This window comes from Alexandromys fortis, unplaced genomic scaffold (assembly GCF_014885135.2).
Source record: "Alexandromys fortis isolate MF-2015 unplaced genomic scaffold, M_Fortis_MF-2015_v1.1 scaffold_172, whole genome shotgun sequence".
Classification (NCBI taxonomy): Eukaryota; Metazoa; Chordata; class Mammalia; order Rodentia; family Cricetidae; genus Alexandromys; species Alexandromys fortis.
The window spans coordinates 237-143,500 of NW_026068061.1; the positions used below are offsets into that span (position 1 = coordinate 237).

General features: G+C 43.5%; 4 protein-coding genes across 14 annotated transcripts; 2 read left to right on the forward strand and 2 right to left on the reverse strand.

Moving 5' to 3' along the window:
* Window positions 1–12,011: 12,011 nt before the first annotated feature.
* Window positions 12,012–46,104, reverse strand: LOC126487457 (rho GTPase-activating protein 20-like). Of its 9 annotated transcripts, none has more exons than XR_007588390.1 (17): window positions 46,008–46,104; window positions 44,123–44,606; window positions 39,394–39,578; window positions 36,809–36,958; window positions 34,525–34,566; window positions 33,410–33,491; window positions 32,855–32,932; window positions 30,970–31,033; window positions 28,724–28,900; window positions 27,570–27,748; window positions 27,017–27,178; window positions 25,101–25,210; window positions 24,499–24,685; window positions 21,807–22,061; window positions 15,265–18,095; window positions 13,596–13,706; window positions 12,012–12,564 (listed from the first exon to the last, which is right to left on the reverse strand). XR_007588390.1 is itself a non-coding variant. In XM_050120226.1 (15 exons), exons 3-14 carry the CDS (start codon window positions 39,534–39,536, stop codon window positions 21,849–21,851), a joined length of 1,587 nt encoding a protein of 528 aa, XP_049976183.1. In that variant the 5' UTR covers window positions 39,537–39,578; window positions 44,123–44,606; window positions 46,008–46,104; the 3' UTR covers window positions 12,012–12,561; window positions 21,807–21,848. The 9 variants fall into 9 exon arrangements, 3 of the variants coding, with proteins under 3 accessions (XP_049976183.1, XP_049976182.1, XP_049976181.1); XR_007588388.1 differs by having other exon boundaries at window positions 12,012–12,561; window positions 13,586–13,706; XR_007588391.1 differs by having other exon boundaries at window positions 13,586–13,706.
* A 389-nt stretch (window positions 46,105–46,493) lies between these two features.
* LOC126487458 (dolichyl-phosphate beta-glucosyltransferase) lies at window positions 46,494–62,682 on the forward strand. Of its 3 annotated transcripts, XM_050120228.1 has the most exons (11): window positions 46,526–46,625; window positions 48,018–48,095; window positions 49,035–49,206; window positions 49,502–49,548; window positions 50,653–50,721; window positions 51,311–51,403; window positions 53,401–53,514; window positions 53,902–53,961; window positions 58,467–58,618; window positions 60,491–60,576; window positions 62,409–62,682. In XM_050120228.1, exons 3-11 carry the CDS (start codon window positions 49,068–49,070, stop codon window positions 62,522–62,524), a joined length of 876 nt encoding a protein of 291 aa, XP_049976185.1. In that variant the 5' UTR covers window positions 46,526–46,625; window positions 48,018–48,095; window positions 49,035–49,067; the 3' UTR covers window positions 62,525–62,682. The 3 variants fall into 3 exon arrangements, with proteins under 3 accessions (XP_049976184.1, XP_049976185.1, XP_049976186.1); XM_050120227.1 differs by lacking the exon at window positions 48,018–48,095 and having other exon boundaries at window positions 46,494–46,625; XM_050120229.1 differs by lacking the exons at window positions 46,526–46,625; window positions 48,018–48,095 and having other exon boundaries at window positions 49,064–49,204.
* A 5,603-nt stretch (window positions 62,683–68,285) lies between these two features.
* On the forward strand, window positions 68,286–104,274 carry Smad9 (SMAD family member 9). The gene is made up of 6 exons (XM_050120250.1): window positions 68,286–68,700; window positions 92,060–92,677; window positions 95,668–95,925; window positions 98,020–98,241; window positions 101,026–101,282; window positions 104,020–104,274. The coding sequence occupies exons 2-6, from the start codon at window positions 92,266–92,268 to the stop codon at window positions 104,161–104,163; spliced, it is 1,293 nt and encodes a 430-aa protein (XP_049976207.1). The 5' UTR covers window positions 68,286–68,700; window positions 92,060–92,265; the 3' UTR covers window positions 104,164–104,274.
* A 5,241-nt stretch (window positions 104,275–109,515) lies between these two features.
* Rfxap (regulatory factor X associated protein) lies at window positions 109,516–114,286 on the reverse strand. Its single transcript, XM_050120253.1, has 3 exons — window positions 113,679–114,286; window positions 111,702–111,809; window positions 109,516–110,958 (listed from the first exon to the last, which is right to left on the reverse strand). Exons 1-3 carry the CDS (start codon window positions 114,075–114,077, stop codon window positions 110,848–110,850), a joined length of 618 nt encoding a protein of 205 aa, XP_049976210.1. The 5' UTR covers window positions 114,078–114,286; the 3' UTR covers window positions 109,516–110,847.
* Window positions 114,287–143,264: the final 28,978 nt, after the last annotated feature.

Here is a 143,264-nt window from a genome sequence, read left to right on the forward strand (position 1 = left end):
AAAGCAACTCAGAGTGGGCCTCCCCTGGACCCACTGCCATGAAGGTCCCCAGGCACCCTTCAGGTCCCAGGACCTGAAGGCCCCGCAGAAAGAACTAGAGCAGTTTGCTAAGCTGCTGAAACGGAAGGGGACCCCTCATGGATATGCCATCTGACATTACCCTGGGCTTCTCGTCGGAAAGGTTCACCCGGATGACCATTTGCCTCTTTAAGGGCCTGCGTCTCAGTTGCAAGAATGTGTGTAAGCTGCTGACGAGGAGGACGGAGGAGGATGACAGAAGCCTTTAGAAGATGAGCGAAGCGGAGCCCTGGTGAGGGCTCCTAGAGGAAGCAGCGGAGGATTGACAGCCGCTTTAGAGGGAGCCCGGAGAAGGTGTTTCTCCAGTGCCTGGAGCCCACCCTGCAGAAGATCAGCAGCTTGGGCTGGGAAACGATGTGGTCTGAGTACAGGTTTATAACCGGTGCCAGAAGGGCAGACGATTAAGTATCCACTATTCCCAATAAGAGGAATATGAGGTCGCAGTGTCCCCTCTCCCAGGGCGGCCTGTATCATTTCCTCTGGCTCCAGGGCCCTATTTTGATGCCCCAGGGTATAAGAGCCCCTACTTCACCACACTGTACTGTTCGGGGCCATTTCTAGGAGGAGAGCCTTTCCCTCTTCCCTGCTGTTCCTGGCATTGCTTCAATATCTTCAAACTAAGGCGCCCCACCTGACCGAGGATGGAGGAAGAACCCAAAGCCTGTTGCACTGCGGCTATGGGATTGAGTTCTTCAGTTACTGGATGGAGGCCAGGAGGAGGGAAGTGATGCAGGGGAGAAGTTCAGTGATGACATTTATTATGAGCCCATTCTCATCATTCCTCAGCCTTGGACACAGAAGGGAAAGAAGGAAGGACGGAAAGAAGGAAGGAAGGAAAGAAGGAAGGGAGGGAGGAAGGAATTTACCTCTGAGGAGTGAGTCTCAGCCTTTGAACACATGGAATCACCCCCTGGGGAGGTTTAAGGAACACTTGAGCCCACACTCAGAGATTGTGATTTTATGAGTCTGAGCACAACAGCTTGTTTTACATTTTCAAAACTTGCACAGACCAGAAAAAATTACAATTTCCAGGCAAAGCTGAAAACCACAGTGTCCGGGCTTAGCTTGCTAGAAAGGCTAAAAGTGAAAAAAAAAATGATTGAGGCAGAGGTTAGAAAGCACAGTGCCTTCCACATATGCAACCTACAAGGAGATATAATGCTTTTTAAAATGTGGGAAAGAACCAGAAACGCTCAGGAAATGCAATGGAAGGCTGTGCTAAGAGCAGTCCAGCAAGGACCCTGGGCAGATGGCCCGTTGTGGGCAGTCTGTGGGAACTTTCCTGAGACCTTGGCCTTTCTGGACTCATTCAAGACAAGTTTGTCAAAAGTAAAAAATTATTTAAAGACAGATAGGAGTATGAAATATACAATTAAAACCCTACAAGGATTAGTATTCTCTTGAAAACTACATCTGTAGCGTGGATTAGCACACTTCACCAAGGTTTCCGTCATTTGCCAGAGCTCAAGGACCCTTTGTGTGGATGAAGCAGGAGGTGTGACTCTCAGGTTTTATCAGAAGGGCATTTGCCACTCTTCACAAACACAGCTTTTGCTGGGGTGTTACAGAAAAGATAACATGTCTCACTGGAGGGATGGGAGAGGTGCGGGAGGAAGGGAAACAAAGCGCATGCCTGAGGTGCTGCCTGGAGCAGCTGGGGCTTTCTTAGAGACCACAAACCATAAGCTGAGGAGGAGGTTAAAGTTGTTGAACTTTATCTTACTGAGAAGATATTAATTTGAGAGAGCAGTTCAGATCTGTGGCTTATCATGGAACTTTAGTTTATTAATGAATTAGTGAGAAGATGGTATCCATTACATTTGGTAGAATAATTTTCCTTCTTTGACACCTGAAATTTGCATATGACAAAATTGATGTGATATCGAGAGTACTATATGATGATTTAAAGCTCTATAATAGTCACGAGGACAACTATTAAACAGTCTTTGGGGGGAGGGGGAGAAATACTTGTTTAAAAGAAAAATAATCGAGAGCTAGATAGCATCATTAAATTTGGAAGTAAACTCAAAATTTATGTCATGGGGTTGATCTGAGTGTACTTTCTCAAATTAGTTTTCTGCACATTTTAAGAGAAAAAACTAGTCTTTCATGTTAGTAAAATTAAAGAAAATCACTTTCATAGACAGTAGAAGAGGGGAGTAGCACCCACAGGATTCTATGTAGAAAATCTCTGTGTAGGACATCAATCAGAATAATGACAGAAAAGGATATCTATATTTAAAAATTGATCTCTACCTTAGAAGATTAAAAAAAAGGAAACTTCTTGCTATTTCTAGAAAGTTCTAGAAGGGTTCCAGTCAGCTGGGCCTCACTCTTTCTCTAGAATCAGGTAATGTGAATGAAGCTATTGAGTCCTCTGACCAAGACTTAGTTACGCCCTGCAATGGTGGTGGGCTGCATTGGCCAGCTGGGAGGCCAGGGCCACTCCTGCTTGAATGACTTGGGTAGAGTAAATTTGCTCAGGAAATTTGGGATTAGCTTCATGTGGTACTCTGGTACTCTTGTATCTTTCCAATGAGGTCATACAGACAAGACTTCACCTCCATCTGAGCTCAGCAGGATGCCTGTAGCTACCTCATAGAGAACACACCATTGCAAGATAGTTTCTTATCCTTGTCTTATGAGAGAGTCTTTCTCATCCATCTCCCACGTTTGGTTCCAGTTGAGCTCAGAACTTCCCACCTCACGGTAGACTGTAGCATCTGCGAGTCCCTTCGTAGCTTGTCTCAACATTAGGAGAATGAGCCACTGGTGCGTGCCGTTAGTCACTTTCTCTCTGTGGACTGGAGGCCTAAGGAGCTGACACTTTATCTGTTCCATGTGTCTTAGTGATTAGCTTCCTAAATTTGTGTGGATGCCCAAAACCTCACAAGTTTGGGCTCATTGAGTCTTTGCTGGTTACATGTATGAAACTATAACCAGCCACGCTCATGGCCCCAGCAATGACAGTTGTGATCTCGTTAGCCACCAAGGTCCTCCAGAATGTGTGGCCCCTGAATAAGGAGCTCCAAAGGAGGGCGTATGTCATAAGGTTGGCCATGTGTGCATGCTGGACCAAGTCCACCTAATAGCCAGGAAGTCCATGATATACTGCCTTTAAGTTCTTTGGCACCCTCCTCTATGGCCTAATCGCTGCATGAAGCTTTGAGGTTGAACTTCTTCAGCATTATGGCCTGGATGGGGTGACCAGAAAAGACACACAAGATTTCCAAGAATCTACAGAACCCATGTTAGCACCAACAGCATTGCCACCACCACTGGATCCTCCATGGGGCAGGGGGGCAGGGGTCAACTGTTTCTGTAGCTCGTGAAAACAACCATTTTCTGCCTCTCCTTTCAAGTTCATGAATTTTGTGGCCGACCAACTTCTATGTTTCCAGTTCTCCAACCCCTTCCTGCCTCTGCTGAGGAACCACAGACAGCTCAGTGTAAGCTTGGGAACTTTCCTTGCCAACTCCACCCAGTCTGTGGCACTGAGGAAGACTTAGCAGATGCTCTATTTTGTTTTCTATTCTGTCTGAAATTCATGGGTTCTTCATGATTCATCCTGTAACAACTAGGGAAAGGCTTTCTGCTTTTCTCTGTCTTCGTGAAACTGAAACTGAATGCATTCATTTCCTCCTACGTCTGGGTTTAGAGTGAGCCAGTAGAGATCACAGAAACCTGTCCTCATTTCCTGGGAGCAACTAGACAGCTGTGCAGTAAGCTTGGGTCTGTGAAGTGTTCCATCATGTATTAGTTGCTTCGTTGTTAACCAGGTTGTATAGTACGTTGACTGGCAATGTTAGACCAAGCAGAGCAACTTGAAAAGAATGTCTGATGCTGCTGCCATCTGGTTGCACATGACAGCTGCAGAACTGTTCCAATATGAGCTTTACACCTTGTTTTTTAAACAAAAAAGAAGATTCTATGTTTATACCCAATAGACAGATGCTAGTCCTAGTCATACCCAAAGAAACTTCCCTTTGCAATAAATAGTAGTGAATGCCGAGACTCACGGCTGCTCAAGGTGCTGAGAAAATGTGAAAATCGAATGCTCGTTCCTACAGACAGTACCTATACTATACTGTCCTGTCTAAGGTTCAGGAAACATGCCCGAAGAGAAGACAGACAAATGTAAGAACTAGAAGACAGAGAAAGGGGCTGAGAAATGCTGTGTTCTAGGCATGACACGGCTATGCAGTCAGGCTTGCAGCGGTTATGCCTGCCTCCATTGACTGGGCCTGCACAGGGTAGGGCCTGACATCAGTCAAGCCTGGACAAAGATTGGTGAGGCGGTATCCCATCTCGATGACATACTGGCCACTGGTAGATTCTGAGGAGAAAGCAGGCATTGTCTTCCCTTGGATATTTACAGGAGAACCTGTGACTAGTTCAAAAGGCTCCCACAACTACTTCAAAACCAATATTCACAAACAGCCCTTCTTAAACTCAGTGGGTCACAAACAAACACAAAGATGTAAATATGAGAAAGGGACTCATAAAGAGTAAAGAGTGAGGGGGAGTTGACAGAGTTAGACGGGAGATGGGGGAGTGGGCTGAGTAGCCTTTATATATGCATCTATCAAAGGAGAAAATTAATAAGTGTTATATATAAAAGAACCAGTGCTGGGACTAGAAAGATGACTCAGGGGTTAAGAGCACTGGCTGTTCTTCCAGAGACATTAAGTTCAATTTCCAGAACCCTCATGGCAGCTTACAACTGCCAGTAACTCCAGTCCAGGAAATCTGATATGATACCTTCATACCAACGCACATAAAATAAAGTTAACTGAATTATTTTTTAAAAAAAGAAACAATGCAGATCCAATTTTTATGGATTCAACTTGATTTCAGAATGAATTAAATACTACATACATATTTTCTACTATAAAATATTACTTGGAAACCTCTTCCAATACTTCCTGGAGAAACAACTACATTATCTTAAGGACATTTTTCCCAGTGTAACAGCAATGTATGAACCTCTGGATGGTACAAGTTAGCAAAGGATAGTATTTGATGTCAAGACAATTATTAAGACATTTGACTCAGTTTCTTCATTTGTATCCTGGAAGAATGCTTATACCCACTTCTTAGGGTTGACGTGAAAATGAATGACCCTATGAGTGAAAGGACTAGGGTCTCGGTACCCTCTGAGAGAGATGAAGCTGTTGTTCATGGAGTGAGAGATAGTGTTTTAATGTTGTGTAAGTTTGTGTGTAGAATCGGTTTGTCCAGTAAGTCTGATAAAATGCTAAAAGAGCGGTCCTGCCCATGCTGAATGCTGACCCGCCCGGCTCCCAGGCCGGACCCACCACCTTGGCTCCTCTGGGCCTGAGGGAGGCCACAAGCAGCACCACAGAGTGTGGGGCTGATCCAGGATATGAGATTATATCAGCCTCCAGGGTTTCTCTGAAGCTTAGGAGCCTGTCCTGGAACTCACTACATGAAATCAGCCAGTTTCCCACCCCTGCTGTGTTGGACTGCCACACTCTGAGCTGTCTTTCACCAGGAAGCCTGATTCTGGTCCAGTCAAGATGGGGGCCTCCCAGAAGACTTCCTGCCCAACTGGTGCCCCCTCACCCTATGGATAAATTCCTTACTGAAGCTCAGTCCCCGTGCTATGATGTGAACTCTCTGATGGCTGGACACTTAACTCTAGAGAACTGAGACTTGTGTTATCTTTTCCCATGAAAAATGTGCTGGTGACTGGTGGGTGAGTTCCCTAATTCCCCAGAAGCTATAATGAGCAGATCTGTGACCCCTATCAGTCTTGCACACTGAGTTAATCTCTCTGGAGACGTGAGCACCTTAGCTGCCCGAGGTCAGTTATGTGTGACAGTTGGTGACAGAATCATCAATGGAATTTCGTGGGGGAGGGGCCAGAAAAGCATAGTGAACGGCAGTTGGGTGGCTACAAGCCGTATCCCTGAACACTGGAGGAAATTTTATTTATATTATTAATATTATTATTTATAACTTGACACTGTTACCCATAGACTGTCCCAAACACTGAAAATAAGCTGAGTATTACTTCAAGAAGATCAGCATGTTTTAAACATCGTCAGCAGCATGAAAGAACCCTTCTGGAAAATGTGGCCACACATCTCTTCAAACTGTACTTATTATGGGCAACTGTGAGCGTGTGCCTGGTCTTGTGCTCATGGGAAGCAGGGATCTCACGAGATTACAATTAGTCCTCATCTGCTGCACCAATAGTACTGCTACCCGGCTACAGGAGCCTGCACCTAAAGCAGAAAGCCATCGGAAGGGCAACAGGTCAGCCTGAGCTCTAAGCACATGACCCTGGCCTTTCGTTCCCCAGCGAGACACAATGTCTAGCACCTCTCTCAGGCATTCACCTGGTCCCTGTCAAAGCAGTGGCTCACTTAGATTTTAGTATGGCAGTAGAAATGGGGAGCGTGAGCCCCTAGCATCGGCCATCCCTCACCCTTGGTATCCAAGGGAGCCCACCCCGCAGAGCCAATGCCTCTTTCTCGTGTTGTAAAACTAACTTACTTCTTACTTTCTCATCCTCCTCACAATCAGGACAGATGCATGCATACCTGGAGGAGATCAGGAAGGTTGTTACCTGTGGAGTCCCAGTTCCCTACCTAAAAGACATCTAGGGACCTACTGATTCCAGGAGCAGAATCATAGTCCAGAGCCTAGAAGTTCTCTCTGCTCTCAGGTTATTAGCGCACCTGCATTCAGTAGGTGCTTCAAATATGTTTGTGCACTGTGTGATCACGAGTATGTCTACCTGGACATCTCAGTGGACACAGGTTCCCTCGGATTACCCTCCACGGGTCTTCAACAAAGGGGTCACTTATTTTCCAAGTTAGTGTGACCAAGGAATCAATATGTTTAATTGCACATTTAATTACAGGTGAAAGTACTTCATGGGTGCTGAATACCTGCTCACTGGGTGTTTCAATGGGTTCAGAGTAAATTTAGAGTACTGTTGGTAACTTAGCATTGTCTCTTAGAAAAATAATCATCATAATAATGTAATTAAATAATTAAAAATAACTTAAATAATAAAAGATAACCTTCAGAATGTTTAGCGATACAGCCTTGCCAAGAGGCGGATGAAGTGCTGCAGGTCCAGAGCTGATGAGAACGAGAGATGGATGATTGTGGATGGGAAGGGAATGCCATGTTTGGTGTTCACAGTCTGAGGTTCGACAGACTCACCCCAATCCCAGATTGAAGTTGCTTCCACAAAGGGGCCATCCAGCTGGCCCTCGGACATGGCCAACATGGGGTCCCCGGGCGTGGACTCCTCCTTGTCACTGGAGTTGGTCTCAGTAAGGTCACTGGGTGCTAGATCTCCAGCATTATGTCCCCAGGGGCGCAGTCCCTTTTCTGGTCCTCTGCAACCTGAGGAGAGATCAGGGTGGGTGGTTCATATCGGCACAGGACTGCAAGGTCATGATTGGTTATTATCATTCCAGGTTTTCCTGACCCTTTTACTTTGGCAAACACCAAGAGTGAAATTTGGGAAAACCGAGATTTCAGAATGGTTACCTGGCCTACATGTTCCTGACTTTGTCTGATCTGACTCAACTGTGTTTCTTCATGGCCAAATGAACATAGACACTGGAACCAAGAGGGAACCCGGCCTCTCCAGGCACGTCCACACTCTCTGCCTTGACCTCCATTCTACTACTTCTTATGGTCAGAGCTTCCTTAGGCCATACTCACGGTAGTCACTCATGAGACTATGTTTACCTGGTCAACTCAAAAGCACTCAGTGTGTTGGGTCTGAGAAAGAGGCAGGCCATCCCGTCTAGAGTTTTCTGGCTCAGGGCAGCCCAGGAGTCTTCATATAAGTCACTGTGTTTCCAGAAAGAGAACAGAGGTGTCAAAGCATCTGCAGGTCCAGTACAGGACACTGCACACCACTCCTGTGACTATGGGTGTCCCTCACCACTCCAGCTGTTAAGACGGACAAAGGGGCTTCAAATTGTGATGGATTTGAGGCCTTTTCCTGACTTAAAATTCCCGTCCAGCAATATTTAATTTAACGCAACATTGACAACAGCCCGAAGAATAAAAGGCTGTTACTCAGGGGATGGGAATCTGGCTGTGAGTCTGGGAATGCGCTGGGTTGAAAAAACGGGGTGATTCCACTGGGAACAATAGAGCTGGTGCTGTCTGCAGAGCAGATAGATGAGGGAGGTCGAAAGGAGCAAGTGGGCCAGGACAATCCTTCAATTTCCCGGATGAAGTTGCACTGTGCCTGCTGAAATGGTAAGAGGTCGAGCATCTGGAGCACCCACGACTGCTGGCAGGAATGGGGCCCCGGCTGCTACTCCAGCTGTATACGGGACACAGGGCCTCATGTTGGATTATCTGATTTTCTGCTGCTCTGGTTCTTGCTGATTCTGGATTGAGGGTAGCTGTCCTCATTGCTGGTTGACAGACTTGGAACTCTAAATTTGGATGTGCAGTTTTACCTGCAGCTCTCCGGATCTAAGGATGGAGACAGATGTGCTGCTGATGCCAGCATCTCTAGAAGGGGAAGTGGCAGTGGAGGCACAGGAGACAACAGCCCAGGATGGGACCTCTTTCTCAGTCTTGCCAAACATAGGAGAGACCATGTCTGCCTAGATTTCCAGATCCTATCCTCCAAAAGATGACATGGCCAGGCTGGGGTCCAGTGATGGCTCCTGCAAAGAGGGAGCCTCTAAAGGATCCCCCAATCATTCCTGAGACCTGAGACCAGGTCCTGAGACCTCCTCACAGTGTCAAGCATCTACCTGGCACGTTCTCAATCACTATCCTCGGAATCTATTGCCAATTCTTGAGCATGGGAGAATCTTTTAATTTTCTGTTATCTTGTTCAGTTTCTTTTCTCAATGTCTTAAAGTTATGATCACACAAGTCTTTTACTTCTTGGTTAGAGTTACCCCAAGATATTTTACATTTTTGAGTTGATTGTGAAGAATGGTGGTGTTTCTCTGATGTCCTTCTCAGTAAACTTGTCATTTGTATACAGGGAGGCTGAGACAGAGACCCACATTGGAGCACCGGACTGAAATCTCAAGGTCCAAATCAGGAGCAGAATCAGGAGAGCACGAGCAAGGAACTCAGGACCGCGAGGGGTGCACCCACACACTGAGACAATGGGGATGTTCTATCGGGAACTCACCAAGGCCAGCTGGCCTGGGTCTGAAAAGGCCTGGGTCTGAAAAGGCCTGGGATAAAAACGGTCTCGCTGAACATAGCAGACAAGGAGGACTACTGAGAACTCAAGAACAATGGCAATGGGTTTTTGATCCTACTGCACGTATTGGCTTTGTGGGAGCCTAGGCAGTTTGGATGCTCACCTTACTAGACCTGGATGGAGGTGGGTGGTCCTTGGACTTCCCACAGGGCAGGGAACCCTGATTGCTCTTTGGGCTGACGAGGGAGGGGGACTTGATTGGGGAAGGGGGAGGGAAAGGGGAGGCGGCGGTGGGGAAGAGACAGAAATCTTTAATAAATAAATAAATTAATTAAAAAAAAGAATTGGCAGGATTAATATAGTAAAAATTGACAGGCTATAAATTATCATTTTGATTCTATCCTTTTGCAGCTTGGTAAAAAAAAAATATAAAGCTTCACAAATTCCTAGGAAAACAATCTCAGAGGAGACTACCTGATCCTTAGGAGTTTGCTCCTTCATCCCCATCATCTGCAATGATCCCTGAGCCTTACCCATAAAGCCTCACCGACATGACTGTCTACATGTTAGCTGAACAAGGACAACACCCCTGAATATGAGAAAATGGGTGGGCAAAAGTCCCTGAAAGCTGAACTCTATACAAAGAAACAAAGGCAATGGAGGAAGACTGGAACAGGGAGGGATGGTCATCCCCAGCGAAGAGCACACCAATTGGTTGTCCTGTATCAAGGAGTCATCCCTGAAAACATACATACAAATAACATTAAACCGACTGGACAGTTAACGTTTAAAAATAGATATGCATTTACCTATACATATATGCATGAAATAGCACTTAGTGAAAAATGAATGTTAAGGAGAGTGGTGAGGGGTATATATGGGAAGATCTGTGGGAATGAAATAAGAGAAATGTTGTAATTAAATTATAACGTCAAAAATTTAAAAAAATAGAGCATGAGTAATATCTCCAAGTAAATTAAAATTTTCATCCTGACCCACACACCCAGATTTCCAACTGAGTAAGGGGCATCATTTTACAAACCAGCCTTTTTGAACATGGTACACGGTGCAGAACAGTGGAAGTCTGAGAGCATCTCATAGTCTACTGTGAGGTTCACTCTTGAGAGCAGAAGCTTACAGTGCCCAGTACTGTCATTCAGTTGTGGAATCCACATCTGTATGTTAGGACTCTGGACCACAAATGGACTGTAACTTTGATTGTCAGTGTCTGCTTTTCTACATTTTCTCCACACGTTACCTTTTATTAAAAGATATTATTAAATTTTACAGCAGTATAGTTTCTGAGATTAAGTAATAGCTGAGAATGTATTTTTTTTTCCAACAGGTATTTAGTGAGCTTGACAAGAAGTGTGATAGTCTGGGGACACACTGAGAAATATTATCTACATTTACATTCTAATAAAACTTACATCTTCAGCATGAGTGATAGAAATTTGTCATATAATATATATAACAAATATATATATATTTATGTATATACACAAGACAAGATATTTAAGAATTGGTAGTATATTTTACAATTCAATTTTTAACAAGTTCATACACAACTACTGTTTTAATGTTTTCCTCCCCACCATCTCCCCCTCTGGCACATACATACAGACACCAAGTTAGATGGATTGCTATTTATCAAATTCTTTAAATTACAATTGTGTTGAAGATTCTGTTACTGATGCCTAAATAAAGTTAATCTTCCTATCTACAAAACTAGGTTTAAAACTTGCCAATGGAAAAGATCTGTGTAAAGTGCTTAACAATGGAACAAATGTATCAGGGAAGATCTAATCGCTGGAAGAAGTAAATGCCCATCTGCTGTGTGACACAAGGTGACTGTAGATGATGATGATGGTCCTGAGGGTGATGGTGATGACGGTGGTTATGATTTTGGTAAGTGTGATGATAGCGAGCATCGCGACTGAACAATTCAAGGCTCACCTTCTGAGAATATGCTGGAATAGCTAGAGGTTTCAAAGCCCTGATTATTCTGCAGCCTTTCCTGTCGTTGGAAACTGAATGGACCCTCCCTGCTGTTGAAGACAGTGACTCTACAATCTCTGCTGGTGGTGAAAGTGGATTCATCAGAAGGGTCAGGTGTTTCTCTTTCCTGGCAACAGAACATTAAGAACTCTGTGGGTTTGTGTCTCCAGAGCCATGTGCTCCTTGTTCAACCTTTGAGCTGTCTGCTTTATATTTTTCAGATTCACAGGCTCCATCAGCTCCATTTATCTTCCTGCTTGCGTGATTACCATTTTCAAAGGGTGAAAGGTATCTGCCAACAGTGGGATCTATGGGTATCTCAGGGTAAATTCTGTGAAGTAATTAGTGATAATATCTCAAAAACTATTAAATTCCACGTACTTGCAGTAGTAAGGAGGCTGGGGATACTAACAAAACAGGTGATCCTCCTAACAATTTGAAGCTTCGAGCTTACAGCCTGGAAATACTTCCCTTATCAACTCATTCCAGCATAAAATGTAAGATTGACTCAGTTAAGAATACCAGGATATTACTTTGGTAAAGAGTTCTGTCAAAGCTACTAAACTAAGTATGAAACTTGAAGGGGTGATGGAGGAATACAGTTTCAGAAGTTCCTTCACGTGGTAGGAGAAGAAAATACTAACAATTTGATTCTAACGACTCTGCCACATAACTGCAGGTCCCCGAGGAACTGACGTAGAGAAGACTGCCAGATGGCATCCTCCAAAGACTAGGGACAACTATGAACAAGTCTAAGATATGAAATTATTGAATGACATTTATTAAAACAATAAAGAAAGTGTAATATACAGCATAAAATTAATGTAAGTGAAAAATATTTGTAACTGATACCATAAGGTAAAATAGATGAACAGAAAGAATGTCATATAATAAGCTTTTCTGACCTATGGATAAGTGGAAGGTGGCAAAGAGCCATCAAATGGAATGAGTTGGAACCTGAGAAGTTCTTACTCAAGACTAAATCCATACTCTTAAGAGCAGCCCTCTAGGTTTCTCTGCTGGTTAATGGTGATGTTCAAGATCTTTGAAAAGAATTTTCATTTCTGGACAAAAGCAGAAGATTCAAACAAATTCTGTTAAAGGCTCTAAGTGTTTTCCAAAAATAGAAAGTGATGGATGTAGCCCAGTGGAATTCTGAGGAGTCAAGTCTCCAGTTACTGAGAAAATCATGGGCAGGAAGATAGTATGGCCAATCCAGGTGCTGATTCGGTCTTCATCCTCCAGTTTCCGGTTCTGTAGAGCACTGTGGCCTTCCATGGTACTGGATGCAGAAGTTGTTCTGTTGCTCACTGCTAAATGAAATATAAACTGTCATCTCGATACAAACATTGTTAGATTACAGATTCATACCAACTCAGTAAAAATGAGTTTTTTAGTATATTTGTTCAAATCAATGAGACAAATATTATCAAACCAAGAAAATCAACTGTGGCCTTCATCTCAACTCTATACAGTGCTAACAATATACCTTATTTTTTAACAATATAACAATAACACTTGTGTTAACCACATACTTGATTTTGAATGGCGGTAAATCTTGATTCTGGTAAATTTTATCACTCTCTTTGATGTCTGGTGCCACAGCTCCAGAGTCTATGGAGTGGTTAACTCAGAAGAAGTCCGAGTAACCAATAGTATCTGCTCTACAGCCACTGCTTATAGACAGCGCCATGGCAAATTCAATGTGATAGACTATCCATAAGTAGATTAGGCGAATGCTTGATTATCTGACATGGGATTAGGATGCCCTTATTTGGTAAATGTGGAAGTACTTGTTTATGTTTTGGTAGAGAATGAAAAATTTCATGTATGTACTGGACAGAGGACAAAATCCGACACTCTATGTACCCATTTCAGGTGATCAGTGGACTAAACATTTTGAACTGTTGTTATTTTTAAGACTATCTATGTATCTATATCTATATATATGGTAATCATGATTTAAGACATGATTTGTAAATCACACTTTTTCCACTATTATTACTTGTTTTGTTATAACCTCACATGCTGTTGTCAGAGGTGAAATCAAAGGGTCATTTGCAATGGCAAACCAAAGCATATCTAACATATGGGGAAGTTATCTTCTAACAGAAGGTTTTCAGCTGTGTCTTTGTGATGAATCCGCAAGCTTTTCAGACACCTTATCTACCATGTCTCTGATCCTTAGGTCATCACATAGAAAGAAACTATCAGCATCAATTTATGTCAAGGAAGGAAAGGACTTATGCATCTCTAGAGGGATGCACCATGTGGAGGATGCCAATACTTTCTTCAACTTTAAGACAGAAGCTACAACAAGGACAGATTGCTTACTCAAGCTTACTTCATCAACAGTACAAAGCTTTTCTTTGAGATTTCAGAAGGATTTGTTGGCTATCGTTCTGAAGATTTTCTCCACATAGGATCCCTTTTCATCAGTAATAGAGAGCATGTCCTGTGTAAGATAAAGACAAGCTTCTATCATTGTAGATCCACACTTCTGAAGCACTAGTGTGTCTCTTATTGTACACCATAGCAATGGCAGGCATGGATGCAGAGCTACAACTGGGTGAAATAAATATTATGAATTTTTTGTTCTTTCATTTTTTTGATTCATTTTACCTTCCAAATATATTTTCTTCCCTAACTGAATTTTCCAAACTTGAAACATCAATATTTTGTTGTTGTTGTTGTTTTGAATCATTCTCTGCACTGAATCACACTTCTGTTTCCTAAGCACTTCAATGAATGGTCCCCTCTTAATTTTGCCTTCTCATCTGTGAATATCCATCCCAAGCATGCCATCCTCAGTTGCTATTGGTATATGCCCATTCCAGTGCTCCAACCATTATTATTAATTTCTGTCTGTCCTGGACTCTGTTATTGTCAGGGTGCAGCCTCAATAGTTTCATATGTTCCAGGGTATAGGGGTGTGTGTATTCAAAATGTTAGGCAGAACAGACAGACAAACAAAAGAAATACAGAGACATAGGATAGTACCAGGAGGGGAACTTAGTGAATACTGAATCTGCCCAAGTTTATATTACACATGTTTTTATACTTCACCCCAAAATGGAACGGTGGAGGCAACAGACTTCATTAACAGGACATCAGAAATAAATCAAGGGTCCTGCAGGCAGCTACTCCCTTAACTCCTGTCAGTATCCTTGAAAGTTCAGGAATAGATTTGAACTCTCTGATCTTTTGTCAAGGTGGAATGGATCTACCTCTATACTCAACATACTAATGAGCCACACCCTAGGTCAGGATCTCTTAGCCACACCTGTGTCAACAACTCGGAGAGAGCAAGAATAAGCTCAAACTCTGACTTTTAGTCACATCTGTGTAACCTGGCATGTTATGAGTCTTAATTTCTGTGTTTTAAAGAAAGTTTTAGCTCATTACGCTTCCTTAACAAAGACTTTTATTTCTTACGTCTTTGATTTTTTTACTTTTTTATTTTTTTTAAATCTTTATTTATCTATTTATTATGTACACAGTGTTCTGTCTACATGTATACCTTTGGATGCCAGAAGAGGGCACCAGATCTCATTACGGATGGTTGTGAGCCACCATGTGGTTGCTGGGAATTGAACTCAGGACCTCTGGAAGAACAGTCAGTGCTCTTAACCTCTGAGCCATCTCTCCAGCCCACGTCTTTGATTTCTTATTTTCAGCTATAAATGGCATAAGATGCTGCCACAGTCAAGAACCCAAGGGAATTTCAATCCCTCATCGATGGTTCCACTTTATAAAAATGACTACCATACATAACCTTATGAATATTTTCACTATGTTCATATTTGCAATGATTACGATCATTGTTATCAGACAATATTGTAAAATAAGCAAGGCATAGGCAGTAATTATCATGTATCTTTCATGCTAAACTGGTTCACATGCAGCATAAATTCCTGACACTAGGTATAGTGCTAAAATGGATGCCACGCAGTAAATGTAAACATATATTTCCAATGGTAATGGAGAGCTATATAAACCCACAGCAAGCTCACCAGTATTGGGGTAGGCGGATTCCCATCCTCACAAACTCTCAGGAGAGATGTTCCGAGGAGCTCTCTTGATGAGTGGTCACTGGATGTTAGAATTTGCAGTGAGGTGTTCCTCGTTTGCTGCAATTCGGGGTGGCAGAGTTTCCTTTCAGGTGTATACTGTGCAGCAATCCTTTCCTACACTATGACTATGTATTACTCTCTCTGGTGAATTAAACTGCCAGGCCGGTAGTTGGGCAAGCAGTTAGGTGGAAAACCAAACTGAGAATGTTGGGAAGAAGGAGGACAGAGAGAGAAGAGGGAGCATGGCATGATAGAGGGTATGTAAAGCCACCAGCCACTTGGCAATATGTAGATTAATAGAAACGAGATAATTTAGGTTTTAAGAATTTGATAGTAACAAGCCTGAGCCACCAGACAGCATTTATAATTAATATAAGCCTCTGTGTATTAATTTGAGAAGGAGTTGCTGGGTATTTGGGAACAGGCAGTAGGGACAGGAAACAACCAGATACATTTGGCGTTCCAACATGTACTCTGTATTTCCACATAAAACATGATAAAGTTTAAAAAGTGATTCTACACACACAAGAATGGCGTCAAGTGTGTGCTCTCGGTAGCTGCCTTTTCTCCAGTGGGCTCTGTTTGTTGGCAGTGAGGAGAGGCACAGCTCCTTTAAAATGCAGCCCTCAGGCTCCATGCTAGCTGCAAAACCAGGCAGCTTTTTTAAGAGGTCCTGCCACCAAATACTTTTATGGTGTTTCTGAGCAGCATTCTTCTTGCTGTGGGCATGAAACTAGAAACTTTCCAGAGTTGGGGCGGTAAACATGGCTCTCAGAGCTGGGGATAAATAAGCCTCTGCCATGAGACCAGACTCTCAGGGAATCGACATGGTATAAATTACTAGTACGTTTGTTTTGTTCTGTTTTGGTTTTTGCTCATGCAGATAGAAAAGGTTACAGATGAGCTGTAAGGATTCATTCAGGCAAAAGAAAAACCCTCTACACATAGATTACAGTCTGTTTAAAAATATATGTTGGCCTTGGAGGGAAAAGAAAATGGGTAAGGAAAGTCCTTAAAATGGAACAGAGTAATAAAATATATAATAACACACATGAAGATGGAAAATGCACAGATACATAATCTGGATTGTGCAAATTATTCTGCTGTCTTTAAGTTTTTTTGGCTTCTAAGAGACCTTGGGTTATGAAAACAGCTATATTAAACCAACGTATATATTTTAAAATTATCTTGACTTAAAAATTTAAGTCAAAAGATATGTTACTTTGGGGGAGAGGTTATGTGTTTGCTTCCACAGGAAATGACAGGCTGTGGATTCACTCTGGGTAAGAAAAATCAGGTTTAATTGCCGTAGATCCCCTGAAATACCTCTTGAAGCAAAATTAAAAGAAACTCATAGAGAGAAATTCGGGTTCAACCTGAAGGTCAGAAAAGTAAAACCCCTAGCCACTGGCTCTTACCTCGGCATCATTCTTAAATGGCGATCCTGCTTCCGAGAATCTCAGAATGAGATAAAAACATGAGAGCTGTCTCCCCCAATTTTATAATCGTCTCTCAGACTGGGTCAAAATCATTCATCAATGAGATTAAAGGCATGCACCACTGGGATTAAAGGCATATACCACCCTGTTCCTATGGTAAACTAGTGTAGCTACTGGCACTAATGGTGTCTAATGGTGTGTGTTACCACTTCCTGGTCTGTAAGGCTGATCAGTGGGATTGTTTTACTCTCTGAATTTCAGGCAAGCTTTCTTTATTAAAATACAAGTGAAATGCTACTACATTACCTCTTTTTGTCTAAAATTAAAAAGGCAATAACTAATATAAGAAAAACTATATATGATAAGTATAATAACTACATCATATATATATATCAATAAATATATCAACAATGGCTAGTCCACATGCATTTGACAAATTTAGAGAAATTACTCCATATCTATTCTATTTTGGTGAGTCCAAAAATCGTATACCCGATTTACCTTCTATCATAACTTGAGTCCTGCATCAGGTAAAAAGGAAAACTATAACTATCAAGTTTTCAATTTCCTCAGAGACCCAAGAATATTGACTGAATAAGCAGGGAGTGTAAGCAAACAACTTTCAAAAACTGTGAGTAATGACAGAAACAGCTAGCTGCCTGGACAGTCACCCAAAGTTCCTCTGCAACACTGGGCCATCTCTCTCCATGGCCTACAGGCCCAGAATATCTAACAGATCTCTCTGTGAAGCAGGACATTTTGAAGGACTGCCCCTCCTTGACTTGGCAATATTTGGCAGTCACTCTCTTCAGTGTCCTACTTGTCTGGTCTGACAGCACAACGTGCATAGTATCAGCAGTCAAGACAAAGCCATTTTCTTGCCCAGGGGCTTGATTTTGCCACAAAGAATGTAAATTCCATGTGTAACTTCTTTGATGCCCATTATCTTCCCTGAAGTAGATTGGTGCTGCCAGGAGCAGACATGTCTCACGGTCATAAAAAGAAGCTCATAGGTTATTACATCATCCTTAAATGCCATATTCTCTAGAATTATATAAATGAGCTATATAAAATCAATCTTTTTTGACCTTGAAAACATACCTAATATGACTACAAGTTTGACTATTAGGTGATTAACTACTGACCAGTATTTCCTTCTTTTTTTTTTTTTTTCCGAGGCAGTGTTTCTCTGTGGTTTTGGAGCCTGTCCTGGAACTAGCTCTTGTAGACCAGGCTGATCTCGAACTCACAAAGATCCACCTGCCTCTGCCTCCCAAGTGCTGGGATTAAAGGCGTGCGCCACCACTGCCCGGCCAGTATTTCCTTCTTATCCTAAACAGTTAGTAATAACAGTTTTCAAGGACTAGAAATTTGCATCACATTGTCAAATGAGATGAATAGCTACAATGGGTTGAGAACAAGATTAGAAATGTATTTGCAGTATGTTTTAACAAAATTAATCTCAAATTTGTATTAATATACAAAATTTGTGTACAATATACAAAAGTACAAACCAATGTAAAACCAATGTAAAAAAATAGTTTTTTTTAAAAGTAAATTCAATAATCTACCTTTTTATCTTATATCTTTTTCTTTTAGAGTAGATTCAATAATCCACTTATTCTTATCATACCTAGATCCTCCTTTTTTTCTTTTCAAGATAGGTTCATATCTATATCACCCTTTTTTCATTTCAAAACAAGAACCTTGAATCTAATATCCTATTTTTAGGTTTGACAATAATACTAACGAATTTGATGGAGGAAGGTCATTGGTTAATTATAATAAACCAACTGCTTGGCCTCATAGCTTAGAACATAGATGGGAGGAGTAAACAGAATAGAATTCTGGGCGGGAGAGGAAGTGAGGTCAGACTCTGCTCTGCTCCCAGAGAGACCGGACAGCGCCATGCTCAGCTCTGCAGGATAGACACGATAGCTCTGCGCTCTGAGGCCAGGATGGACGTAGGTTAGAATCTTCCCGGTAAGCGCACCTTGGGGTGCTTACACGCATTATTAGAAATGGGCTAGTCCAGGTGCGAGAATTAGCCTGTAAGGGCTAGAGTTCTTAAATGAATACAGTTTGTGTGTTGTTATTTCGGGCATGAGCTAGCCAAGCGGCCGGGGTGTTGGGGACGCAGCCCCGCCGCTCTTATTTCAACAGGACTTGACAATAATACTAAGATTTCTATGGATCCCCCAGAATTTCCAGCACCTCAACTAGCAAAAAGTATTCTAGAGACATTCCCAAAAATAAATTATGAATGTTTGTTATCATTTAAAGGGGTTCGATACAACTTGTTATGGAGAATTGTCAGGAATAAAGTTAAACAAAGGAGATTAGATTGAGGAATCTTTTTCTCAAAATAAAAAAAAAAAAGGAAAAAGAGAAATGATAGGATAAAAGGTAGATTATCGAATCTCCTTTAATCCAAAATACTACTATCAATCTCACATATTTTACATTAGTATGGACTTTGGTTTATTGATACAAATTTTGTTATACTGTATGTATATTTATAATCTGGTTTATGGTATTATGTTTATGAATTTCAATTAAAACTAATATATAACTAAGAAATATGGATTAATAATCATCTATAATAGCAAATTTATAGTCATGTCAGGCAGGTTTTCAAGGACATAGATATATTTCAGATAGATAGTCAGTCTTCAAACACATCAAAGACATACAGAATATGGCATATGACATTTAACAAGTTTTCAAAACTTTTCTCAATAGTAAGAAATAGTCTGCCGGGCGATGGTGGCGCACGCCTTTAATCCCAGCACTCGGGAGGCAGAGGCAGGCGGATCTCTGTGAGTTCGAGACCAGCCTGGTCTACAGAGTTAGTGCCAGGACAGGCTCCAAAGCCACAGAGAAACCCTGTCTCGAAAACCAAAAAAAAAAAAAAAAAAAAAAAAAAAAAAAAAAAAAAAAAAAGAAATAAATAGTCTTCTTCTGGCACCAATTAATATAGAGAAAATGATGGGCACCGAAGAAATTCCATATGGAGTTTGTTTCTTATGGCAAAAGCTAACCATGTGAAAAAGAAACTACCCTTGCCTCAATTGCTGATGGTTACTTTCCAAACTGAACTAGCAGGATACAAGAAAGGCAACTGATGAACTTTGACAAGATTAGGTTGCACTGTCCTTCAAAATTTCCTGCTTTACAGGAAAGTCCATCAGATATGCTAGGCTTTTAGGGCAGATTTGGATGCCCCAGCGTTACAGTGGAAATTTGGGTGACTGTCCAGGCAGTCTGATGTCCTTCCCATTGGGTAACATTACACCCTCTGGGTTCTTTGATGGAGTTGAAGACCAAATAGTTATAATTGGACATTTCTTTAGTTATAATAGAAAGTAAATTAGATACAAAACTTTTAGACTCACCAAGATAGATAATTAAATATTTTCTCTAATTTTCAGATGCCAATGAAATGGATATTGTTACAATAATTTTTACTTATTAACTGTTTTGTGGTATATAGTATTATATTAAAGTTAAAACCTTCATTTTTAACTAAACAAACAAGGGGAATGCTGTGGAACAATTCTTTCCTAAAGCATGAATATGTATTACTCTCATTGGTTAATAAAAAGCTAAAAGGCCAGTAGCTGGGAAGAAATTTAGGTGAGAAAGCCAAACTGAGAGAGATGCTAGCCAATGGTCTAGGGAGCAAGTCATGCTAGAAGACAAGTAAAGCCATGAGCCTCATAGCAATATACATATCAATAGAAATGAGTTAATGCAAATATAAAGGTTAGTTAGTAACAAGCCTGAGCTATCAGCCAAGCATTTATAATTAAGAGAAACCTCTGTGAGGTAAATTTGCTAAGTGGCTGCCAGGAATTTGGAAACAGGCAGGCGGGATAGGAATCCTCCAATTACAGGTGTTCCTCATTTGGGGGTGGAGATAGGGTATCAGTACTTCTAATGAAGTTTTCCTCAATTGGTGCTGGGGTGTGTGAAAACTTTGAATGGGGTACTCCTCAGTTGGAACCAGTGGGGTTAAACACACTTTGTCTTTGCTGGCATCGGAGCTCAATGTAATCATTAGATTTATAAAGCTTGTTTTCATATGTTCCACAGAATCTAAAAAGAAGAGAAATCACTGTATTTTATAATTAAACTCATTAACCCTTGCATGCCCTATTCATTTAATAGCAGTCATACTTTCTGCATCACCATTATACACAGAAATACAACCAATATTATAACATTTATAATGAGACTACATCACAACGAACATGATTTTTAGTTTTATATTGTTCATACTCCTGGGTCTAATCAGTAAATTCTGGCATTTGTCTTGAAACCTATGCATATATCGGTGTTAGAATCAAGCAGTGATATGGTATACAATCTCTGAGTCTTCCTGTATTATTTCTTGACTGATAAGCCATGGGCAACTCTAATTTAACAGCCAAATCTGCACATCCTCACATACCCTGCCTGACTACATTTCTCTGACATCCTTTGGTTTTTCCCCCTTGAACAACTATGAGGATTCAATTAGAGACCATAGTGTCTACTTCATTCCATGGGTATAATATGCTATCTTAAAACTTACAAAAGAGACAGGCATAGTGGTTATACACCTTTAATTCCAGTTCTCAGGAGTCAGAGTCAAGAATATCTCTGTGAGTTTATGGCCAGCCCAGTTTACAAAGCAAGTTTCAAGATAGCCAGGGCCGTTACACAGAGATACCCTGATGGCAAAATTGAGTGGCTATTCTAAGTCTTGGAAAAATCAGTTCAGAAGTCAAGATATCAAGGTAAATGACCTTTCCTCACATACTCTTAATAGTACACTGACCCTTCTAGGGTTTACCTCTTAAATAAACTCAGAACTGCTGTGAAGAAAAAATGAAAATTTATGGGCAGTTCCTACCAACAGAAAAACGCCGATAATGTACAGGTAATGTTTTTCTCTACAATGGTTTTAGTAAACCCCCAATCACTGCTTGTTGTAAATGATGTTTTCAGGTATAAATGTGTCTAACTTTTAAGTTGTGATAATAGAACATCTATACTGACCTCTAATTCCTCATTGTGACAAGGAGCAGTTGGACTTCTGGGCTATACATCATTGCCTGTGGGGCACGTGCTGCCACTGGGGCGGGGGTCTTCTTCACGCTCACTTCCTTCCATCACAATTTTGTCAGTCTGAGTGTTAAGGGCATTGTAAGTGTTCTCCCCATCAGAGCAAACCGATGGACTCTCGTGATGAACCGGAATGCCTTCTCCAAATATTTTTGGATAATTCTCAGTTAGGAAACTGACCAGAGAAATCTGTGACAAAAGGAGGCAAACACAGAGATCTCTGACCTTTTGCATGGTTGTAAATCTCATTTTAGCCTTGAGGCTAAAAGTTTGTACCTCAAAATTCTGAGAAAAAGTCACCTTCTAAAAAATAGACGGAAGTTTTCTGTTAGAAAATAAAAATATTTTATGACCAGATGTTAAAATGTGACCATCACAGCGCAATACCATATGGAGATGATTTCCAGTGTTCCCACTGTGATGGGTAGTATACATTGTTTTTTTTTTTATTTTTTTTTTATTTTATTGAGAATAAGAAAAAAAAAGTTTCCGCCTCCTCCCAGCCTCCCATTTCCCTCCCCCTCGCCCCAATCTTCTCCCCCTCCCCCCTCTCTTCTCCCCCTCCCCCCACTCCTCTCACCCTCCCTCTCCTATCCAAAGAGCAGTCATGGTTCCCTGCCCTGTGGATAGACCAAGGTCCTCCCCCCTCCGTCCATGTCTAGGAAGGTGAACAGTAGTATACATTGTTAACTTGTCTAAAATCCTTCCACTTGTGACAGACATGGCTGAGCATGTTTGTAAGGATGCTTCCAGAAAGGCACAGTTAAGGAGGACGACTACCCTTGAATGAGGGCATCATGTGTTGAATGTTCGATTGGGTGTCTAAAATTGAAGGGCAGATTTCATGGGTCTCTTGTTTGTTCAGTGCAGATGCAATACTAACAGCTTGACATGCAGGTTTATTACATTGGGAGGTATTTGGAGGAAGGCCTATTTGGCTGATAGTGAATAATTGTGGGACTGCAATGACAAGTTGTTTGGATCCTAACTTTCTTTTCCATTCATTGATGCTATACAATATGAGGAAAAGATGTTCTGAGTCAGATGTTGTAGATTATTATTTTATGATGAGTTACATTTGTTTAGATTATGGAATATTTGTTTAGTAATGTAAAGATGTGTTACATTCCTTTATATTGCATTTTTAAACTGTGAGGCTGTGTTACTTCCCCTGTGTAAAACACGTGATTGGTCTACTAAAGAGCTGAACATCCAACAGTGAGGAAGGAGAAGGGTTGGGAGAATGGAAGTCAGGGAAAATAAGTAGAAGGAGAAATACGAGAGGAGCAATATCTAGGAACAAGTAAGGGAAGAGAACTCTAAGTACCAGCTACACAGCAAGCCAGGGAGTAAGAAGCAAAAAAAGGTATATATGACAAAGTTTAAAGCCCAGAGGCTAAAGGAGGAATGGATAATTTAAGTTAAGGAAAGTTAACTAGAAACAAGCAAAACTAAGGCATGGCACTCATAAAAAAGAATAGGACTTCATGTGGATTTATTTGGAAGCCAGGTGGCAAGTCCCTCAAAGCTCAAAGAACAAAAAGTAAAAGAGCGAAGAGTAAAAGTAACCAACATCAATGAGGCCTTTCTTTAATGTATTTATTACAGGCCAAAGAACAATCAATAGTGAATCAGAGCCGGGCGGTGGTGGCACACGCCTTTAATCCCAGCACTCGGGAGGCAGAGGCAGGCGGATCTCTGTGAGTTCGAGACCAGCCTGGTCTACAGAGCTAGTTCCAGGACAGGCTCCAAAGCCACAGAGAAACCCTGTCTTGAAAAACCAAAAAAAAAAAAAAAAAGTGAATCAGAAACTCAAATACCAAGAGTCAAAATAACCATTTGATCTTTATATTGAATAAATCCGGCTATTTTATTATAGTATTTGAAAGATGCCTACAATAGAAAAGTGTATTCATTGGGCTGGAGAGATGGCTCAGTGGTTCAGAGCACTGGCTGCTCTTTCAAAGGTCCTGAGTTCAATTCCCAGCAACCACATGGTGGCTCACAGCCATCTGGAATGAGATCTGGTGCTCTCCTCTGGCGTGTGGGCATACATGGAGGCAGAATGTTGTATACATAAGAAATAAATAAATCTTTAAAAAAAAAAGAAAAGTGTACTCAAGAATTTCTCTAATCCAACCAAAATTAGCAACAAAAGGCTGAGGATAAATTTAATCACACTAACCAGATATTAGAACAACCGTACCTGAGAAAAGCAATCCATATTACCTTTGTTTACTCGGGAAACCACCTTGAAAACAAAGAAAAATTCCCACACCCCTCAGTGATGGCATCAAGGATTTAGCCTTGATTTCTGAACCCAGCACCCATATTTTTTTCACCATTTCAGAACACTAGCACTTAGTGGATTAGTCTAACAATATTCTAAATCACAATTGACAAAGGACTGAGATATTAATACCCATTTAAATTCTCCTGACTCAAGATACACAAACGATTCTTCCCACAGAAGAAAGAAAATCAAGGGTGCATTTATTTAAAAAACAAAACAACATCAAAACAAAAATGAACAAATGAACAAAACCCAGACTCCCAGGATATTCCTGTATTTTTGCCTCATTATGAAGACTTATTTTCCATAGGCAAAAAATGTTTGTCTTGTTACCTTTCTGGAGACATCTGGCAGTTCCGAGTTGCTGGAAGCAGGCAGGCATAGAATACTCAGGGCAATGCAAACAGCTAAATTTGATGATGTCATATGGTTGAGTTCAGAGTTTTGCTCAATTTTGTATAATATCCCGAAAAGTGTTTTCAAAAGAAAGGCATTCGGTTGGGGTATTTGCTCTAAAAGACTGAACACGGAGATAAGTTATTTTAAAACAATAAATTGTACTCATAAAATTATAAATATGAAGAAAGGGAACAGAGTAATAATCTTATCCTTTTCATGATTTTCTGAGAATCAAATGAAAAGCGGAACGTGTCCTATAAATATTGCTTAGAATATCTCCCCAAAGTCAGAAATAGAGAAATTTAATTAATAAATATACAATACATATACACATAATGATGAGTTTTTTTAAATATGGACCACTGTGACTCCCCAAATCATACTTCTCCTTTCAAAATCTCTTCTGTGATTGTGAACAATTGAAACCATTTGTTCTCAGTCAATATATTTAGTAAATGATTCTGTGCTGTAAAATCTAATGTGTCTAAGCAAACATGGCTGTGTTAGTGTTGTTCCAGCCATCAATGAACCATTACCTCTGTGCTGCAGCTACTTTCTTCTCTTCACACTCTTGGTCAGGGACACCGAGCCATTCATCATACAGTCCAGACGTCAGCACACTGCCTGGTATATTTTGAAGAAATTCCTTACAGACAAAGAGGAAATATGTGGAAAAAAAAAAAAAATCACAGAAATTACTCAAAATACTTTCAACTGTAAAAGTCCATTTAGTTTCAATTTTGTTCATAGTTCCCAGCCTGCCCTATTGGAGACTTGTCTGACGTGAAGACCCTCTGAGTTTTGAGCAGATTTTGAGTAGAGAAAACTAGCACACACTAAAGAAACAGTATCTCATCTCAAATCCCATTTTTAAATGACAAAATACACATTATGTTCATTTCTTCACAATCAAGGGCTTTATGCTTCTAATCCTAATGGCTCTGAAAAGGTGATCTAATTGCAGGGACCCATGTGCTCATGAGCAAGGGCTGAGTGAGCATAGACTTCCTTTCATGTGCTGCATGTCCTGAGAGAAAATGCTTCTAATAACATCCTGTAAGTGGTGGTGGAAATGGATTGTGTGTCTTTGTATAGTGACTGTCAAGAGAATGTCACATGGGCATGTGACACGTGAGAATACATGGGAAGCATAGTGCCATGCTCCTGCAATCTCTGCACTCAGGAGGGGAAAACGGAAACCTCAGGTTAGACGGCAATGCAACAACCTGCATAATTCCTTGTTAGCTAAAACTGAGTGGTGCCTTGATGTTAGTCATTGAAAAATTAAGATTTCAAACCACATTGACGGTTTCTGGTCACTGCTGTTTGTACTGGTCATATGGATTCAACTTTCAAGAAATGCACCAAGCTACTTTTATTATTACACATTAAGAATTATTCCGTTATCAGTTATCTAAAACTATCAAGTATTTTTAGAGCTGTCCCATGTACCATGTGTGGACTGAAGTAATTGAGACAGGCTAGTGAGGAAACTGTACCAGTTACCCTCTCTTTTATCATTAGTACATAATAGATACACAAAGCCCACCATGACAGTTTGCATTGTTCAACGTGTTCTTACAAGCGGGTCTCCGTGCTTAGAAACAGAAAACGCTGTGGCTGGTGCAGACAGTCTGGGAGGAGACAGCATCATCTCTGCCTGATGTCACTGAACATGCACCCTTTTCAGAGTATGCTTATCCTCTGAGGATTCCTGAGCCCAAGTGCACCAAGGGAAATTGCTATTGAGCTACTGCGCATACACGACTCATTGGCAATTCCTACATGGTGCTGATAGCATATTTAGTAGCAGGGTGGGCTAATTATTTAGGATGTGAATGGTAGTATAAAGGAAAATTTAGAGTTTTAATATGTGTTCCTGTATCATCTAATCTATTCCAGTTGTGTACCTCACAGAGGCAATACCTGACTACTTTATATACCTAAACTGTGTTATTTTGCCTGCTTTAAGCCATTTCTGAACTGCTGATATTCACTGTGTAGCCAGACCATAATGAGGGTCATAGGAATACTGTAGAACGGGGATGATTAATGTTAATAAGCATGCGTATGAATTGTTTTGCTATTGTAATGTTTCTCTTTCAAAAAATTACATAATTTTGGTTTTATCTTGTTCATTCTATCATTCATTTTTGCATGCATCAATGCAAGTTTCAGAAATCAAACATACCTGACTCGGCCTGCAACAAGATGACTCTCATGGGCTTCTATAAAATGACACTAAATACACTACTATTATTTTGAAACAAGTGTCCCATGAGGAAGACGGAGGCATCAAATTAAAGATGTTTAGCTACATTACTGTCCATTGTAATTGGTTTATGCTCTATCATTTGTGTCTACCGTTCTTCAAGACTAAACACAATGAAGGCAACTACTCACACAGATTCAGAGGAATTCTGAGTACAGCAGACACGAGGACTCTCCCTACCTTTAAGATAGATGCCACCACAGGGACACTTTCGTTGTTCAAGTTCACTTCTGTCCCAGAATCCAGTCTTTCTTTTAGGGCTCGGAATGCCCTTATATCACCTGATGTTCTGAAGATGCCTTTCGTGATCGGCCCTTTTTCACTAATAAAGGATAGGATGTCCTGAGAGGAAGAAAGGGAAGCACCTGTCACTCTATCCGCAGCACATAGCATGAATTCCTCTTCTAGAGAACCAGGCCAATGGTGTGCACAGGTGCAGTGCACGACCTGGCATGGGTGGAGAGGACTTGAACTGGATTTGGTGCTTCTATCATCTGTGGTACCCAACCCACCTTAATGTTAAGGCATTATTTATTTACTTATATCAGATTTTTCACAACGGAAAAGTGATTTCTGCAACTTATCCAATACACAGTTCCTGGTAAGTAGCACCCTCTTACCCTAATCTTAAGCCAATGATCTGATGCGCACTTGTTTCTCCACTTGAGGAAGTATTTTGGAGAAGCATGATTTTGTCCTTAGGACAGCCAGAGAAGGACCATGTGAGACCTACCAGAATTGCTGTGGGCAGATTGCCATCTTCACAAATGGCAGTCAGATCATTTCCAAAGAGTTTTCCTGTCTTAGCAACTGGCAGGGCTGTGCACAGTTGGTCCTGGTGAAGCACAGAGCCCCTGTGGAACCACCGAGATATGAAAGGCCATCTTTTCGTAGCTCTTGGCTCCTCTGTATCTAAAGAGGAGATGATATCATTATATGGGTTACTTTAATTTATGCAGCCTTTGTTACTGATTTCCAAATGCATAATGGTCCTGTGTAATGCATACAATCAAAGTAATAATCATTTGTAATACAGAATGCCCCACATTCTAAAATTGGCTACCCATTCTGTCATTGTGTGTGTTCTTCTTCCCTATAGTGTACGCTGATGTTAATCTTAGAGACTTGAACTGGGTGTCCTCTAGTGGGAATCTCACAACTCAATGCTGTCTGACCCCACATTACACCACGAGATTCTTGATGCCCAGTGGAACAAGCACCTGTGTTACGTACAGTCAGATGCTTCCGTGGTCACATCCTTATTCACAGTCACACTCCTGGTGTTCAGATCTAACAGTGTTCCATTATTCTCAAATGTCATAGTGTGTCTCTCCCCATTCTTAGCTTTCTTGTTGAACTTTTGGAAGACCCACTGTCAAATTTCTTTTGTCATTAGCATATGCCCTCATAGGAAAGTGTGCATGACTACGTTTGTCAGCCAGACTCTGGGTCCTTACCCCTATAGTGTTAATTCAAAGCTGAAATCAAAGTTCCCTTTTCTCTTCTAAGATTGCTTTTATTATAATATTGGACCACAATGAAATCTTAAATAGGTTAGTTACAACAAATGCGTTCAGTGTAAACAAAGGGCTCACATAACAAAATACAAAATTAGCAGTCTTCCTCAGCATACCATATAGGTTGGATATCCAATACCAAATACTTAGACCAAAATTACAAGTAAATTTATACAGATGTAGTAGGACGTGTGAGTGAGTGTGTTCATTTGCATGTGTGTTTATGCATATATACATATAGTAACTTTTTTGTTCTCGACAATGCCCCCTTTTGAAAGAAGAAATGACACACTGTATTGATTTTTTTTTTTTTTTGCAGGATAGAAATTGGAACTGAGGAAGGACACACGAAGGAAGGTAATGGACTCACTGCTCTGCTTCTGACTTCTTGCTGCTTCTCTGGGCTTTAGGATGAATCGTCCCTGTATATCTGGTTGTTCCACATACAGCCCAGGCAGGGCAGGAAAAGCTGTGAAATTTCTTGATTCCCTTCGATTGAAGGTATTTAGGCTGTTCCTCATTATAATGTCATAGGGATGCTCATGCTCTATGAGAAGAAAATAAGAATGAGCTGTAACTAATAGTAATGAATGAGACAAAACCTGCCAATGTGCTTTACCACACACTGTTATACTGTGCTCTGGTCAAAGTAGACTGGGCGTCAGTGGCCTTCCTGGGATACGCTGATCAGGGAAGGATGTGTAAGCTGAGATCTCTAAAAACAGAGAAGAAAACTTTGAACTTGTCACTTTGTTTGAAGAACATAGGCCCATCAGTACACTGTATAGGGGTGACTTTTGCTGTGCTCCCCTTTAACAGGTTTAAGCACTGCTGGTTTCTGCCTTGATATCAAGATTTTTGCATCATTGGAATCTTACTTCAGCATGGAAAGGAAAGATGTTTCTATGGTTTGGGGACAGGTAATCTTTAAGTAATTTTCTTAATCGTGTCAAGCACTGCTCTGTTCTATATTTTTCTCTTTTATGATATCTGCCACATATATAAAGAATCCATTTCCACTCACAGTATGATGACATGGTTTTCAGAAGCATCACAGTGGATGGCTTTTGCTATTTGTACTCCTATGGTTTATACTTTTCTTCTCTTTTAGAGGGATACCTCGCTCAGTCTAGATATAGAGGGGAGGGCCTTGTTCCTGCCTCAAAAAAGTGATGTTTCAGACTTTGTTGATTTCAAATGAAAACCTAACCCTCCCTGAGGAGCACATGGGGGAAGAAAGAAGGTGGAGTTAGTGGAAGAAGGGGAGGAAGTGGGAACTGGGAGAGGTATGTAAAATGAGAAAAGATTTTTAAAAATGCTTTGGCTAGAATCGTAAAGCAAACAAACAGATAGATGATAGATAGACAGATAGACAGACAGATAAAAATAAAAAGCAGAGGGACCAGACATTTTTGACACATGCCTGTATTCCCAGCATTTATTTGATTGTGACATTGTGGACCAGGTCCCTTACCCACCTGACTCAATATTAATACCCTGTGCTATAAAGAAACAAAGTATGCAGTGTGGAGGTGAATTAAGCCCCTGATACTGTCCAATGTACTAAAACCCTGAAAGTAAATATTATAAATGAAATAGTAGTATAATTTCAGTTTATTTTGAATAATCAAGAATATGCACACAGATTATTCTCAGGGTACACGAGAAAGGTTTGAACAACAAGGCAGTGTTTTCTAGTCTCCAACAGATATCCTCACTGTTACTTGTCTGAGGGTCACTTCATGTCTTAGAACATCACCTGTTCAGTACCTATTGAAAAGCCCGCTCGTGAGCAGACTTGGTAATCTCACAATTTTAATTCTTATCCTAATGCTTCTGATAAATCTTCTATTACTATTACCTATGTGTCAATATTCTTGTGAAAAATTCCAGAAAAATGCAACATAAGGAATCACAGGTGATGCCGTCAGGTAGGCTCCAAGAGTCTGAACATCCTACCTCCCATTCAGTGGGGAAATACAGGTCCTAGAGACGTGAGCTGCCTCTATTTACACGGGGTCAGAGAAATGGCGAGATCTCTCACATTCTTTCCAAAACAGAAGCTATGTAGTTAGGAGCAAACCAAACATAACTCATATAAAAATTTTAAGTTTTATTTTAGGCTTATTTATGTACGTAATTGTGTTTTGCTCTCGTGTATATCTGTGCACCATGTTATGCCTGTGAGTGTTGTGAACTGAATCCAGACCTTTGAAAAAACAAGGTAACTAGTGTTGTTAATCACTCAGACAACTCTCTAATCCCTAGAATTGTCTTTAATCTTCAACAAATGAATTTTAATTATTTTTCTTTAGAAACAAGATACCCAAAGTCTTGGTTTCTTTGTCTTTTTAGAGAAATTGTGTTTCTCAGGTAGAAGTGTGTAAGAAAATTCCAGACTTTTTCCCACCAGTTCATAAACTATTGCCAAAAGAGATGGTATCAATGTATGGTTATATTAAGTAGTCGGCAATTATGAATCAAAGAATGAAGTAATGTTTAAGTTATTTATTTTAATGTGCGTTTAACTTTAAGACTGAATGATGAAAACATTAAGAGTTCAGGGTGAGAACATTGAACTTAGTTAGTCCCTATTTAGATTTCCCTATTGCTTACCTTGGAGTAGGCCTGGGGCTTTCTCATAGCCACGACAGAACCACAGTTGGTAACCTTGAGCACTCTGGGAGGCAAAGAGATCCAACCATCACACATAGCCATTCAAAGTGGACTCTGGAGAATACCTTTTGCAAGCATTCCCAGATCTCTAGCAGGAAAACCATTAGGCGCAGTACTAATGATGTGTCCTCTGACTACAGGTTTGAGTCATCTGGGCTGATTTCAGCAGACAACCCTGGGTACTTGCACAGCCTGTCTGAAGGAACCTACATCTTTTGATCCACAGTAAAATCTGAATAACCATGGGATAAGAAATTGCATTCACCCATCAACACTTACCAACAAAAATGCTATTCTTAGATCTGTTATATCTGTTTGTCCACACTGAGTGTGGAATATTGAAGTTTGACTTTAAATGCCCACACAGCCTAGTATCCAGAGAGCCATACACCCTCAGTGCCTCAAGTGATTTCTTGAGCAAAGTATCACTTGAAAAATGTGGTAACTTCAGCAACATTGGGCAAAATAGACAAAATCACGGAGGTTTGAGGGATGCCTCTGAGTAAAAACAACTTTGACTTTCATTCAGAGATGTCCTGTCTATGGAGATGAAGGACATGTGTCTAACCTAGAAAATAGGCCAGGTGCTGAAAACAAGTTCCACAATCTAATTACCGCACACAGTGCAATGGATCCTTGAATCAACCATCTAAATATTATATTCTTTGAGATATTTAGCACCCTAGAGGAGTGGGAAAAGAGAAAATATACTTCAACTGGAGTTATCACTAAATGTACTTTACTTTTGGTTCCTGATTAAAAAGAAAGACATTGTCCTACAGAAGCCTTAATCATTAAAACTAGCAGTTATACACATTCACACAGGCAAACACAGCACTACCACATCCCATACACACACAAAGTGAAAGAGAGGGACCTGGACAAAGAGAGAGACAGAGAGAGAGAAAGAATACAAACTCACAGAAGGTGAGAGAGTGGGACATACATGCATACAGAGACACATTCGCACAAGAGAGATGTAACTACACAGAGATACACATGTATATTTAAGCACAAAAATGCAAAGATATACACAGATATGTATGTAGAGCAAAAGATCAGAGACAGAAACAGACAGACAATATGCATAAAGATTATGAAAAAGAGAAAAAAGAACACACCCGAACACATACACCTACAACTAACTACACAGAAAGAAATGAAAAGCAAGGAACTGAAGAGAGAAGGAACTACATAACAAGTAGTAAAGGAAAAGGGAGAAAAGCTGCCTTCCCTCTAAGATTGGCAGTCTTTCACTCTGGTGTGTGCTTGTGTATGACTAAATTTTGTCCATTATTTTTTAATTTTTTAATTCTATAGTGAGACTAAACAGATAGCTCAAGACCACTGGGCTGTGAGTTTCATTTCACATGAATCTTTTTTTTTTTTAATATTTTATTTATTTATTTATTTATTTATTTATTTATTTATTTATTTATTTATTTATTATGTATACAATATTCTGTCTGTGTGTATGCGGGCAGGCCAGAAGAGGGCACCAGACCTCTTTACAGATGGTTGTGAGCCACCATGTGGTTGCCGGGAATTGAACTCAGGACCTTTGGAAGAGCAGGCAATGCTCTTAACCACTGAGCCATCTCTCCAGCCCCCTTTCACATGAATCTTAAATGGCCAAGAAAATATCCAAGAAAAATGACCCTCTAAAATCTATGATTGTATCTTTGAGGCCTCAGTTCCAAAATATTATTTTAAAATATGACATGGAAATTTATCTTGATCACATTTTTATGTAAATATTTATATGCACATTTGCACATATGTAGATCTAGAAAACAAAACTCAAAGTAGCTTGATAGTAACTTACAGGCATTCCTATCATGGGGAGTAACTTCTGGATGATGTCATTGACTGTCTCCAAGTCTGTTGTTGTTATATATAAAGGCTATAAAAATGCAGAGAAAATGCTATAAAATAACTTGAGAACATGTTATTCATTGTTATTGTCTAGCCATCACTCATAATCTGCAAGCCATATGACATTTCTAATGTAGAATAAATATTTTGTTTTTTTTTTCCCTTTCTATATCATAACCCTACAAAACTGTCAGTAACATGTTTATCTTAACTTCAAGTACTTAGGTACTGGTTACTCAGTCATTTAAGCAAAAATTATTTCTTTTGGGGGGAACTGTAGCTAATATGGATCAATCTTGTTTCATGCTGCTTTCTACATATCACATATGAAAGACATATAGGCATGGCATACACATACACCCCTTACAAAAATGTTGTCTAAATTCTCAAACTCTCTCTCCCCTTCACTCTCTTCCAATGTTCCCAGTTTCCATTGCTCTACTAACTGCCTGTCACTCTCTGGTAATGAACTTGCAGTTTCATCTTTTGTTTTATATTCACATACACTGGCACAGTTTGGGATATCCTCAGTGAATATCGGGAGTTTAAAATGCTTCCTGTAGCCCTCTGTGGCGTCATTAATGGATCTGTTCAAATGCAATAAAAACATACAATACAGTAATGAATTTTCTAGTAGCTTATTTTATTGATATCATTAATGTAAAGCTATAGGTCCAGAGATATGCATACAGATTAGGGAATATTCAAAAGTATTTCAGAAACAAAGACATGTTTAGGTAATAGTTTGCTGCCCTAAGTTATGATTTTAGAAGCATAGCCAGTTCTCAAAATATTTTGTCTGCAAGAGAAGGGCAGGAACCTGCTTCACTTCACAGTGGGAAGCAGCAGATGGACTGAGTGTTCATGGTGGAGAAATCTGTGTTGAGGGGAATTTAAAATAAGTTTGTGGAGTACGGTTTACCCCAATATATAGAATAAAGAGGAGAAAGTGAAGAGAATGGCAACCGGAAATTCCTCAAAGTGAAACCAACTCTGTGTATTAATAGCAGAAGTTAAAGCAGTAGTCAGGGACCATCTAATTGACAGCACATTTGAAGTTAGTCTATCAGATTTTATAAATATATCTATATGTAGGAATATGTATTTATATTGATAAATATCATGATTTATGCTACAGGCTAGAAATTACTTTTATGCAACAAAGAAAACATTATATTAATAGACATGGGTGAAAATCAAGAGAACTTCTTTCAATATATGTTTATAAATATAGATATATAGATAAATCTATCCATTTAAAGTAAGTCTGGAGAGTACAGTTTACCACACATAGACGGTGAGGGAAGATGTATAGATATAGATACATAGATACAAATATAGCATATAGTATATAAATATACCGATATATAGCATATATCTATATATTTTTATATAGATATCCATACATAAATATATACAAATAGATATGCATATATACATATGTGCACATATATAGACAGATCAGTGTAGATAGATAGATGATAGATAGATAGATAGATAGATAGATAGATAGATAGATAGATAGATAGATAAGATACGCAGGCAGGCAGGCAGGCATATATACTTAAAATGGAACATGGAATGCCACTAAGGAATAAAGTATCAACGCTAATAATATACCTTTGGAGAAAACAATACCACCGATCTTTCTGTTCCATAGAACTGTAATGTAAAACATGGAAAACATTTAGACTCTTGAAACATTTATGCTAAGATTTTGAAGACTATACCTCATAAAAGATGTGATATGTCAGTTTTCATGAGTGAGGGCACAGGGGTGGGTGGCTCTCCACAGGAGCGGGGCTCTGATTGACCCGTTCTTTCACTGGAAACCTCACATGATTGGAAGGTGACTACAGTGTGGAAGCTGGTTGTGAAGTTCACTATTTTTATTTCCCCTTTCTCGCAAACCTGTGCCACATATTGTTATTTTATACATAAAATTAATATGTGATTTTTTCCGCTTTATGAAAATAATGATCCATGATGGGAAGAACATTCGTGCAGAGACTTTACTTCTCCCTTTGCTATGGTCCTACATTCATGTTTGGGCTGCACAGTCACATGGAAATGCGCTCTAATTTCCTATGGAACTATGGACTGATTTTTACACAAAGACTGGCACATTTCATGTTTCTACCATTAATGCTCACCCATGTTTTAATCTGCCTGCAACCAGTTTCATCAGAAGGGTGATTGTGCCTGTGATCCCCAACCTACACATGGACATAGACAACACATCTATTCTCACCATTACAGAAAGTGACATTGGAGGCACTTAGTGCTATGCATGATTGGAAACAACTGATATATTTCATTAAATGTGAACTAGTCTAAATAAGACTTCCTGCTTTTACTCCTTCATGAAAAGAAAAGTTTAACGGAAATGCCGTCATGAAACTCTTCATACATCCCAAAATACAGTACTTCCTCTCAATCTCAATGTGGGGGAAACATTACACAATAGCTATATACATTCCTCAGGGCCATTAGCAAGGGAAAAGAAAGTGTTCAGAGAAAGCCACAAAGATGATCTTCTTCACCAAAGATTCCCGAGGAAATTCCTTCCCTGGGTAAGAGCAAACTCACGGGTCCTAGGAGGTTTATAAAACTTGCAAGTGCTTGTGTTAGTTGAGTCAATTCTGTGATGAGGTTAGACGTTTGGACAGAGGAAAGATGAGAGTCCTAATTGGGGGTTGCATATGATGAGTTTTTCATGTGGACTCAAAAGAAAAATGTATGCTGCCCAGAGCAGGTGTTTGCTACACAATCCTGTGATTCCAAGATGCCACTCAAGGTATACCCAGTATGCCATGATTACATCCTCTCATGAAAGACAAGCGTGTGAATCTGACATTTATATGAACTCAGAAATTAATCCTGACTCTGATGGTCTAGTGACACTGGTCCTCATGAGTTGATTATAGACACCAAAGATATACATCCCACTGTACAAACCTTCAAGAACTGAGTTTCAATGAGTAATTATGTTTATCTGTACAATTAAAGATAACATTTTTAAAGAAATTCACTTGGAAGTATAGTAGGTATTTGTCAAATTTGATTATACTATACAATATTCCTGGAGAGAGATCAATTTCTCTCCAGGTACTTTGAGAACCCAGACAATATCAGATTGTTTGGGGAAGGAGAATGTGGAGATGGAGTAAGGCCTTGTCCTGTCCACATCCTTCAAAGGACAGAACACATCTCATTTCTACCCTAAGGATCGTGTGGAGTCCTGATGAACACCACAGATGAGAATCTAAAGAATCTACTTACATGAAGAAATGTGTGTGGTGGAAAGTACAGAAAACCAGGGTCATCATGGGAGGGAAATGATGTGGGAAAGTCATATTTCTATCTGTTGCTTTCATTGGTCAATTAAAGAAAACTGCTTGGCCCTGATAGGTAGAAAATTAGGTAGGCGGAGTAAACAGAACAGAATGCTAGGAGGAAGAGGAAGTGAGCTCAGAGGCCATGCTCCCCTCTCCTGGGCAGATGCAATGAAACAAGACGTCAGGTCAGACATGATGAATCTTTCCCAGCAAGATTGATGCTACACAGATTATTAGAGATGGGTTGATCGGGATATGAGAATTAGCCTATAAGGGCTAGAGTTAATGGGCCAAGCAGTGTTTAAAAAAATACAGTGTCCGTGTAATTATTTCGGGGCATAAGCTAGCAGGCGGCCGGGGTGCTGGGGACGCAGCCCCGCAGCTCCTACGACTACAGGGAAAAGCCTGAGTTGGTATGTAATCAGGCTAAAATGATTTCACAATTTGTAAACATTCTGGTTAATTGATTTGGGTTTTTTTCCTTGTGAATAAAACAGGATTAAGTTGACTGATAATTTCCACAGCCAGCCTCTTGTCAACACATCTCCAAGCTATATAGGTCTTACCGAAAGGTGGCCACAAAATTTCCCATGGGCCAGGACAGGAGAATGGACTTGCAAGCAGAGCTGCTGTCTCTCCCGACTATGTCCACAGAGTCACCCATCCACAGGTAACTCAGGGGGATGACATGTTTGGTCTTGAACTTTCTCTTACGCCTGAAAGAGAGTCACGTCACTGTGTTAGTTTGCTTTTCATTGTAGTTGGAATCAATTGTGCTCAGACCTAGTTCTTCCTGCTCCAGAGCAGAGGAGGACTCATCCATTTCTGTCACCTCGGCACAGCGCATGTCATGTAGATGTGCCTTCACAACATCTGTGCTGAAGGAAGTTACAGGGTTCATACTTTTTCATGGCCAAGAATAGTCAGTCATAGAATGGTTTTTATTTATGACTGATGAGTGTTCAGAATGACCATGCCGTGTTTTTAAAGACACGGCATTTTTAGAAAGCCGCGTGTTACAATATTCTACATCTTTTTAGTTAAGTGCCAAACTTTTCTGCTTATTTTCTTCCATAACTTCACTACCAAGAAGTTTGATAATATTTTATATTTTACTTAAATGACTCCATCTAATGAACTTTTCATAATAAATAATAGAGAAATATTGCCTGACTTAGCAAAATTCAAATTCCATATTGCCTGACTTAGCAAAATTCAAATTCCATTGCCCTTTCCCTTGTACTAGCAAGTCATGTCAGCAACTGCTCAGGAGAACCTGAGCTCAGTACAACGCCCCTTTATTAAGCCCATGAGGTGCATCTCATACAACTAAGCACAAAGAGGATTTGGTTTTCATATAACCTCGTCAAAGAACTAGAAATATGTCTTCCTATCAAGCTTTCTCATAAAATCAAAACTGTTTTGAGAAACAATCATATTGGGAGCATTGAGTGACTTTCTTTATATTTTTTGTATGGAGTTTGTTCTTTGATAATTTCACATGTGTGTACAATATGTTCTGATTATTTTCAATCACTTTCTCTCTTCTGTTCCTTCTATCTCTTGACAACTCTTTTTTCCCCACTACCGTGCTTTTTTATATTTTTTTAGTGATGGACTCAGTTTTACCCGGAGCATTTGTTGTGTGAACCTGGACATGAACTCTCTCTACTGGAGACTTGTGAGCTAGGAGGCAGCTACACAATAAAGACTCCCTGTTCTCAGATTCAGAAAACAATATATCAAAGTATAACCTCTGATTCAAAAATCCTACATGGAAATTTATCTAAAATCCAAAATATATGAGACTAACATGATCCCACATAGAAATTTAGGCCACCCCATTTAGTGTAAGATGATGTACTGATAATACAAGCATATCATGAAACATTTGCTTCAGAATACACACACACACACCTATGTCTCAAATATATGAAACATCCGTATTCTCTTTTGCTTTTTACCATCAAGACAGCTAATCCCATATGTGTTTATATGCAATTTGATAATATATCTATATATATGAAATGCTTAAACAGGAAACCACTAATTATAATATTTTAAGGTATAATCTGCCAAGAAAATGTAATAATAAAAATCATCTCCTATAAACTTAACAATCCCCATTTCATAAAATATATGACAATCTCAAAATTACTTTACCTGCTGTCGTAACACAACAGCAGAGAAACAAATCTTTTGACCTTTAAGAAAGTCAACCATCTTATGTTCATTAATTCTCAAAAACATGGTAAATTCCACTTACTTTCACAAACTACGCTCATGTAGCAAACTGTCAGTATTTCCTTTTGTATTTCAAATGACTTTACTACTAGCTTGTTAAAATAAATGTGAGCATTTCCAACTGTGGACTGAAGGGGAGCTGACAGGAAATGACTAGCAAGATGGACAGCTTGATGGACAGACAGACAGTCAGGCCATTCAATTCTTCCACCCTTGCTGCAGTCAGACACTAACTAACCATCGTTCTACGGGCTGGGACCTTTGACAGGAAAATGAACCCGGTAGGTTGTGTCTATATTGTAGAGCAGAGCTCTCTCCTGCAGTCGTCACTATCCTCATGTGCTTCTGTACCTGCCTCCTTTTCAGTTTTGCTGCTATCCCTTCCACAGGATCAAACAGCAAAACAGCACGTTAAATAATTCATGGTTTTAAAATATGACTTAAACATTTTTTGAAATTGAATGAGAAATATTTTAGGGGAAAGTCCATTAAACCTCAACCCTACTCAAAGATTTATGGGCCAACAAAGAGTTTTGACAGTAAAATAAATATTCTCTCCCTACAGAGAGCATATAGACAGCCCTGAAAATGCACACACGTGTGTGTGTATACATATAGGTTATATTTAGTTAGTATACATAGAATATATAGTATATGTGTATATACATGTTTCTTAACAAACATATATATGTAGCAAACATTAATAAAAAAGAAGCCATGATTTTGAAAGCTGGCAAGAAGGAGAATATAGGAGGACTTGTCAGGAGGAAAGGGAAGGATGAAATGTTAATGAAGTACTTATAATTTCAAACAATAAAAGAAATAAAAATCCTTTTCTAGTTTTATACAGTAAGGCCTAATAAAGTGTAGCGTCTCATAGTAAGGAAGGCACGATGCACATACTCACAGGTTGTCAGACACAACCAACACATCACTGAACAAGGAGAGGTGTTGTTTCTTCCTTCTCCAGCCTCTTCTCAGTTCCACGGGACCTTGGCAGAGCAAGGTTCGATGTTTCTCTCCCGTGGCTTTCTCCTCAAGGGTTTCCATTTAGGGGGGAAAAAAAAGGCTTCTCCTGGTGCAGGTCTCCAACTAGAAGAACAGGTATTCAGTGGCTGTTATGCTGGATCTCACAGGATAAAAGAGACTAAAGTACAGGCTCAACTCCCCACCTGAACTCTGTCGAGCTTTCAACAGCTCTAAAATACAACAGAAAAGAAGAGGTTGCTTAGGAAAAGGAGGATTGGGAACACAGTGCAGGAGTGGGCTCTTTTTCAGAAGGTGTCTACTTGAGAAGAGTGTACTGGAAGGGTCTTGGGAAGTGGTCCTCAGCTTTTCCAACACTGCAACCCTTGGGGAACCCCAACTATAACATTATTTTCTTGCTACTTCATAACTGTAGTTTTGCTACTGCTCTGAATCTAATGGAAGCACGAGACATGCAGAATATCTGATAAGGGACCACTAAAAGGTCACCACCCACAGGTGAGAACCACTGGCCTAGAGTGAGGAAAGGAGTGAGTGATGTAACTCTATCTCATTTGAAATCACTTTTAAAATTTGACTAATAAAGAAATTCATATTTTAAAAAAGTACTGGGATCTATGAACATCAGTCGTGATTTAAAATAAAAGTAGGAAACACATCACAAGGCGTCCTATTGGGGAGAAGATATAGTCACACTCTAGTGGGATTCAGAGAGGGGAGCGATCAATGCCAAACATTAGTGAAGGCCTAAGTAAGTGACTCCTGAAAGATGGCATTGGATATCAACACGGATATCATTGCTAACCCTAACTGCAATCATGTGTGCAATAATAGGGGAATACTTGTGTAAAAACTTGTGACATACAGATTTATCCTCAAAGATTCTCAATTCTTAATTCTTTTTTTTTTTTTAATCTAACCAGGATCCACGTGATAAAGGCAGCATCCAGACTTCACCAACACTGTGAATCTTACAGTGTAACACATGCAAGAGTCACAGGAGACTTTATAAACGAATGTAACTCAGTGAGACAGTCAGACATTTTCATGCACAGGAAAGTCGGGAAGCTTTGAAGACTATGGAGGAGACACACATGCTTAGAAATAAAGCCTCGAGCCACAAAGGATTGTGACTGAAGCAACCTGAGAGTCTGTAAACCTGAATGTTAAATGTGTAGTATAGCGTGGACACATAATAATCATAGAAATAACATATCAAACTAGAATGCCCATGTGTTTAAAATGATTGAACTTTGATGATAGTAGTAGATTGTACCTTTTGCAAACTCTGTGTTTTCAGTGAAATGTGTAACTATACAGTACTAATTAAGATAGCAAAGCCCTACCAAACTTTAAAGTCCTTTATAAAGATTTTCTGTTGTGTAATCCGATTTAAAAGGATTGATATGCTGGAGTGTGATATAAAAAAATCAGAAAGTAATCTATGTATTAAAATGCCATAATCAAACCCATTCCTTTGTAGCTGAAAGTGAAAAGATGTTAAAAAAATAAGTAAATAAAAGCAGGTTTTCCTAATGATTTAAAATAATTAGGGCTCAGGGAGCACATATATTGAGAAATTCCAGATTTGTGGTCCTGTACAAGATGGACTATAGAATGATTTATGATGGTTAGAATAAACAAAGAAAACTAAAATCAAAGCAAAAAAAAAATTGAGAAATGGTCCTTGAAGAGCAAAAGGGGCCATTTCCCTCGCCTCTGGTAGAGTGACACGTGGCTCTCCATTGGCCTTTGGCTCCTATCAGGATATCAACACCCATGGTGCCTCCAGTTCCCTGTGTCTCTATTCAAAAGTGCTTGCTATATATCTCACAGTCCCCACTTTCCTGTCTCCCCACAACAACCCCCTCTCCTTCTGCACTATACAAACCCTCACATGTTCTAGAACTCGCCTTGCTCTGTTTATAATACAGGGTAATTTTTCTCTGCCCAGGTATCTCCACAATTCTACCTTCTTTCACAGACGGTTTTGGCAACATCAAATCTGTTTCTTTTTATTTCTGCTATAAACTCTTCCAAATGCCTCTGAACATTCTCTCTTACCCACAATAATATTTTCCCTGTAATTATAACGCAGCCACCTCAGTGGTTTCTTTCCTGTGCCAGGCCCATACTGTGTGAACACTCAAAACATACACCTTTAAGTGAATATTACTCTGTCCAAAACATATGTTATAGATTTCAAGGAATATGCACTGAAACACCATAGCTTCTATTTAGCATTAAGATCCCTGTGATCAAAGAGTCAAAAGGGGCAACAGCCTACCGTTTCCTCTCACATGTCAAACATGTGTCCTCATACATGTTAAAAATAGTTCCAACTCAATTCCATGAAAAAAATTAAAGTAAAAAAGTATTTTTGAGAATCATTCCTCTCTAATCTGAATCATTGGTAAAATATTAGGAAATGGATTCTAAAGAGCACAATATATGTTGGAAACTATAACAATAAGCTGAAAACCAGAGAGTTCTTATATTTTGGGTTGAAATCTGACAGGTTTCCAAGAAATCATTGTGGTTATAGTAGGTAAATCAATGAGAAGGAGCAGAAAATAATCATCATCTCACAATTTGGGCAGATAATTTTGTAGATTAACACACAGTATTCTCCTGTGTATCCAAGACCATACCTCCCCTGGCATAATTGTATTTGTTAAGGGGATTGGTACTGAATATTGCTAACATGGATCACTTTTCATAAAACCACTACTGAGTCAAGAATTATCTCAAATGATCTGGAGTAATCAAGACAGACACTTGCTGTCACCATCAGTCTATCATGACAAACAAAACTAATTAAAATAATACCTTCACAGTGGAGCCTGGAATGGAGAACCTCTCAGTGACCGTGAAATTATCTTTTCCTTCCTTGGCACCAAGCACCAAAGATGGCCACAGCAGTTGGGAGACCAACCACTGAAGTCTGAGGACTCTGTAGTAGTCAGGGAGACAGACCACTCTGATGTCAACATTCTAAGGCTCATGCCATAACTGACAAAGTGACATATGCATTTCCTTGCATATATTTGGCTTGAAATATTATTTTTGAAAAACTGTTGATCCACAAGGGTTTATAAGAAGCATCAGATTTTCAAAACCATAGATAGATGGATAGATTTATACATACAAATATAGATTGATAGATTGATAGATATGTAGATAAATGAATAGATTGATATAGAGAATACTACATGATACAATAATCTTTCAACTAGATAGATAGATAGAGTGATAGACAGATGGATAGACTGATAGATACAAAAAGATAGATATAGATGGATAGATATAGAACACTTCATGATATCATTAATCTGTATTAAGAATCAAAACTAATTATTAAAAACACCTTTACAGTGGATCCTGGAATGAAGAACTTCTCAGTGACCGTAAAATTATTTTTCCTTCCTTGGCACCAGGCACCAAAGATGACCACAGCAGTTGGTAGACCAACCACTGAAGTCTGAGGACTCTGTAGTAGTCAGGGAGACAGACCACTCTGATGTCAACATTCTAAGGCTCATGCCATAACTGACAAAGTTACACATGCATTTCCTTCCATGTTTTGGCTTGAAATATTATTTTTGAGAAACTGTTGGTCCACAAAGGTTTATAAGGAGCACCAGATTTTTACAACCATAGATAGATGGATAGATTTATACATACAAATAAATATAGATAGATCGGTAGATGATAGATTGAAAGATGCAGATAGATAGATAGATAGATAGATAGATAGATATAGAATACTTCATGATACCCTTAGTCTGTCAACTAGACAGATAGACAAACAGACAAAGAGGTATATTTATAGATAGATAGATGATAGACAGATGATGGATGGATAAATAAATACAGATGTATAGTTATAGATTATTTTATGATATCATTAGTCTAACATAAGAATCATAACCACTTATTAACAATACCTTTACAGTGGACCCTGGAATGGAGAAACTTTTAATGAATGTGAAGTTATCTTTTCCTTTGTTGGCACTAAGCACCAGAGATGACCACAGCAGTTGGTAGACCAACCACTGAAGTCTGAGGACTCTGTAGTAGTCAGGGTGACAGACCACATTCATAGTCAACATTCTAGGGCTAATGCCATAACTGAAAAAATGACACAGGCATTTTATTTTCTTCAACACTTTGGCTTTTAAAAAAATATTTTTGAACTATTGTTAAACCACAATTGCTTGTTTTAATATAGGTTTTCATAACCAAAGGCAGATAGATGGATAGATAGATGATAGATGGATGGATAGATAGATAGATGATAGATAGATAGATAGATAGATAGATAGATAGATAGATAGATAGATAGATAGAATCACTAGCAATGTGCCTCCACAAACTCTTGTGTCCTAACGTAATCAGACACACAGGACTATTTTCTGTTGCTCACTTTTTTGAAAGGACAAATGGCCTCGTTTCAACTGTTTGTCCTCTGCTCATGGGAACCTGGTAGTGTCACATCAGAGCAAATAACCCACAAATATACAACATGCTGAGTCTGGTTTTGCTGTTTGTATGTATGTGGTTTCGAGGCATAACATATAAAATTAGATGATCAAAATGAACCTCATCCCTGGGAAATTCTAATAACTCTCCCAGAAGCCCTTAGTTACCTGTGATTTTTTTTCTTGGGGTGAAACCAGGTGAAACTTTCCCCCTTCCATGTCAACATGATATTGCCACCGATGTTTCTGGGCTCCTTTATACAACACTTTGTAGAAGAAACCTTCAGAATAGGCTTCATTGTGTTCTGACTCTTCGAGTCTTTCCAGCCCCTCTTCAGTGATGTTTCCCAAGCCATAGATGCAGAAGCTGTAATGGAGATGTGGCTACTGGGACTGAGTCCCCCATGAAATGCTGGTCTCTGTCTTCGCTGTGCACAGTTATGATTTTCTATGATGCTCTTCGTATGTTGTAAAGAGATGCTTCATTAGGAGGGGATGCTGGCTACATGTATCCACTAAGAGAAGCTGCTGCACCGAGATCTCAAAATAATTAAAATCTTCAAAACAGAAATTTTTTTTTCCAACAAGTCTACATTATATTGTCATTTTCTGTGTCCGAGAGATAAGAGTCATCATTATCTTCTCTGTAGAGCTATGGAATGAGAAGCAGAGAGGTTACACCATTTGATCAAGATCACAAAAGTATTGATGTAAAAGCAGCTGATGAAGTGCATTCACATAACTCAGTTACCCTGAGTAACATGGTCTTTTCCAGTCCACCTGACAATGTGTGAAGACCACAGTCACACCAGCTTGCAATGGAATTCATGACTAACTGGCTAATAAAACCCAATTTTATTAGACTGATAATGGCCTATTTTCTTGGATTTCATAAATTCCTGCATGTGCAGATTGTCTAGGTGTACAAAAGGTTTTGGAGATGGGCTCTTTCAATGGAGAAAGGCATGCCATTCCATCTTAACATAAAACTCATTAGGAGTATGTTGAAGCCCGACAGTGAGACACCACACTCCTTCAAAGAGTTGCTCCTGCTATCCCTCTGTGAACTATTTCATGCCGAATATCCTGAGATTCATCTCTAAACACTGCGTTACTGTACTTTTGCTTCCCAGAAATCCTGCCCCTAACACAGCCCCTCCAGGCTACCATGAAGTCGCCATGAGCTACATTTGGTCTTCTCTGCCCGCTGAGTTCAAACTCAGGAAAGAACTTTTATTTTGTTTTCTGTCTGTCTCTTTGATCCTGAGTTTGCTGATTCTGATCTGCTGCCTACCTCTCTCTCACTCTAAAGTCACCTGTCTCCCCACCTCTTCTCTCCTTGACATGTGACAAGTCTTCATACATACTGAAAATCCAAACAACATGTGTTTTGTTTTGTCCTTCATTTCCTTCCCTTTAAAATTGATGTGTTTACATTAACTTTTAAATTAATCATATCTGGAAATTCCTGTAACTTAAATTCGGTAATTTTCATTGATCACAGAAAGATTAAATTGTTGTTTTATAAGACATGGATGAAATATAGTATAGGGAATTGTTTTCTTGTTGATGAAAAAGGTGAGGTCCCCCTCTTGCTAATGAGTCATTTACTAAAAGATATCTTATTTGTCTTGATTTTGAAAAAAAACAATGAGTTGCCGTTGCGAAATGAAGACTTTAAATGTGAATAGTGGTTAATGAATCTTCTCTCATTATTTATATTTGAAAATTAAGTTGCCCCATGCTTGGGAGGTAATGAATGTTGGAAAATAAAGCCATTAAGTTGATTTTGATTTTGACTGGATCAATAGCATATAATGACAACGGCTAAGACACTCTTATCAGCATTTTACCACCATCCACGTCATTTCAACAATGAAACTCTGGTTTCCCGTGGGGAGCGGCCTGGCGCTCGGATAAGAGGTCGGGGGTCCTGGCTGCGCTGTTGCTCAGCGCCTCCTGTGGGCAGAGCCCTCCCGCAGCCCCACGAGCACTCGAGTCCCCGCCGCCGCCACGCGCCACACCCGCGCCTCCTGTGCGCGCCGCCACTCACTTGAACCCGGCCGCCGCCATCGTCGCGCCCGCGCGCCGCGCATGCGCAGCCCGCCGCGCCTGCGCCCTTCCTTCTGCACGCGTCTCCGGCGCAGGCGACTGGGAGGAGTCCTGGGTGGAGAAGCTGCTCCTTCCGTGGACGCTGCTGTGCTCCCGGGCACGGGGCGTGAACTGCAGCTCCGGGGAGCCCGGGCGTCCCACGGGCCTGTGCGCACGTGCACACACACATACACGCGCTGAATTAACAGGGGAGACTCTAAACAGTCCGGGGCCTTAGGCACCCTTAGATGACTGCACTCCAGGGCACGGGTGTGAGGCTGGCAGCGCTGTCAGTTCGCACAAGACCGGTGCATTGCACTCCGGGACCGGCCGTGTAATCCTCGGTGGAGCCGCCCGAGGGCGCTGCGGGTGTCGCCGGGTTCCTGCAGTGGCGGGACGCGGCCGTGTGGTGGCGCTGCGGGCGGCGGCCTTGGGCCAGCAAGGCCTCTCCTGTAGGGCGGGGCTAGACGGGGCGCGGCGTCGCTCGGCGCTTCCGCAATTGTGGAGCTGCGGGATGTCTGCGCTGCTGCTGCAGCTGGCGGGGCTCGGCGTGGCGCTTGCGGCCGCCGTGCTCATTTTGGTGAGACCGTGGTGGAGTTCCGGGCTCCGGGCTTCCCCTCCGCACTTCCCACTCGTTTTCGAGTCTCTTGCATCCAGATCCCCTGAAATCCTTGACCCTTTTTTGCCCCTTTGGACCTTGTCTAAGTGACCCGTCTCCACCCAGCTTCTCCGGGTCCCTGCTCCCGGACCCCCGCCTATCCAGCCTATCATCCCTCAGCCTTCATCTTGGGCCTTCAGATGCTGCAATTCGGAGCTTTCTGGTGTGCCATGTGCTGCAGCCAGGAAGAGAGCAGTGGACCCAGCAGACTAGGGTCGGTGGGTGAGCGAGAAACAGGCCCAGACCTCGTCTTGTTTTCGGCTAGGGGTCGTTTTGTCCCAGAATCAAGTACCTTAGCATTTTCTTTGCCATTCTTCTAGAAACGATGCAGACCCTTGCTGGTATGTAAGTAGAAAAGGGCAGATTCGCCAACAACTCTGCCACAGTTTCCAGAGACTGCCACTCATTCAGTAAAGGGGAGATTTTGAAAAGCTTCCTTGGCCTTGAGACCAGGTGGCTAGACAGTTGGCCAGGAAGGCCTCTGTCGCCTTGCCATGCACGCACATTCATAGTCTAGGAATGGTGTGGCCTGGTGACGTTGTCGCTGTGTGTCTGGGTGAGCCAGGAGCCCTTTCTTGCTAAAACGCCTTCTTTAAAGACTTGGAACAAACCTGGATTTTGTCGGCACAGTTCTGAGTTGAGGCTACCTTGCCTTGTGTCAGTGTCACTGATCTAGATGAGTGTGTGCACGGTGAGGTTGTGTGCACTATTAGATGTCCCTGGCTTGAAGTAGTAGAGGTGCCCTTTATTGTACAGCGTCGTGCTGCGTGTTGGGCTTGGGGTGCAGTGCGCTGGTAGTCCAAACTCATCGTCCATCTATCTGCCCGCAGTCATTCCTTCTCTCCAGCGTCTCCCAGTTTTTAAAAATCATTTAAGAACAAATCCAAATAACATTTCAACCCTAAATCATCTGCATTTTTTTCTGTCGGGATCCCTTTTTAAAAACCATGGCTGCAGTCAGGTAATTTGAACTGTCTTTTAAAACCTAACTAGTTTTTCTGTGGTTCCCAATAGCCTGTCCATTTCAGTTCTCTGAGTTTGCCAGTGTAGGTTTAACAGGCTGCCTTCCCAAGCACCTTTAATTTTGTCTGCCTTCCAAATTTCCTGTAGGATTTGAGGATTTAATTAAAGGCACGTGTGAGTCTATTTTTCAGACGGGTCTGTGGGGGTTTTGTTTGTTTTTGTGAAAAGTCCTCAGGTTCCCAGTCACCTGAAACACCTTTTACATCCGGAGGCTCAAGTCTTTAAGACTCTGAGATCTTCCCCTGGTGTCTTAAAACAATGGCCAGCTTTTATTCTTGTGTTTTTTTACAGACTCCGGTGTCTGTACATGTTTCTAGCCACTGCAGTGATTAATCTTGAGGCTACCATCCTTCTTCCCAGGCCTGACAGGCAAGCACTTCAAGTGGCCCACGTGCCCCTTTCCCCGAAGCCCTCCTGAGTACAGATCGGTTTTGCTTTCTGTCTGCTTTGCTGTGTTAACATAAACCTTCCCGCCCCAGATCTGGGTTAATCGTTTTCTTAGGAGCATTGATTGCTTTCTTGAAATCCTCACAACCTAGACAATAGAGTGGACAGCCAGACTCCTTTCATTTTTTAAAGGACTGTATTTTATGTTTTTTAAGTGTGCATGTGTGTGTGTACATGCACACGAATGCAGAATCCAGAGACATTGGGTCCCCAGAGCTGTAATTACAAGCAATTAGTTGTGAGTCACCACATGGGTGCTGGGAACTGAACTGGGTCCTCTGCAGGAGCAGCCAGTGCTCTTAACTGTTTCAGCCCCAGGAGCCTGCAAGTCTCTAAGAGATGCTGTTCTCAGTTGGAATTTAGAATAAATATCAGAATGCATTCTTAAGCACTATAGTTCCTGCTGTGGGGCCCAATAGGCTGACTCAGTTTGGTCCTTCCGTGGTCAGCTGCCAGATGGATTTGTCTGCCACATACATGCTCCAGGCAGGATATGGTACCCACCATGCAGTCCATTTGTAAGAGTGGGCTGGACTTCCTGTATTGACTTTTGGATCTGGCATAGAAGAGACCCTGGGGGATGAGTGGTGGGTCAAGGCCTCCTAAAACATTTAGCACATTACTATGGGGTCAAGGACAGTCATCAGTTCATAAGGGGTTAATTAAGGCCTGGCTGCCAAGTAACAGCATAATCACCTCCAGAGTCAAACCTGAGACTCCAGAGTCTCCCAAACAGCAACAAAAATAAATAAATAAATAAATAAATGTAATAAAAATTTTTAAATTGTGCAAATAGTGATGTTTTAGCAAAGCAAACACTAAAAGAGATCAATGTAACCCACTTTTCACATCTCCCTATAGGTATCTGTCATTGCATTTATAACGGCTACAAAAATGCCACCACATCACCAACATGAAGAAGAGAAATTCTTCCTTAATGCCAAAGGCCAGAAGGAAACTTTACCCAGCATCTGGGACTCACCTACCAAACAGCTGTCTGTTGTTGTGCCTTCCTACAACGAAGAGAAACGGTGTAAGTTCTACTTGAGTTCATTCCCTAGTGGGTCCTTTGGGGAGAAAAGAAATCCTGCAGTGTTTGCCCTTAGAGAGGAGGGCACGGTTGGCAGCTGTGACTGGGAAGAGGGGAAGTGAAGTGGCTGGACTGAAGTCCTGTGGTGAGAACAAGGGACATTCTGGGTGAGGATAGACTGAGTGACATCCCTGAGGGTTTTGGTAGATGACAGGCATGTCTTCCTATATGAATAAAGTGTGCTGGGTTTGCTAACTCATTTTCAAAAGCAATGTATAAAATATTTTTTTCCCTTTAGTGCCCGTGATGATGGATGAAGCCCTGAACTACCTAGAAAAGAGACAGGTATCACTTCTCTTTCAATGTCACATCTCCGGTTAGAACTGAAGCAGGTCAGCAGTTGTAGACCCCAGCTAGGCGCACTGTGGGAGGCAGGCCCAGCATGCAGCATGCTACCTCCAGAAGGAGACAAACCAGGGAGCTGCCATTTCTCCGGTGTCTGCTCCCCCTCCTAATTGTCTCTTGCTCGGTGATGTAGATTATGTACCAGGGAATGCGGCCAGGCTCACTTCTGTGATGTCCGTGTGTGTGCAGTATTCACGTACGGAGATCCATTGGGGCCCTTATAACACAATCTGCAGAAGTTTGCTTCTCAAATGAGTGCATATTGATTATGTGATATGAGATTACAGCCTTAGAATTTTAAATGATAACTAACCACACAAAAAGAAAATATTGTAGTACAGCCTTTCCTCAGAAACGGTCGCCAATACCGGGCTTCCTAACATCTCAACATGCATATGCAGAATACTGGGCTTCCTAACATCTCAACATGCATGCAGAATGCAGATGCTCAAATACCCTAGGCAGGCATGCTGCAGGGGCTGTGTTCCCAACACTAAAAGATGTCTTTTTAAAATGCTTGCACATTTTATATTCAGAAGCACAGCTGTTGCTTAGGTGACAACTTTGTTAGGACTGGGATGGCGTCTTAGTGGGTAACGGCTCTTGCTGTGCCAGCCTGAGGGACCTGCGTTCAGTTCCTGAGAAGCCACAGTGGGAGGAGAGGACCAACTGCAAGTTGTCCTCTGACCTCCATGCATGTGCATGCCCACGTGCGTGAGTGTGCACACATGCAATATCAAAATAAATTTGAAAGAAAATCGTTTTTAAATTGCAGTTTACAGGCTGCCAAGGTGGCTCATAAGGTAAAGACCCTGCAGCCAAGTCTGACCATCTGAGTTTGCTACCTGTGTCTCACATGGTAGAAGAGAGTGGACCAATACAAGTTGTCCTCTGACCTCTGTATATGCACCGGGGTCATTCCCACACACGTACACACGTATGCACACACACACAAGTGTGAAAACATTTAAAATATTGTTGTAACTTTATTAATCTCTATCATAGTTTTGCCAGATTATGATTTGTTGCTTTTGGTTTGTGCAGAAGCAGGACCCTATGTTCACTTATGAGGTGATAGTAGTTGATGACGGCAGTCAAGACCAGACGTCACAAGTAAGTGTGTGTGCTTTAGAACGGCTGGTCGGTGGGAAACCTAGAGCCGTTTAGGACATGCGGCCTATTTGAGCTTGCTGGGGAACCCAGAGCTGTGCTCCTTACTTCCTGTCCCATGTTCACCTAAGGGTTCATCACTGCAGGGAAGTCACAGAGGCAGGAGCTGGGAGTCAGCTGGTCACATGACATCCACAGTCGGGGACAGAGAGAAACAAGTGCACCCACACTGCCTGCTTGCTTGTTAACTTTGTTCAGTCACACAGTGTTTGGTGCTCCAGTGTGCTGCGCGTTCCACTCTCAGTTAACACTCAAGACAATCCCCCACGGAAATGCCAAAGGCCAAGCTGTCTAAGGAAGTATGAGCTGCAGTGGTGGTGTCTGTGTGACTTGTGGGATCTGAGTTATTGCTCCTCTTTGTGTTTTATTTATTATGTGTGCCCTGACTGACAGGTGGAAGTGTTTCTATCTGTGGGGCACAATGTGGAATTTCAGTACATGCATTTGACATGTTCTGATCTCATCAGGGTAGCTCACATCCTGACATCACTTCCCCAAGCTAACTGTATTCTGACTTCTATATCATCAACAGGTCGCTTTAAAATACTGCCAGAAATACGGAAGTGACAAAGTGCGAGTGATCACGCTGGTTCAGAACCGTGGGAAAGGTGGTGCTGTACGGATGGTAATAATTCACAGTTTTGTTTAAAATATAAGGCATAGATAGAGAACCTCCTTTTCGGCATATAGGACCACATATCAAATAGCAGGAGCTGAAGTGAAGATATCAAGAACTTTAATAATTCCATTGATTTGATGAAGTCTGACTTTCATATGCTGTCTGTAATGTACTAGATGGTACAAAAAACGTTTGTGTTTGTATAGAGTGTCCTGTAGTCTTTGCAGAGGCCAGAGTGTCCCTGCTCACACAAGGACAGCACACACTTGTGTGTTGCACTTTCCCTTGTGAAGGCACAGCAGAGCCTGGTAGCGTGAAGTCAGGTGACTCCTGGGTCAGCTGATGTGGAGCGCTGTGCAGCAGGAGGGACAGTCGTCCATACAGTGGAGTGAAGAGCAGAGGCTCCTGTGAGGACATTCAAGGCCCAAGCCAGAGCAGGGTGTTTCTTGTCAAGGCCTGTCAGGTAGAAAACAATTTAAACTGTAGAAAGGACCAAAACCCAGTGAATGTGAAGGCAAATCCAGCTAGCACTCTGAGGTGACTAGTGGTTTATATTTTCCCCAGAAAGAAGCCTCGAGCAAGCAGGCCAGACTCTCATAGCTCTCCTGGTTGTCAGCAGAGGCCCTGGCTCTCACCTTTCCCTTCCTTTTCCTCATGAACACAAAAGACTCTTAGGGCATTCTATCACCTGGACATTGATTCATTTCATTCATGTACTTGTTTGTTTACTTATTCATTTTGTTGTTGAAAATAAAACATTAAACCTAGGGAAATGGCTCAGCAGTTAAGAGCACTGACTGTTGTTGCAGAGGACTCGGGTTTGGTCCCAGGTTCTCACACAGTGGTTTATAGCCACCTGTGACTCTAGTTCCTGGGATCCTGTATCCCCTTCTGGCCTCTGCATGTACTGTCTGTGTACTGTGCATATGCAGTGCCTGCAGGAAAAGCACTCACACACAAATTAAATCTTTTTAAAGATCAGTAGCACGTGTTGAGGAAAACAATATGTTTCATTAGACGTTTTCATACATGGAGATTATGTAAATTAATCACAGTCACCCCATAGTGTCCCCTCTTGGCCGCCTCACAGTGTTCCCTGGGTGTCTTTAGACTTAACCCAGAGTCAGAGTCAGAAAAGTCATCCGTCCTCACCCAGTGTCGTGTTCTCTAGGGTTAGATTATTCACACAGAGGTGCTGACAAGAGAAAGGGGGGTACACGGCAGATACCCACAGTCAGTGGAGGTGAGTCTGAGGGAGACAGAGGCATGTTGAGGAGGGGCCAGCCCTAGCACAGGGACAGTGATGAGATTTCTGTCTGCAGTCAGCATGAGTGCTGACCAAGTGCTGCGTCACTCCGGCACACCGCAGAAATTAATTTCCTTGTAAATATATGCACGGCTAGTCACGGTTTGTACCAATGGCCAACCTGATTTACCAAGTGTCAGTTGCCCCAACGAACAGTAAAAAGTTAGTGACACCACCTTTGCCCTGTTCAGCCACTAATTTAAAATACTTACGGCACCATAATAAAGAAAAGTCACCTTCACCGTGCCCTTCTCAAGAATATGAGGCTTCAGACTGGAAATCCCCCTGCTGCCTCCTCCTAAGTGGGGGTTACAGACGCACTCAGAGCATGTGTGTTATTTCTGTTTGGGGACAGTTCTTTACATGTGCACGAGTTGCCTCGAGTCATGTGACACTGACCCCCTAACATGGCACATAGATGTGCAAGGTGTGTCCTGCTTTCTGTGCCAGTGCCGAGGACTCCTTCCCTCCTCCAAGTTCAGACTGATGGTTTTAGGGTATTAGAGGCGGAGTGTGAAACGTTCGCAACAGTGAAATGGGCAGGAGATACATGAGGGCCGTCCTGGCTGCATAGCTATGAACTTTGGCCTCCTTCTGCCGTATTATACCCAATACTCCGCTCAGAATGAGCTGAGATGCCGTGGAGTTTGAACTTAGTTCTAAGCAACTTTCTTTCTCCTGGAATTTGTGAATTCAGGGTGTGTTCAGTTCTCGAGGAGAGAAGATCCTCATGGCGGATGCTGATGGAGCCACAAAGTTCCCAGATGTTGAAAAACTAGAAAAGGGGCTGAGTGATCTCCGGCCGTGGCCTGTGAGTATAAGAATTCACTGCATGGGAAGATCAGGTGCACAGGGCTCAAAAGCGAAGTCAGAATTTACCTAAAGTTCTTCTTTCTTTTTGTTTAGAGACAGGTTCTCACTACGTAGACCAGGCTAGCCTTGAACTCACAGAGATCCACCTCTCACTGCCTCTGAAGTGCCGGGATTAAAGGTGTGTGCCACCACACCAAACAGAATCCTGATAAGTATGACTCGCTGTCTCCAGGCTGTGCATATGCTTCACCCTCGATAGACTTTACAAATATTAGTGTTGTTTTTTCAAAGTGTTCCTAAAGGTGAGACCTTTGCATTGAAGATGAGTGCATTCATATGTGATCCTTAAATATTAAAGAAAATTATGGTGTTGCTTTTACCTCAGGATCAAATGGCCATCGCCTGTGGGTCTCGAGCTCATTTGGAGAAAGAATCAATTGCTCAGGTGAGGCTTTCCCAAGCTGCCACAACCCCATTTTACACACACAAGCACATCTGATAAGAAATGGGTTCCTGTGTTTTCTCTCAAAAATTCTCTTCCCTTTAACCTCACTGGAACTCATGCAGGATTAGTGTAAGTACACAGGATGGGCGAGGCTCTACCTCAGCATATAAGCACTCTTAGAATTGTGTCTAAGATACAGAAGGCATCATTCAGACAAGGCAGACTTTTCTAAACAAAAGTTTCTTTTTTAAATTATGTGTGTGTGTGTGTGTGTGTGTGTGTGTGTGTATGTGTGTGTGGGGTATACAAAATATTCTAAAGTATGAAAAAAACATACAAACTCTGAAATTTTGCTAGTCCCAAGTAAGTTCTATTCCAGGGATATTTTGAGTTTTGTTCAGAGTTTAAATATTTCTTGTTTCATGTCTGTAAAAACAGTCATTTAACTGACAATTGTCAGACTCATGCCAGTTCCTTACATGTCACCAAAGACTGCAGGCTGCTCTTTTGTAGACCACACCTAAAAAGCTGGAGCAACTCAAAGGCTAGGAATTTCAGTGAGGAGGTGTGTGTGTGTGTTTTAGAAGTCACAGTCAGGGTTTTCCACTTAAAGTTGGAGATCCTGGGTGTCAAGTCCAGTAGCCGCCGTGTTTGCAGGGGTTCATCGCCGAGAATAAAGAGCCAGTGTCAGTCTGTGGCCTGGGGAGCGACTTATAGCCCGTCACTCTGAGTCAGCCTCAGGATGAGACCCTGGCCTGCCTTTTCAGCAGGTCACAGGTTACATTGTGCGCATTAATTCTAAAACTATTAAAATAAATATCTCCCCTCCGTGATTCTGTAATTTGGTAGGAGGAAAGTTTAAACTCTACCAGGACACAGGCAGCAGGGCTGCAGATGTTTACGGGCAAGGCAGCAGAATTCTCTGGGAAGCAGAGAGACAGCTCCTGAAGCTGGAAGGGGACTTGAACATGAGTTTCCCTTGACCCTCGTTTTTTTTTTTCCAGAAATAAACTTTTATAAGATAGTTACATTTTTATCTTATGTATATGACCATTCTGCCCGTGTGTTGTGTGTCTGTGTACTGCATGCATGACTGGCTCTGACAAAGGAGGGCACTGGATTCCTAAAGCTGGAGTTACAGATGTCTGTGAGCCACAGTGTGGTGCTGGGAACCCAACCCAAGACTTCCGGAAAAAACAGCCAGTGCTCTTAACCACTGAGTCATCTCTCCGGCTCCAAAATAATCGATTTTTAATATCTATTTACTATTTTATGTCCCATGCAGTTCTCATTAGTGTTTGAAAATGTTAATCTGTTAAGCATGGAGAATATCACTGTTCTAGACATTTATTACAGAAAGCTGAGAGAGAGGCAAGTTGAACTTGATTGACGTCTTTATACTTGGGAGAAAGAAAGGAAAAAGAATGTGTCCAGGAGGGGTTGCACCTTGCTGAGGTAGTGAGGTCCAGAATTCAGCAAAGGGGATGTGACTGTGTCCCAGGAGGACACTGACCCCAGCCGGCAGACCGAGTGCAGACTGTCATGAGTGTGTGGGGTTTGCTTTTTGTGGCCTGAGCATGATGCTGAGAACACAGCAGAAATATCTTTGCGAACACAGCAAAAGTTGCTTTGCAAATGAAAACAGGTTGACATTAATTCAAAGAAATCTGAGTAAATTTTCCCTTTTAAAACTACGAAGCTTGGGGCTAGAGTTGGCTCAGTGGTTACCATCACTGGGTTCAGTTCCCAGCCCCCCACATGGTGGCTGTCAGCCGTCTACAGCTCCTGTTTCAGGAGGTCCAGCACATTTTTCTGGAACTGTATGTGCGTATGCGGTACAGACGTACTTGCAGACAAAGCAGTTATACACATAAAATTAAATCTTTTTTTTTTAATTTGTTTTAATATGAAGCACTACAGGCCAGGGCTAATCTGTTTGGTGAAGGAAACTAAAGAGTGAGAAATAAAGAATCAGGAACCACCGGAGTCATCAAGAGGAGAGAGGTGGCCTCTGCTTGCTGCCGGGCTGTGTGTTTTGGGTTAACCCTTTGTTTCCTGCAGTACTGAGGCTCAAAGCCAGGGCCTTGTGTGCTCTAGGCCAGTGCTTCACCACTGAGAGTTGAATCCTCAGCCCTTTGGTTTTATTTTTAAGGATGTAAATTCTCTTGACTTAAAACTTGCGCTCGTGAAGCCTGGCACAGTGGGGCTCCCAGCACTCTGGAGGCTGACTAGGACTTCTCCCAGGTCTACATATTTATAGCGACTTGTTCTGTATCCATTTCTTCACCTCTCAACCTAGTGGTTGATTCAGGGCTTCTGGCCCTTCATGCTGATCCACTCTCTGGCAAGAAGAGGCCACCTGCTGCATTGCTGCTCGTGACTGCCACCTAGTGGGACTGCTGTCCAGATCATTAGCTACTCCTGCCTTAGGAAAAGCTGTTTCCAGGAGGCATCTAGTCGAGGAGCGACAGCATGGCCTTCTATTTCTTCTCCTACACCACACATAACATAAGCCATGGGGACCAGTCCGAGCACAGTGGAAAAAAATCGTCAGAGAATTAAGACTCCAAAAAGCAGGCTGAGTGCTGAGTGGCTTACGATCAGTATCTGGATACTGCTTTTCTGTGTTTTACTGCATCCTCAGCATCATTCCTTCTGTTGCTGCTCCCCTAGAAGGCAGGCATAGCTCAGATAGAAGCTTTAGGTTCTTTGTGGGTGCCTTTGGAGTTTATCATTTAGAAGCACTCAGGAGTGGAATCCTTTGGTATTTGTTTGATGCCTTTAGTTTTTAAAGAAATTATCAGTAAGCTTCATATTTCTTCTTTTTCCTGCACTGTATAGACCTTAGGGATACTGTTATTAATTCTGAGGCAGTATCTTTCCTAATACTAAATATTCATTTCATAAATTAGCCTCTCTTTCTTTCTTTCTTTTTTTTTTTTCCTTTTTCCCCTCTGTGTAACAGCCCTAGCTGTCCTGGAACTCCCTCTGTAGACCAAGCTGGCCTCAAACTCAAAGAGATCTGCCTGCTTCTGTCTCCTGGGTGCTGGGATTAAAGGCGTGTGCCACCACTGCCCAGCTTAAACTCTATTTCTTTGTTAACTTCATCTACTGAAGTCTGTCTCATAATATATTTTAGTTAAGTCATAATTTTTAAGTTAAGTTTCAAAAATTAAAACAAGATTTTCTTTGTGGTTTATCTAGATTATTTTGCTTTTTTCTTCTTTATTTTTATATTATATGTATGTATGTTTTGCTTACGTGTATATGAGCCACACATGTGAAGTAACTTTGGAGACCGGAAGAGGGCATCAGAGGCCCTAGAACTGCTGGAAACTGAGCCCAGGTCTTCCGCAAGAGCAGCCAGTGCTCTTGCCTGCTGAGTCATCTCTCTGCCCCTATTACACTTTCACATGTGTTAGAAATCAGATAAATTAGGCTGGCACACACTTTTCATCCCACTCTCAGGAGGCAGAGGCAGGCCGATCTCTGAGTTTGAAGCCAGCTTGGACTACGGAGAGAGTTCTAGGACAGCCAGAGCTACACAGAGAAAAGCTGTCTCAAAAAAACAAAACAAACACATTAGACTTTTCTTGTGAATACCTCACCTTCTGTTTTTTAATAAACAGCTGCATTCTAAAATACGACAAAGCCCTGTTACCACCAAGTAAAGCATGGGAATGTTTTCCCGTGATCACGCAAATTACATTGAAAACTGTTCAAGCAGAAGTTTGCTTGTGTGATTTCCACCTTGAATTTTCATCTTCCTATCTTTCGGTTTCTCTTTGTCACTTTCCTTAGCATAGTTGCCCTTTGAGGAGATTAGTCAGTCTTCCGGTACTTATTGGGAGTATTTTATGTGGAAGACACTGAGCAGGCAGATGTGAGCTTCCCAAAGTGTGTTAAAATGAGATTTCCCCGCCCTCACGTGCTCAGAGAGGTAAGAGCCACTGCATCAGAACATGATTGGTGACCGAGGACTTTACAGTTTTTATAGACGGGGGCTTTGATATCCCTTCCCACCCAGTCACAGTGGGGCTGTGCTTGAGAGGAAAGCTGTCAGCCTTCCGTATGAAATCGTTACTGAGTTCCTGTTACTCTCCGGCCTAGCACATGGCTCACAGCTTTGACATAATTCTATTTTACTCTCTTACTAACTCTGTAAAGTAGATGCCATTCCGCTGTAATTTACTCAAGGACAGCTTGCTCTCAGCCTCGGAGGCAGGGCTCAACTCTGCTCAGAGGACACCTTTCTTTTGTGTTTGTTCTTACACTGATGGTTAAGAACAAAAGCAGATAGGTCAATGCAGAGCTGGCCCCTCGGGTCCTGAATTTCTGCTCTTACCCAGGCCCCAGGAAACATAACTTCTCCCATGATGCTCTGCTGTTGAAGCAGCACCCTGCTCACAATGCCTCCAACACCTGCTGTCTAGACTGGAGGCCCCCCGCCCCACCCCAGTGTCTCCCAGAATGGAAAAATGATTTCTCTTTTGCCCTTGTTTTAGCGTTCTTACTTCCGTACTCTGCTTATGTATGGATTCCACTTCCTGGTGTGGTTCCTTTGTGTCAAAGGAATCAGGGACACGCAGTGCGGGTTCAAATTACTGACCCGAGAAGCAGCAGCCCGGACCTTCTCATCTCTGCACATCGAACGGTGGTAGGTTTCTGACTGGAATGTCTCATGCATGCCTTCCTATCTGGCATCTAGATGATAGGATACAGCCCTGTTGTCTCATCTGGATATGATGAGTATCCAGATGTAGCCAGATTGGCACATGTTCACCTAACACCGGCAGTGTCAGCCGTGTGGCTAGAATTCACCTTTAAGCCTCCCTCTGCCCCTCGTGATCCTTTCCAGTTGACAGGTCTCTCTCCTCAGCCTGGCTCTTTGCTGAGCTCTCCTGCCATCTTCAAACTTAGCCTTTTCCACTTCTTTTCTCTCATGTGTTCATCCTTTCCTTGGCTCATGTGCCTCCAAACCCCATCCATTGACCCTGTCTGTGCAGCCCTGTTTGCTCCGTCCACAGCCTTTTATTGAAAGAGTGCCCTATGTTTGCTGCCTTCATCTCCCCATCTTGTCCCTCTCCTACCTTACATACTTGTCATTCCTGTCTCTCCTGAACTAGCCCTGACATTGGTTCAGCCCCTGCATGTGTCCAGCCACGGCCACAGCCTGTTAGCTTCTCTCCACCCCCACCACCTCACAGCCCAAGGGATCTTTGTAATCACAGTCACACTTCTGCTTCGAATCCTGCAGTGGCTTCCTGCGACCTGTGGAGGAATTGCAAAGCTGCCCCGCCTGTGTCCCGTCTGTCCCAGCCACGCGCTGTTACAGTCATCACACCTGTTCTCACTCCCCGGGGTCATTGCTTCAGTCTGATCTCTCTCCTCCAAGCACAGGCTCTTGAGGGGCTGCGAATGTCACTTAGTTGGAAGAGTGCTTGCGTGCATGAGGCCCTGGGCTCCAGCTCCAGTGAGGAGGAAAGTTCTAGAAGGGAAGGAATCCTTCCTGACTTGACTCACTAATCTCCTCTGCTACAAAGAGTGCTTGGTATTTTCATTGCCCGGGGATACTGCTGATAACGCTCATCCTTGCTGAGCGTTAATTGAAGGTTCTCTGTAACTTGTTCCTGATGGGTAGCCATGATTATCTAAGATATGCCCGTGTTCGACGTCTCTGCCACGTTTGTGGATCTGTTTCTGAAGATCGGTCATCCTCCCTAGAAATAGGTTTCAGATAAACTCCCCAAAATTCTCTTAAACTAGAGTCAAAATTTAAATTATTGTGTGTGCTTAAAGTCTTTAATTTCCTCCATTAAAATGGGTGGAGTGTAAAATAGGTGGTCTTCGGGTCCAGGTGTCTGTGTTTGTTCGGTGGTCAGCATCCCATGCTAATCATTCTTGGTTCTCAGAGGCTTACCCAGCATTCCCAGCTCCTGCCCCAGCTGCGGTGTTGCTTTCTTGATGAAAATAGTGCATCTGAAGATGTGCTTCTGTGACAAAGGAAGGACCCAAGCTAGACTTGGCTGCAATCGTGCATTGGGACAGTAACCCTGTGGGTGTGCCTGTCACTACAGCCTTCCAGACTAGGGAGGCTTCAGTAGCTGCCAGGACCCACTCTATCCAAGACAGTACAGGGAAGAGACAGCCAGGGCTGAGAGGAGAACATGGAGAAGCAGCTCCAAGTGACCAGAGTGGCCCTTTCAGGAGCCTGGCAGTTCTGTATGCTAGCTGGGGAAGGCTGAGAGAGAAAGCGTCCTTCTGCAAACTCCTAGGATTAAAGTGTGTCTGCTGAGCACACAAGGCAGACTTCATCTGAGGGTTTCTGAGCTGTGGCTGAGGTTCACCATTTCTCATTTAAATGCTCTTGTTCTCCTTGAAGCTTTCGATCCACTCATTGTCCACTTATTTGACCCTCTGTGGGCCTGGCCTTCAGTTTTACGTAGAAGTTTCACATCTGCCCTGCTAGACATCTGATTGATGTCCCCACTTGTCCTTTCTAAAATAAACAATATATTTTCTGTTTCAGGGCATTTGATGTAGAACTGCTATACATAGCACAATTCCTTAAAATTCCAATAGCGGAAGTCGCCGTCAACTGGACTGAAATTGAGGGTGAGTGGACTGTTTCTTTACAGCTGGGCCTTAGCTGGGCAGTGCAGTTGTCTGAGAGAGTCTGCTGGCACCCATTGGCCCCTGTCCTTCACCAGGGCCTCCCACCTCTCCACGGAGCTCTCTGTGTTCCATCAAATTTCTTTCTGCTGTTTTTCCAGTCTCTTTTGAGTCTTTGGTGGGCTTCCTCCTGGCCCAGGTTCCTCGTAGACAAGGTCCTGGTGCTCAAGTGTTACTAGCTGGGCACTACAAACCCCTGTACGGAGCTAAGGAGGGACCATGAGTGTCATAGCCATCCGGAACATGTGCCCTTGTTTTAAGTGTGGTTTCATTGCATTTCTTAGGCTTATCGTGAACTCACAGACTCAGGCTGTCCTCATCCCAGCCTCCGCAGGGTTAGATGTAGCTACACATAATTCCCAGTGTCAAGGTCTCTTAAATTCAGCCTCGTGACATCTTTATAAGCGTGTGTCAGGCTCCCTCCCAACAGGCTGTCTGTGTGCAAGGTGAGCTCTCACTCTCTCCTGCATTTACCTTGGGACAAACCCAAACTCTTCACTGTGTGGGGCAGTGGTGTGACCAGCTGAAGTCCTCTGCAGTCTCCGCTCCTGTGCACTTGGCCTCCAACCCCACTCTGGGAGTCCTGATGCAGAAGCATGTGCCATGCCTGAGTTTGGGTGTCTCTGGCTTCCACAAACTACAGTGTGTTTATAGAAACTTGGAAAAATCCACACCATTATTCTAGAGTCAAAGAGGACAACCTTGTGGGCACTTTGAAGGGGCTGAGGGTTAAAATCATTTTCAGGTGTGTGCTGTTGGCTCCTCTGCATCTCAGAGGTAGTTGTGTTAGAGTTCTTCCTGGTTTGTCCCCAGTTAACAGTAGAGAATGTCTCCAGAATGTGTTAGTGGCCATGTTTCCAGAAGAAAGCTGTTTGTGCTCAGGGTGGAAGGAGGGTCTGCTTTGGGGGTGGAGCTTATTAGAAGTGATGAGCCTTCCTCCTGATAGATGCTCACTGACTGGCAGGTACCACAGCAGTGTCCTTAGGGACCAGACGTCCACTTAGACTGCTACTCCCTTGTAGCCGGAGGCAGAGCGGTAGGCAGCTGCCGTCTGGACACAGGCGTTATTGTCACTGTTGAGTCTAGGCATTGCTGGTGTGGGGGTGCACACCTGTGGTCCAGGCCTCAGGTGGGTGAGGCAAGGATAGGTCACAGGTTCAGAGCCAGGTTGGACTACTAGTGAGTCCAAGACTTGCCTTAGCTGGGCTTCTCTCCGGGAGAGAGAGAGAGAGAGAGAGAGAGAGAGAGAGAGAGAGAGAGAGAGAGAGAGAGAGAGAGAGAGAGAGAGAGAGGTGGGTGGGGGGGGGGGGGGGAGGCTCAGTTGTAGGCCTTCTGTGTGTGTGTTTATAGCGTTCTGTGAAATTATTACTTTTCATGAGCTGCCACCCAGTTCCTAGTACTCTCTCCATGTACAAACCCTTCTCTTGGCGTCTGAAACGTTCACACTTGAGAGGCACCCGAGTTTCCTTGCACTTAGAGACGTAGCTTTGTTTCGGGAGGAGAGTCACTTCAGCTTTATAACTTAAAAAAGGATTTAAATAAAATTAAGATGCTAGGTGCTCTCAAAGGTCACTAACTTACCCCCTCCATGTGCGCGCGCGTGTGTGTGCATGCATGTGTGCGTGTGCGTGTGCGTGCGGTTGTGTGTGTACACACATGCCCAGGGATTCACACATGTAGAAAACGGTTCTCTACCTCCCAGCCCCAGCCACTTTTAGGATAACAGCTTTAAACTGCTGCACGTTTCTTGCAGTTTAATTGATTCTTAATTGCAGGTTCTAAGTTGGTTCCGTTTTGGAGCTGGCTCCAAATGGGCAGAGATCTGCTCTTCATCCGACTGCGGTATCTGCTGGGCGCCTGGAAGCTCGAGCGAACGAGGAAGATGAATTAGTTTGCTGCCGGGACTGGACTGCACTTTTACCTACGGTGTCATGCAATTTCACTTGAAATCAGGATTTTTCAATGAAGCTGTGATGGACCTATCCTCACTATCTGCAAACCATGAGATGTCTTTGGGGACAAATAAATTTTTACGTATTTGTGTCATAAGTTAGGTTTTCTTTTATTTCGTAGTCTTTATTTTGACTCCTGTCATTAAGGTTCTGAGATGGACACTTTTTTTTTTTATTTTATTGAGAATAAGAAAAAAAAGTTTCCGCCTCCTCCCATTTCCCTCCCCCTCCCCCACTGTTCTCCCCCTCCCCCCTCTCTCCTCCCCCTCCCCCCACTCCTCTCCCCCTCCCTCTCCTATCCAAAGAGCAGTCATGGTTCCCTGCCCTGTGGAAAGTCCAAGGTCCTCCCCCCTCCTTCCATGTCTAGGAAGGTGAACATCCAAACTGGCTAGGCTCCCATCAAGCCAGAACATGAAGTAGGATCAAAACCCCTTGCCATTGACCTTGGCTTCTCATCAGTCCTCATTGTTCGCCATGATCAGAGAGTCCGGTTTTATCCCATGCTGTTTCAGTCACAGTCCAGCTGGCTTTGGTGAGCTCCCAATAGATCAGCCCCACTGTCTCAGTGGGTGGGTGCACCCCCCGTGGTCCTGACATCCTTGCTCGTGTTCTCCCTCCATCTGCTTCTCATTGGGACCTTGGGAGCTCAGTCCAGTGCTCCAGTGTGGGTCTCTGTCTCTATCTCCATCCATCACCAGATGAAGGTTCTATGGTGATATGAAAGATATTCGTCAGTAATGCTATAGGATAGGGTCAGTTCAGGCTCCCTATCCTCAGCTTCCCAAGGGACTAACTGGGGACATCGCCTTGGGCTCCTGGGAGCCACTCTAGGTTCCAGTCTCTTGCCAACACTAAGGTGGCTCCCTTAACTAAGATATGTGCTTCCCTGCTCCCATATCCAACCTTTATCCCAATCTTCCTGTTTCCTCAAGTTCCCCCAATCCTCCCCTTCTTACTTTTCTCTCCCTGTCCCCCCTTATCCCCAACCCACCCCACCCCCAAGATCCCAATTTTGTCCCCGGCAATTCTGAGATGGACACTTTGAGACAGAAGACAAGAAATGTCTTAAAGGTGCCTGTCTAGTTTTTACAATCATGATTAAATCATACTCTGTAACAGTCACTTAAAGATGAAGTTGGCTGTACGTTCAAATGCAGGATTACCTGTGTCTCAGTGGCTTTATTTAATACTAGGAATACTAGGAGATTGCCACAATGGTGTGAAATGTCTCTGTGTTGAAAGTAGCTGCTTCCTTGTTCCATTTGTCTCCCTAACTTTGCCTTTATTGTGCCGTCTCTCACCCCCATAACCTTCCCCTCTGGGATTTGTCTGGAAATTCTGTTTGCTTTTCATCCTTCATTTTTTATTGCTGGCTTCAAACATTCTTGGGCAATCCTAAACTGTATCTCAACCCCTGGAAGTCTTTTATCAAAAATGTTTCTAACTAATGATAAATATATTTACTTAATTCCAGAATTAAGATACTGAAGAGGCCAATGCAATTAAAAAAAAAAAAAGAATCTACAGCAACAACAACAACAACAAAATTAAATCATTTCTGACATCATAGAAAAACTAAGCATAATAAAAGTTGTGATAGTTTCTGTTTGAAATACATGCAGAACACACATGTATTTGTGGCTTGGGCCCCAGCATCTGACTGACTGACTGGAAGAATGGAACATTTAGGAGGTGGCACTTAGAACAAGTTAGGGCACTGGGGGTGTACCCTTAAAGAGGATAATGAAAGCTGTGCGTGTGTGTGTGCATGTGTGTGTGCATGTGTGTGTAGCTCCATATTTACCTCTCTAAATACAGAAACATCCAAGCTAAAAATGTAGACTATAATCAGAGGCACTATGAGAAAAGGGCACGTTGATACCCAGAACCTGCTAACCTAACGGGCTGGAATAACCCTGTCTCAAGCAAGGTGGAAAGGTGAGGGCACCTGAGAGTGTCTGTGTGAGCCTACCCTACCCTACAAAGATGAAGAACAAGAAGTCTTATTCTGTACGTAGCTTTCTGCGGCATTGCCCTGGAAGGGGTATCTGACTGGTCACAGCGCAGTTGGGTTCACACTTGGTACCCTCAGCCTTCTCTCTGGCCGTTGGGTCTGGGGCTCGTTGTATATGATGTGGAGGCTTTGAGAGCACATCCAGTGGTCAGAGAAAAACTCTCCAGTGGGTTCAATGGATGAAACTCAGGCATTAATTCTGTATAGCAAGGACTTTTCCCGGCTGAGCCACCTTTCAAAAAGTTCTTAAGCCGGGCGGTGGTGGCACACGCCTTTAATCCCAGCACTCGGGAGGCAGAGGCAGGCGGATCTCTTTGAGTTCGAGACCAGCCTGGTCTACAAGAGCTAGTGCCAGGACAGGCTCCAAAACCACAGAGAAACCCTGTCTCGAAAAACCAAAAAAAAAAAAAAAAAAAAAAAAAAAAGTTCTAGATGTTATCTTTTGTAAACATACCCCGGTTCTCACAGGACAGCAGCCTGAGGCTGCCCCGCTCCCTGTAGAAGGGACATGAGTGTACACTCCCCTCATGTCGCACGTGAGCGAGCGAGTGAGGACACATGTGCCTCCTCCCCTGCCTGATAGGGGAACATCTGGTGTCATGTTTTGTCCACACACTACAGTTCCCTGTGAACTCCAGAAGGACCATGAGAGGCAGAGGCATGTGCCTTGGCTCTCTACTCAGGCTGACGGGAGTTTGAATTGCGTGCCAGTCACTTTGTGTCCCCGGATCTTCAGCTGTAAGACAGAAATGATTATCTCACCGTGTGAGATATGAGGGGGGACATAGAGTCCTGTGTCAGGGAACTGTCACGGTGAGCCCTCATCTACCCTTATTGCTGAATCAAGACCATCTGCCCTTGCTTCGGCTCAGTCCCTTCCTGTTTATCAGCAGTGACCTCCCATGCTGCATTCTTGTTCTTACAAATGCAGCCAGTTTAACAGTTAAGGTTTCTATGCTCAAAACCCCAGTAGGTTCTGCACACAATAGGCATCCTGGGCTGTCTTTGTGACCTCTATCACCACATCTGGAAGGTGACATTTGTCACCAGACCAGCCCCTATGGGGCAGCACCCAAAGAGTCAGGGTGGAGACAGTAGTCTGGAGTGTAGGTGTTCATGCCCACTTCTCAAGGTGGCTGGAATTTCCATCTCTGTCAGAGGCGCCTCCCCAGGTCCTGGCCCGACTGTGACACCTGTGCTTGGGTACTGATGTTGAATGATAGGCGCTTCTATCAGATGGTGCCCTCTGTGTCCACATAGTCTCGGTACCAGGTGCTCAGGGAACTAAGGAGTGAGCCAGTAAGCAGAGCTCCCCCTGGCCCCTGCTTCATTCAGTTCCTGCTTCCAGGTTCCTCCCCTGACTGCCTTTCGTGATAACCTGTAACCTGTGAGATGAAATAAACCCTTTCGTCTCCAGTTTGGTTTGGGTCTGCGCTTTATCTTCACAGCAGACAAGTACCTAGCACAGGAGACTTTGAAACTTTTGGGAAATGGGGTATAGCTGTCAGATGGACCATAGAGGGCTGGGCATTCCAGACCATTCGTCTTCCTGCCAAGGCAGTGAAACCAGTCGCCTCCGGCTTCAGCCTCAACACCCCAAGCTGCTTCCAGAACAGTGCTTTTCTGCCACCACAGACTGTCCCTTCTCAGACCAGGAGGGGAAAGAAATCTTTCCTCCCCGACGTCCTCATCCTCACTGCTCTTAGGTTTTCGGTCACCATGCATAAAAGTCATGCAGAGAAGTGGGAGGGGTGGGCAGGGCTGTGAGCAGAACCACTCCAAAGCCGGGCCAGATGCAAGGTGTGAGGGTATACAGAGCCCAGACTGGGCTGATGGCTGTGCTGACTGTAAGCCAGCTTTCCGTCACCATGACAACTGGAGCAGCGCGAAGGCTTACTTGGGCTGGTGGTTTCTGAGGGGTTGGCCCTGCTTCTTTGGTTCTGTGGTCAGAGCATGTGACAAAAGAGGGCTGCCCGCTTCACGACTGTCTGAAAGGGAGTGGGGGCACCTATATCCTCTTCGGTTTTACGTTGCCAATAACCCCTGTAACTGTGCCACCCTGCTTCCCAACAGGGCCACATGCTGGAGGCCCGGCCTTCCACACATAACCTGGGGGCTGTTTCACGTCCCAGCTAGAGCGCCGCACACGTGACAGATGTGGGCAGAGGAGCTGACAACCCAGGGAGCTCAGTCTGCCTAATAGGTATACTCTTCCAGAAAAGGGAGATTTTAGCTGTGGTTTTTAGATCCCTAACCAAAATCATAAGGGAATTGCCACCAAATCTCAACTGCTGACATTCTGGTCTCATGTATGTTTCCATACCAGAATGCTTTGGTGGAAAAGAATTATGTTCCTATTAAAATGATCCAAAAATGACAGAGGAAGACAGATTACAGATGAGAGTTCTCATAACTAGGCAGTTAAAAGAATCAGCCAGCATGAGTGTTCTTCTCCAGGGCTGGTATTCGCTCTTTCTTGAACCTCACCGGGTTTTTCTGTTTTGTTTCCCTAGCTTTTTAAAGAGTAATGTCCAGGGGGCTGGAGAGATGGCTCAGTGGTTAAGAGCACTGCCTGCTCTTCCAAAGGTCCTGAGTTCAATTCCCAGCAACCATCTGTAATCAGATCTGGTGCCCTCTTCTGGCCTGCAGGCAGGCATACACACAGACAGAATACTGTATATATAGTAAATAAAACCTTTTTTTTTTTAAAAAAAAAAAAAAAAGAGTAATGTCCAGAAAAGGCAGAGTACATATATTCAGAGGTCTGGCCCCCTGCGCCCCCCCCCCCCCCCCCCCCCCCCCCCCCCCCCCCGAGAATTCTGTGAATTCACAGCCTCCATGGCAGAAGCATGAGCCAGCCCATCAACACTCTGTGTTCCATGGAAGGGGGAAACTGGTTGGATCAGTTCTTTCTTTAATATCATTTCTGGGTTAAGTGGTGCTGGACTACAAGTTATCAATTCAGAGAATCGAAGTACTTGCCTCAAAGTGCGCACAAAACAAGTCCCTCATCCAGCCCATGACTTTCATTGGTCCCCACCACTGGTCAGTATTACTTCTGAGGTTTCTTCTTTCCCAGAGCAATCTCAAACCTAACACCTACAGCAGGGCATGGGCCAGCTTTCAGTCTGAAGTCACAGCATTATTGAAACTTCCACGATATATTTTAAGCAAAGCCCTCTTCGGCTACCCTTGGATGGTGTTGCAAAAGCAGCATGTTCCAGAAAGTGGTGGTTTTAGAATTAGGAAAAGAAGTTCAACTGAGAACTTTCCCTTACATTTCCAAGGTGCCTTGGCCTCTTGAAGGATGTGTGCAGGGGGTCTGACCGAGGTGGCCCTATGCCATACTCTGTCTCTTTGAAAACCTTTACGGTTTGGTGGGGGAACCAAAAGCACACCGGTGCTGCTTCCCAAGTGACATTTTAGAGGCAGTCGACCTAGGGGACAGCCAGGCCGCTGGACAGGAAGGTTCCTTGTGCCCGTGATGTCTATCTCGAGAAGATTAGATAGTATGTATTATACACTGGGTAAGAAATCACAGCCCACACCATTACAGGACTGGTTTGAAACTCCACTCGCCACTCAGCTCAGGCAGATTTTCTTGGGCCGGTGCCAGGCAAGTCATGCCTCGGATACAGAGATAAGGAACAGCCAGCCAGTAAATGTGGCCTCTAGGGACTAGAACTCAGCGCGGCTGGCAAGCACGGTTGGTGGTCCTGTCTGCCTCTCAGAGGGACGGCCCCGTCCCTCCGCTGCGCTGCCTGGGTTCCAGGTGGGGAGGACACTTCCGGGGATGACCTGGGGACCCCGCTGGCCCTGAAAGCCCTCTGCAACCGCGATGCGCAGGGCGGGCGGGTGTGCAGCTCGGCGGGGCGGGGAGCGCGGCGTGGCCAGGGCGCACGGCCCCTCCTGGCTGGGGCTGCGCGCACGGCCGCCTGGCGCCCTTCCAGCGCGGCGCACTCACGCGGGCGGCCGAGGAGGAGGCTCCAGCCTGACTGACGCCTCTGGAGCCGCTGTCTCGGTCCCGCCGCCGCCCGCCCGGGCCCTGCAGCTACCGCGCAGCCCGGGTGCGTGGGGGCACGCGTGGCACCGCACGGACAGGTAAGCGCTGCCATGCAGCGAGCGTGGGCACTCTGGAGGTCCCTAAGGTCCTCGGGCGTGGGGCTTGGCTTTCCGTGGAGCACGGGTGGCGTGTGTAGTGTGCAAGGGCTCCGGGGCTGTCTGGGCACCTAGGACTCATCCCGGGAGACGCGTGGCCCGGGGCGTGGGCAGGGATGCGGGATGCTCGTGGGCCGAGTGCAGAAGGATGCACAATGTCTTGCACCCAGGGACAGGAGCCTTGGAACCCAGCTCGGGAAAGTAGCCCTTTCCTGGGGGGTGGGGACAGTAGAGGGGCGAGTGTGAGTGTATGTAAGGTAGTCTGGGGGAGATTTTAATACTCCAGGGCGCCCTTGGTCACGAAGGCTTATTTCATACTCCTGTAATTTTTTTTTCTTCTCTGCTTACCTTTGAGGCACACACAGTGAGAGAGAGAGAAAAAAAAGTTAGGAATGTTAAGTGTCTGCAGCTAGCGTTTGGGTTGTGTTTGTCTTCTCCCGGGCCTACCATTGGGTGCCAGCGCTGCGCAGACGGGAGGGGGCGAGGTGGGGACAGATGCAGGCGACTGACTGACGCCGGCCTTGTGATGGGGAGGAGGAGCATGGGGAGCCTTCTTTTGGGTAGCTAATCGCCACACGTCTTCTTACTCCTTCTCTTCCCTCTCTCCCTCCGACCGTGGCAATTGAAAATGATAGTTTTGAGGTCCTCCGTTGGGGGTATTTCTTGGCTAGAACTGGTAATCTTGAGAAATAACCTACAAATGATGTGGCTCTCGTTTTGGAAACAAATTGTATGTAATTCGGCTGAATGCACGGCACGGAACACTAGGAATTACTTTTAGTGGACCCAGTTTACAATGACGGTGTGGTGGCTTGCTGGTTTCCTGTAAAAATTTAGCTAGCAGGGAGAGAAGAGGATAGCGGTAAGGTCTTTGGCCCTTTAATGATGCCCCTTCCTAGGCAGTTCCTTGGGAATATTTGTGGTCGTGACATGTCCTAGCATGCCTGTCAATGAGAGGGAATGCCCTAGGAGGTTTGCATTTAGAAACTGTTCATCTATATTTAAAAGGGAAGTAAAAATACAGCCCAAACACTCTACAGCAACTGACCAGGATCCAATGCTCTGCTTGTAGGAAGTCTGGGGCACAAGATGTTGGCTCACTTTCAAGTCTCTGTGGTTGGTAATCCAAGGACATCACAGATAAGAAACCGGTGTGGTAGTTTATAAACAAGGAACATTTAAAATACGATAAGACTACCGAAGCGTCAAATAATATTTCTGCAAATAACTTCTAGTGGTAAGGCTCCTTCATGGAAAGGCAGCTTCCTGCAAGCCGGCCTTTGCTGGATCTGTCCTGACACTGCCAGCCCCCACTTTTAAGCTTGAGCAGCTGGCTTTGTCAGGGTGCCCCCCCCCCCCCCCGCCCCCAGGTTTGAGCTATGCTTAGGAGAATGCCTGCAAAGTCTAGACCCAGCTAGTTCACTGACCAGTAGTGGGTTCTAAAAAAATCAATGACAAATTAAAGTTAACCCCTTAAACACTTGCCAGGCCTTTGAAGCACGAGACACTTGGTGTTTTCTTTATCAAATATTTTCCTCCTATTTTACATATTTCATAGTTAATGAGCAAATCACCAGTATCAGATACTGCGTCTCTGATGACCTAAGATGTAGGAAGAAAAGCATTTCCATTCTGTTTTATAGGAAACTTTACAGATATCGAAGCCCTGAATGAGGGGTAAATTTGCGTATCCTTTCGGATCGTGTGGTCAAATTGGAGGGAGAGTGGAAAAACAAACAAACAAGAAAACCCCAAGAAATTATTTTTTCACATAAATAAAACAATTTGATATCAGTTCCACAGATAAATTGAATTCTGGTGAATGAGAGCGCACTGTATTTTGCCCAGTTGGAGAGAGACGGCCACCGTATTATTAAGGCAGCTGATGGTATATGACCTTCCCTCTACTACAAGAAAACAGTTTCATCATGGGCTGCTTTAATACTCTCTAAATCATACTTATCCAGGGGTATGCCCCGGCGGTGGGAAGGTCAGGGTTAGAAGTGTTCTTGGTTTTTATTTTTCAAAACCTATGACGTTAAGTCCTAACATTTTCAACAAAAGCTTAGAGCAGACTCCTGTTTATTTCTGTGAGCACTTTTAGGGACTCAGGAGCAGGGGCGTAGGCAGAGTAAAGCAAAAGCTGGTTGTAGGTTGAAAGTATGAATCTCCTCAAATTGTTGTACTTCTACACGGGTGGGTTTGTATTCCCTTTGTGGCCATTGCTAGTGAATTAGAACGCCGTCCTAAACCCAGGGTGGCACACGCATGCATCCTGCATTTTGGCGGTGTGAGCAGGCAGTGTGTGCTATGTGAACCTGGCGAATGTCTGTGTAAGAATAGGGACGGAGTTAAAATGAACAAATACACCCTGGCAACGAACTAGCCCTTAAAGGCGAATGTTCCTCTAAAGCAGGTCTGTGCCAGCTGAGATCGTTAGGATGTAAAGATTAATTGCCAGCATTAGATGTCATCGGGGCTGTGAAAACCGTATTCATCTTGATGCCTCTTCACCTTGGTAGCACCTGAGCCCCGGGACCCCTTGTCTGACTCACAGGGGGTGTCCTCTTCCAGGCTTACTGTCTCACTGCAGATTCAAGAGTGAGTTATGGCTCTGCGTGCACCCCTAGGCTTCCCTCTCATCTGCCAGTGTCTTGAGCTTAGGCTCAGGCCCAGGATGCCTTTCCCTCTGTGGACTCTGCTCTTGTGCTACCTCCAGGGGCTTTGCTCGGCTCTCCTCTCCGCGGTGGTGGGCGTGTCTTTCTAGGAGCCCTTTGCATCTCCTGCTTTGCTTACTGTTATTTCTCCCCCTCAGGTGATCCTTACAGGAGGGGACCCTGTCTCCTGTACCCTTCTTGTCCCTCTACTGCTGACGGCAGTGCTCGGCTCAGCCTTCAGTCAATAAGTAGTAATTAAATGAAAAACTCTCTTGATTGAACCCGTGGTCCCTTCTGAAATAAAATCTATAAAAGCACTTCACCCATAAACTAGGTCGATCTTTCGAGAAGCCGGTGTTGAAGTGGTGAGCGTCAGCCCAGACGGGGAAGCAGTCTGAGCTCAACTCACCGCCCCCCCGCCCCGTGGCCCCCTCCATGTCTTTCCCCCCAAGAATGCCGTAGCTGAGTGTCCCCCATGTATTCTCCCGCCCCCCCCCAGGAATGCCGTATCTAAGCGTTGTAGTCAGGAAAACTCCATAATAACTCTTACTGCATTAACAATTTTCCATATATTATTCAGTAATTTTTAAAAAAGAATCCAGGTTTTAATACAATGCAACCACTAATATAAAACTCTAATATGATTTTAATGAAAAATTGCCAACACAATCCACTGATGGCCCCTCTCTCCAAAGCCACATCAAAATTGCCGATGTCTTAGTGTGTATTTGATTGGAGCTCTTGGCCTTGTTAGAACTGGATGCTAAAGGGTCTTTCATATCCACCAAGTTCTGATCAGCAAACCCAAACAGTTACTGCACGGCGGTGGGAGAACAGGAATCTGCTTAAATGTCGGGCCTAAAAGACACATTTAATTGTACATTTTTAATTGGAAAAGCCCCAATTACCTCCCAGTCAACTTCACACGAATCCAAGAGAGTGTGCATTTTAAAATTTAAATCCAGTTTGCTGTAAATCAGAGGTCCTGGATATTGAGAGAGGGATTGTGGATGTGCCCAGGACGAGAGCTGCAGCCCTTCAGAGGTCGCGACAGGGAAAGCCGTGTGCTTCTCTGCCCTTGTTCTGAAGCCCATATTTAGTTTAAAGAGAACGAGTGTAACCCATGAGATAAATGCCAAGGTGATTTACATAGCTCTGTTGTTTTTCTAATCATTTTGAGTTGCCAATAAAAATGTTAAATATGAAATTTTCTCTCTCTTTCTTCTCTCTCTCTCTCTCTCCTCTGTTTGCCTCTCCTCCCCTCTCCATCAAATTCACTGTATTTTTTTTCTTTTCGTCGGTTTCCCTCTCTGCCTCACTCTCTGCCTTGCTTTCTTCTCTTCTCTGTCTCTCATCTGTTTTTGTCTCTCTGCCCCTCTCTGCCTCCTCCCTCTCCCATATCCCCCTCTCGCAGTTATTTGAGAATTTCATACATGTGATTCGATCATATTCATCCCTCCCCAACCCTGCTCAGACCACCCCCTCACCTCTCTACCCACCCAACTTTGTGTCCTCGTTGTCTTTTTAACCCATCATCTCCAGTTTGTGCTGGACGCGTGGCCTCCACTGGAGTGGATGGACCTATGGAGGGCCACACCTTTAAAAAAAACTGACTGGTCCTCTCCTGAATCTGTGTATCAGCTGCCAATCAAGATCTCCTCAGCCCCCTTCTCCTTTCCATGCAGGGATTTTTTTTTTAAAATAGTGTTTTGCCATGTGTCCCAGGCTGGCCTCACATTTACAGCGATCCTCCTGCCTCAGCCTTTCAAGTGTGTGCCACCAGATAAGGCTGAAGTGTGGTTAGCATCTGATCACTTACAAGACCGTAAGTGCCGGTGACTGTTCACAGGGGGTTTGGAGATGTAGGAACACTAGCGGAACAAGGGCTTAAACTTACTGATTCAGAAGGGCTTTCTAGACAGAGGGGATCTTTTGCCTCCAAACCCCAGCCTTCATCCGTAGACTATCTCCCTCTACACGGCCTAGTGCTTTTGCCTTGAACCGCCCCCCCCCCCCCGAAGCCTGTTCTGGGCTGAGTTGCATATATGTTTCATGTGCTGTGGAGAGTGCAGAGCAGATGTGCAGAACTTTCTTAAGGCATGCTTATGTGTGATGCATGTTCCACCGAAGCCTTGTTTCTTACACTGTGGGAGCTAATGTTGTCTGCCTGCGCAGCGCCATCCTTCAGAAAACAATGACGACCCAGACGAGGATTCGGAGCCTACCTATGTTCTGCTTTGTGCTAGGATATTTGGCCTCTCTCATTCACACTTCATTATATATTAATGAGTTCATCTTTTTGTTTGCTGAGACTCAGAGAGGAATGAGTTGGCATTTAGGGGGAGCAGGGAAAGGGCAGGGAATTTTAAAGCTAGGACGTCTGTACAGCCGGGGCAGTGTGAGGCTTAAAAGGGTAGGGAGGGAGGCGAGCCTCTAGAAGTAGATTGTTGGGTATTTGGCTTGGCATTAGCAGAGTACAAGATCCCTGGGTCACAGCAGGGTCTTAGACTGGCCGAGGAAATACCTCAATAACTATCTGGCCTGTTGGATGTCACAGAACGTATTTGTAAGGGGGATCACCAGTGACGAGTGACTACCAGGAGTGATGACTGGCAATGGCAGGGAAGACAGTGCGGAGCCCAAACCGGCAGCCGTGAAAAAGCACCACGAGAGAATATGCCACGTGCACAAGATTTTAGGTCCCACGAGCCTGTCTCTTGACATGTTTTTGTCACCCTTCTCTGTTGTCTAGTGGCAGCTGAGCGTCATTCTCAGGAGTGTGAATTGGCTCAGGCGTTGGTCATATACAAAGCTCTGAGGACGTGAATGCTTCCCTATGGCCTGTTGACTAATCGCATGTTTGCTCAAACTGGCCACCAGGTGCTGGCTGTGTTTGTGAACAGCTGGCGCCTGAATGTTCAGAGACGTGGCCGTCTCATTGCTTTTTATTGTGATTATATCTAAGCCACTGGTAAAATATTCTGTATAAAGGGTCTGGTTTTTGAAAAAAAAAAAAAAACCCAACAGATTTTTTTTGTGTTGATTTTTAAATGTGAGGATTTTGTAGATGCAGCTTCCGCATGCCTGCCTGTGGTGTGTGTGTGGGGGGCGGGTAGTGTGCTTCTGCATGCCAGTGTGTGGGGTGGGGGGGTAGTGTTGATACTTTTCAACTTCATTTACCCTGTAACTACTGAATCCAAATTGCTTATGAGACACCGCCCCGCGCCCAACCAGGCAGGGGATGGGGACATTCCACAAAATAAGAAACAACATAATAAATAAAATTCTGGGCTCTACAGACAAGTTCACAAGGCGCGAAGGAGAGCATAAAGGCAGATGCCAGGATAGTACTCCAGGGAAGCTGTGGACCCAGAGTGGAGACCAGGCCTGGGCTAGGACCTGGTCAGAGAGGCCTTATTTCTGTCAATCAATCAATCATCTGTCTGTCTGTCTATCAGTCAAATCATCTACCTACCTACCTACCTACCATTTATCTATCATCTATCTACCAATTATCTATCTATCTATCTATCTATCTATCTATCTATCTATCTATCTACCAATTGTCTGTTTGTCTGTCTGTCTGTCTATCTATGCAGTGGGCAGCAGTCAATGTCGAGATGTAGGAATTATCAAAGTGCTGAGAATAAGGGACTGAGGGCTCAGCTCTGAGCAGTACATCCATATTTAACCCCCTACCCTACCACACCAAGGCTCAAGGACCATCAGGGAGAGAATATAAGATCACAGGATGGGGCAGAGTGCTGTAAAAGTCTGGTTTTCTAGAAATGACATGACTATTGGACTCAGGAGCCCATGGAGTCTGCGGTGCATAAGGTCAAGCCCACTGAAATCCCAGCGTGGATAGAGTAGATGATCTCAGAGCCCCAGCCCTTACTAAAGAGCTACAGGCAGTGGATAGTTCCTGAGGGAAGGAGAAGTGTTCATTTTAGGGAATGTGGCCACTCCTGGATTCCCATGCTCCAGCGAATGACCCCATACCCATGAACTTGTGGGCAGCACTAGCAGTGTTTAGTGGGTTATGTTAAAAAGATCCAGAGTTAAAAGCAGATATGTTATGAGGCATGTTGGAGGGGAAGTGGAGGGCATATGTGATCTTATTCCTTTGTCTCTATGTGTGAAATTACAAGAATAAAGAAAAATGTTAAGGATAGTAACAGGGCTGAAGAGAAGGCTCAGTGGTTAAGAGCTCTGGCTGCTCTTAACCAAGGACCTGGCTTCAATTCCCAGCAACCACTTGGCAGCTCAAAACTCATCAGTAACTCCAGTTTCAGGGGAATCTGATGCCCTCTTCTGGATTCTGTGGGCACTGCATGCATGTGGTGCACAGATACACAAGCAGGCCAACATTTGTACACGTAAAGTAGAAATAAACGAAAATTGTTATAATCCCAGACAGTGAGGTTCATTAATGCCCTGTCCAGCTGCGGTCTGTTTGGGTTTCTTTCTATTGTTCTTGGGTAGAACTTCATCGCTGTGTATGAGTTCTCAGCCCCTCAAGGTTCGAGAATATAAATACGAATAAACTAGAAGGTCTGGAAAGAAGAGAGATTTTTGTAGAAATCCCTGTAAGAATGTCAGGACTCTGAGGCAGGGGGATGGTGTGGTTCACTGCTTCTTTCTGGAGGTCACTATGGTTTGTTGCCGTGACCTCTACTCTCTCAAGAGTGAGTTTGAATATCCTGCAGGGAGGTTTGAAGCATACTGCTCCAGGCGTCTGGCCAGGCGTCTCTGCTGACAGCTGGATAAAGTTCTTTCATCTGCGCCCATAGATGCCTCCTAGTTGGCCTCCTTGGGACGACTAAAAGATTGCAGAGTTTAGGAACTACATCTCATCTTGAGCCCCTCAGCCCTAGTAGAGGCGCAGGTCATCCTTGATCGCCCAAGTTTAGGTTCTGCCTTCATCTCCCTTCTTCATCTTTTCTAGTGGCTTAGGGGTGTGGGCTGTAGTGGGGAGAAGGATACAGGGATTCAGGGCTAATCCTTAGACAAGGAAGAACTATTTAAATTTAACCTGTGGGCAAAAGGAGAACATTCAAGGGGTTGGACTAGGAAGGCTGCCTAGGGGGACAGGGAAGACCGTTTGAGGTGATGCCACGTTTCTGATGGCCATACGGACACCAGCGGGTCAGGTGTTCTGACAGTGGTGCGCCACCACTTCTGAGCTTCCCAGGATAGCGTCCATCACATGGCTTATTAGTGAATCGTGTGTTTGAGTCAACACGTCACTCTGATGCCAGGCTGGTCTTGAAATCGCTATCTTCCTGTTTCAGACTCCCAAGCGCTAGGATTCTAGGCACATATTATCTCATGTGCGTTATTAATGTTTCCGTCGCCCTTCAGGCGGCCAGGAAACTCAACACACACATACACATCTGTTTAAAGACATTAAAAATCCTATTTATAGCCACTTAAGCCTTTACAAGGATTCACGTTCAAGTTAGTATTCTGTATAATACCTCTTGAAACAGATAAAGTGTTAAATGCAAATGCCCAAAAGTAATTGTATGTGTTATGTAAGTCTGCCTTTTAAAGAAATTTATTGTATGAAACTAGCAAAGCCACAAGTTTTAGGGTGGACGCTGAACTGCTTACATGAGATTTAATGAAGCAATGGTTCGTGTCATTGATAAAACTGGACTTAGATTTTCGCACCCCGCATGCCAGGTGGTGACTTTGAGGAGACTCCCAGCCTTTAACAAAGACAGGGGTGAAGATGCTGTGGGAACCCAGTGGGTAGGAGGGAAGCTCGCTGCTGCTGCTGCTGCCGCCTCTGCCGCTGCCACCACCTGAAGGCCACAGGGGAGGGTTTCCAGGAAGCTGACTTCCTGGAGGAGGAGCAGAGGGTGCCAGGAGGTCAGAAGAGCTTTCGAAGCTAAAAAAAAAACATCAGTGCACATTTGGCTTCACTGTGTTTGTTAGAAAATACGTAAAGTAGATAGTTCAGAATAAAAATCGGGGTCGGGGAGCAATCAGTGCAAACGTAGCCCTTTCAATCCCAACCTAAAGAAACCGTGGTGATCCCGTTGTGCTGGCAAGGCGCAGCAAAGGGTCACGTGGTCTGCAGGCAGCGCTGCTGTGGATGAGAATGGAATCCGCTGAGGGGTCCAAACATTAGGAGAATGCAGGAACAGTTAGTTGCACGGGACATCGGAATTTGGTGCCCTCCTGAATGTGGGGTCGGAGAAAGGAAGACAGTGTGGTTTGTACATGAGTGACCGGGACTTACTGGCTCCGCACGTGTTCCAGCTCAGCACCCGGCAAAGGGTGGCCAAGCTGCAGCAGGGGCACACTTCATACCCGGCCTCTGCAAGGGGATCTCCCGCTTCCTCTCTCAGTCTACTGCTCAGCAGGCTTAGAGGTCACTGGACAACTTCATTAAACCAAGCATTAAAATAATCGCAGTACCTATATAAGTAAAAACAAATAAAAATTTATCTATCTATCTATCTATCTATCTATTTATCTATTTATTTTGGTTTTTCAGGACAGGGTTTCTCTATAGCTTTGGAGCCTGTCTTGGAACTAGCTCTTGTAGACCAGCCTGGTCTTGAACTCACAAAGTTCCCCATGCCTCTGCCTCCCGAGTGCTGAATTAAAGGCATGCGCCACCACCGCCAGGCTAAAGTGTGTTTCTAAATGAGCTTCAAATATTCTTGTACTTAATTGTGTAGTGTAATGTAAATTGGGTTGAACCCATAATTATATTCCGGTGGTCTGCTCTGTTGTCCTATTTCAGGAGAGACCATAGAATCAGTTGTATGAAAGAATGAAGTTCAGACTGTGTGGATCTTCCCATCATGTTTTGGAGGTTCTGAAATATTATTGGCAACCGTAAACATCAACTGTTCCTCCAAGAAGAAATGTGTATTTCTGCCCTCCACCCCGCCTGAATCCATACAGTTGTCTTAGGGATGTTCTTAGTATATTATTTTAACTGGAAAACATTTTAAAAAGATTTATTTTCTATGGGTATGACTGTTTGCCTACATGTATGTCTGTGCACCACGTGCATGCAGTTCCTATGGAGACAAGAAGAGGGCATTGGTGCCCCTGGAACAGGAGTTATGGACAGTTTGAGCTGACAGGTGGATGCTGGGTACCCAGCCTAAGTCCTCCGCCAGAGCCATCTTTCCAACCCTGGTTGAAATTTTAGAGTTTGCACCATAAGGCAAAACTGATACGGAGAAGAAAAGGCTGAGCATTATTGACTGAGGCTGTATAAAGTTGCTGCCAGTCGGTTCTGAGATAGAAAGCAGGTCTCATTAAAAAAAATGACTCTCTCTGGGGTTCAGTGCGCAATTCCTCCTTCCCTCGGTGTTGAAGCAAATGTTATTTTTAAAACGGTACTTTGCTCTAAACCCCAAACCACTGCCCTCAGAGGAAATTGATATGTTTACATGAATCTGCATTTAGTGGAGGAAAGGCTCTGAAGGGCAGGCAGAGAGCCAGGGCTCCCGAGCTGGGCTGTCCTTCAGAGAGCAGCTTTGAGAGGGATTAGCCCACAGGACCGGTTATCTAGAAGATTCCTCAGCATTTTACGTCACCGGCTATTCAAATTTCTACGAAACCATGACACGTTATTTTACAAGAATTAATATTGATTAAAAACCATTTCTAATTCTGGCAGAGAAAGGGAGAGAAAAGACCTTGAAGGGTAACAGAGCATATCGTTTGACACTTGGAATGGACTCTTTCTTTTTCATGATAAAAAAAATATACGTTTACCGGGGGCTGGAGAGATGGCTCAGTGGTTAAGAGCACTGGCTGCTCTTCCAGAGGTCCTGAGTTTGATTCCCAGCAACCACATGGTGGCTGACAACCATCTGTAATGAGGTCTGGCACACTCCTCTGGCGTGCGGGCATACATGGAGGCAGAATGTTGTATACTTAATAAATAAATAAATCATAAAAAATATACGTTTACCATTTAGCCATTTTTGAGTTTAAACTTGGTGGCCTTAAGCATACTCATACAGTGAACCCGTCGCCACTGCCCATCTTCAGAACGTTTCATCTCAAACTAAACTTCGATGCCCTTTGAGCAGTGGCTCCCATTCCCCTTCCGTCCCCCTCGGGTCACCTCCCTTCTGTGTACTGTCTTGATGAATCTGTAGATATTCCACACGAGTTGACTCCTTAGCATCCTTTGTGTCTGCTTCACAATGCTAAGCAATGTTTCCAAGGTTCCTCCACATTGCACAGCCTGCCTCTTCCCTGCTTGTGACTGCAAAATAGATACCTCCAGGGTGTGCGCCACCTCTGTTTACCCGTTCGTCTCTTGATGGACATTCATTGGTTTCCACCTCTCAGCCATTGTGAATCCACCTGCCATGAACTCCAAGTGCTTGCTTTTGACTTAGGGTGCACACCTAGGATCGGTTGTCATATGGTAACTCCGTGAACAACGACTAAGCTTGTCTGTGATAGCCAAGTTGTTTTCCATTCCCACCCACAGGGCTGAAGCTTCTGAGCCCCAGCTCACTCGGGCACTTTCCATTTTGTTGGTAGTGGCAGTTCTGACAGGGGGAAGCCACCCCTTTCTGTGTTTTGATTGTGTCTTCCCAGTGATGCTGATGTATCTTGGGCTCATTTGTCACCTTGTATCCTTCTTGAAGAAATGTGTATTTAAAGATAGGAGTGATAGGCAGAGGGACCTGCCAAGTTCCAGTTATCTGAGAGTCTGAGGGTCATTTAAATCTATGAGTTCAAGGCCAGCCTAGTCAACAAAAAGACTCTGATTCAAAAGAAAACAAGGAAGGAAGCGGGAGGGGAAGAAAAGAAAGGGAATAAATGTTTAAGTGCTTTCTCCACTTTTGCTTTGTTTTTTTTTTTTTTTTTTTTTTTTTTTTTTTTTTTTTTTTTTTTTTTTTTTTTTTTTTTTTTTTTTTTTTTTTTTTTTTTTCTAGACAAGGTCTCACCATGTAGCCCTGACTGTCCTGGAACGCTCTTTGTAGACCAGTCTAGCCTTGAATTCACAGACTGCCTCTCTTCCCAGCAGCAGCAAGAATTTTTAAAACCTGGTTTCATTTCTTCTTGTGAAGTATTGATATATTGGGTAGTTTTTCTGAAAGTCCAATTGAAAACACCCCCAAACCCAAAGACAGCCAAAAACAAATTATCAGACATAATTAAGTAGGACCATTAGCAGTGATAGATTTTGGAAAGAATAGGTTAAGGGCGGGGGGCAGTAATAAGAGCAAGGTTGAGGGGCTGGAGAGATGGCTCAGTGGTTAAGAACATTGCCTACTCTTCCAAAGGTCCTGAGTTCAATTCCCAGCAATCACATGGTGGCTCACAACCATCTGCAATGAGGTCTGGTGCCCTCTTCTGGCCTGCAGACATACACACAGACAGAATATTGTATGCATAATAAATAAATAAATTTTAAAAAAAGGTTGAACCAACTGCCACTGAAGAATAAGTCTCTATGAGGGCTTCCTCAGCTCGACTCTGTTGACTGTAAGATCCAGATCATTCCTGTTTAGGGGCTGTCCTCTGCATCATAGAGCATTTAATAGGATCCTTGGCTTCTAGCCAATAGATAGATCCCAGGGACATCTTCCTTCCCTAGTTGTGACAACTAAGATGTCTTCAGCTGCCAACTCTCGCCTCAGAAGCAAAACAAAACCCCAAACAACAACAACAACAACAAACTGTTGTCCTCCCTCCTTAGGAACGGAGACACGTGTGGTGAGAGGAGCTGGGTTATCATAGCAGCTGGCAACAAAGGTGTCCAAACAAGGGGCTCCAGTGTAAAGAATATGCCAGAACCAGCTGTAATATTTTTGAGCATCCATTGTGTCTTGACACCAACAGTTGGTGTTGTCATTACGTCAGTGATTATGTACATGGGTTGAATGCTACCGGTGGGTAAGATAATCACCGCCCATAAAAAGCTTGACACAGGAATGTGTGCTGGATACACAGCATCTGGGAATGCCACAAAGGCCTGTGATATCTGAGCTGGCTTGGAAGGGTGTCCATTGCAGTGGGTTTCGCAGACACTCACTGACATTTAGTTGTTGAGAGGAAGATCAAACCTGAAGCAAAATTCTGTGCACAAGGGACTCAGAGTCTCTGGCTGAGGTGATCGCATGGGACGATTATACATTTCCCTGAGGATTAAGTAGAGTGGTTAGTGCCGGTAATCCCGGAATAACGCAATTTAGAGAATCTGTATACACTTCATACATTGTTTGACATCGTCACCAGGGCCATGAGGTGCAGAGAGGATTCCCATCACCGTCAGATTCCTGTCTGGTTATGTAGACGATGCATTGATGATTTGCAAAGTTGTGCAGTAAGAGACATGTTTGCATCCTCTGGTCAGCAATTTCTTTATTGCCCTGAAGTAGCTGTGTTGGAATGGAACCTAGAAACAGATGGCACCATATGGCTCCATTTGTGGGGTGGCAATAGATTGCTTAATGTCACAGCAGCAATGTTTGCTGTTATGAAAAAAAAAAACTACAGTTGTTCAGTGGCAGTTTTCATAAAATACATGAATTATTAATGACATGTGTCAGACTACCAAAATTATTTACATTTGAAATTCTCTGCGCTGAGAAACACATGCATGGAGACTGCAGATGAATGCATTGCAGCTCACCACGGACAGCCGTGGCCCTTTCCTAACTGGAGTCTGTTCTTTGGAGCAACAGCAGGGTTCAGTCACTGCCTGGTTATGAGTTCAACTGAAACTGACAAAAGTGTTTACTGAAAATTCCGTTCAGAATTTTTTTTTCCCCGAAAGGTCATGCTAGTACTTGTATGTTTTCTGATAGGGCTATTCTTCGGACTCCTTAACGTGTAAAGCTCAAGACTTCATTTGGTGACAGATCTACGTAGGGAAAACTTTTCTTCCCGCATGCTGACTAACTTTCTAGATGTCCTAGATTCGTGGATGTCTTCCTGGTAAGGGGTCACGGGTCAGCCGTGACTTATTTTGGAAAGTAGTGGCCCTCCTTTGCCCTGGATGTCTCCGGCAAGAATGAAACCCTTCAAGCCTAATCTTTCAAGTCAGTGGTACAATCAAGCCTCATTATCTAGTACACACACACACACACACACACACACACACACACACACACACACTGCTGCTATCACCATCCTCAACCAAACCATCCCCAGCCTGGTTTACACCTCGCCCCCTCGGTGTGCTAATCTGGCTTGAGGAGGTACATTGCTTAGTTTTTGTTTTGTTTTGCTTTTTAATTTCTGGAATTCTTTACGGAAGGTGAGAGTGTCAAGAACAGGTTGTCTGCGTGGCAGGAATGTGGTGGGTGCAGGGAAGAGCAGGCAAGGATGAACTTAACAGGCAGAAGCCTTAGGATGGCACTTGGTGCCCTCTTAACCACATTGTTACCTCTGTTTCCAAAGAGATCCACTTTAGAAAACTGGCAGCCTGGAGGTGTCCGTCCCAGCTCTGGTCTGGGGAGTCAGGAAAGCTGTCCTTTGGGTGCCAGTTATAGACTGTGGGTACTCACAGGCTGAGAACAGTAAGGAAAAACCATTATTACTGAGCTGGCACGGAAGTCTAGATCTGGACTTAGTCAAATTCTCTTCAATGTGATATAACACCTTACAGAACCATAGAGAAGGACTGGCTAGTAGCTGCTGATGGCTGAGGTTCCGGTCCATGGAGGCTGAAAGGGCTGGTTCATCACAGCTGCTCACATCATGGCTCTCAGGAAGCAGAGAGACAGAGCCTCAGCTAAAGAGCTCCTCTTTTTTTTTTCTTTAATCCCATCTATGCCCCAACATGGAATGGTGCCACCACTCCGTGTGAGCATCCCTTGCTTTGCCAGTTCTCTCTGGATCCACCTCACAGACATGCGCAGACACGTGCTTTATTGATAGCCCAAGCACTTCTCCGTCCATTCAAGTTGAGAATCAAGATTAGTCATCTCAGATTATCTTCACTGCCACCTATATTTCAAATAACCAATAAAAGTTAAGCCTAACAACATGACTCCCCCTCCCCACATGGAACCACTTAATAGGGCCATAAGTAGACCACTGATGTCTGGATTATATTTTGATGTAATATTAAAAGCGTTGGAGTTTTACTGTATAGGAAATGCAGACATGATTCCTAGTTCTCAGTGGGATTAATGAATGAAGTGCTATGAATTACTTCAAAAGGCTTCAGAGATCATTTTAAGGGATTTTAATAAATAATAGTATATATTTGCTTTCAAAGAAATGTGTATTAGTGTGTATCTACATGCATGTATATGTAACATATGCATGTAATACCCATAGAGACCAGAAGAGGGCATCAGATCCTAGGGAACTGGAGTTACAGATGGTTGTGAGCAGGCATATGGGTGCTGGGAAATAAAGCTGCCCTCTGCAAGATAAGCAAGTGCTCTGAACGGCTGAACCATCCTTCCAGCTCCAGCAACACGTTTGATGGTACCATGCCAGGCAAAACAGCTACTCATTCTTTGAGGTACTTATTTTTCTCAGAAGACCAAAGTGGGAAAGAAATGAAGGTAAGTAAAATTTTAGTATGTTTATATGACTTCTGTTTTGACCTAAAAAAAAAAAAGAAAGAAAAGAAAAAGATCCTGAATTTTAAAAAATTGTTTATTTTATTTTGTTAAATCTCTGTCCTCTGTATTGTGGAACCATCCTCCGTGTTTGGGCTGAACCACAGAGAGAAGGGAAGTGGGGTAGTAGGAAGAGAAAGCAAAGTGTACATGTTTGCATTAGAGGGAAGCTCAGCTGCTCATAAACATTCAAGACTGCAAAACAGAATGTAGTCTGTCTGGACCGACCTACAGTGAGGAAAAAGTTGAGTTGCCCATGAAACCAGCCTTAGTATCTACTGAAAGAATGACAGAGATCTGCTTTCACATTTGAACTAAGATACTCTGCACGGGCATCATCTGATATTTAGAGTAATACAGCTTGTCTTGTTTCTGGAAGCCATGCTGGCAACAATTTTTACAAGGGGCTCATTGACTCCAGCAGTAAAATAATACTGCCTGCTTACACAAAAGCTAGAACAGTTGTAAAGTTCTCAGAGTTGTAAGGGTGGTGGTGTTTTGATGGGCAAAGCAGTTATAATATAGTGTCTTCAGCACTAATTTGATTTGTTCTACAGTCTGCTGACAATGGTCCTTCAGGACCCAAGGACAATCTCCAGGTGGTAAGATGGACGCTGTGTATTTTCAAGGTTAAAATTATATTTTGAAAGTAAAATGAGATCTCCTAATTCTTCTAACGGGCTTGCATTGATATGAACCAAACAATTAAATACCGCTTTGACAGTTAAAGTATGAAGTTTATTGTCAACTCAAAGGGCAGTAAAGACCTAGGAAGTCTATTGCCAACTCAAATGGCAGTATGGAAAGAAAGACCTAGGTAAGCATTTGTTGGATGGAAGGATATTTTATCTCTCAAAAAGCTGAATGGGTAACTGGTTTGGGGAGATGGACTCATACTTTTACACTCATTATGACTCACTTTGTAAAATAAATAATCTTTCCCGAGTTTATATTTGTGGTAAACCCAGATTTTCATGGGTTAGATTTGCTTGGAGTCAAGACACCTTCTGTTGCATAAGATCTGGTTTATTCTTCTTGGGGTTGCTAAGGTCCAGGATTTTTTCTAGGGCAATAGTTATTCACGAGTTTATAAACAATGAAGTAAAAATAGATTTCTAAGGGCCTCGAATTTGCAATTCATCGATCATTCATGTAGAAATACTTGGCCTGACTGCTTGCTGCCCTTGAGAATGTGGGATGTTTCCTAAACATGCTAAGCGTTATGGATATACCAGGGGGAGACAAAGACCTGCATTGTCAGGAATGTGAAGCCTATAAATTCGCTTGCATGTGAAATTTTCATCAACACACTCCATTATAAATCAAGTAGTACTTTTGAATCAGGTTTGAGTTAAGAGCCCCTGTCTGGGTTCTGCTATGAGTTAAAGGCATTGTGTTATTCTTCTGTTGAGTTTGGGCTATTTCGCTAAAAATTTCACATGTGTGTGTGTATGCATGTGGACACCGTGTCCACTTTATTTTATATGTATGAATGTTCTGCCTTAATGTATGTAAGTGCCCTTGTTGGCCAATTTCCGTGGAGGCCAAAAGAGGGTATCAGATACCCTGGAACTGGAGTTACAGATGGCTGTGAGCCTCTACGCAGGTGTTGGGAACTGAACCTGGAGCCTCTATAAGGGCAACAAGTGCTTTTAGCTGCTGATCTACCTCTCCAACTCCCTTATCTTCTCACTGAATCTGGCTCACTAATTTAGCTGGGCTGACTAGTACACCAGCGTGCTGACATTTTATGTGCTCTCTGGGGATCAGATCCTTCAAGGCAAGCACTTTACCACTGAGCCATCCGCCTGGGCCATGTTTCATTAGGTTATGGATAGGTGAGCATACTTGAGACATGCGCTGTCTCTGTGTAAGATGCTCGCTACCCACGATAGCCTCCTTCACACGTCTTACCTTGAAAAGGAAGTAAGCGTGAAGCCACACTTTTGAGAAAATAGAATATATGTTTAAGGATTTGAGAGATCTAGTCTTACAGGTTTTCTTTTGGGTGTGTGCCTATGTATCTGTGTGTATGTGTGTCTGTGTGGGGAAGTGTGCATGTATATGTGTGTGTATGTTTGTGGAAGCTCAGGTGGACATCAGGTATCTTCCTTGATTGCTCTTTGAGACAAGGTATCTTTTGGGAGGTGATGGCACACGCCTTTAATCCCAGCACTTGGGTGGCAGAGGCAGGTAAATTTCTGTGAGTTCGAAGTTAGCCTGGCCCACAAAGCAAGTGCCAGGACAGCTAGGACTGTTACACAGAGAAACCCTATCTCAAAAAACAAGAACAAACAAACAAACAAAAAATAAACATAAAGCAAACAAAAAAAGCGACATGGTTTCTCAGTTAACCTGAACATCACAGAACGGCTAGTCTGTGCAGTGGGCTCCAAGGATCTTCCTGTTTCTGCTCCCCCAGCATTGGGATCACAGGTTTATGCCGCTCTTCCGGCTTCTGTACAGGTGCTGGGGATTGGTCTGAAGTAGGGTCTCTGGCTTGCTAGGCAAGCACTTTACTAACTGAACTCTCTCTCTCTCCGCTCCCTCTCCTCTTAACCAAGCTGGAGCTCAAATTCAGGGCCACCCCCAAACTAAGTCGGCGTGCTACCTGTTCTGCTGACTTGTGCCCTCTTCTCTGTGGTCTTAACAAGAGCTGGATTAAGATCCGTGGGCTCCCAGTGCAACTAATCAGACGCCCCTTCAGGAAGTGCATGGGAGGGGCGGGACGAGAATCAACATTGATTCATAAAAAGTCTATTCAGGAAGAGGTCCAAGGATGGATTTTCTTCGGGAGCTCAACTGGCGCTTTGAGAAACCAAGGGCAAAGCACTCCCTGGCTTTTTGCACACCTTAGTCTCTACTGGGCCTTTTTCCAAACAGGGAGAGATTTTCCAGCTAATAGAAAATGCGGGATGTAAGGTCTTCCACCCTTCCTCCCCAGCCTCCTTTTCTTTTGCAAGACTAGGAACATGGTTGGATTCTCTTGTATGTCCTAGCCCCTCTCTCCAGCTGTTCTGTGAACACGGTGCCCTGTTGCCCTTCCTGACTTCTTAGGGTGCTTCATGTGCAAATGCCGAGTGGCGGGCTCATCATAAAAATATATTTAAGAGTGTTGTGTTTTTCTTTTCCACCTGAGAGCCCTGAGTGTTTTAGGAGAAAGAGTGGCTGGTTTATATTTGATAGTCAGTTGCAGGGATGCGAGACTCTTAAGTGCCGAGTGCCAGCCTGAATGTGGTGTTTCTTTATATGTCAAGCCCCCACCAGCCTTCCCAGTTCTCCAATCCCCCAACCCCCCAGTTCTCCAATTCTCCCAGCCCTCAGTTCTCCCCTACCCCCAGTCCTCCCAGCCCCCAGCTTCCCCAGCTTTCCCAGACGCCCCCAAGTCCCTAGCTCCCCACACCCTTCCCCTACCTTGTGCCATAAAGAGGAGGGAGCCACTCATGCAGGGCCCAGACTTGGGACCAGGCAGAGAACTTTTTTTTTTTTTTTTTGTCATTCCTCCGTGTCTGTGTGAGGTCCTATGAAAGCCCCCTCTCTTGAAGAAAGACAAGGCACAGTGCATGGATCCTGCCTGCCTGCTGTTGCTGCCCTGTGAGGCCCTCAAGTCTTCCTCTGCAGCTCTGTTGGTCACTCTCTGCTTCTGTCACATCCTCTCTACCTGCACATCGGTATCCAGTGGGACCACTCAAACTTAAGTTTATTTATCTCCTTTTTGCTTTTTAAGGCCATCAGGCAGCTTTTCCTGCCTAGAGTATGCCTGTTTTCTGCAGTTGCTTTCACACTCCAGCCTGGGATGTCTCCAGCAGCCCCCATACCCACTCTCAGGCTTTCTGAGAAAGTCCCCCACCCCACTGTGACACATTCTTGGCACTCTTGCCTTCAGTGCTCACGCCTTTGGCTTGTTGGCTGTCAGTGTGTCATCAGCAGGTCCACACAGGTCCCTGGCTCCTTTGTCAACACCACTGTTTTCCACCGTATTTCATGGTTTGACAATACCATTCGATAGTCAAGCAAATGTCTGAGCTCCAGAAGGCCGAGGGCCGTGTCTTCTGGGCATTCAGCAGGCTTTCAGAATAGAGGATCCGTTGAGACAAATGGGGGTCTGAGTGGGAGTTGACAACAGCCTCACTGTCCCTGGCTTGTTACTTCTTCCTTTATTTATTTATTTGTCTGTCTGTCTGTCTGTCTGTCTGTCTGTTTACTATTCTCTCATGCATTCCATCCCACCCTCCGCTCCCCCTCCCTCCACTCCTTCCAGTCCCCTGTTGTGTTGCGTGTCTCCTTAGAATCACAGCTTATGGGGACTGACCGAGCCATTGAGCCACTGCGGGGATGGGGGGGGGGGCTTCTATTTTTCCTTCCTTCAGCCCGATCCTTTCTCCTTTGACTTCTCTTTCAGTCCAGCTCGGGCCAAGACTTGCACGCCCGTCTCTTGTGCTCTGTCTCAGCTTCTCGGGGGGGGGGGGGATATGCCCTTTGCGGCTTCATCCCCTGACCTTAGGGGTGCAAATCAAAAGCCTGGGTCCCACAGCGGGAATCCACTTGTGATGAGGAGTCCCCCACAACAATGCTCCCCGTGCACGCTGTCTTATGCCTTTCTCACACCCGCTTTGTTCTTGTCCTGTCCGCCCCTGTGTGTCACCGCAGCCTAAAAGCGCTGCTGATTTCTGTGTTAACTTGTGTGAGATGCTCTGTGAAAACGATTTGATCAGCAACTGTGATCAGATATCTACGTGTGCGCAGTAAACTGTTTCCGAGAGCAGCTCCTAGCGCATCCTCAGCTCTGGCCATGAGTAGAGATTCAAAACTGGTGTGTTTAAACTTCCTTTGAAAGGAAACAGTGATGCCCTGGAGTGACAGTCTCTGCACTGTGTCCTTGAGGAAGGGTTTCTCAAGGGTTCCACTTCCCTGGTCCTTTGGGATGATCTGGAGTAGTGGTCTGGCAGATCCGTCTCAGGATTTTGAGACCTCATCTTTTTAGAGTTAAAAGACAGACTCTTGCAAGGTGGCCAGGTTAGTGCAAATAGAAGTTAGTAACCCGCCAGGCGTGGTAGTGCACACCTTTAATCCCAGCACTCGGAAAGCAGAGGTAGGCGGATCTCTGTGAGGTCTCCATAGCAAGTTCCAGGGCAGCCAGAACCACACAGTGAGAGTGGGAACTGAGGCCTTTCGGGAGCTGTCCTGGCTTTGGTTTAGCAGTGACATCGCCTCTCTTCCTTCTCATCGGTGTGAGAATGCTTATTCCAGCAACAAGTCTAAAAGGTGCTTCATTTGTTTGCTGTGTTCTTTGGACTCGGTAAAGATACTGTAACGACAAGCCATGCTACTTAGCTTCCATTTGCTGTTATCGTCTGTACAAATGACCGTTGCAGTTTCTTCAGGACCCAGGGGAGCGCTCTGTTCAGTTGTATGGCAGGCTGGACATTGGTGCCATCAGAAGGTCATGTGGGTTGGAGGCCACGGTCAGTGACATTTAGCTTCTCCAACAGAGGAAATCTGTAGGGAGTCGGGTTGGTGCTGTTGAACTCACACAGGCAGAGGGAACTGCACGGGGGATGCTCCTGAGATGGCCAGCTCCTGACAAACAAGGGTCCCTTAGTTCTTCCTATGCTCTAGGAAAGGGAATGGAGTCACTTCACAGACTCCACACCGCCCCTCCTGGACAAACACAAACTATCAGATAGATAAGAACTTCAGCGTTCAAGAGATTCTAAACTTGATTCATTTTAACACGTTTCCTAGTAGCAAGACATCGGACATACAGACAAGCAGAGAGGACAGTGTTTGAACCTCTGTGTATCCTGTGATTTAAATTTCAACACTCAGATAATTTCTGTTTTTCCCTTTTCCCTATCAGGAGGTCACAGTCGTGAATTTGGTGTCTATCAGTGTGAGATTCTTTATTTACTACTTCATGGTTTCCCATAATGCAAGGGTCTCGGCTTACTGGGATAGAAGCTGCCTCCCAGCCTTAAAAATCTTTCTGGGGGGCCCTGTGCGACCTCTGTGATTATTGAAGTGCACTGAGGTCAGACTTGAAGCATCAAGGTAATTCGGACCCATAGTTCATCAATGAGGGATGACAGTCACCAAGAGTCACTCCGGGGAGACTTCAGACAGTCTGGGGGAAACATATGGTCCTTTCTAGCTTTTTGATTGTAAAGCGTAATAAAAAAACATGAAGTTTATACTGTCGATGTATCCAGCTCCTAGACACATATCTAAGGATGAGAGGCTTTAATCATCTTACCCTTCACACCACAGGGCTTGCCTTCTCTGTGTTTGCCGCCTTACAATAGTTTCTTTCTTTCTTTTGGTTTCATACAAGTTACTTTGCTCCAATACATTGATTTCATTAGGTAGGAATCCATAGTTCGAAAACAAAAAGGCAAACCATCTCCACTGAAGAGAACTCGTACTTGTCCTTGAAGTAGAGGATTTTTCTTTTCTTTGTTTTTGTTTTGCTTTTAGTGTGTTTAGTTGGATTCTGCTGAACACATTTAGGAAAGGCTTTTCTATACCACCGAATTAGATTTATGCCACAACTTACTAATAACAAATCCCACATAAAACTAAGCAGAATCTTCAGCTCTTCTCTGTTATGCTCCATCTCCCCCTTAAAGCCCCTGACCGCTCCGACCGCTGCTGCAAGGCAGCCCGTCTAGATGGGGTAAACATAACTCCTACGTGGTGACTTAGCTCCACTTTATAAATTAAGCCACAAAGTCAACCTTTCAAAAGAAAATGGAGAGTAAGTCAAACTACCAAGTGAAAGAGACCAGCTTTGGAGACTTTCCTATCCCTTCAGCACAGTTTGCCCGGGGACCATCCTAAAAGGGTCCTCATGAGGAGTGGCGCTGGGTGTCATCAGCTTCGCCTAACCAGGCTGTCTTAGTGCTCTTTGGAGGTGCTAGTCCTGGCCACAGGAGCAGGGGATCAAAGCAAGTCCCAAAGGGCTTTAGGGCTTAGGGTGCAATGCATGCAGTCCCTAGCCTAGCACGCAGTGTCTTGCATTGCAAAATAAGATCATTTATGTAAGGAGACCCAGAAAGCTCCATCTCCTTCTCCCAGGGATGCAAAAGAGAAAAAATGTGTGTATGCCAGTGTGCATATATATATATGTAGTGCCCAAGGAAGCCAGAAGAGGGCAGCAGATCTTTGGACTTGGAGTTAAAAGGTACTTGTGAGCAGCTGGGAATCAAACTCATGCAAGAGCAGCAAGTGCTCTTAACTGCTGAGCAACCTCTCCAGTCTCAAGGCAGGCATTTAAAAATTAAATGCCATGTCTAAAAGATTGGTAAAAGGGCATTGTATAGCTATACAAATCTTTTGAATGCTGGTTTAATGGATGGTACCTGTGTTCACATTTCCACCTCCCCATACCACCTGTCACGACAGATCTGTTGTTTCGGCCGATGTGTGTAAAAAGAATTTAGTTTCCAGAGCTGTGCATTTGGAAAGGAGACCTGGAAGGGGTCTCAGGAAGCTGCAAGTGCTTCCTGGGAACGCACTCTGAGAACTGCTGTCTCAAAATACTAAACAGTGAGATCTGCGCAATGGGGTTATTGGAGACCTCGGTGTCTTCCTTTTCGCTTGCATTTGCCTGTGTACATTTCCTGCAATGCAGGTGGACAACTTATGCAACTTGGACATAAAGAAAGAGCACACACGCAGAGGGAGGGGCTGGGAGTCCTGGAAACCCAGGTACAACCTACATTTGGTAGCTGAAGGAGCCACGCCATTTCTTACCCAGGAAAGTGATTTGATGGGAATTGTATTTAGGAAAGAAAGAAATTGGTGTGGGAGAGAGTGTGAAGGAGGGAAGTCATATTGGGGCGACAGCCATGCTGGGGTGGACTGTATTAATGGAGAGAAAGAAATGACAGTAGAGATTTGGAAGGCTGTGACCAAGATCTGGCTGGGAGAAGGAAGAGGAGGGCAGGGTCAGCAAAGACTCGAAGGAGTTTCCAGGTTAAAACATTGGGAGGGTTCTTTGTCCCTTCTATCCTTCCTCACCTCTGAAAATCACTCACATAGCTCAAGAATGCTTGTCCTGTCTTTCAGAATTGGACCATCCACCCACCCAAGGGTTTTGGAGGAAGTCAGCCCACTTTCCAACTTTAATCTCTCCCCACCGCTTCCAGAAGAAAAGGCAAGCTTGTGCCTATGCCATCCATGGACAAGCGCTTGATGCTGATATTCCCGGGGCCCTGCCAGCCCTGAAAGGCCTCAACCTCTTTCCGTGCGCAGCAGCCTGAGGTCGGCCTCCTATGCACCCCAGCACTCCCATCAGCTCCCTCTTCTCCTTCACCAGCCCCGCAGTCAAGAGGCTGCTGGGCTGGAAGCAGGGAGATGAAGAGGAGAAGTGGGCTGAGAAGGCCGTGGACTCTTTGGTGAAGAAGCTAAAGAAGAAGAAAGGAGCCATGGACGAGCTGGAGAGGGCGCTGAGCTGCCCGGGCCAGCCGAGCAAGTGTGTCACCATCCCCAGGTCCCTGGACGGACGACTACAGGTGTCCCACCGCAAAGGGCTCCCCCATGTCATCTATTGCCGCGTGTGGCGCTGGCCAGACCTGCAGTCCCACCATGAGCTGAAGCCCCTGGAATGCTGTGAGTTCCCCTTCGGCTCCAAGCAGAAGGAGGTCTGCATCAACCCGTACCATTACCGCCGAGTCGAGACGCCAGGTGGGTGCTTCCACCAGTCCCTGCTTGCTTGGAGGTCGAGATCGCCACAGGTTCCCCGGGTATTGGAGCATCCACACAAAATGACCTCTGTATGGGGTGGTGTGGGGCACTGGAGAAATGTTCCAAAATCATGCAGTCGGAAAATGATGGTAGTCTTATACTAAGAGGCTTGTCAGCTTGCTAGGATTTTGAAAAATGCAGTTTTATTTGGACAGATTTAGGAGATGTAAGCCCTTCCTAGTTTGTTCTTTCTCTTTCTTCCTTCCTTTCCTCCCTCCCTCCCTCTTTCCCTCCCTTCCTCCCTCCCTCCCTTCCTTCCTCCTCCTCCTTATTCTTTTTCAAACTTGAACTCACACTCATAGAGATTAGACTGCCTCTGCCTCCCAAGTGCTGGACTTAAAGGTGTGGGCTATCTGGCTATCTGTCTTAGTTCTTAAGTAGTGCCTTAATAATGATTAACTGTAAAAACAAACAAACAAACAACAACAAGAAGACGTATTAAATATCCTCCCTCCTCCCACCCCTAGCAGACTGAAACCAATAACTATTAGAGTTGATCTCGGGTGTGGGTGTGGGCTCCTTTTGCTAATCTCTGGTATGTGGAGGAAGACATCCCACGTCAGTCTGAAACAGCCAAGGGGGGATTGTGGAAGGATTCCAGTACTGAAATAAGGGCTTGAAGAAGGTGGGCCATTGTTCTTCAATGGCTTTGTTGGGATAGCACCAGGGCTTCATATATGCTAGATTGTGCTCTTTCACTCAGCAACCCCTTAGCGGCCCCGTCCACCTCCCCCCCGCCCCACAGAAACGAAATTCTTTCTGGGACTGGAGAGATGCTCAGCTATTAAGAGCATATACTGCTCTTGCAAAGGACCCCAGTCTGGTTCCTAGCACCCATGTTGGATGTGACTCCAGATCTAGGGGATCTAACTCCCTCTGTGATCATCTGCACAAACCCTCCCCAGCACGCGCATAATTAGAAAACAAATCTTTCAAAAGTGCTTTCTGAGTCACGGTTCTAAAATGTAACCATTAGAAAGAAGTGTCATATAGAGCAAAGGAAAACCAGCCTACAGGTCACAACCCCAGAGAACCTAGACAACAAAGAGGACACTAAGAGAGAGATACATGAATCTACACAGGACGGTGAAAAAGACAAGATCTCCTGGGTAAATTGGGAGCATGAGGGTCACGGAAGAAGGCAGAAATGGAGAGGGGAGGTAAAAAGGGGAGTGGAGAAAAATGTACAGCTCAATAAAAACAATAAAAATATAGATAAAGAAAAAAAGAAGTGTCGTGTGAAAAAAGTACCTGCTTTTCCTTTTAGATACTCAAAAGCCTAATTTTAAAGAATATTTTTGAGTCTCCATTTCTCATTTCAGTTTAGATTTCTCTTAAGATGACAGTCTGAATATTTCATGTATGTAGATAGCTTTTTACGTCCTTGGTTTTAGGTTTAAATTTCTAAGAAGACGGGCCAAGATTATATTAATTTAAAAATCACCTATAATATTAATTTTAAATAATATTTGTTACAGGGTTCTTTTACCCATTCCTAACACCTTTTTAATAGAACGAGGTGATTTGCCTTATAGGCACCCAGCTGGAACTGACCTGAAAGCTTCCTCCCTGAAGGCTGCTTCTCAGTATCTGAAGGCGCTGTGCAAGCTTCTCAGGGAGAAAAGTGGTCCTACCTGGCCGCAAACCTATGGACCCCAACAATGAGCAGCCTGGCGTGATACCCCCAAGAGTACAACAGTGGCACTTGTATCTTAGCGTAACCAACAACTGTCTAATTTATTAGACAGCCCGTTAGGACCTCAAGTGGTTGCTATGGTCTCTGCCCTCAGCATTTTCAGGATCTCAGCTGGTCCTCACATGTGACTGGGAAAACTGGAGTTCCTTCTTTGGGTTCTTAGTCTCATTAATAAAATAATTTAGGAGTGGACTTGGAAGAAATCTCAAGGCCAGGTAACCTGTCTGTCGGTTTTGACAGCTGTCCAGGGGAGGGAGGTGGAAAGCAAGAAGAGGGACAGCCACGCCGGTTGAGTGGGGTAAGGAAATAGGAAAGATACTCTTTGCTGAGGGCCAGCTCCGGAAGCAGCTGTCACTCATGTGCATTGTAATGATTGGAACCCAGGCTCCCACAGGCCCATCTACTCCGAGGCCGAGGCAAAAGGATGCAAGCGCAGTGCCTGCCTAGTTGACTCACTATGTTGAAGGCCAACCTGGGTAACTTATGAAGATCCTGTCTTAAAGTTAAAAGGGGGGCTGGGTGTGGCTGAGTGGTAGAGCACTTGTTTAGCCGTGTGAGGCCTGTGGGCTCCATCTCAGTACTTGGGGGGAGATGGAGGGAGGCCAGAAGGGACCCACTAACCTGAACACATTTAACTGGCAGATTTTTCATGTTGCCTCTGATCGTTTACTTCGTTTCTTCGCTTATCCCTTGTATTTAACTTGATAGTTTTTGACCACTTGCTTTTAGATCATTGTGGTAAGGACATAAAATATTTCATCAACAGCAACAAGTCTGAAATTGAAGCTGATCATCTGAATAATTCAGTGTGGTCTCTAATAGCAAATATTTTGGACTTCACCTAAAGTTTGGTTGAAAGCATTTGGAACTAACTTTGCCTCTTTTAAAGAGGATTTTATTGACAGAGTTGAAGAAAGACACAGGTTCATGGATCTCCATAAAGTCACTATGAGGCTGTTATCAAGGTGGGCGTGCACGGGAGCCTCCAGATCTTGGTCCCCGATTGTGACTGTCTGCTCAAGACGCAGGTGGCAAGGAGGGGCTGGTGACTGAGCGTAGCCCACAGGCTCCTGGGTACGATGGGACCTCCGTGCAGCGTTGCCCATGAGCCAATCTGTAGAGAGGGGTCTGGCCAAGGAAACCATCACAAATGGCCAAGGAAAACCATTCACTATCCCACTTAATCCTGATGGGCCAAGTTCGGGGTGCCCACTTTCCTTCTCTTTGTTCCTAGTTCTGCCTCCGGTACTGGTACCAAGACACAGCGAGTACAACCCCCAGCTCAGCCTCCTGGCCAAGTTCCGAAGCGCCTCCCTGCACAGCGAGCCCCTCATGCCGCACAATGCCACCTACCCGGACTCTTTCCAGCAACCCCTCTGTCCTGCACCTCCCTCCTCGCCAGGCCACGTGTTTCCGCAGTCTCCATGCCCCGCCAGCTACCCACACTCTCCGGGAAGTCCTACCGAGTCAGACAGTCCATTTCAACACTCAGGTCAGTCTGTGGGAAAGGGGATCCACGTGGATGTTCGTAAGTGTGATTGGTTGTCGCATCTAGCCTGTCTGTGGCGCCTTTAGGCTTACAGCGCCATCTGTGGGCCTGGTCCATCTAACCCACCACCCTCCAGGAAGACCAGGAACAATTTTGGCGCGGACCTGCCGATACATATTTTGGGATCCAGTCCTCTCTCCGAAACTAAATAGAATTTAACAGCATCCCTGGAAATTTACAGAACGTGGTATTATTGTTTGTTTTGAAACGTGATCTGCTTTTAGCCTTAGGCTGGTCCCGAACCCACCATTGTCTTGCTCCAGCTTCCCCAATGGTGGAGTTTTACAAGCCTGTGGCACTTTGCTGACTGTAGAAGTAAGATTAACATATTGATATAGGACGAATAAAAAATTAAAAATGTAGATACTAAAAGAAAGGGCTGGCGAGATAGCTTAGCAGGTCAAGGCACTGCTATGTAAGCCTGCCAGCCTGAGCTACGTCCCCAGAACTTACGTAAAGGTAGAAGGAGAGAAAGGACTCCCGCGAGTTGTCCTGTGACTTCCACACACGCATTGTGCACGCGCGGTAATAACTAACTTACTAAAGGCATCAGTGAGATTTGGCCCGAGAGCAGGCCATAGTGGGACCAAAGTTAGGCTATTGTTTGCTTGCCTCTTTGAACAACCCAAAGGCAGGCGTCTTTTGCTTTCAGTGCCATGCACGTGACCTCAGCGGTGTGCAAAGCTAGGCCCCCCAGCACCAGCCGGTACATGCTCTCTCTCCTCTGAAGCCAAGACAGCCACTGAAGATAGCGGTTTAGGAGCTTTGAGCTGTATTGGAAAAGCATACGCAAGAGGGAGAAGACGCTCTAGTGTGTCTCCATGGTGTGTGTGCCGCCGCCTCTGTGAAGCTGGCGTTGAAGTTGAAGAGGAGACATATAAAGGGAAGATATATAGGCGCCTCTAACGTGTGCGATTAGTAATAACTGGAGTGGGCAGAGGCTGCACACAAACAGCTGGCACCCATGGTTACAATCTGCCCTGCTCTTTTAGTCATAAACCCTATTTAATGTATATTTATTAACTCTCGCTAAGTGAACAAGTAAATAAAGCCTTGCCCCAGGTTGCTGCAAAAGAATTAAAAGAGTAGGAAAAATTATCCTTTCTCTCAAAGGACATATAAGATGTGAGATAAGAAGTGTCAGAGTGTGTTTAATGTTTTCTCTAAACAAATCCTTACACACCCAGTTCACATGTATCACCTCGTATTACGTTGTTCCTCTCCTCTGCGTCCAAAGGAGAGCCTGAAACGCTTGTTCATTCACTACTTCTGCATAGAGAATTTCCTGCATGTGTTTGATACTTAGTATTAGGGCCAGTGCTTAAAGGACAGGATAATTAAATTATAAGATACATAGTTGCCTAACACACACCTGTGCTCTAAAAGATCACCTGCACTGACTGCATTTTACCCGGTTACCCTTTGACCTCCTTCCATCTGTGGACAGACCCTGGCAATGCTGAGAAGTCAGCTCTCCGTGAAATATCCTTAGGTCATATGTCAATAGATATCCGTGTTTTTATAGAGGAGAATGTGAGCCAGTCTATTTAGTTTTTTCCTCACTAGAATTCATTCAGCGCTTTCGATTTGGTTACCATATTCAAACTATCGGTTTGTTTTTAATCGTGTTATTGTGGACTTACACCTTTTGACACAGGGGTTCAGTTCAGTCCTGTAACAATAGGATGCCACCTAGCTCCAAGCAGTGTTTACTCGGGGACTGGCAGTATTGTACATCGGTCTGTCCATGGCTACCTTTCCCTGGCCCTGTATTATATCACATCTCTAAACAAAAGTATTTACAGATACCCTAGCTGTGGGAAGTTAACAAGGACCATGGCCTTAGACTCAATGAGCTAGATCCAAACAGCTTCCGTCAAACACACGCGTTTGACGGATTACAAAGGAAGGCGGACTCGGTCCTACAGCCAACTTTCTGGTTTAAAGTGTTCATCCCTGCTTCCTGTTTGGAGTCATGACCTTGAGAGCCGAGAGATGACAGTGATGGCACGCCTTCTCTCTTGTTTCTGTTTTCAGACTTCCGGCCAGTTTGCTATGAGGAACCCCAGCACTGGTGCTCGGTTGCCTACTATGAACTAAACAATCGGGTGGGAGAGACTTTCCAGGCGTCCTCCCGGAGCGTGCTCGTAGACGGCTTCACCGACCCTTCCAATAACAGGAATAGGTTCTGTCTTGGGCTTCTTTCAAATGTGAACAGAAACTCAACAATCGAAAACACCAGGAGACACATTGGAAAGGGTGAGAGCCAACACAGCGTCTCCATCGCTGCTTCTAAACGCTGGGTTAGACATCAGCAAAGGCCCTGTAGCCCATGGGAAGATCTCCAGGCATGGGGAGGGACCTGTTCTCTTGGGGTCTCCGCCTCTAAATTCAGTAGACCATCTTCAGCGGTGGCATGGGGTCAGTGCTGCGAGGCCATGACACAGCAAAGGGCCACAAGCTGACACAGGCCTGTGATCCCAGCCCTGGCTCCCCAGGAGGAAGCGTAGGGCAGCATCAATCTGTACTGAAATGTATGTACATTGCTCCCTCACTAGGCCGTGGCTCAGTGAACAGCATGTTTGAATGCCCCCCAATCCCACCAAGTGACTTCTGTGCTAGCTCAACCCTGAGAACAGATCTGCCCTGAGGTGATCTTGACACTTAAGGGCCAAATGAAACCAAGTGGATAGCGCTCCTTCTGGAGATGGTGCCCTCTCTAGCCAGAGTCCAGCCTGCTTCCGGATTCTGTCCTCACGTGATACTCAGAGCAGGCTCTCGCATGTTCCACCTTGGGCTCTGCTTCTTCCCCTAGGGACCCACCTTTCCATTCTTGCCTCTGCTAACGTGTGTAGGGTTTGCAGATGAGGCTTTAACATGGACGAGAAGCACCCCCTAAATACACACAGACCAGGCTCAGGGGACTAAAATCTTATGCAATAGATTCCGGGAGGATTATACGCTTGAAGGTCATTTGGTTAAAATACCCTCTAAGCCTGTGGTACCCCACCCCCAGGCTGTTCCCAGCAGCTTTCAGGTCTGTAGGGTCAAGGAGCAAGTGTGTCTCTGTAGTCCTCTTGTTGGGGCGGAGAGATAGCACGGCCACACTGAAGAGGAGCTGTCAAAAGGCAGAGGTGGGTAGCATGCCCCTGTGCTCTAAAGTGCAGGGAATACCCAGGGAGGTGCCACCACAAAAGGGAGAGCTCAAGACAACAGCGAAGCTCAGAGAACCCTGCTGCCTCTCTGTCTGCAGCCAGGTGGAATGATCTCCACCCATTAATACAGCCCCCGTCCCCGCCCCCCAAGCCTGCAGTTGGCTTTCCCCTGGCCTCCATCGCCTTCCCTTCTGCAGAGCCTTTAAAAGTTGGCTTATTATCAAGATGCCTGGGGCTCTGGACAGCGCGGAACAGACCGCTTTGAGCTCAGCTGAACAAAATAGAACGCCCCATCCGTGTCAGTCAGGGTCGGTCACACCGACCCCCTTCGTGCACGGGCGTGGCTAAGGGAGGCAGCACTGCAGCTTTGCTGGCGGTTCAGCCAATCAGAATCATTCATCCACTTCCTCATGGTCGCCAGTGCCTGCGTTGTGGGGGTCAGGCCTGATGCCCATCATGGAAGAAAATAGAGAGAAAAGCCGAGGGCAAGTAAGAGGAGAAAAGAGAAGAGGAGACGGACTGGGTGGGGTTGGGGGTGAAGGTGGATAGTGGTCATGTGACTGCGGCCGTTGTGGCGGTGGTGGCGGTGGTGGATTTTGTTTAAATCTGGCCTATTTCTGATCATCTCCAGTTCCATCATTTTATAATCTCATGCTTTCTTTACAGCTGAATAAAATTCCATTGTGCGCGTGCGCCGCACTCTGTTTATCCAGGATGTCGCTTTGAAATGTAATTACGGGAATGTTATATAAACTGAGACAAGCTGCATGTTGCTGTGTTTTCACACGGCTGTGTGTGGAAGTATGGTAGGAGCGTCCCTGTTCTCAGGGGCACATGGTGTTCTTTATGGCTGAGTGACGTGCCTCTGAAATGAAGCCTCTACTCACAGAAATATTTTAGTGCTGAGTCAGGGTCTCACTGTGCAGCCCTGGCTGGCCTGAACACTACCTAGGCCAGGATGGTCTCAAACTCACCTGCCTCTGCCTCCTGAGGGCTGGGGCTGAAGCTGTGTGCCGTCACACTGGGCTTCAAAGAAATAAATTTATAACTGCTAGTAAGACTCAAGTTCTGGAGTAGGTTCAGTGTGTGGGTTTCAGTAGCATTTACATGATATTAGCTGGGCTTCTGTTTAGATGTGGGGTGATGGCTTTGTGGGATTTTGTTTTGCATGATGTGTTTCTATTGTGTCTAGACTAGGGTCATGGATGCTTTTCTGAAGTGAGATCAGAAAGGGTAGGAGCCGTAATAAGTGAGAGACTACAGCCTCATTTTTATGAACGTCCATTTATGTGGGTTGGGCTTAAATTTCTTTTTTCCTTGGGGCTGGAGAGATTGCTCAGTGAGTAAGAGCACTGACTGCTCTTCTGGAGGATCAGGGTTCAATTCCCAGCTCCCACGGAACTCACACTTGTCTGTAATGCCAGTTCCAGGGCTCTGACACCCCCGCAGAGACATACATGAAGGCAAAACCTTCATGAACATCAAATAAAAATAAATTAAATTTTTATTTTATTTTATGTGTATGGGTGTTTTGCCAGTACGTATGTGTGTGTGTATGTATGTGTGTGTACATACCGTGTGTATGCAATGCCCATAGAGGCCAGAAGAGGGCATCAGATCCTCTGGAACCAGTTCATTGCAGATGGCTGTGAGCTACATTTGGGTGCTGAGAGCTGAGCTGTCTCTGCAGCCCTCAGGGTTGAACTCTGTAGGGGGATTTTGTAGGAAAAGTCGAAACAAGTGGGTATTTGGGACACACACCTTCTCCTCTATGACCAGTGATGGTGTCAGAGCTAACCTGACGGCTGCAGAGGCTCCCATCTCTTGAGGTGCTAGGAGTCTCTGGGAAGGGAGCAGAGGAGAAGGAGTGTGGGGTTTGTGTCCACAGGGGTGCATCTGTACTACGTCGGGGGCGAGGTGTACGCGGAGTGCGTGAGCGACAGCAGCATCTTCGTGCAGAGCCGGAACTGCAACTATCAGCACGGCTTCCACCCCGCCACGGTCTGCAAGATCCCCAGCGGCTGCAGCCTCAAGGTCTTTAACAACCAGCTCTTCGCCCAGCTGCTCGCGCAGTCGGTGCACCACGGCTTTGAGGTCGTGTACGAGCTGACCAAGATGTGCACGATTCGGATGAGCTTCGTGAAGGTGAGGCTGCTGGCTCTGGGGCTGTAAAGAGGAAGAGGGGCAGGAAGCGCACAAGGCTGACTGGACGTGGCATTTGCTCAGCCAGCTCAGGTGGATAACAACTTTGGTTTTTTTGCTTCTAAAAATTTTGATTCTTGCCCTCTTTTTATTTTTTATTTTTTTTAATTATCTAGTCCAACTTCAGCTGCTCATCTATCCCTGGGTGTGGGGCCAGCCAAAGGAAATAGTATAGCTGAGGTCACCATCCAGGGGTCACAGCCTTAAAGAAAATTACCCTCCGCAAACGCCATCAACTGTCTTCAGTTAGGGGTGGGGGATTCATGAACATTCTTGGCCCAAAAAGGTCAGAAGAGGGCGCCAGACCCCCACAAACTGGAGTTACAGGTTGTGTGAGCTGCCATGTGGGTACTGGGAATTGAACCCAGGTCCTCAGCAAGAACAGCCAGTGCTCTTAACTGAACCACATCTCTAGGCCCCACCTGCCTTTTTAAATAGCAGCACTGGGGGGTGGAAACCAGGGCTTCCTGATTGAGTTAGGTAAGTGTCCTCTACTGAGCTATGTTCCTTGCCTTAAAGTAAGTTTCACTAGCCATTTAAATGATAGCCAGGTGGTGGTGGCACACGCCTTTAATTCCAGCACTTGGGAGGCAGAGGCAGGTGGATCTCTGTGAGTTTGAAGACAGCCTGTTCTACATAAACAAGTTCCAGAATACACAGAGAAACTCTGTCTTGAGGGGGGGAAAAAGTTAGTTACTATGACCAATGGTTGTCTTATTTTTCTATACCCAAATTATATTTTATCATATTGATAATTTTAGTAACTACTTTAAAAGTAAGGCTCAGCACATATAGTTTTCAATTCTTTTTTATTCTTTTTTTAAATAAATGTTTTCTTCATTAATTATTATGTGTACAGTGTTCTGCATGCATGTACACTGGCAGGCCAGAAGAGGGCATCAGATCATTACAGATGGTTGTGAGCCATGTGGTTGGCTGGGAATCGAACTCAGGACCTCTGGAAGAGCAGTCAGTGCTCTTTACCTCTGAGCCATCCCTCCAGTCCAGTTTTCAGTTCTTAAACTGAGTGGTGGTGGCACACACCTTTAAACCCTGCACTTGGGAGGCAGAGGAAGGTGGATCTCTCTATGAGTTCGAGGACAGCTTGACCTACAAAGCGAGTTCCAGAACAGCAAGAGCTGTTACACAGAGAGACTCTGTCTTGAAAACCAGGGAAAACGTCTTAAAGGGACCTTTTAAGAGGACAAGCCAGCTTTTTTCATCTTTCAAAGCAGGAAAATTTCCAGTACACTGTCGCATTGGAGCCAGCAGGGGGCAGTAGCTCACCGTTAGTGACCCATCCTTGAATGGGACAGTTATTTTTCCTGAGTCCATGATTTTTAATGAGGACGAGCTGTGGGCATCTCATAGGTAATACAAGCATACATAGAGATGCCTTTTCCCAACCCCCTTTCTACTCCCTCCTCCCTGCGATGAAGCAAAAAAAAACCTCAGGTCCTCACACAGGCTAGGCAATCACTTTAGCACCGAGATTCACTGCTACCCCTGCAAGGACTTAAACAAAATAAGAAGTGGCAATGATTAGTTTAAAATTTTACAGATGACTCAACACAGGTGTCAGTCATTGTAAGTGAACGAGCAGAACATCTTTAAAGTTTTTTTTTTTTTCAGCTGTGATTTTACTGGCCATAGCTCTCCGTCAGTCAGACAATCAACAGCTCTTTATTGGGCAGCTGCCAGGGGTGAGCCAGGTGCTGCCCTGGCATTAGGACGTTTCCAGGCCTGGGCATTGGTTACTCATAGGCCTCTGCCTTGCGGGACCAGTGTACAGGGAGAAAAAGACAGGCGCTAACCACACGCGAGTGGAATGAATCAGATAAAGGGAAATAGAGAGGTTACAGGCGGGAAGGCATCGCGGGAGTAGTGTGTGCCGGCGGAGGCCACGGGGTCCTGGCTCCCGTGTAGGAAAGCCATAGGGATGGAGAAAAAGCAAGCTCAGAAGCCCCTGGCCGCTACAAGCCTGGATATGGGAGGGAAACTGGACCGGCTGACTGCAGTCTTGTGCAGGGAGGATGTGGGTGCAAATGAAATTGGAGCATTTCCTGAGAGCTTGTTGTTTTGTTTGTTTGGGCACAGGGTCATTCTGTTGTTGCCCAGGCTGGCCTTGAGCTCTGCCTCTTCCTGCTTCGTTCCCTCTCCTGCTGGCGTGACTGGCGTGAAGCGCCACACCCAGTTCCGGTCTGTCTTTAAAGGGCCATTCTGACGGCTGAGTGGAGAAAAGGTGGTGTGCCGGGCTGCAGTGAGAGAGGCTGCTTAGAAGCCACTGCGGGGGCTGGAGAGGTTGGCCAGGGGTTAAGAGCGCTGGTTACTCTTGCAGTTCAGTTCCCAGCTGGGTTCAGTTCCCAGCACCCACACGGTGGCTCACAGCCATTTGCAACTCCAGTTCCAGGGGATCTGACACCCTCTTCTGACTGGCGCAGACACTGCACACACATAGCTACGCAAACAGGTAAACATTTACAGGCACCACACATACGTAGTGCATAGCTATGCAAATAGCAAAACACTCATACACAAAAATAAAACCATAAAAGTTTAAAAATATTTTTAAGGAGCTGTTAACAGAATCCAGGTGGGAGTTGTGGGTCACTTCTAACTAGGAGACCCCTGGCAAGGCAACGAGGCACAATTCATTCTGGGCTCTTTTCTTGCTTTTCAGGGCTGGGGAGCCGAGTATCATCGCCAGGATGTCACAAGCACCCCCTGCTGGATTGAGATTCATCTTCATGGACCACTGCAGTGGCTGGACAAGGTTTTAACTCAGATGGGCTCCCCACATAACCCCATTTCTTCAGTGTCTTAACAGTCACGTCGCCAGCTACATTTCCACAGAATAGATGCAGGCAGCGGTTCCTGCAGCCTGCAGCCAACAGAAGCTTTTGGATGCAGATGTAAATACATATAATGTATACTATTCACATTTTTATCACTTTTTTTTTTTTGTGCTACTAGTTAACCCAGGACTAGTACTGTGCGGCTGAAGAAGAGTGTTTTCCAGGCCGGCGCTAGAATGAGAAGCCTCTGGTGAGAGGGGAGACAGCATGTGAAGGTTATTGGCCACTCCAGTCAGCTTGTCACGGTACAGAATGTCGGGCCAGCTAATGAAAACACAAAGCTGCTTACATTAAGAAAAAGAGAGAGAGAAAAAAAGAATAGTGTTTAGGAGCATTAGAGCGCAACCCAGTCAAATCCACATAGTTTAAAAGCTCTCACTTTCAATGTGAATGGCAAGAAAGAAAATCAAACTCGCTCAGTGATCTGTGGGATAAACCTCAGAAACTCTATCTCTGGAGCTGGAATAGGCAAAGCCGGCTTCTGTGCCGAGGTCAGCGGTACGTTTAAACAGATTGAAACTGTGATTGGAAACGGAGAAACTGTGAAGCTTAGAGTCGTGTCGCCGCTGCTTAAAGACAAAAGAGGCTGATACGGGGAAACAGCCTGAGATGAGCCACGGCCCTGAGTGTTAGAACAGAATTCGGTCCCAAGGAGCACAGAGGGCTCCTGCTTCCCGTCAGGCTCCAGCTTCCGGTTCTCCCGGCAAGGCAGCCTTGCAGATGGCTGTGTCTGCCTGTGTACACTGCACGCAAACCTGTGCAGACAAAGCTGTAGACTGGAAGGTGGGAGGAGCATCGTGCGGCCACTCGCACTGTCCAGGATGCGCAGACTGAAGCCTCCAAGGCAGGGCACCCCTTTGCCACATCTTGCATCCTGTGACAAATATCAATTAGTTACAGTGATTAAAGCAACAGCAAAGCCTTGGGGGGCAATCTAGAAGCACCTCTGGGTCATGTTTATAGAGTACTTAGCCTGGCACCTGTGTTGGCTGGCTACACCTGGCAGCCTCTCCTACAGCTTGAAACACCTGGATATAACTTCCCAAGTGCAGTGGGGATACCTCATCTGGCCTACATTTTTGAGGAGACAGCGGTAGTGAATAACAGAGCATCTTTAGAAACGTGTATATACGTGCATATGGCACTGTGCATGTATTCTTAAAGTCTGCTATTTCCGTCTTTGGATGATAAAGGGAAATTTCCTTCCGATTTCATGGCATGTGCCTCTCGATGATCACCGCGTTGCTTGTAAGTTTACTTCATGCCCTTTGGGAAGCACAATCCTTAAGATGGCGTTTGTGCTTGTGAAGGACCGAGCGTCTGTAATCTGAGTTTCCTTCGTTTAATCCGTTCTACCTAGCATCAGTGCACATACATTTGTTGTTCCCATCCAATTGTATTTAAGATAGATAAGATGTGACAAGTTATACTCACAATGCCTAACTGTATCTATAAAACCTATCATATATATATCATAAATACGTATGGTATATACATATCATTTATGTTCGCATTAAAGCCTGGGAGCCCACTTAGAGTGTAGAAAGACCCAAGCTCATTGATTCATTCCGTCTGCCTCGTGCCTCTGTGTCTACCAGGTACAATGTCAGGTGCTGCCGAATCCAATGTACATCAGAGGCAGGCCCCACCTCCAGGGAGCCACAAATCTAACAGCGAGTCATTTGCCCAGGCACCGGGTCTCAGAACTTTTAAAATCCACACATGCAAATTTTCTTGGGCTTGGGGAAAAAAAAATGTAATCAAGTTCTTAATGACTACTCTATGGGAATTTTCTGTCTTTTCGGGACAATTATGTAATTTGTCTTTGCGGAAGGGCCACTCTCAGTCCTCGCCACCCCCACCTCCTGGCCTCCCTGTATTTCAGATAGTTCTCCCAGCTTCTTCTTTGGAAAAAGCATTGCTACGGCAGATCTTCTCTGAGTAGCCACGCAAGGCCACAAAGTGTTCGTCCCAGATTTCCAGCAGTCCCCTGCTCTCTTCCGCAGTGGCTAAACATCCTCTGGCGATAATGTAGCTTCACTGCACTGTTCAGAGGTAGAAGCTTCCAGATGTGGTGGAGGCACACTGGGGAGGCAGAGGCAGGTGGATCTCTGTGAAGTCAGTGCAGCCTGGACCACACAATGAGTTTGGGGACAGTCTGTCTCAAAACAAAAGTAGAAGCTTAAAAACAAAATTTAAGAGATGAAACAAACCACTTGTTTTCCTTGCAGTATTAAGAAAGCAGACAAAATATCTAAGTGTGCCTGATTTCTTTGAGAAAGGGATCGTGACATAGGTGCATATGTACCATCAGAGAATTTAGCATTAAAGAGATGTTAGCCCTCTGCTTATGTAACATGGTCACATTTTAATAGGTTCCCCCCCCCTCCTTTGGCTGCTAAGGGATCTAAAATATCATAATGTAAAATACTTGACTTCAGACTCCTTTGACCATTTGACACGCAGTCAAGCAAAAATATGCTGTGCAGTGTTGTCTTACAGGATAAAGAGGACAGTGGGCAGGCCAGGTCTCTACCCACTGCAAACCTGGGTCCAGTTGTCCTGGGCAGGGTCATGCAATGGAGAGCTGCACCAGTGTGGTCTGCCCACAAGAGGCTGGATGCTCATCACCCGGTTCGAGTCAGTATTTGTGTGAGCCTTAACAAAAATAAGACATGGTTAGTTTGTTCCAGCCAGGTGATAATGTTAAGAGCTGCTTTTTTTTTTTTTTTTAGCAACAATTTGGGTATTCTGTTGCATAGCCAGCAAAGGTGGCAACCTCACTAGCATTTAGAATCCTCTTTTCATTGTCTTCTAAGGATGGAGTTATGGTTATCCCCATGACAACAGAAGGAACAGGAGCAGAAGCATTTTATAAACATTGCCTACTGGATGTCAAGCTCCTGCTTCATTCTGAATGTGTTCCAGATATTTCATGTATGTATTTAGTAAAGCAAAATATTCCATGCATTCCACATCTTCTTAGCTGCTCGGGTTCAGCAGCTGAACTGTACAAGGGTGGGTAACCCTCACATATGTTAAACGTAAGTTCAAATGAGTATAGAACAGACCACCAAGAGATGCCTATGATCCAGCAGCCTTGCTTTCTGTCCTGAAAATGCTATACACATCTTGGTGGTTCATGGTAGACAATGCTGTAAATACATCTTGGGCTCATTTTTTTTTTCTTTCCGACTTTAGATAACAATTCTATGTATGTGATCCGTGGCTCCTTAAGATGCTTAATCATAAGCTATCCTACTAGGAAAATGGGATTTTAAGACTTCATGCTGTAAAAACATTGGTGGCACTATTTTTTTTTTAAATCTCGAAGTAATCAGCATTTTATGTGTAATTTTAAGGATACTTTGCAGAAATTAGGGGTGGTTGACAGCCTCTCCCCAGCTCAGCGCCAGGCCACAACTAAATAAACCTTTGCATGATGAAGTGTCGGAAGTAAAACATGAACCTAGTACACATCGTCAGTTGAGCATCCTACCTTAGCGACTCAGCATCGTGCATGTTAGTCAAGGAACGTGTATATAGTAAGAGCGTTAGCAGGTGATGCGTCAAACACCTGGCTGTGTAAGGAAAACTGTCACTCAGAATCGTTTATTTTTCATATGCTGTGAAACACGTCTAATTGATTAAAATGTTTTCTTAGAGAAGCTTGTACAATTGTGGATGACTTGAAGCGTTTGTGAGCTGCTTTTGTTTCCCCTGCCCAAATTGTCCTAGTGGTTCTAAGTTTTACCATTGTGAGCTGGTTGGGGTTCAGAAAGCCTTGGTAAGGGGCAGAGGCTGCACAATGTACAATCAGTACTGTCTGCTTTAGAACACTGGGGTGCCTTTTAAACTCGGTAATCCACACTCTTACAGCTAAAAGTATCTTCACTTGTGGTTTTAGTGGCTTAGTATGCAAGATAATATCCTATCAGAAACAAACTAAAAACCCAAACCCAGCATTTCTAGGTAAGCTATGGGGCCTAATGAGTTAAGCCCTCCCTTCTTGCTGCTGTTAAAGAAAAAAAGTACCACAAGACAGTATTATTTCAGAGTTCTGAAAACCACAAGTCTGAAATCAGTCCCTCTGTGCCAATGCCAAGGTGCTGGCAGGGCTGATTCTGGAGATGCTGGAGGAAATTGCATTATTTTTAAATCATGGGGGCTGGGCGCATTTCCCTTTTCTTGAAGCGTCCAGCGTCTTCCATCCATCCACCATCACATCTACTTCCTGCAGGGTAAGAGCTTACTATGCAGTCTTCACTGTCTTCTCAGATGAAGTTCACCAATTCTAAAATTTGTTATCCGGTGAAAAATAACCCTAACAGCTAAGGGTATCAGTTACTCACTAGCACAGATATTGACTCGACCACCCCAAACTCTAGCCTTCAATCCCAACCCCTCAGTAACTGTTTGGCACTGACAGGCCGATAGGGTGGTTTTGCACATCTTAGGCTTAGGCTGGCATTCAGACTTACCTCGCAAGGGATGGATAGCTTATGTCACATAGCCTCAGTGGTGACATGTGTCAGGTTATCAGATGGTATAACAGAGATTAGACCATAGACCTCATTGTGCAGGCTAGGGCTTGTTACTATGGTAACTAGGTGGGAGTCTAAAGATATAAGTGTGAATGTTCAAAACGCTCAGAGGTCATCTTAAGGCTGGCACGCCATTATTTCCTGAACTAAGGGATAGGTAAAGAAAAGCCTGTTGGTGAAGAAGCTACAGTCACGTCAGAACTCAGGAGCATATAGAATGGGGGAGTGCGGATAAACTGCAGAGCATCTACTCTAAAGCAAGATCCTTATGGATTTTTTAAGGGATAAAAATTTCCAATATGACAGGTAATAATTAAGTTGTATTGGAAATTATCCTAATTCCTACCTAAATTCACGAATGGGTATCTACTTTATTCCTAACATCCTAGAGAAAGACTCTGAAGCCCTTGATGATCTACTCTAGGGCTTAACAAGTTTTTAAAGCCACCTCCAGATTTTTAAAACATGGATCTATTAGTTTTCTCTATTGATGTCACATTTTTATAACTGAAGTATAAGCTGGGCTATTTTGCTACAAAAGTTAACAAGTTCGTCATGGATATCCACCCTTTCGGCACTGCGACACGACACAGTCACTACAATGTGCTGGGCAGAGTCACAGCTGCCCTAGAACGTGTGGCCCATGGGCTTGCTGCGTGCAAGGCCTGCAAGTCTACAGAAACAATAACGCTCCATTTACTGTAAGAACAGTACCAGACAGTAAGCGAATTCCTCTACAGCCAGTGTGAAGCTAAAGAAATAAGTACAAGAGACAAGTCAAGGGTCAACAACAGGACTTTAATGATTCTGGCAAAATGTCTTTTTCAGGTACACAAGTGTACAGCACAAAATGGAGAAAAACACCCTTTTCCCTCTGTTTGTTTGTTGTGGTGGTGATGCAGGGAATTGAGTCGAGGGCCTTTGCACAGGCTAGGCAAGTGCTCTAAGGCTAAGCTCATCCCCAGCCCTTGAGTACTTTCTATAATAGCTGTAAGCTTAGCATCATGTACATTTCAGAACTTAGGAACCAACCACACACTTCTGCAGAGTTCAGCCTGTGACACATTTATTAACCTACTCCTGGATATACTCTTGACATTTGAGTCTTCATCTCATGGTATTTTTGCCTTTTTAAAGTTTTCTTAGGAGCAAGTAAAAGAAAAAAATAATTCATGAATCTTTTAATAAATAGTACTTAGGAACAAGAAGGTAGTTCTGAAAACCACTGACAAAATGTGGAGAGTTCCTCTATTTTCAGGATCTCCTTTATGAAGAACGTAAGAATGAATGAATATAAGAAAACCAATTCTGCCCTGGACTTGGTGGGCTGAGATGTCTAAACTGTTGACAAATTCAAGAGATGGTCTGCCTTGGAGGAGAGAGACACAACAGTCAAGGTGCCAGCTTTGGGCGCTCTGTAGTTTATGCGACCACTCTCCTCACAGGTGTGAGCACGCTCAGCTCTCACAGCGCCTGTCTGAACTGTAAAGAACGGTTATTATGAGAACCTGACCTTGGCACTCTGACCTCAGGGTATCACTGCAGCTGAGGTGCATTAATGGCAAGGGAACATCACAGACCCTGAAAACATTCAGTATTCCTAGCCCCTCACCCCAGCCTAGCTATGTTTTATGTCTCTACGACAACCCAAAACACTCCGTTCCATGCCTCCGGAGAGAATCATGGTGCCGGATGAATTGATATTACTCTGAACTATAACTTCCACAGAAAGTAACTGCCTCATTAGCTCCAGTACGCACAACTGAAGAAAAACATTAAAAACTGTAAAGGTGATTTTTTTTCAAACTCATAGCAATCTGGAAGGATTCGATGCAAAAATGCAATACTTATCTATCCCCAAATGCACACGCACATTTATAGGAAAATATTTTTGCTAACAGCCTCTCTCTACCTCTTTTTTTTTTCCTTTTTGAGAAAGAAGCTTGCTATATAGCCCAGGCTGGCTCAAACCTGGGCTCCTCTTGGCTCAGTCTCCACAGTACAGGGATTCCAGGTGTGCACCACCAATGCCTGACTATCAGGATATCACCTTTAGTATAAAAGTCCATCCATCCATTATAGTAAGAGAAATCAGAGTTTGGGAGCCACTCACACTGGTGCTCCTGGAAACTGCTGCTGTCTTTGCTCCAAAACTTGTTGATTTAATAGCTGCTGCTGTTTCTGTAAAAACTGGACAACTTCTGGACTTCTTAGTAATGACTTAAAGAGAAAAGAAGGAAAAGAGATTATTAATAGGATTAGCATATTTTTGTTGGTTGAGATCAGGTCTCACACCATAGCCAGGCTGGCTTTGAACTCAAGGCAACACCCCTGGCCTGAGTCTTTCAAGTGCTGGGATGTTATAATAATATCAAACGTACTGACCAGCCTTTTATATCTATTGCTTCTATTTTTCCTATGTCACTTTGCAGTTTTAATTTTCAGCACTGCCTTTGTCTACATTTTTAAATTGTCAAGTTCAAATCTTTGCTTCACGATTCTTCAATATTATAACACCTCATTGTGGAATTTTGAGATGAAATCCGAATTCAATTTTTAAAAAAATTTCTAATAGCCTACCAAAAAAATGTATGTAGTATGAGTTAAATTCTTTCCTTCAAAATTACTATCCAAATATTCCAGTATTTATCAAACAATCACTTCTTTCCTGAATGACTTCTGATCATTCCTATCAGTTTTACATCAGAGACCCTTATTAAATACCAGTAATTATATCTCAATTTCATTACAGTACGATTCCATATATTTAGAGTGTTTTAGAATTTCATCTCGCTCAAACAGGGCTCAGGGTGTTCCTTCCACTGCAGTCCTGGGGAAGGGGCATGGCCAGCGTGTCCAGAGGCACAGCATTATGCCTTCTGATGGCAGGGAACCACTTCCGTCTTAGAAAGGGAAAACAGCTCCACTGAGAACAAGCATCTGCTTTACAAGAAAACACTTACCAGTCTTTTCTGATTTAACACTTGTTCTAACAGAGTAGGCCTTGCAGGGCGATCCCCGAAAGATCCTGTTCTTTGCTTGACAATGGAGAGTATGTTGTCTGCACTTTCCTGGGGTTGATGAAGAACATTTAACATGGTATTATAATTTACAACAGCAGGCCTTGCAGTGATAATGAACACATCTTTGATTTCCTTCCTTTTGTTCAGTTTCTGTGAAACTTTAGGAAAGCCTCTTGGTAAGTCACAGGCAGGGTGCTGGCCATTAATTCAGAGAAAAACCCCTCCCTGAAGGCTTTCTAGACAGGGTTCTGTAGTCTCCTGTGAAGTCTCAAATTGAAGATTTTGGGCAGAGGGTCTTACCTGTCAGCTGTTTTCAATATAACAGAAGACTGCCAAGCGAAACCAAATTCTCTCTACAGAACAATCTAAGTCAAAACAGTCTGCCTGCTTTTGGATAAAATAAATGAGTTAGGCAATCTACTGCTAAAGAGATGCTGGAGTCACACCTGATTCACACCCCTCAGGTGTGAAGGAGACAGTAGACTACTGCTTACAGAAGCAGACAATACAGCTTTCTGGGTAAAGCTAGAAGGAGCTGGAAATCACAGGTGTGACGTCACCAGTGCGGAGTAAACAGGCAAGCTGCAACAGCAACCTTACCTGAGCCCTCAAATCCCACAAAAAAACAAGCAGTGTTTACTCCCAATATGAAAGAATCTAAATACTTAGCTTTTCCTTGCGTAAGAGAATGTTGCTAAGGTTACGTGAACTGCTCTGCCCCTGATAAAACCACACAATGACAATGAAGAGTGGGAGACATAGGCTAGGAGCTAGATCTAGGGCCTTGCACATGCAAAGAACTTGCTGGACTTAAACAAAATGCTTTCCACGAGACCAGACATAACATGAACTTAGCAATGTTATCTTTATTTGGGATTTTGTTTTTGTTTTGGTCTTGCCCTTTTATCTATCGGCTCCTTATTAAAATATCCCTTTCCCCTTTCATTATGAGATATTTAGCAAACTTCGGTTATAAAAATCTTCCATACATACATACATGCTTTACATCTCAAAACTATAAAAGAGGATTCTAATATCACAGAAAGCAAAGACAACTTCTTCCTCTAACTCTCTCCAGTTACCCTTATTTACAGGACTGTTGGGCTTATGTGCACAATACATGAATGCTAGAACCAACTGACTGACTTGACCCCAGTCAAGTGCACCGCTGTAGGTGGGTTTAGGACGTTAATACCACAAAACCAAAGACACTTGTAGTAGAAATACTTTTGATTCATCTAGGCCCAGCTTCCACAAGTGGTAGAATTCCCGTTTCAAAAGGGATGTTTGTGATAAGAGGTGACTTTTTAGGGATTCTTTTGTTTGTGTGTTTGTTTTAAACAGCTCAAACATTTAGGTGGATTTTGCCGAGTATGAGCTGAAATGCACACCAATTAGAATTTTCACCTACCCCAAATAAAATCCGAAGAAACACTGATTGGGCATTGTTTTAAGGCCAACAAACAAAATAGCCAAAACTTGAGCGAGGTGAATAACGGGCCCAAGTCCATACCGCTAGCAGCAGAACCCCAACTTGCTTTTACTCTCCCATGTGAGTCTGATCAAGCAACCCCAAAGTGTTTCGTGACCTACCACCCCACTAACAATCCAACTTTTTGGGGGTGGGGCGGGGTTAAGAAAAGGATAGGGGCACTGAAGTTACTGACAACCAAGGACGGGGTAAGTAAACAAACAGGCAGGATGCCACACGGTAGAGAGTAGGAATGGGTTAATGACAAGAGGGGCAGATCACCTCCAAAGTGCCATCATCAGCTGGGGTTCTCGCTGTCTGCTCCCTTACCTCCCGGGAGTGGAAGATGAGCCTAGCCCCCTTGGGAGCAGGTGGGGGAGTCCCTGCATTTGTGAAGAGAGTGGAGTTGCACCCACCTGCCCTGGCCCGGGACCCGAGGCGCATACCTCCAGCTTGACATTGCCTGCGCTGGCCGCCGAGGCGCCGCCGGAGCCCTGGGCCTCTTCGCTCTTCTTCTTCTTGTACTTGTCCTTGTACATCTTGTTGCGGTGCTTCTTGCACATCCAGGGCTTGCGCTGCTTGGCTACCTGGCTGGTGGTCTCGCGGCAGCCCTCGTAGGTGCAGGTCTTGGAGCCCCGCCTGCGCGCCCCGCTGCCGCCGCCCTCGGCACCCTCGTCCTCCAGCTCCTCGGGACTGGCCGCACTCTCGCCGCCGCCCGCAGGGTCCGATGTGTCCAGCAGGTCGGCGTCGTCGTCCCCCGCCTCGTCCTCGGCATCCACCGCCGCCTCGCTCCCCGCCGGACCCGGCCTTAGCGCGCCATCCGCGGCGGCCTCGTCCTGCCGCATCACTAGTACCGTCACCGGAGGGGCCGTCCCGGGACCGGCGACGCCCGGCCCCGAACCCTCGGACACAGCCTGCGCCTCCGTGATGCTGCCAGAGCCCCGGGTCCGCCGCCGCGGCCCGTCAGCACTTGAAGAACACAACCGTGTCTCCCCAGCCACCGGAGAGACGTCCGGAACCGGGAGTCTCCGGCAACCCACTGCGCCTGCGCGGGGAGGGGAGAGTCAGCGAGCGGGAGCTTATGGGCTCCGTGGGCGGGGCTGAGCAGCTGCCAGACAGCACCGATCGCGCCTGCGCAGGGCGTCCTCTCGAGACCCGTAGTACTCGGGTGGCTGGGTTAAGTGGTCCGGTGGGCACCGACTGCGCCTGCGCGTGGTCGTCCGCTAGAGGGCGCTAGGCTGCCTGGCGGGGCAGAGCGGATGCCAGAAGCACCGACGGCGCCTGCGCAGCTGCCGACAGCTGTCCTCCGGGGCTACCCCTAGCTTGGGGGGCGGGAGATTAAGGCTGCGCTGCCCCCGGTACCTGGGCGGCGCCGGGAGACTCTCCCTGCCAAGCTACCATTGCTAAGGGGCTCAAAGATCTTCTCTAGTGGAACGTCCCCGGGTAAATCGAGAAGGTTCCAAGAGGAGTTGGGGGACAACTGGAGGAGAAAGCGGTTTGGTTCACGCATCCCAGTCAAGCCCCGTCCTGAAAACAAATTCGGAACGTGGAGGAAAGTTTGCTCCCAGGCTCACGTTCAGCCAGCTTTCCTATCCAGTCCTGACCCACCTGTCTTTGCTGACACATTTCCAGTGGTGGGCTCGCTGGATCACGTGGCCGTTCTAGTTTTCTTTTCCCCCACAAGCTCCACGCTGACTCCCATGGTGGGTGCCCAGATTGGGGTGCACACCGGCCGTGTGCGAGGGGTCCCTTCTCTCCACATCCTCACTTCTGCTGCTGATCTTGTCTCTGATAATAACCACGCTTCCCACTGGGATGAGTTACATATATATTTTTACACACACCTATTGACTCTTAGTATCTTCCTTTATGAACTGTTTGTTATATCGCCTATTTCAATTGGATTGTTAGGTATCTTTCTTGTTTTTTTTTTCTTATATCTTCATTATATTTATGTGAATTCCTTAAATATCCTGGGTGTTAATTACTGTCAGCTATTGTCTGCAAATATTTTCTCCGATTCTGGAGATTGCCTGTTCTCAGCCGCAGTTTTGTAGTTGGATACCCATCCATTTTTTTTTCACTTCTTGTGTTTCTGGGGTGTTTTATCGAATTAGATCTTTGCCCATTCCAATATCTGGGAACTTTTGCCCTATTATTAATAGTCCCATTTCACAAGTTTCACAGTTTTAGGTCTTATATTTCAACCTTCAATCCCTTTTGTGCTGATTTTTGTAAATAGTGTGGGAGATGCATTTAAGTCTTTTCTTTCTTTTTAATATCGACAATCCAACAATGAACTTTATTTAAGAATGAACATAATATAAAAATATATTTATATTATAAAAATATGTGCATTTGGCTTAAGCCTTTTGCATGCAGCTATCCACTTTTCCCGGAGCTGCTTAATGAAGTGTGTGTTCTTAGCACCTTTGTTGAAGATTATTTCTGTCAATTTATAGGTACTTGTAGGCTCTCTATTCTCTTCCATTGGTCTGTGTGCCTGTTTTTATGCCAATATCGTATATTCATTAATTCCTCCTACCCCCAGGGTATCTCTATGTTGCTCTGTGTGAGTCTGAAACTCTCTATGTAGATCAGGCTGGCTTTGAACTCACAGACATCTGCTTGCCTCTGCCTCCCTAGTGATGGGATTAGAAGCATGAGCCATCACCTCTGGTGATATAACTTGCTCATTTGATTACTACAGTTTTGTAGTGTATTTTGCTTTCTGCTTTGTTCCTTTCGGTCATGATGGCTTTGGTTATTTAGATTTTTTTGTGGTATTATTTAATTTTAGGATTTTCTTTTTCATTCATCAAATATTGTTTCTAGCATTTTGATAAAGACTGTATTGAATCGGCAATTACTTTGGGCAGTGTGAATATTTAAATAATACTGATTTTTGCAGTCCATGAATATGGAATGACTTCCCATTTGTGCGTGTGTGTCCCCTCCTAAATTTATTTCAGGTGTATTTATAGTTTTCATTGATGAAATTTCTCATGGCTTTGCATAAATTTTGTTTTATAGCTACTATAAATTGTTTTCTTTATTTTTCAGATACTTCATTATTGGTATATAGCAACCCTACTGAGTTTGAATGTTGTGTTTTGAAGCTTTGCTGAATTTGTGTATCATCTTTAATAGTTTGGGGCTACTTTCTACATATGAGATCATACCAGATCATACAATCTGTAAATAGTGACAGTTCAACTTCCTTCTTTACAATTTTATACACTCTTTTTTTCTCTTTCTTGTTTAGGATTTTCAGTATTGTGCTGAATACAAGTGGTCAAAGTGGGTACCTTTATCTGGTGTAAATCTTAGCAAACTTTTGGCTTTCCCCCTACTGAATATGTTAGCTGCTACTTTGCCATTATATTGATTGTGTTGAGGTTTGTTCACACTATATATTGGTTTAGAATTTTTGTCATGAAGGGATATTGAATTTTGTAAAATACCCTTTCTACATCTCTTGATACATTCTGTACTTATCAGTTTGTTAATGTTTTATTATTTGTGTGTGTGTGTGTGTGTGCCTGTGTCTGAGTGTGGGTGTGTATGCATGTATGTCCACAGAGATGTGGAAGCCAGAGAACAACCTGGACTGTTGTTCCTCAGGTGTCCTCCATCCACCATTTATTTGTTTGTTTGTTTTTGTTCTAGTTCAGGGCTTCTCACTGTGCTAGAACTTGCCGAATGCCCTAGACTGGATAGCCAGTGAGCCTCAGGAGTCTACCTGTATTTGCTTTCCCTGCTCTGGGATTACAAGTGCCTTGTTAAGCAATGCGAGCACGCGCGCATGTGTGTGTGTGTGTGTGTGTGTGTGTGTGTGTGTGTGTGTGTGTAATGGCCAGGGGTCAGCCTACTGTCTTTCATTATTGCTTTCACTTTATCTTTTTGAGAGACTGTCTTTCACTGAACTCAGGGCTCATTGATTAGTTAAGTAAACTATTTGGCCAACTGTGGAAACTCAACCATCAAACCTACCCTATTCTTAGGGTTACGGGCATGGCATGGGTTACATTCCTGGCTTCCATATGGCTACCGGGGATAGAATTCTGGTCCTCATTCTTGCAAGGCAGCAATTACCCAGTAAGTTATCACCGAAGTTCTCAGCTTTATTTATTTATTTATTGTGAGGTCTGGCGGATCAAATTCAGGTCATCATGCTTAAAGGGTAAGTTTTTGACCAACTAGGCCACTTCTTCATCCTTTTGCCAAAGATTTTTGCTTTTGTCAAAGGTCAAACTTTGTCTTATCCATCATATTGGCCTCTTTGCACCTAGTTTACATTCTGAATAATAGACTCGTTCTAGTATTATTACTACAAAAAAGTTTCCTTATTAGTGCCATTTTTGTACTAGGCCTTCCCCCCAGAAGGTAGTACCAATGACTCTGATGGAAGTGCCATTCAGGCTATAAAACTCAGCAGGGAGACAGCGCCACCTGCCAAAACTAAAACAAAGACCTAAGTCATCAAAGTCCATAGTTCTGGGAAACTCTCAAAATGTACCAACCTTGCTCTTTAGCTTCTGTAGTTCTGCTTCTGGCTAACTCTTCTTGTTAATGGAACTCTGTGGACCCAGAATATGGCTTCTGTGCTTCAAAGTCCACCCTGAGAAAGGCTCAGTGCTGCACTGGGATTCCAAACACCTAGCATATTTGCCAGCTGGCTAATAAAGATATTGGCTTAAACCCATGTCCGAATGTGGTGAATACATCACAACATCACAATACACCACAACATTTTCATCTGGCTTTGATATCTGAGTAATTCTAGTCTTACGTCATTCAATTTTTAAGAATAATCAGTATTCACTATTTTTTTTTGTTTGTTTTGGTTTGGTTTTTCGAGACGGGGTTTCTCTGTAGCCTTGGAGTCTGTCCTAGAACTAGCTCTTGTAGACCAGGTTGGCCTCGAACTCACAGAGATCCACCCGCCCCTGCCTCCCAAGTGCTGGGATTAAAGGCGTGCGCCACCACTGTCCGGCTATGGTATTCACTATTTTTCAATTATTTTGTTGTTGCTGGCCAATCTCATCACTTTTTATTGCTCTATAGATATTCCAGTTTTTCATGATTCAATCTTCAGAAGATGTATATGTCTAGAAATTGGTCCATTTGTTATCGCCTAGGTTATCAGTTTATTGGCAGTTGTTTATAATATTCTATAATAATCCCGTGTAGTTCTGCGATGCCATTTCTTATGTTTCTTCTCTCATCTCCGATTTTAAGTCTTATTTTTTCCAACTCAGTCTTAGTTGTCAATTTTGTTTCAACCTGTTGTTTTTAAAGTTTCATTCCCACGGCCATAAAGTTCATTCATTGTAAATCTGCATTATAAAAAATATGTTAATAAAGTTGGCTTAAATTGCCTCTAAGCTAAGGTTTAAATATAAATAGAATATCCCAAACTCACAATGGTTTGCCTTAAGGGTTTTTAAATTTGTAATGATACAAAAGTGAAAAAAACTGTTCAAGAAAATGTTATTCCCTGGATCTTTGAAACTTTATTTCTGAAGTTCCCTATGTCAAGCATAGCTTACATTCTTTAAATTTGTTAATCTTTGCTTTGTTATAGAGGTGCCAGTCATGAACTTTGCAACAGAGAAAAAACAATGTAAAGAATGATAACATTTTTGGATAATTATGACACTGTTCTGATAAGAGGACCTTGGAGCTGGATCGGGTGGTATGTGGGAGTGGAACAAGAAATAGGAAGTTCAAGGCCATCCTGAGCCCTTGCCTCAAAACAAATAATAGGAAAATATACCCCTCAAAGAACAACAGAAAAGAATATCTCAAGTTACACATCCTCCTAAAAATCCCACAATTTATTGATTCATACATATGTCTATAACTTAAAAGCACATGAAGACTACTTCTGGATCAGTGGCAGTGAAGGAATAGTTTGGGGAGATACACAGGTAAGAGACTATGGGGAGATTTAGCTAGACCTCTACAAACTGTGAATAGCTTAATTAAATCTGACAAGAATAAGTCACCAAAAACAAACACACAGTTGTAAAACAGAAATTTTATAATGCATGTTCTCTATAACACATAAATTGAAATACAAGCTACTTGAAGTTCAGTAAGATGTCTGTTTCTTAGTGTTGGTGATTTAATATTCAGCTACCAAGACTTTCAAAGTTAGTTTAAAAGTCATGCTTGTCACTGGAGTGCTCCATGACATTGGCAGTAACACACGGAGACCCTTCTTGTCTGTGTGTGTGTCAAGAGATGCTGGTGGCGTGGAACTCTTTGTCAAAGAAGTGCGTGGGACAAGCTTAGCTGGGTCTCAGATCTTCTTAATTAAACTGATCAACTTTTCTTTCCCCTCAGTATTCTTTCCAGGATTAATTAACTTTTTAGACTTAATTAGCTTCTGTTGAGAATGCTGGCCAGCCTGTCTCACAGCTGTTCAACACCAGTTAGTGTCGACTGTTCACCGTAGCATCCAAACGGGGGCAGTATACTTCTGCGGCAGTTTTGCTCAGTCTAGCCTTCTATTAGATGCTAGCTAGATTGTGATACGAAACTGAAAAATCTGAAGGTACTTGGGGAACAAGCATTTTCCCCTACAGTTCATAGCATTCTTAATGTGCTCCTCTTCAAGCTGATAGTATTAAGAGTTAGACCTATAGGTGATGATCAGGAAATAGGGATGAGTTTTCATGGCCAAGGCTAATGCCCTAAGAAAAGCTATTCCAGGGCCTGAGGAAATGGCTCAGTTGGTGAAGGGCTTGCAATACTTGCATGTGTGACTGAGCTCATATCCTCAGCACTCCTGTTAAAAGCTGCGTTTGACGTATGTCTGTCACCTCAGTGCTTGGGCTACAGAGACAGATGGATTCCTGGAGTTTAATTGGTCAGCTTCCCTCACTGAATTGATGAATTCCAGGTTCAGTGAGAGACCCCTGGCCACATTCATTCACATACACCATGCACACATATGCCACCCACACATATAACATGCACATACACAGATTCTAGAAACATTCCTTGCTCCTTCTGTCTTGTGCATCTAATAGGAAGGCAGCCCTTTATGTGCAAGGGAAGAGGCTTCCAGTAGATAATCTACTGGGCGCTTAATCTGAGACCTGCCAGCCTCTAGAACTGTGAGGAACACATGGTTATTACCTACTTATACCATCTCTATAAGGTGGTATTCTCTCATGGCAGCCTAAACAGGGTAACAAAGTTACTTTTAAAACATTACACTTGTAAAGCTATGAAACTTTCTTTTACTGTAGTATGATTGACCCCGTCTCCTTAAATGCAAACAGAGTAAGTGTGCTTTTCTGAAGGAGAGGGAGGGCTGTCACCTCCTCACTCGCTAGAGCCTTAACAGGAGGAGAGAACGCAGACTCCAACTGAGAAATGTGAAATTTTACAAAGTGGGGCATTATACATGATGATGTGTGCCAAAAACGGTAGCATGAATTCCATGAATTCTATAGAACTCATTTCCTGTTTACAGAGACACCGGGAGTAAAGTATTAAAACCACAGGATGTGGGAGCAATTAGAAAAAAACCCCATATGTGGAAATAATAAATGACAGATGGTATTAGATCATTATCCTGAATTTTCAAAGGTGTATTAATCATAGTTGGCTAGGGAAGAAATTGTCCTTAAATTTATAAGACTCATAATTGACAACTTGAGGATGTGTTTATGTAATAACTACATTTGACTGAGATGCTTCAGCTCACACGCACACACGCACATGAGCACACACACACGCACACACGCACATGAGCACACACACATGCACACACGCACATGAGCACACAAGAATGCACACACACATGCAAGCAGTTATGATACAGAATTTACAAATGTTGAATCAAGGCATATGGGTACTCATTGCCATGTTTTTAAAAACATTTGTATGCATTTGAAAATATGTGTATTAATAAAGGCATATATTAAAATAATTACAACTATGTACAGAGGGAGGACTTAGTCAATTATTCTTGAAAGATATATTTTTATTGTCTTTAAAATTTTAAAATTTGATTCTTTTTCATTGATTACATTTAAAAACACATACAAGTTTATAGTGTAAACCAAATTATTTTTTTATTTATTTAATCTTAACGATTTATTTTTTAATTTTATGTGCATGAGTGTTTGCCTGAATGTATATCTGTGCACCTTGTACATGCCTGGTGTTCAGAGAGGTCAGAAGAGGGCGCCAGAGTCCCTGAGACTGGAGTAACATGATTGTGAGCCACTAAGTAGATGTGGGGAACCAGACTTGGGTCCTCTGAAGGGCAACCAGTGCTTTTAACTGCCGAGCCATCTCTCTAGCCCCTGCAACATTTTTGAATAATAAAATTTAAAATAAATTTTAAAAGAAATAAATGTTTGTGCTCAGGCTACTTTTCATACTGTCCAGGATACTGCCCTAGGGAATGGTGCCACTCACAGTGAGCGGGTGGGACGTCCCACCCCAGTTAACATATAACATAATCAAGGTGATTTCTGATAGGCACATCCAGAGGCCATCTTCCAGCTGACTCGAGATATCACTGAGTTGACACTTCAGATCAACCATCACAACTCTGTCCATTGTCAACCTGACACCCAAATACATCCATTTAAACCACAATGTTCTGTCTCTTCTCCCCAAGGTGTCACATTCTTACAATGTAGAACACAATCCAGTTTCAAAAAATCCTCATAGTCGTTAACAATTCCAACAGTTTCAAAGTCTTTGTGATTAACCTGAGATACAAGGCTGGATCTTAGCTGTGGACACCTGTAAAATAAAAATCAAGTTATATACTTCCAACATGAAATAGTTAGAGAATCAACACCTTCTGTTTCAAAATGGAAGGACTGGGGTGCAGCAAGAAATTTTTGGACCTAAGACTAAATCCAGCCAGTGAAACACCAAATCCCGCAGTTCTGAGTCCAGCATCTGAAGCTTGTGATGAAGTGATTGGCCTCCAAGGCAGAGCATCCCTTGCTTCCCCGGTCTGCCACCTGAAGTCCATGTAGCCTTTATTTCAGTTCCACTCCGGCCTGCAACTTTCCTCTGTAGCTGACCCATAAGTCTATCATCTCTAATAGGCTGAGGTCTCCACCGCAGCTTGAGGTTCACTTTTACATCTCCTTGCAGGAACTTCAGTGCCGACACACACTCCATGGCCTTAGCTGCTTTCTTTATTCCATCAGTTTTGCAGCTTTCATGCGTATAAAACCAGTCCCTTTTGGATGGTACTGGGAAGCTCAGCTGTCCTCTTGAGATATGGCTCACAGTGGTGTCCATTTCTGTGTGTTGAGCTTGGGGACACATTCTCCTAGGCAGTTGCCTTTGAGGAGCTGGGGAACCCTCTACTGAGGCTTTTGTCCTTCAAATGAGTTTGGATCCTCACAAGATGGAGCCTCTGATAGGTGGTGTTGCCTTCAGGATACCTCTCAGATTAAAAACTCTACACAGGAAAATTGGGTTTGGGGTGTGTGTGTGTATACATGTGTATATGCACGTGTATGTATATACATGTGTTTCTCTATGTGTACATATATGATGTATGTGTGTGTTTCTGAATAAGGAACCACCACATCAAGATTTGAGTTGTAGAAATGAATTAATTAAGGACTGGAGATGTAGCTTAAATGCCTAATATTGGGTCCGCGGGGGGTCGCACAAAGATGGGGACAGACCCCCAAAGTCTAGTAAACCAGAAGCAAACTTTATTCCAGGAAAAAAATTTTTAAAAATGTAAAAAATAAATAAATTTCCATGGGGGCACACAAAGCTTATCAGCTAGCTGAGACCACAGCCAGAGATGGACTTGTAAGGCTGTGGCAAAGGCCAGTTTCTGAACTCCTATTTATAGCAAAAAGAAACAAGCATTAGCCCATATTAAAGAATTTTTACAATCTCAAGGTAAAACTCAGATACAAATTGCCCTTCTTTGCAATTTTCATTAACAGAGTTTTTAATTAGGCCAATGTTTGTATTTTAGGTCTTTGCTTTTCCCTGGGACTCCCTGATGGTGTTTACCGAAGCTCTGCCCTCCTCTGTTGCGGTCAGTGCCACCTAGCAGGGACAATGCGTAACAGAAAAGTCAGGTACATCCTACCCTCTAAAGGTTAACTCGGTTCCTGTCCATTGTTGATCATGGGGACTGCAGTAGTCTCTTAGGGCTAATTCTCAGTTTGCCGAGCTGACCCTCAGTTTGCCGAGCGAGGGATGCTTCGGTCTTGTAGACAGATAGATAGGTTGTAAAGCAAAGTAACCCACTGTTAATAGTTAATCCTTAAGATTCTGAGAAAGCTGCCGACAGCCTGGTCTCATTCTTCTAGGCTTATAATTTTGTCCTTATTTATACATTCTTATTTTTGGAATCTACATTTCTGTATTCTTATTCTTGGACTCTTCACCTAGCACGAGCAATCCCTATACCACAGCAGTTTTGACAAAAGGAGTGGATTATAGGGGCTCAGGATGGGAGGCTAGACAATGCCCTGAATAATGCACTATTTAATGGTTCCCTGGACCTGAGCCCTTCTAGAGCACTATTTTAATGTACTGCTCTTTTTCCTGTCAAAATCTAGAATAATTATGGATTTTCTTGATTCTCTACTTCTAGTCTTGTAACATCTAAACGCTAAACATCCAAACCCCCTACTAATGAGTAAGATTTTAAAAACATTCTCTTGTGCCTGTTATGTCTAAGGGCTTTGCATTTATTTAGTTTGAGTATATTTCCCAAGATTTAACCTCAGTCCTATGAAAATCAACAGTTATCTAGCTCTCTTCTGCCTCTTTATTATCAGTTTCTTCTGCTTGTGTTCTGACATTAACGTTGATACGTTTTTCAAAAACACTCCAGGGTTTCCGTGGTATTTTGAAAAGGCATGTTCCCTAGAAATGGTATTTTAAAATTATCACCTTTAAGTATTTTTTTTTTTTGAATTACGTTTGTGCAGTGTGTGTTGAGGAGGGCATCCTGGGAGCCAAATCCAGGTCCTCTGCAGGAAGTGAGTGCTCTTCACTTCTTTTTTATTTATTTATTTATTTATTTATTTATTATGTATACAATATTCTATTTGTGTGTATGACTACAAGCCAGAAGAGGGCACCAGATCCCATTTCAGATGGTTGAGAGCCACCATGTGGTTGCTGGGAATTGAACTCAGGACCTTTGGAAGAGCAGGCAATGCTCTTAACCTCTGAGCCATCTCTCCAGCCCTGCTCTTCACTTCTGAGTCAGTTCTCCAGCCACTGACCCCTCTCCTGTCTTCAAAGGGCACCATACCCTAGGGTCCTCTTTAGGTGACTCGCCCTGCCATCACCACCACTGTAATTGTGAATTGCTACTAAAAGGTGTGGCCCAGTCTGTCTCACTCCAAGGGCTTAAAGAGCTCAACACAGTCCACCCACTTGGTAAATCTGAGATGAGAACGGTGGTGTTGATGTTGGGAGATCGCAATGCTTTCCTTACTGCTGAGATAGCTCTGGCTTTAGAAGGAGACGGAGAGAAGAGGCAGCCATGAGAACAGACTTGCTCTAAACCTCCCAGAACCCCGTGTAACGGAGACAACACTGTAGGATTTGAGTTGCATGAATGCTTTGAGTGTTATGGCAACGACCCTCCGTTTGTTCCTGTCTCCTTTAATCTCCCTCCTACAGTCTCCTCTGGTGTGGGCTTTGGCACTGGGCGTGAGACTCTGCCTAGTAGCAGATGTGGCACAGTTGTAGACTCGAGCAGTGCTGGTGACATTAGCTTTTCACGCTGCCGGGAACATACTGCCAGGCTGGAATGTGAGGGAAACAGGAGTCAGTAAACAAGTGGAAGATGAGAATGCGTTGTATACAGCTAACTGGGAAGAAGGGTGACAAATCTCGTCTTAGTTCAAATATACACGAGCATGCTGGAAGAGATAGAAAGGGAATTAAAGCTTCAAATGTTTACCACCCTGTTAGCTCTGTTCACATCTCTTTTTGAAGGATTCCCTGGAGAATTGCCTTTTTCCTTTGTTAATTCTCTGAAAAGCATCTTTGTTTCATTTTGTGCCTAACAAATGTTATCCACAGATGTTGGTACTTTGTTGGGAGCAAAGGTGTCTATCTTAGATCACCAGTCAGTGTCTTTCAGAACACTGAAGGTATGATTTCACTCTTTATTTGGATTCTGTTCTTGGTATTGGGAGCCCCTTTGTCAATCTGCTTATTCTTTAGTGAGTAAACATCTTTTTTCTCACTTTGTCCAAAGTTGTCTTTGGAGAGCTGTGGCTTCCCCATGAAATGTACGGATATAAATTGTCCCAGATTTTCTTAACCAAGAACCATTGTGCTTTCTAAACCTAAGGGTCATTGTTGTTGTTGTTGTTTTAATCTTCTGTTAACTCTGCAGAAGTCCTAGTTAACTTGACACAGCCCTAGAGTCCTCTGAGAGGAAAACCTCCACTGAAGAATTGTCTGGATCAGATTGGCCTGTGGGGGATTGTCTTGATTATTGATTGATTTAGGAGTGTCCAGCTCACTGGGGGCATCACGGTCCCCTGAGGAGGTCCCCTAAGGGTTATATAAGAAAGCTAGCTCAGGAGGAGCCTGTGAGGCAGCTAGAGAAAAAGCAGTAAGCAGTGACTCCATGGTTTCTGCATCTGATTTCCCTCAGCGATGGAGTGTGAGTTGGTGCAAGCTAAATAAAACTTTTCCTCCACAAGTTGCTTTTAGTCAGAGTAGTCTGTCAAATGTAAGGGGATAGTGACGTCACCACCCCTTAAACACACACCTACCTCTTATAATGACATTTACAACTCCTCTCTTAACAATTCTTCAGGAATTTTACCATTTTGCTTTTTTTTCTCTCTTATCATGTTTATTTCCTGCAATAGCACACTAAAAGATGTAAGATACCATATTTTATATTTCTGCTTTAGACCAAACACATTTGTTTTTTAACTCAATCAAAGAATGTCAGATAAACAACTTTAAATGCAAAACTGTAGCATGGGATAGAACTGACTCAACTGTGACTTTGTTGACCACCTCTAATCACTACCACCATTCTTTTGATTAAGTCTCCCATTAGCAAAAGCAGTCAATGTCTTTTGTGTTTATGAATAAACTATTTTTTACTTTAAAGTATAATTTAGTTCATATACTTTATTGATATAAGGATATATGTTTCCACTGATCAGTTAATTTACTGCGTGGAGATAATATAATTTAATCTTTTGGCTACCTTGGGTCGGGAGTATGCATCATAAGTTTCTCCATAAATGTTAATGAAATACTTTTCACCTAATAACTTGTATTTAACATCATCTCCAGTATTGTACTATGGATCTAACCCATAGCTTGTACACGCTATCTTCCAACACACAGCTAAAGCCCCAGCTCCTTAAAGAAAAAAATGAGACAGTCTGTAGTCTTGTACCAGAACGCCATATGGAGAACATTCTGGAGCAGTGGTTCTCAACCTGTGGGTCAGGACCCTACAAGGGTTGCACGTCGGAGATCCTGTATCTCACGTATTTACACTACCATTCAAAACAGTAACAAAATTATATCTATGAAGTAGCAATGAAAATACTCTTTGGTTGGGGTCACCACACATGATGAACTGTATCAAAGGGGGGGCAGCATCAGGAAGGCTGAGAGCCGCTGTTCTCTGTTTTACGTGACATCCATTCACATTCCACAATGGTTTCTGAAGTGTGATTCCTGGGAACAGCAGCTACATCACCTGGGGACCTGCCAAGGCTGCAAAGTCTCTGTAGAATTAATGAATAGTGTCAGGAGGGGGACCGTGCAATGTAGGTTTTAATGAGTTCCCTAGGGAATTGCTATAAATACCCAGGTTTGAGAGCCAGTAATCTGCACCACTTTTCCTGAGGCAGCCCAACTCAGGACGGAGCCCTGAGACAACTTTCCCTAGGCACGTTAGTCCCTTGCTCCTCATTTTGGTCACAAGCAAATGAAAGAGATGAGTTTGGGGCTGAAAGTTTGCTCGGATGTTCTGTGGATGCTTGTTGCACATTCTTCTGGTCAGGAAAAGCACCTTATTCTAGAGCAAGTGTGTACTTGCTATTCTTGTGTCTAACTTTGACGTTCATCTGTAGGATACTGGGTGTCCTTAGGAATTCATTCATGAACTCATTTATGAACAGATATTGGTATATGTAGTATGCCCAGCTCTGTGGTAGGCATTAAGGGTATAACAGTAAGCAACAGACATATTATCACAGAACTTAACCGAGGACATTTGTAAAGAATTTATGAAGAAATGTTAGCTGAGCAATAAGATTTAACAATGCAATTAAAAGTGATCAAAATATTCGACCAGACACCTTGTATAACATATGCATTGACTCGGGCACATGTGCTCAACACCACCTATCACCAGAAAATGCAAATTAAAAACCTGAGGGATATTGCCCATCACGATGGCTTCAGTTTTAAGGAGGTTGACAATAGTGCTGATGAGGACCGGAAGCAACTCGAATATCCACTAACCAACAATGGGCCTTCGAGGTGGCACAGGCACTTGGAAAATGACTTGCAATTTTTATATAGGAAAGCCTACTATGGTGTCTTGAATAGGAATGTCCCCCATAAACTCATGTGTTTGAGTGCTTGGCCCATAGGGAGTGGCATTGTTAGAAGGTATGGCCTTATTGGAGCAAGTGTGGCCTTGTTGGAGGAAGTGTGTCACTGCCGGAGCACTTCGGTTCCAGGGAATCCAGAGCCCTCTTCTGGCTTTGTGGGCACTTGCACCCATGTAGTACGTACATACAGGGGAAATACCCATTCATTTCTGAGATGACAGCTTTTTCTCATGGCCGAGCAATCCACACGGACCATTCCGGCTTTCTTCTGATGTTGTGATGGGATCTTCAGTTTCTTTAAAAAAATTTTTTTTTTGAGTATTCTTCGTTTATGTGTGGGTTCTAGAGTTCCACCCTTAGATTTTCATGCTTGCAAAGCAAGCACTTCACCCACTCAGCCATCTCTCCAGTCTGATGACAGAAAACAGACTCCCTGTTTCTGGAATCATAGTTTCACTAAGGTCATAACTACCTAAGCCAGGAATGTCTGAACACTTAACTCAGGTGTTTTAACTGATGCTTATTACGTTTTGTTGTGACAACATCAGTGACCTTTGGGAGAAAAAAAAAATCTAAAACCTATTGCTTCCTACTTTATGCAGAGAGTGCTGTCTCCAAGTGTTCAGAAACCTGCTGTTTCTTCTTCCCTGGCCTTCTCCTACCCTGGAGATGTCCCACAATGACCTGGCTGTATTTCTATTTGTCAGGGCTACTTAGTCCTGTTTTGAATGGTTTTAGAGATAATGTCATAACTACTTAGCCCAAATTGTCCCCATTCCTGCTCTCCACAGTATTTGGGATTATAACAGTATATTAGTGTGTCTTGTCTCTGGCCTTTTTATATACATGCAGACTAAGCGAAAACTAGAAGGACTTGGAAGCAGCCTTGTGTTCTATGGAAAACACCCTGTTATATTTTCTCAATACTTAAAAGTTTCTCCAAAACAGGTGGAATTAACTGGAGTTGAATGTGTCAAAATTTTTAACTCACTGAGTCTTAAAAAGGTGACTCAGATTTTCCTGGAAGAGGAAAGAAGGGAGGCATGAGGGAGACCCAGCTATGTCTCCTAAGCTTTTACCATGCTTGCGCAACTTGCTCCATTGCCTTGGAATTTGTTTTCTGCACTCGTTTTTAGTACCAGCTCCCAGTTCTCTTTAGCACTAAGTCAGAAGCTGAACAAAACCCGAGAACTACTTTTTATATCAAACATGTATCATAATATTGAGCTCAAAGTAGATGCAATGCTAAATACCAACCCCCAAAGAATATCCTACAATACAGTCATTTGTGTTACTGGGCTCCATATCTGCAGATCTGGCCAATCTCATGTAGAAATTTTGAAAAATATCATGTCTGTATGTATACAGACATTTACCTTCTCATTATTTCTAAACTTAATAGTAACTATCATAGAGATAGCCCTTACACTATATCATAAGAAGAAATAACTGAACTGTAGGAATTATATAGGAATATTGCTCCACTTTGGCAACAGTCTTTAGCTACTACTGATTTTAATTTTCTTAGGGATCCTTGAATGGATACAGAGGGACAATGATAATTACGTTTTTTAATATAATTATGTACTTTCTCAAAAGAAAATGTAGTTACATTTCACCTCTCAAAAAGACAAAAACAGCCGGGCGATGGTGGCGCACTCCTTTTATCCCAGCACTCGGGAGGCAGAGGCAGGCGGATCTCTGTGAGTTGAGACCAGCCTGGTCAAATAAGAAAACACAGTGTTTCTATCCTAAAGAAAATGGGAACATCTTATTAGTGTTCAAGCAATTGTTTTTTTAAAAAGACATTATCCCCTCAGCACTGAGTAGTACACGCGGTAGAAAGTCATTATGGGGCTGGTGAGATGGCTCAGTGGTTGAGAACAAGTACTGCTTGTTTGGAGGCGGCCCCCCAGGCCCTGGCATTCATCCTTGGGGCGCCAATGGAGCGCCAATGGAGCAGAAAGCTCCAACTCAAGCCCCTCCCCCTGTGAGTTGCCTTGATCTGGACTCCACCTCCAGGAAAGCCTGCCGAGCACTAAGCCCTCCCCAGGGAGGGTCCGGAGCGCTCCCACAGGCTATTTAGGCTGCAGTTTGTCATTTTTATTAGTGGTGGGTGGGTTTCGTGTGAAAATTGAGCTATTCCCAGGGAAATACTGGATCATTGCTCAGACGAAAATGAAGCACCATCCCCACATCTACAAACGCTGGCACTTTCCTTGACTGTGACAGATGGCTTGTACTCTTTCTACAGGAGAGGCAGAGATGCTAGCCAATTGTTATCAGATTCTACCCTCAGGAATTAGAGTGAATGTTAAATGATGGTGAGGAAGAAGGAATTCCTATACACTGCTGCTAGGAATATAAATTAGTAGTTATTATAGAAAAAAGCATACGGAGGCTCTTCCACAAACTAAGATTAGATGTACCACATCATATATGGGATATACACTACAGATACCATTTCTGGGCTTATGCTAAAGATACGAAATTGGTATATCAAAGAGATACTTGAGTGTCCGTTTTGTGTGACGCTGTTTATAATAGTTAAGATCTGGAATCCATGTAGGTGCCCAGTGATGGGTGAATGATAAAATGTGGGGCCTGCACACTTCCATCCCTCATGCATTTCCTGCACTGTAAGTACTGTATAAATGGAAGAAATGAATGAATGAATGAATTTTCACCAAATAAATTCAATGGGGCTAGGGCAGAGACCCTATGAGATCAGTTAGCAACCCATTTGAGTCTCCGAGGAACAGACCAAAACCGCACCCATTTGTGGCAAGGAGAAATCTGCACATTTATTTTTAACTCTATTAGACATATAAACACCCTTCACTCTGAAAACCTACCACATCATCCTTCCTCCAGCTGGTGACTCATTCCTTACAAATACGTCCTTTTACTTCTACTTAATTCCCTTCGCATACATGAGAGCTCCGTTAATACGAAGCTGTTTCATTTTCAGTGTTACGGGAAATGCTTTAGGGAACAAGGGCTGGTGCTCAAGATCACACGTTTTCTTGCCCATTGTGACTTCACAGATTTTTGTTTCTACTAGCAATGCACGAGGGGTCTGGTTCCCTCCATCTTCACACATACCTTTCACTATCAGTTTATATCTTTTAATTAATAGTCATCTTTATTTGTATGAAGTAGCATCTCTGTGTAGTTTTGCTTGGTGTTTCCACAACTAGTAGTAACATCAAACATCATTTCCTGAGTTATTGACATCTTTAGAGCTGCATTCAATACTCTGTATATATTTCAGCTGAAGCTCTGTCTTCTGTTGTATTGTAAATCATAGGGAGTTTTGAATTGTATTAACCCCTTACTCTGTCTGACTTGCCAGAGTCCTCTACCATTCTCTGTGCTGCTTTTTCATGCTGTTAATAGTGCAAAATGTTCATAGTTTTAATGAAGTCCAATTTATCTGTATTTTCTTTAGTTGTTTGTGTAATATTCGGTAAGTCGCTATCAAATAGCTCTGTATGATGATTGACATATATATTCTAAATTATAAACTTGAATTATATGCTAAATCTAAATAAATTCAAATTTTAAAAGAATAAGGAAATATTATGATATTTTACTTATTTGATCGAGCAAACCATGTTGGTTTAAAATTTCTAGGTTTTAAGTTCTGGTTCTAAATTTTGTTTCTTTGCATAGTTTTATTTTGTCCTTGGTGGTCATCTTTCAACAATAATTACATACAATCCAAGGAAGCTCAAGTCTAAAGCAAGGATGGGTGGATATGCCTGGAGTGAAGATGTCTATGTTTACATCAAGCATGCATATGCCCAATAAAAAGAAAATGGTACCCAGTGCAAGGATGCATCTTCCCCACATGAAGTTGCCTGTGTCCAATGAAAAGATGCTTATATACAGTGCAAAGGTTCTAATTTCCATGTCAAGGATGTGCTATTTCCTGGTCTGTATGAATCTTAGGTTGTACCTATTACAGGTTACTCTGGTCTTTAATTTCCACTTTAAATGCATTATGCAAATGTTTTTAGTTTTACTTGCAGATGTCCATTGTCTCTTATGTCTGTCAGTCAATCAGTTATTTGTGCTAAGCCGTCAAAATGCTCTACATTTTATAAATTTTTTACAGATAGGTCCAAACTTACTGAAGTTCCACCAGTTAAAATCTTAAAAATAGATTTGAAATTTTTATTTTTCAATTCTAAAATTGTGAACAGAAGGGTCACCACAGGTGCCATACATCATTCTCAAGTTCATGTTTGTATAATGCTGGAATTAACCAAACATACATTTTCTGAAATATTCTCCCCTTGGCACATTTCCTTTAAGAGGTGACAATCTCAGCCAGGCAGTGGTGGTGCACACCTTTACTCCCAACACTCTGGAGGCAGAGGCAGGCGGATCTCTGTGAGTTTGAGGTCAGCCTGGTCTATAAGAGCTAGTTCTAGGACAGGTTCCAAAGCAACACAGAGAAACCCTGTCTCACAAAACCAAAACTAACTAACTAACTAACTAACTAACTAACTAACTAACTAAAAATAAAGTGACAATCTCTTATTCATTATTAATATGGCAGCTTTATTCTGAAGGAAAGAATTAAAGTATTTGCTTTTTTGAGTCATCTTCGTATCCTGACAGCTTCTTGTCATCACAGACAGACAGCAAATTTGGAAATGTTTTGTATAATAAAGAGGTATAATGCCCTTTAAGTAAGTTTTCTAGGTATTTTGTCAAAATAGCCCTCTGTGTCATTCAAAATCTAGAGCTATTCCCATGCTATTGCAGAGTTGTGAAAGAGCCCATTATATTTCAGAATTCTTGTTTTTTTTTTTTTGTGGAAAGTAGCAACATTTTTCAAAACCATTTCTGGCACTTAGCACCTTCCTGGAACATGTTGACTGTGAATGATGTAAAATAGAGTTTATTTGTGGAGCAGTCTCTTTGATTTTGCCTCAGAATGTGTTTTATGACATTTAAAGTAGCCTTTAAATTAAGAATATTATAAAAACTAGCTCACTTTTTTTAAGCTGTCATAGAGAAAATATCTTGTTTGGTGTGTTTTCTTTTAGTTGTGCCCCAAATGAATTATTTTTTACTTCCTAGAGCCCAACTAGAGCAGGACTGTTCCTGGCCCTGCTAGCTACCCCTTCCTTTTGTTGGTGCAGGAAGCATTCCTGTTCTTTACACTCTGTATGGCTTCAACTGTGTTTTCAGAGAATTTTTAATTACAGTTGGTGATATATGGTCATTTAGCTTATCTCCATGTTGATTTATTTGAATTTCAATAGTTTTTTTCCCCACCACTATTGGAAGAGTAAGTATTTACCAGGTACCCAATCATGTCTGACTGCCTTTTTTCATCTTTCAGTATTAAGAAGACCTCCAAAGAGGCTTTATAATATTTTCATTAATGTGATGAATTTTGTGAACACTGAGGATTGCAAGTTTGAGGCCAGCTAATGCTGCAAAGTGAGACCATATCTCAAACAAAACAAAACACTGTTAGAACATAAGATGATTACCAACAACCTTGAGGTGATAGGACCGGAATTGCCAGCAGGAACTGGAAGAAACATCAAGTAGATCTTTGGACAGGCAGAGATGCAGTGGACCTTAGCCAAAAGATTTCAAGGAAAAAAGCAACTGCGATTCCTGCCCCAGGACAGTAGTCTCAGAGTGTTGAGAGGGTAGAAGGGAGTGAGTTGGTAACTTAAGGCCTAACCTTCTGAACCTTTCCATCATTTCATGGGAAATGCAGCCTGATTCCAGCCATGTGGGACATCGCCAAAGGCTGTCCAGGACATCAGAGCATAGAGGGAGAAGGAGTTCATCTGCTACCACTTCCTTCTTTAATCTTCCACCGAACAAAATTTATGCAGAGGTGCTGACTTCTTCATGCTTCTGGACCACATCACCCAACGCATTCTGGAAAGCTAGGTTCCATGGTGTGGAGAGTGGCATCTGCTCTGAGTCTGAGTAGGAAGAGAAGCTGGATGTCTCTAGGTGTCAGCCTCAAGCAGCAGGACTACATAGCCCACTAGGTTTGGACATCGCAGCAATGGCAGAGGCATTCTTCTAATTTCCTTTTCGGTGTGAATAAATCAAGATATTGATGTGAGACTCAGCTCCCAGAGGGTCTCACAAGATTCACAAGTAACAAGAAAGCCGGGCTCAGATAAGCATGCTGAGCCTGCTGTACAGACTCATCAGGCTAAATCTGCATAACTCATCCATATAAAGTATCTGCAGCCGTCGGATTTTATTTCCATACAACTCGGAGTGCAGGCATTTTAAACACCTGAATATTTTATTAGCCAGACAAAAAGTTTATCTGAAAACTCCCTGTAAGGAAATCTTGTAAGTCTCCCTATAAGTCTCAACTCCCCCGTGTCAACTTCATCGTGACAGATGCTTCTCATTCTGAGTTCTTATTTACACAGAACACAGACATATTGTCATTACAGATAATTAGTCTTAAAAGCACTAACTTTCATAACACTCGTTTTAGACTTCTCATTCATCCATCAGCCTCTTCAGAAAAACATGCTCCCCGTGAGGTTGTGCATCTGATTGTGTTTCTGCTCCGACGCTGAAGAATTCTGATGCACCCATCTTTCCGGTTTTCTAAACTTATTAACATTTTCTTTTTCTGTGAAGATAATTGGATCACAAAATTCAATGAAAGGTCCCTGAAATATCAGGCAACAGATTTGGGTCGGGGAGGTTGTCTATGAGCACAATGATTAACACATGGCAGAATTGTAAAGTCGGAGAAAGGTTTTCAGAATGCTTTCAGCTCATCTATGTCTTTGGTGACAGGCACTTAAAAAATAAATTACCACATATTGGTAGAAAATACGGCACACGGTAACCTTTCTGTAAACGAACATGTTGCAAAGGGTCTCAGTGGACCCATTGCACAGTTGTCTTTGATGTGCTTAAAGAAAGGCTTCAGTGCACTGACTGCTCTAGGTTAGTACAGCGTTCTCTCCCGATTAGCTGTTATGGGGGGGGTAGATACTTGTTGACTTAAATTTCTGTAGGCATGGCCAATTACATACATTCACATTACATTATTTTTTCTCTGTAAGACAATAGTAATGAGATTACTACACATTGATCTACATTAAAAATGTTAGGAAGGGGAGCTGGGTAGGATGTCATATGCTTATAATTCCGGGACTCAGGGGGAAGCTATGGAGGCGAAATTGTGGTGAGTTTGAAGCTAACCTGGGCTGCTTGGTAATTTCAAGACCAACCTGGGATGCATAACATACACTTGTCTCACAATGAACTAAAGCAGAAATATAGGATGGGGAAATAAAAATGTGGAATAGACATTTAAGAGTCGTCAGAGGATAGGCAGAGAAGGCCAGATTTGATGAGACAGTGGCCAGGGACATCCAGATTTAAAAAAAAAAAACACAGGAGACAAAATAAAGGAAGAACAAATCTTTAATGAATCATAGGCAATAATTGTTTACAGAAAATGACATAATTTTTGAAACATGAGCAAGGTCACTTGGTGCATTTATAGTGAATGCATACTCAAGATAAAAATCAATTTTATTCTATCTCTGAGGCAAATAGAAACTGTTATAAAGAGACCGTAACAGGTAAAGTAGGAGCAGAATGTAAAGAAACAAGTCAAAGAAGGTACAACAATGGCTTAGGGCATGTGAAGGCATCATGGCTGTAACATGTACAAATTGCCCTTCATGGTTTGCTTTGCTTAGCGTTGATTAAACTCCCTCCACACCAGAAATAATGGCTTTGGTCAACTATCCTCTGAATGCTGGCCAACACTCCTCAGATGAACCATTTGAATCTGTGAATAGACAGAGTTTCTTTTTGGTACAACCTTCTATAACACTATACAAAAACCACTTTGAAGGCGGCCATGCTTGGTATATGACTCAAAACTATCCGACCAAAAGGGAAGTAGTAGAAATAACACAAACATGGTGGTTGATACAGTGGTCAAGAGCAGCAAAAAGATTAAACATCTTCAAAGACATCTAAGCCCGTGACATTTTGAACCCACCTGCAGTGCACACCGCATCAGTGCACCCCATCCCCTTAGCTCTCCCACGGTGACTTCTGGCAATAGTTCTTTATTGCCTCTAAACTTTTCACAAGTTTTGACATTTAGACTATGCAGATTGGTGTCGTAGTTCTTCAATTTATTTATTAAACATAGTTTAGGGAACAGGTTAGATTAGAGATGAAACCCCACCAACTGATAATGGCAATTATTGGTTGTAGGGTTTGTTTGATTTTTCCCTGAACTTTTCCATATTCCTCTCAAATAGATGTTAAAATTTTCTGAGTGACTTGTGAGATAAGGAATCACTTCCATTGGTGTAAGTTTGTCAATTATAATTGGAAATGAGAAAAAGAGAAAACAAAAACTCTCCTCTTATGCTTTTCTGCAAGTTTCCATGAAATTTTGAGTTTTGGGGGGAGGGGTGGATCGGGTTCTGTGTTCTGTGCTAAACCACCATGGCATTAGACATACCAACTGCCACAGCAAAAGTGTGGGCAGAGGACATCCTCACTTGAGGTTAGTGACCTGTGAGGCCTCTCGGTCAAGGCTTGCAGGACCTCTTTCAGCCACAGAAGTTACTTGCTGGGTTGGAGAGGCTGAGGGACAGATGAACACTGAAGGTACAGAAATCGCAGACGAACGTGTAGTCCCTGACTTGTCTGCCTGGGAGTCTCGCTGGAAGAAGCCATTGTGGGAGGGGCCAGAAAGGTTTTGATATTTGGCCAAGAAGACATCCTTCCTTGTTGTGCCCACTCCCGCTTCATGGACTTCTGAACCTGTTTATCTTATAGAACCAAAATAATGTAGCTTGCATTTCCTTCTCTGGAGATCAGGCTATTTGGAAAGCAATTAAGCGGTAGCATCCTGGGTAATTTATATAAACTGAGTGCCTGTGAGTTTCTTTTCAAAGGAAATGAAGAATTATTACTCACTCTGATCAGTTTCCACTTCTACTTCTCTTCCCATTGTCGCCTTAATTACCGAGCTTCCTTTCGTGAAATCAGATCTCTAAAGCAGACCTTCGCCGTCTACTTTTAACTAGAGGAAGAAGACATTAGTCAGAGAGCAGCCAGGATCCAGAATACATGGTTTGTGTTGATGTTTGAAAGTGTTCGTCAGAAATGTTTCTTCTGATTAGAACGTTTTGTGCAAAAAAAAAAAGGCAAACAATAACAAAAAACCTCTTGTCTAAAAGACAAAACTGAAAAAATAATTCAAGTCTATAATAGAAGAAGATGACTCAAGTTTTTGAAATCTAGTCATACAACCCCCATAGCTTGATTACGAACACAAGTAGCCTAGAAACAGTTGTTGAATTCATATAGCTTTTATTCTCTCTCTCCCCCTCTCCCCTCTCTGTGTGAAAGAAAGAGAGAGAGAATGGTATGTGCATGCATGTGTGCAGTGTATGAACGTGTATGTGTGAGGGCATATACACCAATGCAAAGGAGGACATCAGGTGTCTTATCCCATCACACCCTGTCTCATTTCCTTGAGGCAGGATTCTCTAACTGAACCTGCAGCTAAGCTGGCCATCTTCAAGCTCCAGGGATTCTTGTGTCTCCAGCTGCAGAGTACGGCCTTACTCTGATGCTCATGACCATGCTAGACTTTTTATCTGGGTTCTGGCAATTTGAATTCCCTGGGAGATATTGGATGACTGACTCTATCTTTTAATTTCCTCTCTCTCTCTCTCTCTCTCTCTCTCTCTCTCTCTCTCTCTCTCTCTCTCTCTCTCTCTCTTTGTTTTACATCTTAAATGATCTGCTAAGATAGGTTCCTTTCAGCCTGACTTATCTTTTAAGAACCCATCAAACACACTTCATATTCTTCCATAGAAATGATTTTCTGTACAATGAGTCTTTTGAAAAATACTAAATTACAGAGCGTTTTATCTTAAGGAATAAAACTGTCATTTTTTTCTTTACTTCTCTGTAGTGTGTTTTAGCAGTCTGTCGAGAAAACTTAGAGAATGATTCTCATTGGAAGCCTTTAAAGGGACTAGAGATCTGTATGTCTTGTTCTTGGCTTTAATGAGTTTCCACCCAAATAGATAAGCGATAGACAAAGTCGTTGTTGAAAAGGATGTGAAAAGACGCTGAGGAGTTGCTGTGTCTGGTGTTGCTGGAGCCTGTGTGGGATGCATAGGCAGACAGACATCAGAGTTAGAGCCCGACAGACAACAAGACTGGAAGGCAGAGCTCTTCAGCACAGGGACAATGCAGTTCAAACATACACCGAACTGGAAGAGGACTGAGGACACAGGCAAGTGAAGGGAGGAGAGAAAGGGGTGCTTGAAATGGGCAAGGACCACAAGTCCCTGTGACAGCCTCGCAGGGGCGCATCTGTAGCTCTGGTCAGCTACGTTGAATAAAAATGGAAAACGGGACCCCTGTATTTGAATCTTATTTTCCAAAAGATGTCTTCGAGAGAGCTGGATAACAGAATATCAAAAGAGGAAGCCAGGAGCGACTGTGGACCAGTGTCTTCAGAACAATGTGGAGGCTACAGGAATCATGCCCTCTGGGATTGCTAAGTGGGAAAAGTTAGACCCAGGATCTAACATTAAAAAGAAAAAGAAACGCAATGTTCCGAAAGGTCTCAGGAAACAGAGTCACGGGACAAGCTCTAAGGACTGGGGTGAGATGAGATCAGCTCATTCTCTGCCTCTCTCTTAATGTCCCTGGAATTATCACTCTAGCCTTGATCATCCCTGGTCATTACTTAGCTTATATATCAATATCAACCTAATTATTATCTGGGTAAGTTAAGTGATGCTTTTGAGAATCAAAGGGCATAAATTCTGCTTCTTCCATGGTCTCTCTCTCTCTCTCAAAGCAGAGATGAGGAGTCTTCTGATGAGTATATTATACTTACTTATAGATTTGATGAGGAAATAAGGCCTGCTAACGGCTAGTGTTTTACAGGGTTATTTTGTATCCAGACACTGTCTGTTTGAGTGTTTAAAACTTAGTTGACGTTTTCCCCCAATTTGTAAGTTAGCAGGCTTGTGTTACAGAAAGATTTGTTTTACCATCAGAAAGAAAGTGAGAAGTGACGTAGAAGGAACATCCTCACCAGTCATTAAAAACAGATATCCTGGCCAAAAATAAGTTTAATTGCTACTGGAAGCTTAAACAAAACAAAATTTGATTTTTTTCAGGCATAGTGCATTAGTAAAATGTCAGTCAGTGTGATTTTTGGAGGAGACGGGAAGGATATCCTTGCTCTCATTAAAAACCGCCTCTCATAAACAGGAATGTGGACACAACCATGCCCTTTCTTAGTATTTATCTCTGAATGTGTGTATTTGGATATTTGTTTTCATTGACTTTCTATTGCTATAATAAACGCCATGAACAAAAGCACCTTCTGGGAGAAAGGATGTATTTGATTTACATGTCAACATCACAGTCCTCACTAAGGGTCATCATGCCAGGAACCATACAGAAGCAGTCCTATAGGTTTTCTCTGACTGGCTTGCTGAACTTGCTTCCTTGGTAGCTCAAGACCCTCTGTGTAGGCTGGTACTGTCCACAGCAGCCTGTGCCTCCCATATCAATTAGCAATCAAGGAAATAAATTGTCAGTAGACCAACGTGATCTGGGCATTCCCCGAGTTGATACTCCCATAAGTGACTGTGGACTTGTATCAATGTCTCTTATCATCAATGCTTATATTTTCCTGAATTATTATTCAGCAACTTTATAGAACCGAACAAACTACACATTACACCTTACTAGTAAGCAACATCTCATTGCATTCCCTAATAGCAATTCCTCCCGTCTGAGTTAGCTGGGACCAACTGTATGCAGTGGCCTCCCTTCAAACACTCAGCACTAATAAAGGGGGAAAATTATCTTCACTTGCCTTAATGAAGATAAGGGTTTGCCATTCAGACAGCACTGGGTTGGGGGGGAGGTTAAGGCTCAGCAGGAAGGTCTCTGGAGATTTGTTCCTCTGTCTCCAGCCAGGGAAGGGAAAGGACGAAGGTGAAAGAAGGATGGACACTTGAGGGTTTAGAGAGCCCGGTAGGGTGAAAGTTGGAGTATTGAGGGGCTTCAATTACCAATTATTTTTGAGCCTGTGTCTCCCAGCTCGAGAATATAGCAGCTCACAGTGGGAATGAGGTTGGGTTACTACACAGAATAGAAGCAAAAGTTGAGGTCAAATGGTGGTGGGGAGGGGCATGCTCCTAGAATACTAATGTTTCATCATGATAGTTCTGAAAACCATGGTCTTATGAGTTAAGTGGCAAAATATTTAATGAATGAAGACTGTGGTATGAAACAAAATACTAGGTGTGTGTGTGTGTGTGTGTGTGTGTGTGTGCATGCGCACGTATGTTTCTCTAAAGAAGGAAGGGAGAGTGTTTGACAAAGCGGAGGTGGAAACTTTAGCTAGTTTAGACACTAGTTTGTTCAAAGTTTAGCAATGTGACTGAAGGTCCCCTCAAAGTAAATGCAAGCTGTAGCTGGGTGCTTGCAAGAATATCCGTCATTCTTATCCAGTCCTTAGCTCAGCCCTGGTGCTCCTGATAGTTACACAGAGAGCTGCCATGACTTTCAGATGCATGCTAATGCCCAGAAATCCCCAGAGGCAGAGAGATGTTGATGGTGAAATCTCACCATGCAGAGAAGGGTAGCAGAAGCCCTTTCTTCCACCTACCTAAAGAGGGCCTGCCGAATAGTTTGTGCTAACACATTCTACCACCAGGGGGAGAATGTGTTCTCGGTTGCAAAACTGGCAGCCTGGACAGAGTCAAAAGGCTTCACAGCCCAGGTGTGCTCTGCAGAATCACGGGCTGCAGTGAAGGCCCCACACTCCTGCTCTCACCCACAAGATCAAGTTAAAGTGAGTCTCTTCATTCATTGGAACCCTCAAGGGAACAGTGCCATAAGCAAATGGGCAGGATTATTCTAAGACAGAATACTAAAATATAGTTTAACTGATAGAGTTAGAAGAAGAAAAGCCATTTAATCCACATGTCATTTCATAATTTATCATTTTTACAGGCAAGTTTCTCAAGGGTTAACTTGGAGAATTCAACACATTTATACTACCCATTGTCTATTGCTTCAGAGAATTAAATAAACGGCAACAGAACAGAGGCATCCCTAAATCCCTTCCTATCTTCCTAAATGTGAAATTACTTATTAAAGAAACACTAAAGATTTCCCAGTGCAGTTCAGCTATCCCATTTCCCCTTTAATGAGGGCACAAGCGATCAGCATTAACTTGCAGTCTAAAAAACACAGCCAGTTTCCATCTGTGAGCACTTGATCTCCTTCGCCCGGGAACAAATTACAAAAGTTCCAGGTGAGGTTAAAAGCCAGCCGTGCCTTGCTTATCAAATCGCTCCAGGCTCTACAAATACATCCAGCACCACAAACACAAAGGTACATTTGTTGGACATCAATTTTTCAAGCTCATTTGCCGCCAAAGCTTAGAAATGCCTGTCACTGATTTCATCTTCAAATGGGGAACGTGGAGACGAAGGTCCTTCTTTACTTGCTTTGTGCAGTGTGACCTGTGACCCATGTTTGTGGCCCTTCTTCTCTCAGGAGATCTTACTCTTCAGATTTCAGACTCAGCTTGGTGCTCATCGCTCCCTTTAGGCAAAAGCAGGTGTTTTATTAGCTACTGTCAAGTACTCTGGTCCCTGCCAAGCAAACAGAATAAGCACAGTTCTTTCTCATTTACTATGAATTGAAATTTAATCCCCCCAACTACCATAAACTCCAGCCTCTAATAAATTTGTAGACGGCGCACATGGGAAATAATTAGGTTCAGATGGGCTTTCTGAATGGCACCCTGTCCTTATCAGAAAAAGAGAGAGCTGGCAGGACTTGGTCTACTACACAAGGATACAGGAAGGAGTTGCTTGTCTGAAACAGACAAAGAGCACTACCAGAATCTGGGCATGCTGGCACACTGACTTCAGATGTCCAGCCTCTAAGACTGTGGGAGAAGGTTTTCTCCTGTTATAGCAGCATAAGCTAAGACAGCATCCAACATCGAAGACCAAATTTCTCCTTCAGTACCGTAGGCAGCGTTGTCTGTGCAGAACGTATTCCTGTGTTGGGTACCAGTTTACTGCAAACATTGATGGGTCATCAAGTTTGGGGCACTGGAAATCCTTCTATGAATGACCTTTTATCTCTGCATCTAGAGCCTCAAATTTTAGCCCAAGCTTTCAAAGCTGCCACCCCTGAAGAGAGGAAGAGGGGGGCAGACTTCTCATATCCAGAGGAACACTGGCTTGCAGCACTAGACTGGGGGCACATGTATTTTCGCATTTTCTAGAGAAAGAGAAGTAGATAAACTAACTTTAGTCCTATATGCTGTTCAACCCAAATATATCATCAGATGGCAGAATATTATTATGAAACATGCAACTGATATAAAAATTACTATTGAAATATTTTGGTATTAGGCTTTAGAAATCTGGGGTGTATCTTACATTTCTGGTACACCTCAATTCAGACTAGTTCCAGTTTAGGTGCCCAGGATGATATAGTAAGGTTGCATGTAGTTAGGGGATAGGATGTGGTGTGATAGGGAACTTGTGGGTGTAAGAAACGTGCAGGGTGTTCTGAGGAGTGAGAACCTCTGCAGAGAGAACTAGAACTTTCCATGGTGCAGACAGTTCTGCCACACGGGTGACATAACTTCTCAAAGGTCAGGTTTCCTTCTGTGAGAACATTGTAGGCCAGTCTGGAATCTGTTACTAGGAAGTTACTCATTTTAACAGGCAAGCGAAACAGCCACAGATCTCCATTATGATACCCTAAAATATTCACATTTCCAAAATTGGGTCTCTCCTCTCTCTAGTTAAATTCATGACATCCCCATTGATTCTGACTTTCCAATCAGGCCAAAGAGCATCAAATTAGCCGTCTTTCATTTCTCCTGGGAGAGAATCTGGGTGATTACTTTAAATAGAAATCTCCAGGCACACTGCCATGTAAGTAAATCAGAGTCACCATTTTCCAATTTGGCTTCCCCAAGGGTGACTTCCCATGCGCAGACCCAGGACTTGCCTGGGACGAGAGAGCTGACCTAACCTGGAGGAACCCTCACGGTGGCTGTGGTCCAGAACTTCACTGATGAAAATACTTTGTCTAATTCCATGTTTTATGTTCCAACCATAGAGAAACTTCTTTTCACCAATTATTTTACTTTCTGCTCACGTAGCATCAACTCACAGTGTGTTATCCTTGTCAACAATCAAACTGAAAAACCATTTAACTGTTGTGTCTGTAGCAGAGATAGAGTCACAGTAGAATTTCTGTACTTCCAGTTTTGCAGAAGTTCATTTTCATTCTGCTTCCTAGATGAAGTCACCACAACAGGTCACTAGTTGGCAGTAGACTGTGGCATGTAATGAGCCTCTCATGGTTTATCATGAA

What these genes read in the sequence shown, in the direction of transcription:
- LOC126487457 (XM_050120226.1), bottom strand. Translation starts at nt 39,536, where the DNA reads ATGGAAACCCTTGAGGAGAAAGCCACGGGAGAGAAACATCGAACCTTG. An exon ending in ATATCCCAAACTGTGCCAGT is followed by an intron (nt 32,933 to 33,409) that starts GTATGTGAATAT and finishes GCATTTTTATAG; the next exon opens with CCTTTATATATAACAACAAC. An exon ending in TGGTGGCATCTATCTTAAAG is followed by an intron (nt 25,211 to 27,016) that starts GTAGGGAGAGTC and finishes TTTGTCTGTAAG; the next exon opens with GAATTTCTTCAAAATATACC.
- LOC126487458 (XM_050120227.1), top strand. Translation starts at nt 46,560, where the DNA reads ATGTCTGCGCTGCTGCTGCAGCTGGCGGGGCTCGGCGTGGCGCTTGCG. An exon ending in ACTACCTAGAAAAGAGACAG is followed by an intron (nt 49,549 to 50,652) that starts GTATCACTTCTC and finishes TGGTTTGTGCAG; the next exon opens with AAGCAGGACCCTATGTTCAC. An exon ending in GTGATCTCCGGCCGTGGCCT is followed by an intron (nt 53,515 to 53,901) that starts GTGAGTATAAGA and finishes CTTTTACCTCAG; the next exon opens with GATCAAATGGCCATCGCCTG.
- Smad9 (XM_050120250.1), top strand. Translation starts at nt 92,266, where the DNA reads ATGCACCCCAGCACTCCCATCAGCTCCCTCTTCTCCTTCACCAGCCCC. An exon ending in CCGCCGAGTCGAGACGCCAG is followed by an intron (nt 92,678 to 95,667) that starts GTGGGTGCTTCC and finishes CTTTGTTCCTAG; the next exon opens with TTCTGCCTCCGGTACTGGTA. An exon ending in TTCGGATGAGCTTCGTGAAG is followed by an intron (nt 101,283 to 104,019) that starts GTGAGGCTGCTG and finishes CTTGCTTTTCAG; the next exon opens with GGCTGGGGAGCCGAGTATCA.
- Rfxap (XM_050120253.1), bottom strand. Translation starts at nt 114,077, where the DNA reads ATGCGGCAGGACGAGGCCGCCGCGGATGGCGCGCTAAGGCCGGGTCCG. An exon ending in CAGGCAATGTCAAGCTGGAG is followed by an intron (nt 111,810 to 113,678) that starts GTATGCGCCTCG and finishes CATCAACCCCAG; the next exon opens with GAAAGTGCAGACAACATACT. An exon ending in TGTTAAATCAGAAAAGACTG is followed by an intron (nt 110,959 to 111,701) that starts GTAAGTGTTTTC and finishes TTTCTCTTTAAG; the next exon opens with TCATTACTAAGAAGTCCAGA.